This window comes from Martes martes, assembly GCF_963455335.1.
Source record: "Martes martes genome assembly, chromosome: 8".
NCBI classification, from domain to species: domain Eukaryota; kingdom Metazoa; phylum Chordata; class Mammalia; order Carnivora; family Mustelidae; genus Martes; species Martes martes.
Genome location: NC_137895.1, coordinates 89,111,876 through 89,233,534, shown reverse-complemented (window position 1 = coordinate 89,233,534; position 121,659 = coordinate 89,111,876). Strand labels below are relative to the sequence as shown.

Below are 121,659 nucleotides of genomic sequence, written 5' to 3'. Positions count from 1 at the left end.
CTCAGGTCATGATCCCAAGGTCTTGGGATCAAGTCCCACATCGGGCTCCTTGCTCAGCGGGGAGCCTGCTTCTCCCACTGCCTGCCTCTCTGTCTGCCTGTGCTCACTCTCTCTGACAAATGAATAAATAAAATCTTTTAAAAAAAATACTTTCTTAATGTTGCCTTAAAATTCAGATTCCCTTGATTCAGTCTGTGCTATGAGCTAATTTTTTAGGTGGCTATAGGATTTCCTTTAAAATATTTTCCTTTGGGTACTTGAATTTCCCTAAAAACGAGATCACCAAATCATATGCCTAAAGGCTTGATAGGTAATAAACTATTCTTTTCCATGCTCTTGAACAGAATCCAATCACTAATTTTAAATTCTTTCACTTTTATATTGTAATTCCGTATACCCCAAGAATAAGTCATTTGTGTTTAGTAAGAATAGGGGAAGGAGTGAATTTCAATTTTCATGGTGTATTTATTTTGAAATATTTCTACTCCATAGATGGAAATGCACAGTAACTGAATATCTCATCAAGTAAGTGTTTCAGTTTTATTTCACTATCTCTTCAGATAGTAGCAAGATTTAACTGGACATAAAGCAATTTGGGTCCAATTTTCTTTCAGATTATGGTATCAAATTAAAGCTTTGTGTGTGCCTGTGTTTTTTAAGTATATAGCTTCTGTTATGGCTCTACACGCTAATGAATAGGCATTTACTGGTTAAATTAGAATTCTGTTAACATGCGAAGTTGTTTTCCCTAATGTTAGTACACACTGCCTTTTTCCTTTTTCTTTTTCTTTTTTTTTTTAATCAAAGTTACATTCTAGATCTATCATGCCTTTTTAATGGACTGAGATTAATTAGACAGCTGTGCTTCACTGCTCTGCAATTCTTCCCCTGTGCAGCACAGTTTAACACTCAGCAAAAAATTCATACTCTTTTTAATGAGCAGTTAAAAGTTTGGGGTCTCTAAGAAGCTTGCACTGTTGATCTTATCTGAATATTTGATTTCGCAAGATCTTACAAAATCTGTATGAAGAGACTAAAATCTTTCACTTTCTAAAGATGAAACCTTTCCTTGAGGTAACCCTATGTGACTATGGAAGAGCCAAATTTGATTCTTCCAATGCTGTCTTGGCTGAGGTTGCTCAGCCATATTGCTCCTGCCAAAAGGAATATTGTTAGGGTAGGAAAGAGACTGTGTCCTCACTGTCTTGCAGATAGTAAGCCCTCTGTGAATATTTATTTAATGAGTGAGTAACTGGCCTCTTGCCTTCCAGTTCATTCACTTCCTCTGGACAGTGAAGCAGATGGATCTCCAGTGAGTTAGGGTGTATTTTATACCTAAACTGATGTTTCTCCTGGTGAGAAGCAGAAAAGAGATTCTAAAAGTAAATACACCTTAACTATGGACAATGATATTTATGGGTTGCTTCTAGATGCTAGCCATTTTTCTTGGTACATTTTGTCAAATTGTTCAATACATGTGGAAACCAGAAAATCGGATTTGGCCCCAGAAGGGGAAGAGACAGGACAGCACTGGGGTGTGTCAGGAAAGCACACAGCACCTGGATAAATGGTGAACTTTTTGAATCCTCCTCCAACACACTGCCCAAGATGCTTGGTTCTCATATAGTACGGATTACTACCTAATACAAATGGTCTGGGGGCATCTGGCTGGCTCACTCAGGAAAGCATGCAACTCTTAATCTTGGGGTCGTGAGTTTGAGCCCCATAGTGGGTGTAGAGATTACAAGAAAAAAATATTCTAGGGGCACCTGGATGGCTCAGTCAGTTAAGCAGCCAGCTCTTGATTTGGGCTCAGGTCATGATCTCATGTTTCTGGGATCAAGCCCCACATCGGGCTCTCTGCTCAGCAAGAAGGCAGCTTCCTTCTCCCTCTGCCCCTGCCCCCACTCACACATGTGCGCATGGTGTCTTTCTCTCTCTCACTCTCAAATCTTAAAAAAAAAAAAAAAATTAATGTGAAAGCCTAGGAGAAGCTTCTATCTCTAATACCTAAGACTAGACATCTTCTCTCCTTGGGAACTTTTCACTATTAAATGCTTTACATGCTAAAAATGTATTTTTCTGTATAATCTTTGAGGAATCAGGAGAGAAAAATGATCCTAGGTTAGGTAACAATCCTTAAACAGCCACAGACTTTTTTATCCTCTTAATAAAAATAAAGTATCATTTTTTGAATGCCAGTTGTTACAGAGTTCTCTAGCTTCTTTGGAAAGATACAAAAGAAATAGAAGATAGGATTTATCCCCTTAAGGAACTTAAGTGTTGGTGAAGATTTTCTTGAATGCACATACATGAAGAGGGTTTGTTCACCTTGCACTTGATATGCTTTATCTCATTGTTTTTATCAACAAATCTACTTTTTACTAGATAAATGTCTTAAAGCAGGTGATGTCATATTAATTTTTATTCCCCTAATGTATGTTGTAACAGCTCAAAAAATGTTACTAATTAATGAGTAGATAGAGCATATGAGAAGAGAAAAAGATCAATATACATTAGCTGAAATTAATCCACAATTGTCTGGAGAAGTCAATTGTATGGATAGTCCTGATTTTCTTCTCAGTCGTGAAACTGTTGACACAGGATTGTACAGTGATCTCTTTGTAGAACGTTTTTGATTCAATTAACAAGTTTCTGTGTGCTTAGTGGTACTGAAGTCAGAAGGTACTTGCTGTTCTGCCATTAGCAATGTCACATTCTTCAGCTAAGAGATGTTAATCAGGTTGTAGTTATATGGCATATTATCAGATGTGGTTATTGTTTTTATCACTGAAAGAAACTAAGAACTTTTTTTTTCCTCTCATTTCCTTGCAGATGCCAGACCCTAGAAGACTCTTGCTTCTTCCTGCTACCAATGGGTTCTTCGTGGTTTTTCCTCCTAATCTAATTATAGAAAGATAAACTGTCTGTGACTTTCAAACTGACAAGTACCTTTTTTTTTCTTCCCTGCTTTGAGTCTTCACTCATTTGATGCAAGAAAAGAACCCTCAAACTCAGAACTGTTTCAAATAAAGCATCAATATAGATAGCTTGATAGTTTGGTTAAGTACCTGCAACCCCAAGATCAGAAATCACATCTCATTTCACATTAATGAAGCATAATTATTTAAAGTTATCTTAAGGATCCAGCTAAAGCAGGCAAGAAACTTGGGTTGAAAAAAGTAACTATATATTTGTGTTACACATAGATTCTTTTAAAAATTTATAGGAATGGTCCTTTTTTGATCAGTACATCTCCTTATCCAGAGTCTTCAAGATGTTGATAGCATTTAGATAGGAAAACACCCCATTCTTGTTTAGAATCTTTAGAACACCTTGCTCCCTGCATATTTCCGACCTAGAGCAGGTTTCTTTTATTTCTTTCGTCTCTCCCACATTCCAGCTAGAAATTGTGCTGTCAGACCAGGTGTAGATTATGTAGGAGTGAAGATTGGAATGGAGGAGAGGAACAGTGTATTTGTGGAGAAGAGATAGGCTTTCCACCTATGTGTGAAATTTGATTAAGCTTCAAACCTTTACTGTGTGATGGCCCTGCTGACTCTCCTGGAATGTGTGTATAAGAAGTTAGATTTCTAAAAAAAAAAAAAAAGTTCGATTTCTGAAACACCCAAGGCTCTGCTAGCCCCGGGTTTAGTTGGCCCTTACAAGGAAACCTCATAATCTCCCCAGACCAAGTTTTTCGTTGTTGTTGTTGTTTGTTTGGATTATCTGTGCATTTTTGTGTTTTTGTTTTGGTTGGTTGGTTGGTTGTTTTTTTCAGGTTTGGTTTGGTTCTAAATCTGTCTTGCAGGGAGAGGGATTGGGTATCTGGTATAGATAAGGGCTGGGATGAAGGACACTGATAATTTCAAAAATGATCTATGTAGCATTTTGGGGAGTAACAGATAAGAGAGAGTGGACTCCTGTGGAATGCCTTCTTTCATGAAACTCACACAACACAGGGTTCTCTCCTAACAGAAGCAGAACTGTTTAGTTGCAGGCCCTAAAAATGGTTTCAGGATAGCCCGGGGACAATGGTATTTCTGCTTCTAGCTGTGTGATCTTAAGTAAATAGCTAGACCATTTCCTCTGAAGAGGGTGATAATGAGGGGCGCCTGGGTGGCTCAGTGGGTTAAAGCCTCTGCCTTTGGCTCAGGTCTTGATCTCAGGGTCCTGGGATCGAGCCGGCTCTCTGCTCAGCAGGGAGCCTGCTTCCCTTCCTCTCTCTCTGCCTGCCTCTCTGCCTACTTGTGATTTCTGTCAAATAAATAAAATCTTTAAAAAAAAAAAAAAGAGGGTGATAATGTATTGAGGGAGGGAAAAAAACACCCAATATGCCACTAATTCTGGTTATTTGTGTATCAGTCAATACCTCAAACCAACTTAAGGTTATTTAATTGTCTCACTACTGGAAAGAACAAAACCCTTTTGTTTGGGTGATGACGGAACAAAACTATTATACTACACTTGGAAACCAGAACTCCTACCTAGTTTAGGGAAAACAAGCAGGGTTGAGAGTCTCATTGCAAAGAATTAGCTGCTTGAATACAACTCAACAAAGGAATCAAATAGAAATCACAAAAGGTCTGACCTTTTTGAGTGGGAGTAGCACTCACTGTAGGCGAAGGCCTACCTGTGTTAATTTAGTTAGCTCACAAAATAAACAATCCTGTGGTTTCTTCAGTAAACTAATGATTAAAGCAGCCAGTTTGGTCCAGGAGCTGTCAGAGACCGCGTAGGATGTTTATTGGGCCTAGAATTCACTAGTCTGGATTTAATTTGCTCACAATTTTTGGATTCCCAAAAACTAGAAAAATTGGGGAGGAGAAACTTACTTACCTGTGAGACCCTCTTTTTCAGAGAATGCCCTCCCTTTGGAATGGGGACAGGTAAGCAGCTGAATATTGTTTTAATTTCAGTTAGTTAAAGTCAAGCGTTAATGTTTAAAAGGTTAAATGCAGAGGTGTTTTTCAAAAGCTCAGCCCAGAGAGCCTTTGAGGCCTGCATTTCTATCTTATCCAGGGCCTTCATACTCTTCCCCAAGGAGAGGATTTGCTTTTTTGGAAGATTGCCTTTCTCTGTAGGGGTTCTGGAACTGCCATTGTGGTTTGCAAATGTTCTCACCAGGAATAAACATGTATAGGTAAAGATGATGGTGAGCTCTCTGGGTAGCTGTATCTGGAGAGTATCTGGATTTAATTTCAAATAATGCACTATAGTACTCTTTCATTGTGGAGGCACACTGGTAGCTCCTTGTGTTAGTCCTGACCTCAGACAAAACATATATACATAATACTGGCATTCCTGGGGTCCTGTAGTTTGTACTGTGCCCAGCTCGTATTCAGCTCCAAAGTTGGCAGAAACTGAGGAGATAACATTATGTTTATTGTTGCCATTTTTTAGAGAGGCAGGTTATAAAAATCAAAGTGATTTGTTTCCTAAATTTTAAATGATTGAAGCAGGACTGGCCTTGGAAAGGAGACCTGTAAGAAAATATTTATTTTCTTGTGCCAATTCCATGGGTAGAAGAAAGAGAACTACCTAAATACCAGGAGAAAAATACTGTAGTGACCACTCGTTTTGATGACTGTCTTTCTGGTACCATCAAGGTTCGGAACATATTCACATCCTACTTTACAGTCATGGCCTCTTGAGAGGCCCCTGAAGACACATGAACTGTTACCCATACCTACAGTCTCAGGTGACTTTCTTTTCCATCTGTACCGTGATCAATGCAGGTATGTGTACGAATAGGGCATTTGCCCTTTCCACAGCAATTCCTCTGCCTGGTGCAACTCACTTAACTCATAAACTTGGTAACTGGGGAGACAAATATAAAAGTTCAGAATGCTTATAGCTAGGAAAAATAGCATCCTAGGCCAGACAGTAACCCTGGAGAACAACCATATGGTCAGGAGATTTGCATTTGTGTTTACCTTATTTAAAGACTGTTTTATATAAAAACTAAAATAGCATAACAATCTTTGAAGAAACATGAAGAAGACAAGTTTAGTTTTATTTTATACAGGCACACACACATTTTTATGGGGGAAATAAATCCAGGTTGTATGAAAAATGGCAGACAAACCCAGCCATGCCTCCTCATTTTTATTAAAATACTTGTCGTTGAAATAAATATGCTTTCTTAGTTCAACTGTTTCAGTTCTATTTCCTCAGTCTTGGATTTCAGGTTTTCATAGGCCGGGGTCAGGGGCTTAGATTATTTAGCTCCTTGTGTTGGTTTTCTCTAGAGTAGAACTTTCTAGCAGAGATGCAAATTGAAAGTGATGGAAAGTCTTGATCTTGAGATTAGAAACTCCATTGAGATACCCTTTTGTTGAATTGGAGATTTCAGCAGAAGAGTCCATTTTAGCCCTAGAAAACCCTTGAAAAATAAGCATTTATTATATGATTCCACTAGGTATGTAATTTTTGATGCCCACCCATCATATCTCATATACCCTTGGACCCGGAAGGGAGCTTAGAGAGTACCTAATCCAAAGCTTCATCTTACATATGAAGAAACGGGCCCTGTACAAATGTGGGACATAACATTTGAAGAAAAAAAAAAGGAAAATGATAAATGCAGAATTCAAGCCAGTGTTTATCTTTAGGGAAGAAGCCGGAGGGGATGGGATCAGGAAAATAACACAGTGTATTAATATTCTGTTCAATAAGTTGGGTGGTAGGTTTCCTGGTATTTTTTTTTTCAAGATTTTATTTATTTATTTGACAGAGTGCACAAGCAGGCAGAGAGGGAAACACAGGATTCGATCCCAGGACCCCAAGATCATGACCCAAGCCGAAGGCCGTCACTTAACCTTCTGTGCCTCCCAGGTGCCCTTCCTGGTATTTATCTTATTACACTTCCTTCATATGTGTGTATTAACCAGTATATAATTTTAAAACATTAGCAGCAATTAATTTATAGTTACAGAGTGCTTACTGTAGGCAAGCCACTGTTAGTTGGCATTTTCCATACTTTAACCCAGGGTAGAGGGGAAAAAAAGGGCCTCAAAAATGTTATCTTAGCCAAGGATCCATGGTTTGTTAGTACTAGCTGTGACCATATCCTGGGACTTCTAATTTCTAACTTACTGCTTTTGGCTTCTCGACCCATCCTGCTTCCCTAAATGGTAATTTGCACTCAAGCTCTCATTCTCCCAGGTTATGAGCTTCCTCCTGAGCTCATTTCCATGTCTGTCAGCTTGGACTTCATGGTCAGGCCCTTTCAGTGGCCTAAATCAGCACCATGATTTTTCTTGACCCCGTTGTTCTTTTACTATCTCTCTTCACCAATTCCCAAGTCAGGTGAAACCCACCATCTCTTGTATTCCGTTTCTTCTCGGTTATTGAGCATAGTGGTAGAAAATCACAGAAGTATGCCAGCTGCCTCCACTGCAGATATATGATTTAACTCAGATACTCATTCCTGTTTGGCTTTTTCAGATTGACCTGATGACCACTGCACCCTTTTTTTTTTTTTTAAAGAATTTATTTATTTGACAGAGAGTGAGAGGAGAGAGAGCGCAAGCAGGGGGAGCAGCAGAGGGAGAGGGGGAAGCAGGCTCTCCGCTGAGCAGGGAGCCCAATGCGGGCCTTGATCCCAGGACCCTGAGATCATGACCTGAGCCGAAAGCAGAGGCTCAACCCACTGAGCCACCCAGGCGCCCCACTGCACCCTTTTTATTACTCTCAACTTTACGGTTCCCACTTCCCATATTGAGCAGACAGCTTTGCCTCTTATTCTCTAGAGAAAATACTGGTCATCAAACTTAACTTCCTCTTTTTCCCACCCCTAGACTAAACTCTTAAAGCATCTACTTTCCCTTTATTTCAGGGGTATGCTTCCTCTCCAGGGCTACCCTCATCCACATTACCTATACTCTTTCCTGGTATATTTAAACTATCTGTTGATGCATAACAAATTTCCCCAAAGCACAGTGAATGAAAACAATAATAAACCTCTGTTACCCTCACAGTTTTTGTGGCTAGGGAATTCGGGAGTGACTTAGATGAGTAATCCGGGCTTGGGTTTTTCGTGTGATTGCAGTCAAGATGTCAACCTGTCAGCGGGCGCTGCAGTTTTCTGCAGGCTTGCCTGAGGCTGGAGGATTTGCTCCTAAGGTGGCTGGCTCACTTGCTTGGCATATCTGTGTTGGCTGTTGGCAGAAATTCCAGTGTCTTCACAACATGTCAACTGCCTTCCTCCAGAGTAAGTTAAGAGCAAGACGGAAATGGTAAATTCTTCTATGACCTAACTTCAGAAGTCATATGACATCATTTCCACAATATGCTTTTGGTTACACAGCTTAGCCCTCGTCAGCGTGGGAGGGGATTTAACAGGAGCATGAATACCGGGAGACAAGGATCACTGGGGGGCTCTCTTGGAGGCTGGCTGTCACACCACTTCTATCCTCCACTGTCTTCCCTAAGTTATTCCCTCTTTTCTCTTTACCTTAATTTTGTTTCTCTTTAACTCTTTTCTTTATATGTATTATACTTTTCATTAATAAATAGTCTAATCTTGAACTGTGTAAGCTACAAAAATAAGGTTACATTTGTTCTTTAAAACACACATGCGGGGTGCCTGGGTGGCTCAGTGGGTTAAGCCTTTGCCTTTGGATCAGGTCGTGATCCCAGGGTCCTGGGATCTAGTCCCACATCGGGCTCTCTGCTCAGCAGGGAGCCTGCTTCCTCCTCTCTTGGCCTGCCTCTCTGCCTACTTGTGATCTCTGTCTGTCAAATAAATAAATAAATAATCTTTTAAAAAATAATAATAAAATACACACGCACCCTTTCCCAGCCCCATGCACCAAATAAATTAATAAATGTAAAAATAGGGACACCTGTCTGGCTCAGTGAAGCATGAGATTCTTGATCTCAGGGTTGTGGGTTTGAGCCCACACTGGGTGTAGAGATTACCTAAAATCTTTAAAAAATATATCAATAAGGGGCACCTGGGTGGCTCAGTGGGTTAAAGCCTCTGCCTTCAACTCGGGTCATGGTCCCAGGGTCCTGGGATCAAGCCTCGCATCGGGCTCTCTGCTTGGCGGGGAGCCTGCTTCCCCCTCTCTCTCTGCCTGCCTCTCTGCCTACTTGGGATCTCTGTCTGTCATATATATATATGTGTGTGTGTGTGTGTGTGTGTGTGTGTATGTATATATATATACACACATATATATGTGTATATATATGATTGATATACATATATCAATCAATAAAAATAAATGCACACTCTGTCCCCCCATATTGATCCAGGTTTGGTTGTAGAAAATACCCACTGAGCTAGTCTAAGCAGGAAGGGACTTGTTCTGGTTCACACGGTCATTGGGAAGGCTAACAAACTCTAGACTAGACGTCCAGAAGCAGCACCCAAAGTCTTTGCTGCTTCTAGAGTTGTTAGGAAGCCACTGTTCAGCTGCTGCCAGTTCAACAAGTAACACTGATGTGGCTCCTACCCACCAGCATCGCAAGAAACCACCTGCTGTTCTTTGAATGCCCAAGGGAGTAGAACTAAAAGAATTACTGAAGCCACTTTCCTCAAACAAGCCTTAGACTTGGAGATGCTAAGAGCCATGAGCTTCAGCTACCAACTACACCTGTTCTTCCTCATACATGACTAATCTAGGTTAATGATCTTTTCAAGACTCCTCAAATTCAGTTAGTCCCCAAATCCCAGCATTTCTGTACCAGAGATGACTTCTGACACTGGCCAGTTCCTTGTCTCACCACCGCCACTGCTTCATTTCCTATCAACATCCCTGCCTGGACTTTTACAGCAGCCTCCCAAGTAGTCTTCAGCCACAGGGTTTTCCCCAGTTCAGTCTGTCTGCCACGTGCCTTAGCACAGCATTCAAGATGTTTAGTAATCCATTCCCAGTTTACCTACTAATCACAGTAGAGGCCTTTTGAGCACTTAATACATGCCAAGTGCTAGACAAAAAGTACACTATATGCACTGTCAAATTTAATTCCACATAACCCCATGAAGAAGATTTTATTAGGTCCCCTTTTGGTAGATAAAGAAACTGAGGATCATAGAATATAGGAGATCTGACCAGGGTTTCTTAATTGCTATATGGAGGAACCAGAATTGGAGTGAGGTCTGCTGGCCCTAAAGGCAGTATTCCTAATCTCACTGCATTTTACACTTGTTCCAGCCCTGCTGTCTCCTGACTCTGCTCAGAGTTGAGCCAGAGTGAACTCACCATCTCTCTTAACGCTGTGCTCTTCAGTGACCATACCTTGGCACATCTTGTTTTCTAAAACGCACTTGTTTCCTCCCTGTCCCAACACTTTTCTGCTTAGCATATTCCACCTTCAAATTCCAACTCAAATGTTACCTCCTCGAGTAACTATTCCAGGCTCTCTGATCTAAGCTCTCACTGTCCTCTGTTCATACTATCTTTAATCACATTTATTAAGTTGTGTTGTAATTCTCTTCTAAATGCCTGTTCAGTCAAGGTTTATTCTTTTTTTTTTTTTTTTTTGAAGATTTTATTTATTTGAGAGAGAGCATGAGAGAGGAGAAGGTCAGAGAGAGAAGCAGACTCCCCATGGAGCTGGGAGCCCAATGCAGGACTCGATCCAGGGACTCCAGGATCATGACCTGAGCTGAAGGCAGTCACTTCAGTAACTGAGCCACCCAGGTGCCCCCTCAGTCAAGGTTTAGAACAGGAGACAAACCACTCTCAATATCAATATTTTTAAGCAAAAAGGAAACATACCAAGCATTATTTTTTTTAAACCTTTTTTTTGGGGGGATGCCTGGGTGGCTCAGTGGGTTAAAGCCTCTGCCTTCAGCTCAGGTCATGATCCCAGGGTTCTGGGATGGAGCCCCGCATTGGGCACTCTGCTCAGAGGGGAGCCTGCTTCCCCCTCTCTCTGCCTGTCTCTCTGCCTACTTGTGATCTCTGTCTACCAAATAAATAAATAAAACTTTTTTTTTTAATTTTATTTATTTGATAGAGATCACAGGTAGGCAGAGAGGCAGGGGGTTGGGGAAGCAGACTCCCTGCTGAGCAGAGAGTCCCGATGCAGGGCTCCATCCCAGGACCCTGAGATCATGATCCGAGCCGAAGGCAGAGGCTTAACCCACTGAGCCACCCAGGCACCCCAAGTACTGAGCATTATTAAGTGCTTACAAAATCATCTGACTAGCTGGAGAAGCAGACTAAGATGGCACAATTCCCAGAACAGTACTGAACTGACTCACAAGGGAACTGCAGTCTCTGATGGCCCCTGGAGTACTGAGTTTGGGAACATAGCACTGTGGCTGCAATCCAGGGGTCAGGAAGCTGCCACGAACAATCCCATAACATATATAGTATTAGATTTTTACAGAGCTACTGACCAATGTAAACATCCAAATGCATAGTCAGTGGTGGAAGGAAAAAGGAAACTAGACAATCAGTACCTGAAGTTTTGAGAGTTTGGTCTAGGGTGTGTTGAGGTTTTGAATATTTGTTTTATAATAAGATTAATTTTTTTAAAGGAAATCAGTTACTTTCAAAGTTCCAGGAAAAAAATGCCATATGCCAACCTGCCCCCCCACCTTAAAAAAAAAAGAAGAAATGTGTTGCTACGTACGGTATTGAGTACTATGTGGGCAGGGGCAGGCAAAAACTACTTGAGAACAATGGCTATGAAGGCAGCTGGGAGAGGTAACGTTGGACTAAGAGTCAGTACAAACTTATCTTCCATCTAAAACCATCCCTGCAACCTTGGAAACATCAGTTAAACTTTCTGTGCCTCATTCCTGTCTCCCATAAAGTAAGATTGAACTAGATGACCTCCAAGGTTCAGTCCAACCCTACAGTTTTGTTTTCTTTGTTATCAATTGAAAAACATGTTTAAAGAGGAAGATTATACAAGCATTTCTAGGGCTTGCTTTACTTTTGATTATTCTCTAAAATGTTCCTGTCAACCTTAAAATATTCCCTGAGGCTATCTAGCTGAGGTGAGAGAAGCAGTGGGAAGAAAATAACCTAGAAAGTGAAGGCTTTTTGCCTTCACCATACTGAATCACATATAGTGTATTAAAACCTCACCAGAGCAACTGGGGAGTTCCCTAATTTCCCAATTTGGAGTTTTGGTTAATCTGCCCCCAGATGTCAAGGGGAAAAGAAATTATCTTTTTTAACCTTAAACATCCTCTACTTTTTATTTATTGAAATTCAATTAGCCAACATAGAGTAACTCATTAGTTGTTTTTTTTTTTTAGATTTTATTTATTTATTTGATAGAGATCACAAGTAGGCAGAGAGGCAGGCAGAAAGAGAAGGGGGGAAGCAGGCTCCCTGCTGAGCAGAGAGCCCAATGTGGGGCTCGATCCCTGGACCCTGAGATCATGACCCGAGCCAAAGGCAGAGGTTTAACCCACTGAGCCACCCAGGCGCCCACTCATTTGTTTTTGATGTAGTGTTCAATGACTCATCAGTTGTGTATAACACCCAGTGCTCATCACATCATGTGCCCTCCTTAATACCCATCACTCGGTCACCCCATCCCGCCATCCACCTCCCCTCCAGCAACCCTGTCTAAGTCAGAGAAAGACAATTCTCATATGATTTCACTCATATGTGGACCATAAGAAATAGCACAGAGAATCACAGGGGAAGGGAGCGAAAGCTGAATGGGAAGAAATCAGAGAGGGAGACAAATTATGAGAGACTCATGACTCTGGGAAAAGAAATTCTTTAAAGAACCATCATTCACTCTAGGAGCTAGAAAGAGTCCTTACAACCTCCAAAACCAGGCTTATCATAAAAAGAGCTGAAAACGCGGCCTGTAGGCTGCATCAGACCAGAGATGAAACAGATTCCCCCATGTCCCTGCAACCTCTCTGGGGCAATTTGTGGTGCTTACTGTCGTTTTTGGCCTAATTTCTTTTCCTTCAAGACTTGCCCTTCATTCTCTTGCTTCTCTGATGTAAACTTCTTTTCAAAACACAATTTCCAGGCAAACCTTCAGTGGTAGCCAAGGGTCGGTTTGCCAGTACTGTTTCTAGTTATTTCCTTCGAAATAGGAGACACCCAGCAGCGACTGGTGCTTTCTTCAGAGAATGCTGCTGTTTCCCGTGCAGCCCTTCATTTCTCCCCTGCTAACGTGCTTTCTTAGTTTGCTTCAAAGCTTGTTTACCAACTAGAGCGTAGTCCCTCGGCTCTCCTCCCTTCACCCCACCCCCTGCATTGTGCATTTCAAAATGTAGAGAAAAATGACAGCTTCTTCTCAGGCCTCTCCAGTGAAGACGACAGAATCACCAGGGCCAGTATGTCAAAGCATACAGCCTTCACCAAACCTCTGCACAGAGAGATTGCAGATAAGCAAAAGAAAAAGCCTCTTAATGTATAACACAGCCTCTTTTCCAAGGGCGTCTAACAGGGAGGCCGCAGGTCTGCCTCTTCTTGGAGCCGGAAATAAGAGGAGCATGAGCGAGCAGAGTGCAGTCTGTAGCCAAAGATGATACAAACTCCGATGTCCCATCTATTGCTACATGCAGCAAATTAAATGGGATGCACACAGGAAGATCTGTTATACTTACAGCCCTGTCCTCGGGCCATTTATAGTCAAAGGCACTGTTTCTCAAAGCATAATCCAAATACCACCTACATCATAATTACTTGGGTGCTTATTTTAAAATGCAGATTCCTGGGCTTCAGTCCAGACTTCTTGAATCAGAATATCTGGAAGCAGCCCCCAGGAACCCATTTTTCACAATACACCTCATATCATTCTTATGTATAGTCAACTTTCTCAAACCCCATATTACTTTGAGTAAAGGGTTTTTAGGAATTTATAAGGAAGATAATAACACTACTTGAGTGTTTTTAGGACCAAGGTCCTTCATGGATCCTTAAAAACTCCACACGCTAATCACAAACAGTATAGCATAATAAAGATTAAGAACATGAAGATAGTGAAGGACCAGTACCTGAGTCAAAATCATTTAAATGTATAAATGGGAAAAAAGGTACAAAAGTTTTTGGCAGCGTTAACAGTAAGCACTCAATACATTTTAGCTGCAGTGACTAAACTGTGGGTCCCTAATACACAGATGGTGGGAAGTACAGACAGCACAGCATTATCTCCATGCACTGTGTTTACTTACTCTTTGATTGCTTCCTTTTGAATGTTTTTTAAAGATTTTATTTATTGGGCACCTGGGTGGCTCGGTAGGTTAGGCGTCTGCCTTCGACTGAGGTCATGATCCCAGTGTCCTGAGATGGAGCCCTGAATTGGGCTCCCTGCTCAGCGGAGAGCCTGCTTCTCCCTCTCCCTCTGCCTGCCGCTCTGCCTACTTGCGATCGCTCTCTGTCAGATAAATAAATAAAATCCTAAAAAAAAAAAAAAAAAGATTTCATGTATTTGAGAGAGAGAGCACACAGGGCAGCAGGAGGGGGTACAGAAGGGGAAAGAGAGGGAGATGGAGAGAAACTCAGGCAGATTCTGTGCCGAGCGTAAAACCTGATAGGGGGACTCATCGCATGACCCTGAGACCAGGACCTGAGCCAAAACCAGGAGTCCCACACTTAACTGACTATACCACCCAGGTGTCCCGATTTCTAACTTTAAGTAAAAAAAATTTGAGGGGTGGGGCACGTGGGTGGTTCAGTTGATTAAGTGTCTGCCTTCAGCTCAGGTCATGTTTCCAGGGTCCTGGGATGGAGCCCCACATTAGGCTCCCTGCTGAGTGGGGAGCCTGCTTCTCCCTCTCCCTCTGCTGCGCTGCCTTTCTCTCTCCCTCTGTCAAATAAATAAATAAAACTTTTAAAAAAATTTAAGGGGTACCTGAGTGGCTCAGTTGGTTAAGCACTGGACTCTTGGTTTCAGCTCAGGTCATGATCTGAGGGTCATGCGATGAGACCCCTATCAGGATCCATGCTCAGTGCAGAGTCTATCTAAGATTCTCTCCCTCTGCCCCTCTCCCATCACCCCTCCACACCAGCCCATGCGCACCCACCCACACTCTTTCTCTAAAAAAAATAATTTGAAAGCCAAAGGGCACCCTTTCAGTCAAGGTCAGGCATCCAAAAAATAAAAATAAAAAAGAAATGACTGCTTTTTACTTAATCTGCGTAGAGCATGTTGTAGTCTGGGAAAGGAGAGTAGATTTCAGGATCTAATGTCATTTGTTTTCCTAGCCCTATACCCTCAATGGATTGATATTATTATTGTATGTCCTAATTTATTTTAAGGGTATTTATTGACATTGTCCCATTTCACCAATAAAAGATCCATCTGAGAGTTTTCACTACTTATAAATGAACTTCACTTCTGAAGATGTAGCCCAGGGCCTCCAGGGATTAGCCAGCCCATGGTTTCAACATGGACTGAAGGATTGATAATGGGTTTGAAACGAGTTTTCTTTGCTAGTATGCCTGGAAAGAGGAGAACAGCCATGAATGTGAAGAGAACAGTAGAGAGAACACACACACACATACCTTGTATCTCAATCAGGTAGAGGACATGGAGACAAATAAGGGCAATTCTTTATTTTTCTTTCTCCCTGCCCCTAAGGCCTAACATGGGCCATATGATCTTTGCCTAAGTATAACGCACCTATCTGCTGCTTTCTCTCTGTGGGCAGAGTTAACAGATGTGGAAAAGGGCATAGATTTCGACCACCCCACACCCAGGACAACTGATGCAAGGAGGGGAGGCTCTTTATCAGGCCTCTGAGAGAAATTTTTTGATAGGGAGAGGACAGCGAATGGGGGAAATTGTACCCAGCTCTCCCTAGAATCCAGTCTTCTGAAAAGGCAGTCTTCCAAGAGAGAAAAATGTGGCCTTAACAGATTCTGAGAAGGAAGAATTTAACCTTGGAATAAAGGTGGAGTGTTAGTGAAGTTTTAGTCTATGTTGTAAAGAAAAAGCTGAGACAGGGTTGTTGATCCCCTTGGCGTCCAGCAGGTGGAGATACAGTCTAAGGCTCTCTGGGACTGCCATGGAAAATACTACGCAATAGGTAGCTTCCAGAGTCTTCTGAACCCTGAGGGAGAGAATAAGCAAGGTACTGTTGCCTCTTCTCAGCCCCCACGTGCCCTAACCTACTTACACCCTATTTCTCTTCCTTCCCTTTTTTGGAGACTTTGACTTCAGACTAAGACCTGGGGGGGGGGGGGGTCTTTTTTTTTTTTTTTAAGTTTGTTCAGTTATTTACTTATTTATAAAGATTTTATTTATTTATTGGAGAGAGAGAGGGAGAGAGTGAAGGTGTGAGTGGAGGAAGGAGCAGAGGGGAAGGGAGAGAAGGAGAAGGGAGAGAGAGAATCCTGAGCACGGAGCCCAGCTCAGGGCTCCATCCCAGGACCCTGAGATCATGACCTGAGCTGGTATGAAACCAAGAGTACTGACTGAACCAGCCAGGCACCCCTTATTTACTTATTTTAAGTAGTCTCTATATCCAGCATGGGGCTCAAACTCCTAAGCCCAAGGTCAAGAATAGCACATTCATCTGACTGAGCCAGCCAGGCCCCCAAGAGTTGTCAGTTTGATATGAGGCTAGGAAGGCAGGTTACAAAAGACTCTACAGTGAGGGGAAGATAGGAAGAGGGGAATCAAAGAGATGTTTGGTTTTTGTTTGTTTTTTTTTTTAAGATTTTATTTATTTATTTGACAGACAAAGATCACAAGTAGGCAGAGAGGCAGGCAGAGAGAGAAAAAGGAAAGCAGGCTTCCCGCTGAGCAGAGAGCCCAATTCGGGGCTTGATCCCAGGGTCCTGGGACCATGACCTGAGCTGAAGGCAGAGGCTTTAACCCACTGATCCACCCAGGTGCCCCTCAAAGAGACATTTGAAGCAGTTTCCTGAAGTCCAGGTCTGTGCTGTTTAGCAGTTCTAGGTTGGCAGTGAGGTGTCCTTCCTGCTAATCTGGAGATGCCAGTATCTTAAATCCATGGAGAGACCAGCCTTATAAAATTCCCATACATCTACAAACCTAAAAGTGACACAAACCAGGACCAGCAGACTGGCCAAGAGGTAGCATAGGTGTCCAGCCAGCCATCTGGCATCTCTAGATGCCAGGCACCAAGTTAATGCATGGGTGGGCACTCTCCCTGCCAGTGGGCACTAAGCCATGACCATTAGTTGGTTACAGTCAGCCTGCCAAAGTAGAGGGCATCCCAGGGCATCGTGCCCATCAGCTTCCCCTGCCACAAACTGAATGAAGCCCAGAACTTCTGAGAGCCCTCGTGCATATGGAGAAATAGACTCTGTTCCTCACTTGAGAGCAACAGGAGAAAGGGAGGCAGGGAAAGGGGATAACATTCTATCTAAAAGCAGTAGCAGAGGTTCTTCATCTCAACCCCTCCACTGGAAAAGAAAAGCCTGGAAATGGAACTTTCTGAATGTGACCTAGAACTTGAAGTTGGGAGTTAGTAGGATAAATGGGAATTAGAGTGAAGGCAAATGTGACATGATGAAAAGACCTTAGTATAAAGATACCTGGATTCTATCCCACATTAGCTATATGACCTTGGGCAAGTCATTTTATTTCTCTGGGCCTCGGTTTCCTTATCTGTAAAATAAGGACATTGGCTAGATGGTATCTAGAATATCTTCCTCCTTCAGTATCTTGTATATAATTTTGAGAAGTGATCGACTCTCCCTTGTTGAGGGTGACCAATAAAGCACCCACAGAACCCTGGGTGACCCCAGGCATAAGCTCTGTCTAAACTAAGAGAACCATATACTGGAGGAGTGGGTGGAAGTGAAAGTTCTGAGTTCCCAGTGTCCCTGCCCCGGCTAACTCTATTCCCACACTGGGCATGCAACACCACAGAGATCTGAAGACGACAGGTCCAGACCTTCTAATCTGTGTACTCTGGAGGCTCTAGTCAACCTTGTAACTAAAAGAATGGAAAACTGCTGTGCAGAAATAAAGTGATGCTCACTTGGGCAATATCCATTGCACAGGAGCCCCAGCCCGCTTCTCTGCAGTTTCACTTTCTGCAGTTTGAGCTACTTGTGGTCAACCATGGTCCAGAAGCCCATGAGTCTCTCACAATATGTCAGAAGGTCAGTAGTAACCTATGTCACGTACCTCAGTTCATCTCATCACGAAGGCATTTTATTTTCTCACATCATCCTAAGAAGGGTGAGTGTGGTACAGTCAGATATTTTGAGAGAGAAGCCACATTTGTAACTTGTATTACAGTACGTTGTTATAATTGTCCTATTTTATGACTTCTTAATCTGTTACTGTACCTAATTTATAAGTTAAATTTTATCACTGATATGTATTTTATCACTGATATGTATATATAGGAAAACATAGTACAAATAGGGCTCAGTGCCATCTCGGTTTCGGGTATCCCGTGGGGGGTCTTGGAATGTGTTCCCCACAGATGAAGGGAGACTACTGTGTTAATCATGTTGAATTTGGGGCTGAAGCAGGTCTGTCTCCAATCAATTGCTGTATTGCCTACAGAGCTGCCCTTCCTCACTCAGGCCTGTTCCTGCCCATTCAGATTCACAGTGCGCTGAGTCTGTCCATTCTGGCTGTCTCTGTAGTGTTCCCCTGGTCCCTGAGAAAGGACCTGTGCCTGAATTTATCCAGTGAAGAGAGGCAACCCTTTCCTTTACCTCCAGGCATTGTCTTACTTCCTTTGTCCAGGTGAGTTTCCACAGGATACTGGAAACTCCCCATTTACCAAAGCTTCCCTATATACCCAGGCATAAGAACATATTCCACTTAAGAATTGAGAACAGAGAATTTGGGGAGATTCCAGAATGACAAATACCAATACTCACCCTGAGACCTGAGTTCTACCCCTTTGTCCTCAACTCCACCCTAGGAAATCCTAAATTCCCTCAGAAAATTAAAAATGGTCAAAATAGATTGACTGACAGCTTGTTTTTCCATTCAGATACATTATGCTGAATTTCAAGGGGAATGTCATTTTCAGCTCTCACATTTCACCAGATATTTTACTATATCCCAATCTCCCAGGCAAAGTGGGGAGGTAGTTGATGCAGTAAATTGAAGTAGAATAGGTTTAACTCATGAATCCTATTTTCCAGGAGTTTATAATCCACAGTGGATATCTATTATAACGAATTACATTTAACAAATTATATCTGTTATAACAAATTGCCCCCAAAATGTAGTGACTTAAAACAACAACAAACGTTTACTGTCTCACACAGTTTCTGTGGGTCAGGAACTCACTCATGAGCCGCTCAGCTGGATGGCTCTGGCTGGATGTGTCTCGTGAGGTTGCAGTCAAGATGTCAATTGGGACCTCAATTTTCTAAAAGCTTGACTAGGATTGGCCACCTACTGTGAGGTGACTCACATGAATGAACTCAAATTCTGGCAAGTCAAAGCTGGGTTTTGGGGAGGATCCAAGTTCCTCTCCATAGGACTGCTTGAGCATCCCCATGACCTGCAGCTGGCTTCCCTCGGAGCAAGTGATCCAAGCAATAGACCAAGTTGGAAACTGCAATGTCTTTTTATGACTTAGCCTTGCAAGTTGAACATGTCACTTTCACAGTACTGTGAAAGTGTGTTGGTCACACAAGCCAGCCATGATTCAGTGTAGGAAGGGAACACAGAAAGGGCCTGAACACCGTGAGATCACTAAACTATCTCGGAGGCTAGCTATACCATAATCCGTCTAGGACTTCGGAGTTATCATAAATAATATATTATGCTAAATAGAAGAGGTAGGATGTTTACACACCTGCAAGAAATTTGAATATGCTCATGATAGAGCAAATTCCATAGTTTTTCACAAAATGCCATTAAGTAAACTAGATGTCAGCAAATCCTATTTTCTTTGAAACCGGCTCAATTTTATTTTTGAACTCCTTGAAAACATTCTTCAAAGTAGGCTGAGATTTCATGATATCATGGTGGTCTTAATCCTTTTTCTTTTTTTTCTAAAGATTTAATTCATTTTTTTAAGAGAGAGTGTACAAGGGCGGGGGGAGGAGCAGAGGGAGAGGGAAAAGCAGACTCCCCGCTTGACATAGAGCTCAAACCCAGGACCCTAAGATCACGGCCTGAGCCAAAGGCAGCTGCTTAACTGACTGAGCCACCCAGGCAGCCTTAATCTTTTTTCAAAGAATGTAGGCCATGCTGCTATAGCAAAGAGACCCACAAGCAGAATAGTTCAAATAAAAGAACAGACCAGAGGACATGAGTAGACAGTCCTTGACTGCTGGAGAAGGCTTGAATGGCTTGGTCAAAGGAGGCTGTAGTGTGTCACCGTGTCTCAGCAAGCAGAAGGAAGAAGGAGGAAGTAGAGGGCAATCAGCTTTCCTTTTTAAGAACATGACCCAGAAGTTACACACATTGCTTCATTCACATGCCATTAACCAGAACTCAGTTCTGTGGCCACCCCTACTACTAGAGAGGCTGGACAGAGTAGTATCAGGCTGGCAGACTCCTACTGTGCTAAAATTCAGTGTGTGGGTGACAGGGGGGAGGGGTCTTATTACTAAAAGAAGAGGAAACGATGCTGGGTGACAGCGGTCTCAGCCACACCTACAAAATATAGTTCTGTGGGGGAGAGCTCAGGTCAACTAAGTTAACAAGCAGGTGGACCATGTCTCCAGATACAGCTCAAGAATTGCATGTACATCAAAAGCTCACTACTAAGAAATGTTATCTTGCTAGAATATTATCTTATTAAGAAATTATTAATCATACAGTTCAGAAATTAATTTTGTAATATCACAGTTATGTTTACATTTGCTTTTTTTTTTTTTTTAAGTAAACTCTATCCCCCTCCCCCTTGTGGGACTCAAACTCACACCTCTGAGATCAAAGTCACATGCTCTACCTAGCCAGGGACCCCGACCATTGCTTTTTTTAAAAAGGCTTAATTTAGGGGCGCCTGGGTGGCTCAGTCATTAACATCTGCCTTTGGCTCAGGTCATGATCTCAGGGTCCTGGGATCCAGCCCCGCATTGGGCTCCCCGCTCCGAGGGAAGCCTGGTTCTCCCTCTCCCACTCCCCCTGCTTGTGTTCCCTCTCTCACTGTGTCTCTCTCTGTCATAAATAAATAAATCTTTTAAAAAAATAAATAAAAGGCTTAATTTATTCAAATACTATTTACTGATCTAAACAATGTGCTAGGCAATGGAAAAACTGAAGTAAAGGAGACCCTGATCTCACGGAACTGAGTCTAGTGGGGGAGACAAACAAGAAAATAGGTGCAGCGACTAGAAACCTGAGGAACTGGGTGGGGGATTAAGGAAAGCTTCTTGGAAGAAGTGACATCTGTGCTGAGAACTGACCAATAAAATACATTCCATTTCATTCAAAGAGCTTATCAGACTTTGAAAAGATTGCAGATTCATCAGCTGGATTGAATGAGGTTTTACTATTTGCAGTCAAGTGCTGTGGCAGGTAATTGGGCAAACACTATATTCATTTAATTCTCCCAACAAATCAAGGAAGGTATGAGCTCTGCTTTACAGATGAAAGTACTGGGACCCAGGGACGTCAAGGAACTTGCCAAGGTCACATATCTGTTAAGTGAAAGAGGCAGCATCCAAACCCAGGTCATCTTTCCAGTATAACATATGCCTTTCTTGTGCAGATTAGAAGCACGCTAACAAAAAGCAAACATTAGCATTAAAAATTCTATGGAATATGCTTTCGTAAGATATTTACAGTGGCTTCTATCATATATACATCCAAATGTCTTCACTTGCTAAACTGCACAAGGGCTTTAGAAATACCCTGCATCATTAAGTGCTAGATTGTGTAGTCCGGACTGTGAGTGCAAGGATTCAGAAGAGTGGGGCGTTACTGAGAGTTAGAATAAGCTGGGGAAGCATGCGCTGGCCTTGACGAATGATACAGAGCCCAGTGCATCCCAGACCCTAAAATCACAGGAGATAACTAAAGATAAATTGGGCTGACAGTGAAACAATACTGAAGCATTGAGCCTCCAGTGACTGACAGAGGTTTTACTAGAAAGAGGCTTTTTCTGATCCTCATAGGTAGGGGAGGAAGGAGGCTTCAATGTCAATTTATCCCTCATTTAAGAGGCCCTGGGAGCTGTGGCCCCACCCCCTCCACTTTTCTAGAAAAAAATACATTCCAGGGGCACCTGGATGGCTCAGTCCATTGAGCATCTGCTGTCGGGTCAGGTCACCATCCCAGGGTCCTGGGATCAAGCCCCATGGCAGGCTCTCTGCTCAGCAAGGAGTCTGCTTCTCCCTCTCCCTCTGCCTGCTGCTCCCCCTGCTTGCTCGCTCTCTCTCTCTCTCTCTGACAAATACATGAATAAAAAGTCTTAAAAAAAGAAAAAAAAGTTGCATGCTCTGCTGACTGAGCCAGCTATGCACCCCATAATCATTCCCTCTAGCTGTATGTTATACCATAGAAGGGTAATGGCAAACTCCTCTACACAGAAGAGAACACCAGGCCTGGATGGGATGGTCCCAGGCTGGACAAGGTTATTTATGCCCCCAAATCCCTGATCTATCCACAACAGTCACCTGGAAAAGAGCTGACAGAAAGGAAAAGGCCCTTCCTCCCATGGAACTCTGCCTCTCCTATCCCCCCACAAATGACCACTGAGTGGGAAGCTGACCAAAGGAAGAGGTAGGAGGTGCTGTTAGGGTCAGACAAAACCCAGCAACCCGGCCCCCAGCCAGCGGAAAACGCCATTGTCTGAGCTGCTCTCTCAACTTCCTGCCCTCAAACATCTACCTCGCCCTAGAGGCCTACTCCATGTGGTGCCTCCTGCGCCACCTCCTGGTTAGCAGGCACGGCACACCAAGAGGACAGGAGACCCCTGGGTCCTCCGTGAGAGGGAAGAGCAGCCAGACCTGTCCCCTGTGGGGAAGGGCCAAAGAGACAAGAAGCACAGGCCTTTGGATCGCTAGAGGAGGATGTTTCCAGATCTTAATGAAGATCCAGGATACTCTTATCTCTCGCACCCCCTACTTCTTTCTCCTAGTGGGGGTCACGGGAAGATCTGGAGAGTTCTGACAAAAGTGAGCAACAGCGGATGGGAAAAGAGAGGGGGTGTGTCTACGTAGATGTCTGTGCCTTGAGGCAGGTCACTGCTGGTTTGGTAGTGGGAGAGGAGCAAACTTCAGAAGACTGGGTGTGTCTGTGGGTGTGTCCCCAATCGCAGGAGGGATCTACAACCCAGTTCTGTCAAAGTCCCCAGGCTCCCTGCCCTACCAGCCCTCACCCTACGCCCATTTCAAGGCTCTGATGAGACCAAATGCTCATTGCCAGCTGATTCCCATTCCCAACCACCAACTCCCAGCTCCTTGGTCCCTCCCCCATCCCCACACTCACTCCTCCGCTGGCAGGATCTCTGGGCTTTTGGCTGGGAACCCAGCTCAAAGCGGAAACAGGCAGCTGGGAGGTGTGATTTATGTCTCTGACTTCACCCCAGGCTGGAGCCCAACACACGGACCCTCCCCTCAAAGTGCCCTTTCGGCAAATTTCCTCCTCCTCCTCCTCTTCCTCAGAAATCTCGGGCTCTTCTAACTGGTCAGAGGTCATCTAGGGGAACCACTCCATCTCTGCTATCATCCCCCCTCCCCACCACTACTACCACTCATACCGCCACCTCCTGCTGACTGGAGATGGAAGAATCTATTAACTTTACAATCACCCACAGGAGGCAAGATTCCCCTATCGAGCCAAACAATAGGGAAGTCCCTCCGTATATCTAATGTCCTTCTGTCCTGCTCTTGAGCCAGTAGCTGGTGAAACAAAGGGCATCTACTTCACTCCGAATTCAGCCTCTGACGTCTCAAGCTCCTTTGGCAGATTTAAAGAACTTCTCCAACTCTCTGATTGTTTCTCTCTCTAAAGACTTCTCAGAAACAAATCCAAGGTATCAGGGTGCCATTTTCTCATTTCTAACCAGTAACATGTCAGGCAACATCGGTGCATAACTCTGTCTCCTGTCTGTCAAGGGCTGGAAAGCGCACTCCGCCTTTCTTCAGTTTAAGCCAATCCTGAAATCCAGAGTGGAAAAGATCTTCACAGGAGGTGAGAATTCCCATAACTCCTTCCAGGGTGTCCCACCTTTACCAATTAGTAAAGTCCTATTAGAAATTTCACCTTTTCCTGCTTTTTCAGAGTCCTCGTTAGTCAAATGGTTTTGTTAACTTTAGAGGGATATTGGGAAGATGAAATAGGGAAAGGGACTTGAAAGATATAAAGGGCTGCCTCTTCAGATTATTTTGAGGTCAAATGAGGTAACACAGACTTAAGGCTTAGATCTGTACCTGGTACTTGGTAACTTAGCTGATTTTCCCCAAGATAACTTCAAAAATTGGAGAGGGACCTGAAAGTTTGCCCTTCCTAGGCATTTAGAGCTCGTAGTCTCATTACAGCCTCCTTGGATGGGAAGCTCAGATTCCTAGGTTTTAATTTCTGAAAGTACATGATTGAATGAATGAGTGAGTCCCTCCTCCATTCACTCTTCTGGGATCTGGCCTTGCCTGGCCTGGCTTCCTTCCCATCACCCCCTGCAGAGCCTCTCCCTCAGAGCCCTGAGCTCATCCTAGTTACCAAGTGTTTGTTTAGTCCTGTCCCCCTCGCCCCCCCCCACACACACAAGGACTCCAGCCCCCATGCTGGTTTTCCCCAGTGAGTTCTTTTCTTTCCCCCACTGATTCTTACATAGAAATCTGAATGTGTTGGAGATGGAAACTCAGGGGCCATCTCATTCAATTCCTTCGGTTCAGAAAAGACAAAACTGACAGCCAGAGAAGGGCAGAGTCTACTCAAGGCAGAACTACCAAGTCAAATACCTGCATCCATCCCAGGGGGTCCCTGTCTGCTGTCAGGGCTAGGAGAATTCTCAGCCTCCTCTTCTTTTCTCCACCTCAGTAGGTAGAATAAGTCACTATTTTTAAACGCCTGGAACACAAGCAAAGGCTGGAAAAGGGCTCATGAAAGCCCCTCCACACAGACCCTGGGGTTTCTTCATTCCTCCATCTTACCCCCAGTTCTTATTTCCAGCCCCTTTTGGCATCCCCGCCCCACCCCCAACCCTCCAGTCACACTTACTTGGCTTCTGTGCTAACCTGCATATCATTTGCGTGTCCCTCAACAAATACATTTTCTGTTTTTTGTTTTTTTAAAAAACGGACCAGTGGCTCTCTGGGAGTGTTAGTCTGAATCCATGCAAATACCCAAGGCTCCACAACGGGTCACATTTGACTGGCAGCTCCTAAGGGCTGGAGCTCCCTGGCCATTTCTTCTGGCCCTGCCAGTGAGGCTCAAGTATACGCCAGACAAAGCCAGTGGGTTGGTTTCTCCTAAAGTGAAGCCAGATTGCTTGGATTTGAATCCCGGCTCTTCCACGGACACTGGAACGAGTGACTTAAACCCTCTGTGCCTCAGTTCCCTCATCTTAACAGAGAGATCTACGGTAGCTCTCTCATACGGCAGCACCAAGCAAATAAGTTCATACACCTAAAGCTCTCAGAGCACATAGTGTGTATTATAATACGTATAATCGTAGATACTGTATAGTATGTATAATAATACCATAGGCCATTATTCTAGGAAAAGACAGGGACTCCAGAAAGCTGTGTCTCTATCCCCACCCCTATATAACTGAGTCATGAGGCCTGGGATGCCATTACCCTTCTCCAAACCTGTTCCCCTGGCCCCTGAGCAGTCGTTACCCTTCCCTAGCCCCCTTCTCTCCCCTGGGGCCCAAACCTGGATGTGGGGGAGGGAAGGAGGAAAGGAGGGAAAAACGTGGCCATTTTAGGGCAGAGGAGCTGTTAGAGGGGAAAGGGAGTGGGGGCAGCAAGGGAGTAGACCCAGAGTTGGGAGGCTCCTTATTGGGAAAGGCCCCTGTCTGATTCTGGGAGACAGAGGCCAGGCCTGGGCACTCGGCCAAGTCCAAAGAGCAGGCCCCAGGCCCTGTCCTGGCCCCGAAGCCAACACCGGTGAAGAGAAGACTAGATGCTCAGTTCTTTGGGCCCTTCTCCACACGGTCACAGCACACAGTCCCCTACCCCAGTCCTACCCCTTTCTGCCTAAACCCTTGTGGCCATTAAAGTGACCAGAGCCAGGAGGAGGACCCCCTTGCACAAGTGTGTTGGGGAGGGGGCGGGGCTCCTGCTTTGGCTGTCTCTAGGACCCTGCCCACCACCCGCAATCCCCACTACCTCCGTTCCTTGTCCAACACTGTGAGCTCCTCCTACAGGAACTCAGCCAGTTCTGGGGAGACCACTGCCAGTGAGGGGGGGCCCAAGGGTGAGTAACGGTTCCCGCGGGGATCGGGGTGCCCATGACTAATCAATGAGAGAGTGAGAGAGGAAACTTACATTCCTTGACTTGTAGGGCAGTGGATGGAGGTGGGAGGTGGGGCAGGGCAGACTGAGGCAAGGACAGCCAAGTAGGGACACAGAGAAGGAAGCGAGGCTGCAGTGGGGGTGGGGTGTCTCTTCAGCCCTGCTCTCTCCACATCCCAGGCTGCAGGAGGGGCAGGCCCTAGGTAACCAAATACCTGGGTCCCTGCTCTGTTCAGAGGCTCCCCATCTTCTGGCCAATGAGGCCCTCCCACGGTTCATTCAAGTGTAGCTACTGATCTTGAACGTGTTGAGAGAAGGACAGACTGGCATCTCATTTGCATTCCTTAGCCCCTATTCCACTCATCTAGGGGTCCCCATTCCCCAGAGACTCAGCTTGGAAAACCTCTCCTGTGCCAGGCCGAGGGCATACGAGAGGAAACGAGCTGGGAGCCAAGGTGCCCTGGAGAGGAAGGAAGCCAGTCTGCCGCCACAAAGGAGTCAGGAAAAAGAGGGAACAAACAGCCAAGTGCTTCCTGCCCACTCTCCTTCCTACCTCCCCACCTAACACTCCCCACCAGCCTCCTCCAGAGGGTCCCCACATCTCAGGGTGTGGGGGAGAGGGAGGAAAGGGATTCGGAGACCCATGCTGGATACCACCTACAGCTTCCAGCTGAGAAGCCTTCCTGCCAGGGGGCCCAGGGCTACTCTCACAGCATCCCCTGCTTCCCCTGCTTAGTGATCACCTCCACCTCAGCCAGTCCCTGAAGACCCTCGCCCCAGTTTTTTCCACTTGGGGAAGAAAGTGACCCGTTCCTCTTTCTGTTTTATGGTTTGCTTTCTCTGACCCTCCAGAGAGGTTGAAAGAGAAAGCCATGAGCTAGAGAAGAGATGGGATGGTGGGGAAAGCAGGCAGCCCTCATCCCTCAGGCCACTAGCTCACTACCCCCCTCAACCCCGCACTGGCAAGAGATCACACCCCAGCTGTGGCCTGTTGACCACTCAGGACACAGATGCCTCCACCTGTGCATATGTGCACACCGACACAAGCCTGTTCAGGTTTTCAGACCACACACACACACACACACGCACACACACACGTCTTTACCTCACATCAACATTCACCGCACAGAAGATCTTCTCCCCGCCCAACCGGCACAAACAGTGAACATCCATGCAGGGATACAAAAACCTGGACCAACTTGGGCCCAAAATCTATCCCAGCTTTGACTCTTCCCCAGGCCTCTTTCTCCTCTTCTTCGCCCACAGGGCTTTCGCTACAGAGCACAGCGGGGGAGGGGTGAAGGCACCTGAGGGTGCTCCTTCCCCAAGCCTGCCGGTTGTGAAACTCAGTCAGCTCTGTCTGGGTTTCTGGAACCCAGCCCCCATCCCTGAGGTGATCACATGGAAAATGTCCAGCTGTGGTTGCTTGGAGAGATGAGCTCAGCCCGTCTGAGTGGGGCTGGGGGCCTGGACTCAGCGTCAGACTTTCCATCTCGGACCTTACCCCTCCTCCTACCCCCAAATACCACCCCAGGGATTCAGGAGCAGGAAGGGGGCCAAAGGGACTTCTGACACAAACATCTCAGGCCGAGCAGGTTTGGCAGAGGAGGGGGGACACTGAGTGGAGAGCAGACCAGAGCTGGAAGCACCTCCAGGTCTGCTTCACCCCTGCCCACCCACTTCAGGGAAAGAAACCCAGAGAAGAGGGACACAGGAGACACAATGTGATGAGTGTGGAGGAAGTTGACTTCAGAAATCAGTACCCAAGAGGTGGAGATGAGGAGGACAGGGAACCAGTGAAAGAATTGTCACTTCAAGGACCCCAAAAATGGCGAGGGACAGAGAAAGCTGGGTCCTAAATGGGAAGCAGGCAGGGAGCAGACCAGAACACCTACAGGCTCCTGCCCACTCCAAAGCACCTGTTGGTGACCAGCAGAGTTCCCGACCCAGCCGGAAGAAAGGATGGCCCCCCAGTTCTAGCATCTTCCACTCACCATGCCGCCATACACCTCCCTCCACATCTTCCCTCTTCCCCCTACTCCTTTTCTTCCCGGTCCTTTCCCTTTCCCTCCTTTCATCCATCTTTCCAGGACCCTCCCAGCATGGCCCACTGAACTTCATACATAGTTAGCATTCAAAATGTGTACTGACTTGGGTCAACCACCCTTCCTATGTGTCTTGCATGGTTCTCAGTATTTTCAAGTAGACAAAGCTCTACTGCTTAAAAGGCTGGAGCCGTGGAAGGTTTTGAGCTGCGAAGTAGGATCATCAGAGCCTTGGTTTAAGGAGATTAATTTGCCTGCAGTGAGTAGAGCAAATTGCCGGGGGGATGAGACCCTCTTTCCTCCTTTCCCCTCTCCCTCTCCAACTGTTTCCTTCTGACTCTTCCTCATCTTCACAGGCTTCCCCACATGACCACAATGTCTCCCTCTCTCCTTTCCATGAATCTTCCTTCCTTTCTTCAGTTTCCCTTCCCTGCACCCCCAACCACACAAGCTCCTTCCACCACCACCCCCCTTCGTGGCACATCTGTAAGCAATCGGCTTATGGAGGGGGGTAGGGTTGTGATCTCTTCCCAGCCAGCTGTGGGGGTGTGGCCAGCCATGGCAGGCTGGGTGTGAGGGTGTGAGGATGTGAGGGTGTGGTCTGAAGGAAGGGCTGATCTCCCCAAGGTGAAAGCTTAGAGCTCCATCCCACCTTTCCCTCCCCCAACCACTCAGTGATCTACCAAACCCCATTTCCCTTCTTCCCAGGTCAATCTCTATCACACATTGCTCTATCTTAGGGACCTGAGGGCCTTAGCCCTAGCCCCACCCCACAGTTCTGTCCTCTGGGATCCCCTAGGCAAGCCTAGATCAGAGATGGGGACGGGGAGGTCTCCAGTCCCCAGCCTCTGAGCGGCTGGATAAGCTATTGAAAGGGATCTGAGCCAACAGGTCGGGAGGAGGAACACCTCCCCTTGGCTTCCCCCCTGGGGCTTTGAAGTCCAATCAAGGGTTGAGGCCAGAGGTGAGAAGGGGCGGAGGCTCAAAGGGCAAAGCCCATTCAACCTTTGCTGCCCGTAAGGCAGGAAGCCCCCATATATATTTGCACTCATAAATTGTATACAACACTGCATTCTATTATATTATTATCTCAACTCAGGCAGCCACAACCTTGGATTCCAGAGGTTGTTTAAGAATCTTTCAAGGTTTGGTTCCCCATCCAGCTGTAGCTGCAGGAGAAAGGGAGAGGGCTGTACTCCCCAGGAGTGCTCCATATCACTGAACCCCTTAGTCTTGGCCCCACAGACTGTCCACTCTACCCTTAGGGGCTGGCTGCTGGCCACACCTGGACCCCTTTCTGGGGTCACTGTACACCCCATTTACCCCCAAATTCAGCACTCCAACGGTTAGATCTCCTGAGGGGAAGAGCAAGGCAACAGACCTATCTTAGCCCTGTACATGATCCCTGGAAAACAAATGTGCTCATTACAAGGTGATGATGGATAGGGAGGAATTTGCAGCCAAGGAAGGAGTGTGTGTTTGTTTGGGGGTGGAGAGGTGAGGAGTGCAAAAGGTCCAGAGACTCATGGGTAGGACTTCTGTCCTTTCCTGAGAAGCAAGCAGGAGGGACACGCAGTCCCCCATCCCCAATCTCTCGCCAGGGCAAATTTATTATTTTGTTAAGGACAAATGGCATACCTATGCTATACACTCAGACACACAGACATACACACACGTGCGCGCAGACACACACACACACACACACACACACACACACCCTGATTCCTTCCAGATCAAAGAGGTTGTCATCTCTGTATAGCCAGAAGGAGCTAAAGCTAATGAAACTGTCTGTCTGGGTTTGGGTGCAATTCCTGCTCCCAACCCCTTCGATGCCCTAACTTCCTGTCTGGGATTGGTAATCCTTCCCAGGAGAGGGCTAGAAATGGCAGGCAAACTTATGGGGGTGGGAGGGAATGCCTGGCTCATCTTCAGCCCCTCACAGCCCCAGTCGGATGTGTATTGGGAATCCTGGTGTTCCAGGTCCCTCCCTGATGGGCTCCAGATGTGCTTACATCTGGGAAGGCCATCCCAGGAAACTGATGCTCCCTCCCACAGCTCCCACCCCGGATGGATCTCTTCTCCAGCCCCCAGGTTTTGGAGCACAGAAGCTTCAGGCACTCCTTTCCTCTCCAGAGGTAGGTACAGGGCAGCAAGGGGGAGAAAAAGGATGGAAAGTAATGGGGGTGGGGTGGGTGAGCGAATAAAATGAGGTCAACATTTAGAACACCCCAGAGAATCGTATTTCCCTTTTAACTTCCTATCTGGGGTTGTTACATTTTGCTGTAGGATTCTGTTCCAGAAAAAAAGAACAGAAAAACTGAAGAGGGTTTGGAAGCAAAGACTCTAGCTGCAATGGAGGAAATTCCTTCTCATTGATTTGCTTGTTTTATACCCCTGGGTCTTTTTTTTTTTTTTTTTTTTTTTTTTTACCCCAGTGTCTCCTTAGCCCTGCCCCTCTCCCATCAGTGTCCTTCCCCTAATTCCTGTCCTTTTGTCACTCCCCAACCTAGCCCAGCTTGGGAAATTTCCCAGTTTGGTTCTTACAGAGATATCTGGTCATAGTCTCAATCCCTAGGTTCAGAGCCCCGGAACACCAAGAGAACATAGGCATCCTATCTCCCAGGACTGGTCTTGTCACCCCAGCAAATGTCATCCACCCCTCCTGTGCTCTGAGCAAAGTGGGGGTGGGAGGGAGAGTAGTCTGGGTTTACTTTAGGTCTAGGACATGGGGGAGGGGGTTCTCCCCACCAGACAGGGAGTGGGGGTGGGTGGTGGTGACTCACAGATGATGGAGCCGTCAGTTCCTCTAGGCTGAGACCTGAGTCAGGGCAGTGACAGAACCCAATGGTTCCCATGGCTTGCTCCTGGACTTTCCAATTACTCTCTCTTAAACACACACGCTGAGAGCAATGTCTCAGTGTTAGCCGGCTCTGGACCCAGACTCTGGGGATAACTGTGCTCCTATTCTACTTCCAGAGATCCCCCTGCAGCTCCATAAGTTTCCTAAGTATCACTTCTTGCTTCCCTCTCTGAAAATGACTCCCATTTGCCACCCCACCACAGGGTAGAAGAAGTCGGACCCCCTCCCCCCGGCCAAAGCCAGGAGCTACAGACCACCTAACCCCTCAGGCCCCTTTGTCCAGCAAACTCTTCCCAGTCTTACTTGTATTAAGGACACTGAGAACAGGGTATTCGCACAGTCCCCCAGTGTAAGCAAGAGCCGCCAGCCCAGGGTTTCTGGCTGTCCCAGGTCTCTCTAGGCTACAAGGGTTGAGGGAAACGCAATCTGTCTCAGCACACCTACAACCCACTTCTGTGTGCTACCACATGCCAGTGAGGAAGTTTTGTTTCATGAAGACCTCACTCAGCCCAAACCACCCTACCAGGTTTCTTACAGACCTGATAAGCCTTGAGTCTATTCCTTGAAATCAGGACATTCAGCCTCAGTGTTCTTAGAATTTCCAGGCATTTGAGAATTGGAAAGAAACAACTGGGTCTCACTCCAGAGAAATCACATGCATACACACAAAAACTTCCACCCAGTTTCAGAGCACTAATGGATTGGGCACGCAGTGTTTCCCCCCACTCCAGCCTGGGGACAGTGGACCTAAGTTAAAGATCCCTGCTCCAGAACCTCCCCCCTAAAGAAACCCAGCCCAGTTTAGAGGGCTAAACCGACAGTACAGTGGAAAAGTAATGGCTTTGGAATCAGTTGGGATTGAATCTGGATTCTACCTTGGCTCTTTTCTTTCTGTCAGTCTTGGCATAGTCACTTCACTCCGTGCGCCTCCATTTCTCGACAGTAAAATGACGATCCTGATACATTCAATGCTGGATAGCTGGGAAGATTAAATGGGATAAAGGTAGGTTAAAGGTCAAGTGCAGGACCAGACACACAGCACATGCGAAATAAACCACCAACACTCCGAATCCCACCCTAGTGAAACTAAGCATGGCCTCTGGCTTTAGAATGTGCACCTCTATCCTGACCATCTCTGGAAACTTCTTCCTCTTGTTTTAAGGCTCCAGCCTTCAGGATAGGCAGGCTGGTGACAGCAGGAGCCTGGTGAGTGTCCTGCCCTTGCCCTTCACTCCTTCTGCCCCTCCATCAAGCAGACTGTGATTAATAATAGCCAATCATCACAGCAAATCATTCCTACTGAGCCATGAAGGGACAGAGGGCACCAGAGAGGTCAGATCTGAGAGACAAATCAGGGACACTTGGAGACATACAGGCTGGACCAGAGACAAGCTGAGAGATACACAGAAGAGAGAAAGCCGAGAGGAGACAGAGCATTTAGAGGTCAGCTGGCTAAGAAGAAAGGGCATTGGGTTTAGAGAGTCAAAACACTTGAGTTCTAGAGTCACCACTGACTGGCTAGCCGCGTGTGACCTTGGATAAGTCACTTCAGCTGTCTACACCCATTTCCTCTTCTGAAAGAGAGGGTTGGGCTGATAACCTCTAGGTTAACCTCCTCCTGGCTGACCTTTTTAGGCCAGCTTCCAGACCTGGAGGGCTGTGCCAAAGCAGCTCCAACTAGGAGGGAACCCCAAGCCAGGCCTGACCCGGAAGCAGAGGAAAGCAGAGCTAGGCAAAGGCAGCCGTGGTGAGAGGAAAGGCAGGAGGTGTTGGGGCCACTGGGAGAGGACTTATAAGGGCAGAGAGAGCCAAGAGAGGAGGGATATTGGGGAGAGTAGAAAAGCCAGCCAGAGAATGACTAAGGGGCTCCCGGTATAAACAGGAGCCGGGAATGGACAGGGAGGGGGCCCGTTTGAGTTGGCCAAGGCTGGGGGTGTGGAGTGAGGAGGAGGACTGGGGCAGGACATTATGTCCCCTGTCCCCCACCAAGGCTCCTGGGAGGAGCTGAGTCACACACCTCCCTCCCTATGCCCCTCCCCACCCCCATCCCAAGCTCCCAAATCCTGGGAAAATCTCAAGTGTTTGTGCCTGGGCTGAAAAAAAGCGAGAGAGCTGGTTCGTACACTCGTGCTTTGCCGGGCTATACAGTGGTCAAACCATAGGCCCTCTGCCCCCAAAAGGGGTTCTCAGCCCTTGGCTTGAGCAGTATCCCCTAGAGGTTACCTTTGTGGCAGGGGCACACTTAGATTCTAACCCAGAGATTCCTCGGGTCCCTCACCTAAGAAAGCCTCAGGACCTACAGATGTGAGAGTGGGATGGGCGCCCACGTCACCCCACAGTCTGACCAGCTGACCTCTCCCTTGGGCCACAGCTGGCTCTGGAGAGGGGCTTTTAAAAAAACAGCTGGATGATTTGGGACAGGAAGTAGAGTAGCAGAATGAGGAGGAGACTGTGTGGAAAGAAAAAGCACTGATTTGGGGCATTTTCATTCTGAGACCCCCAGGCCAGAGTGGCGCAAGGGCCTGGGGAAGAGAAGGGGCAGGGTTTGATTTGGGGGATTATTATTCTGGAAGGGGAGAAGTCCTGGAGGAAAAAGGCAGGAAGGGGGCAGGGAAAGAAAGGTTAGGAGAGAATCTAGGCCCCTTGGTCCCCCTCCCCCAGACTAAGATAAAGACTAGAATCCTGAAAGGTGATCTCATCCCACAGAGCCAGGGCTGGGGGAAGGGGTGGGCTGGGGGTCACTGCCTTCCCCTGCTGAAGTGTCCTTTCCTCTACATCCACAGGGGATCAGGGGATAGTGGGGTCCTGGGCTCCAGCTCCCAGAACCTAAAGTTTGGGCCCCTCTGCAAGACACCACCACCACTGCCACCACCCTAGCCGACTTTACAATTCTTCAGGTTTGTAGGAATCAAGCCAGTTTGATCAAGAAGACACTGAGGGTCCCAAGTACCTCCCCCTCCCAAGCACTCCTAGGCTCTCAGAGGTCAACTGCCAGATTCTAGGGAGGGTCTCAACAGAGGTTTCCATACCCTTCCACCAAGGGGGGACCTGGAGCAAAATTCACCTGGTGATCACCCTGGGGCAGGTCCTCCATCAGATCAGGCTGCCTGGGAGTGCCCTGTACCTCAACTCCTGAGTCCCAAATCCAGCTGGCCAGATCCCAAGCACCCAGTGGCCCCGGAAAGCAAGGGGGAATCCCAGTTGGCTAGATGCCAGGGGTGTCACCTATCTCTTTAGACCCCAAAGTCTCCTTCCTGAAGGAATGAGGGAGACCCCCACACACATATACGGGCTCCGTCCTCCCTCCAGAGGTGATTCCTTTCCTCATTAGGAAATTCTCCGCTCCCTTTTTCCGACTGCTTTTCCGAGCGTTTACGTTGTACATCTGGAAAGGAGGGGGAGGAAGGAGGGGAAAGCAGAGAGAAGGAGGGGGAAGAGCCCAAACCCGCCCAGTCTGACCCAGTCCAGACAACCAGCCTCCAGCTGGGGCTAGGGAGAGGGGAGTGGAGAGGTGCGGCCCCCCCACGCCCCTACGGGGTGGGGGGCGCGGGCTCAGCGTTCCAAGGACCCAGGAATGCCCCCCCACCCGCCCCCCCGGCAGGCGGGGCGAGGGCTCAGCCGGGAGTTTGGCAAACTCCTCCCCGCGTTGAGTCATTCGCCTCTGGGAGGTTTAGGAAGCGGCTCCGGGTCGGTGGCCCCAGGACAGGGAAGAGCGGGCGCTATGGGGAGCCGGGCACCAGGGTTCCCTCTCCACGCCGGGCAGCTGCGCTGGGGCCCCCGGCGCCGACCCCCGCTGCTGCTGCTGTTGCTGCCGCCGCTGCTGCTGCTGCTGCAGCCGCCACCCAGGGTCGGGGGCTTCAATTTAGACGCGGAGGCCCCAGCAGTGCTCTCTGGGCCCCCGGGCTCCTTCTTCGGCTTCTCGGTGGAGTTTTACCGGCCGGGAACAGACGGGTGAGTGAGGAGGGCTGGCGGCGGGATGGGGGGTGGGGGGTGGAGGACTGGAGACTGGGGGCGCGGCTGGAGTATGGAGGGGACCAAGGCTGGAGTTTGAGAGGCGGAGTTTGGAAGGACTAGGGCTGGAGTTGGGGGCCCACGCTAGAGTTGGGGGCCCGCTCGGGAGTAGGGAGGGGACAGTGGCCGGCGCGGAGCTGGGCGCCTAGGGTTTGAGATCAGTGGGGAGACCTGTGTGGGGTGGGGAGAGGACACGAAGCTGGAAGCTGTTGAGGTCTGGGCACTGGTCTTGGGGCCAAGGGAAAGGAGGACGCGCGAACCCAGAGCAGCGGATCTCTGGCTGAGATCTGTGAGCTGCCGGGACCCAGGCGGATGCTGGCGGAGAGGGGGCGCGGAGGCCGGGAAGGGCTTTTTGGAGCCCTGGGGGACCTCGGGACCCCTGAGGGCCATTGTGCGGAGGGAAGACGGGCTAAAGCAGAATGAGCTGTGTGTAGCAAGAGGGGAGTCGGGAAGTGAGGGGGTCCGGAGGTTAAATGGGGACCAGCCTCATCCTCCCCTCCCCCGCTCCGCTCAGACTGGGAAAGACCCGGGAGGGGGATGGCGGCTCCCTCCCCTTTCTCCTCGGGCTCCTACTCCGCCTTCCACCTCCAATCTCCGTTCGGACGAGGGGACCCGGGAACTTGGGGAGAGTCCCGGGACCCTGGCTCTGGGGGCGCCGGCGCTGGGGCGGGCTTGGCCAAGGGCGGGTGCTCGGATGTGTCGGGAGGGGTGTGTGTGCGCGCGTGAAGGGGGGTGGGTGGTTTCCCTCTTCCTCTAGCTCTTGGGAGGAAGAGAAATGCCGATTTCCTGTAGCTTGTCGGCTGGAGCTGAACTAAGACCGGACTCCAGGGCTGGGGTCGGAAGCTGAGGAGACGTGGGCTCGCTGGGCCCAAGGGCGTCATAACATAGGACATCAAGGACTGGGGAAGTCTCAGAGGAGGGTCCTCATTCCCAGCTCAGCAGGGTGACAAGCAGACCGGACCCTGAGTGCCTGAATAATGGGGAGCCCACAGACTCGGGAAAGCTGGAGTTAGAGCTGAGGCAACATTGGAACAAGGGTGTTTGTTTAAATGTAGGGGGTTGGGAAGCAAGAGGAGAAGGTAGCTGCTCCTGGGCCAAGGCAGGGACTCCCAGCTGCCAGATTCCGGATCCTCCACAGTAACTGGGAAATCCTCCTTCTCCTCTGTCTCTGAGCTCTGAGCTTTCCACGGGTCCTGACCACCACCACCACCCCAACCCCTAGTGTCTCGAGGTTTGATAAGATCTCTGTCAGCGGTGAGCTAGTTTTGTACACGATACAGTTAACTTAGCTCTACTCATTTTCTTTAGTTTTTGGAGAAAAGGAGTCAATCTAGCTAATTCAATGGTGGGGGAGCAAATTTCTCCTTTGTCTGGAATGGGAAAAAAGAAAGATAGTTAGGCCCCAGCTGTTGGTTCTGCGCTATTCAAGGTCCCCACCCAACCCCCACCCCACCCCCCTGGCCTCCTGCCCAAACCCCATTGCATCACCCTGGCCTGGAGCCTCTGCCAGGCCTGGCCTCCCCTAGGCCCCCTCAAACTGCTTACCACAACCCTAATGGAGTAGAGAAGAGGGAGGCAGGGAGGGGATGGGCTCTTTCCCCCATCAGGGTAAATCCAGTGGTCTGGCTCCTAACCTTCCTCATTAGGCCTCCCCCACCCCACCCCCACCTAGCAAAGTGTCATCTCCGTTTTAAAAGACTCCTTTAAAACATCTGGGTTTTCACACCCTCCCGTTCCCTAGGTGTCTGACCCCTGGGCTAATCCTACAGTCCCTAAAGCTGTCCTCTAAACCAGGACCCAGCAGCCTTCTCATCCCTCCTCCTCCCCCTCTGCTCATCTCTCCTCCCAAGAGAACCCAGGTGTCCAGCTTGCACTCCTCCCCTCTCATTTTCTCTTACAATACACCCTTAGAGTAGGACTCTGAACATTCCACCTCCCCAGTGACCTCCCTCCCACTGCAGCTGGGCCTTCAACCCCCTCCTGCCCACAGGGGACAGACACGGTTCCCAGACGTGGGGCCATCGCTGAAGAGGGCAGGCCTCAGTGTTCTTGTTGTCACTGCAGAGGCTTTCACAGGGACAGCCTGTGAGGCTGTGAGACAGCCTCAGAGGGCAGGGTGAGCTCAAGAGATGTTACGTGGTAAGAAAGGGCCAAACTTTGAGTCAGACAGGCTGGGGGTGCATCCTGGCCCCAACACTTGCTCTTTGTGTGACCCGGGGTGAGTTAGTTTTGCTTTGTGTTTCATGAAAATCAGACACCTAATGGATGAGGCTGCTCTGAGGGCTGTGACAAGAGATAGAAAAAGCACGTGGTCCATAGAGGGGGATCAGCACATGGGAGGCATGATTTTTCTAGGGTAGCTGTTTTCTATTTCTGGTTTTCTCCTCTCTGGATAGCACCTGGCTCTTTGTCTAACTTTTCCCCCATTTCTTACTTGCTTCTAGTATTTGTTTATAGTAGTGATAGTAATAATGTTCCTTCACATTCCTTAGCACTGTCCTATCAATTTTTCCATAGGATTGTTAACAAGAATCCTTGCATTAGACATAGGAAACACTATTGTACTGTTTTATATACATATAAACTGAAGCTTCAGGAATCATAGAAATCGGCTTAGGGACCATTCAAGGGCAACCCATCATTTTAGGTGGGGAGAGAATCCAGAGCTTGGAGAGAAGTGACTTGGCCCAGGTCACAAGCTGGAAAGGCGCCCAGACTTCTTAGCCCAGCTCCTTCTTCTCTTCTGGTACCAGCACTGCCACAAGGGGAGGCAACTCTTCCTCACCGGCCAGCGCAGCATATCTCTTGGGAATTTGCTGAGGGATCTAGATGTCCTCCTCTGGCCTGGCCCTTTTGGTTGTGGGACCTGCCAGAGCTGGGCCCTGGTCCAGTCGCTACTCCCCACCCCCCGCCTTGTCAGGCCAACAGAGTCAAACAGTAACCATGTATTGAACAGGAACTTGGTTAATCAGAAGCCTGGCTGGGTAGATAGTAAAGGGGAGAGAAGGGGATTGATTTGTTGGCAACAGGGTAGACCAGAACGCTGGCCTAGGAAGTTGGATTCCTAGCTTCTGGTCCTTCTGTCAGGAAGGATTCTGATTGGCCTTGGACATCTTACTTAACCTCTCTGGGACTTAGTTTTCCCATCTGTAAAATGAGAACATGAGACTAGGTCAGCGATTTAATTAAAGCTTTTTCTTTATTTCCTTTATTTTTGTTAAAAGATTTTATTCATTTATTTGACAGACAGAGATCACAAGTAGGCAGAGAGGCAGGCAGACAGAGAGGAGGAAGCAGGCTCCCTGCCAAGCAGAAAGCCCAATGCGGGGCTCGATCCCAGGACCCGGAGATCACGACCCGAGCCGAAGGCAGAGGCCTTAACCCACTGAGCCACCCAGGTGCCCCCTTTATTTTTGTTTAGACGCAAACAGTATCTTACCAGGGGACTCTATATAAAACAGAGAAAAGAGGTTGCTCTCTAAAAGAAGGTGGGAGGACTGTCTGGACCAAACTAGCCTCCCCAGACTCCATGTGGCCGGCGTGAGGCACCTATGGGACAGTCTTAAAACCAGTGGCTGCTATCTGTGGCTCCTCGCAGCTGTGGTAGCCTGTGTCTCCACAAGCCAACTGTCGAATTTTGGGGAGCTGAGGCTTCAGAAGAAATCATGGCAATTATTTCTTCCTGTGAACTCTACATCTTAGAAGAGTTTATCTGCCACAGTGCATTTAGTAAGGCATAATTAATTCCTTTTCTCCTGTTTTTAATCAACTAGAAGTTAGAACAAGCAGACAGCTCTAGCTGCCAATCAGAGCTTCTGACCAATAGGTGATAACCAGCTTCCCCAAATGTTGATAGAATTTTGGCCAAAAGCACATACGCTTGCGGTTTTTATTAGCCCAGCCACCTTATCAGATGAATGCATGATTTCCACTAGGCTTTCTGAAATATTGAAAATAGCCCAAGGACGCTTCTTTGTTACCTTCATGGACCCCTAAGAAGGCGCAACTGCTGCAGGATTTAGGAAGCAAGAACTAGGAGTGGGGCATCCAGGATTAGCTATGTGACAGGGCTGCCCTGATACGGGGCACTTTGCTTGGCACGTGGGGGAGGGAGCTATTTATTAGGATGCAAGGGCCGCTGGCCCCACAGGTGTAAGTCACGGGTTGGGGTCTGCGTCTGTGTCCCTTGCCTGCATGTCAGATCTCCTGAACTCTCCAACAGCCACAACATAGACGCCCCCCGGCCCATGAGCCTGTGGGCTTCACAGGCTTTGGAAGGCCTCTCTCACCTTCCATCCCTGCCAGACTCCAGGCATCCTAGGAGCACTCGGGCTCAGTTCCTCCTCAAGAGCAGGGGGTCTTGGAAAACTGGGAGCCGGAGCAGGTCTCTTGGCTGCCACCCTGTGCTCTCCTGGAAAAGGAATATGAGAGCTCCAGGAGACTCAGGTAAACTGCTCAACCTCTTCACCGAGAGAGAGAGAGAGAGAGAGAGAGAGAGAAAGGGAAGTGCCCAAGTCCACACTGAGCTGGTGCTAGACCCGGAGCTCCTGACTCCTAGTCCAGTGCTCTTTTCACTGCCTCCTGTACCACAGCTATTCTTTGGGGCTGCACCTGCTAAGGGAAGCTTGTACCCCTCTCTCCTCACCCAGGCCCGGGCAGTGCAACCTCTGCGCACCACCCCCAGCCCCACCGCCAGTCTCACATACTGGGTCCCTGTGCCTTCCAAGAAGCCAGCTCCCACCCCCCAGCTGGATGTAATGCCTGAGTGAGACGGGTGGGGCCTGGCGGGTGGGAGACAAACGGAGAAGTGAGAGGTTGGAAACAGACAGGAAGCCACAGGCAGTAAACATTTCCTGTCCCCAGGGTAACCAGGGCTCGCACCCCACCCCCCTTCACTCCAGGAACTCTCCCTCCCTGGCCCCCCTTCTATTCTTCTGGACCCTGCCTTCTCCCTCCTCTGTTCTCATCCTCAGCCCCCCCGCTGCCTACTCCACACTCCCCACTTCAGTCCTGTGGCCCCACTGCCTTGGTATACCCACCCCTATTCCCCTTGAACCCCACCCCTGTCACCCTCGCCCCACCTTGTCCTCTTGGAAGACACCCCTACCTTTTGGGGCATCTACCATACTTACCCACTTGGGCTCTCCCAGGTAAGGAGGACTAGGGAACACAGCCAAACAGCAGGGAAGAGATGGTGCTGGGAAGTGAAAGAGGCCAAAAATCAAGAGAGATGGAGAAGATCCTAGAGAGATCCAAGAGTGAGAGATCTGAGAGAGAGAGAGGAATCAAAAAAAAACTAAACAAAGAAGGCAGTAGTCACAGGGGCAAACGGACAGAGACAGAGAAGCAGTGCCAGAGCAGATACGGAAGGAGCAGAGAGGCTAAGCTGACAGGGACACTGGCCCAGGGCCTGGGTCCAGTTGCCCAAGGCTGTCAGATGCAGTCATTGTGGGAGACCCTGGAGGAGAAAACCAAAGAGGCTGATGGCTACACAGAGGACTTGGAGTCAAGGGCCCTCAAAGACTGTGGTAGAGGCAGAGCCAAAGACAGGAAAGATTGCCCGGGACCTTAACCACATCATTACATAGGACCTCCCAGCAAGGGCAGCTTTCTCCTCATTGTCTCGAAGCACCATGTTCAGAAGCAAGACCCAGTAGAGCAAGATCTGAATTCAGACTCCTAGGGATGGTGTGTGGGAAGGGGGTTCAGGGGCTGAGCGGAAACCTAGCCAAGATGAGGAGATCTACCCCAGAGTCTAGGGGAAGACAAGCCCAGGCCCAAGGGAATCTGTCTTCACCATCCTCCAAGATCCTCTCTCCACTTCTACTGACGGATTTCCAAGACTCACATTTTCCTCCTACACGCTCCAAGGCTGGGCAGCCCCGATGCCTGGGTCTCGATGCCTGGGTCTCGGCCCAGAGAAGGGCTTTGGCCTGGGCCTTGGCTTGGGATGAGAGGGTAGAGGCTAGGTGAGAGGACCGTCCAAGGTCGTCTCCAGGGGCTCCAGGGACTGCGTGTCCCATCCTGACAGATCTACAGGGGAGATGGAGAAGCTGGGGTCCAGGCCCTCTGGCCACTGTTCCCTTCCCAGAACTGACTCTTGGTTCCTCCTCTCTCTAATAACAAGGGAAGGTGGTGGAGGGGGTGGTTGTGTTAGTGACAGCGGCACATGGGGACCACCTGACTCCAGCCTGTGCCTCTGGCATCTGTGGCATCTTCTGAGATATAAATACAACCCAGGGGGCATCTACCCCACCCCCAGCCAGCCCCTGGCCCAGAGGCCTGGGGAGACTGGAGGAGAGCGATGAGTCCCTCTGAACCGCCTCTCCTTTCCCCTCCGCAGGGTCAGCGTGCTGGTGGGAGCGCCCAAGGCTAACACCAGCCAGCCGGGAGTGCTGCAGGGCGGTGCCGTCTACCTCTGTCCCTGGGGTGCGGGCCCCGTACACTGCTCGCCCATTGAATTTGACAGTAAAGGTAACTCCCTTGGGTAGGCGGGGAAGCTCGTAAAGGGCCCGGGGGTGGGGCTGCGGCTGGGGGGCGGGTCGAGCGGCGCCGGGAGCAAGGGGGCGGAGCCTGTCCCGATCGGTGGCCACGTGCCGTCCCCGCGCGCTGGCGCTCCAGCTCCGGGGAGCGGCGGCTCCCCGGGCACTCATACCACGTTCCCAGTCTAGCCCAGCCCTAGGAGGGCGGGTGTGATTCAGACACATGTGGCTCTCATTTCCCCTGAATCACCCACAACTCTGGGAGGCCGGGGCAGCAACACAGACAAAGACAGGGAGAGCTACACAGACTTTTCAGTCCATCCGACTAAGCACTGACTAAGTGACAGTGCATGCCGGGCACTGTGCCGGGGCTGCGGGGACCGGAACGCGATGAGACTACCGCCCTCAAGGAGCTCGGGATCTGGAGTAGATGCAGAGGTGGGAGGGAGCGAGACCGAGGGAGACAGCGGAGAGAAGGGCAGGAATAACAGCTGACATTTCAGAGCACTTGCTCGCTGCTGCCTGCAAGCGGCATACCTCAACTTGCTTGATCCTTTCAACCCGGGTGTGAGGTATTATCCCCACTTCATAGATGAGGAAACGGAGGTTAGGTAACTTGTCCAAGGTCATGCAGCTAGTATAGGGTGGAACAGGGGCATGAACTTGAATAGTCTGGCGCCGCAAATAAAGACTGGGGTGAGGGACAAAAAAAGGAGAGATAAAAAGATGGAGACAATGGCGAGGGCAGGGAGAAGATGATGAAACAAACTTTTTTTTTTTTTTAACCTGAAAGACAGATGAGAATCAGAGGAAAGAAAAAAAAAAAAAAAAACTGTCCTCTAGAGCCCAGAGATAACACTTGGAGAGACAGACAGATGAAGGGAGCGAGAAAGAGACATAAGGGGGCAGAGACCCAAATAAGAAAGGGGATGGAGCAAGGTGTCATTAGAGACTCAGATCCGGCCACAGAGAAGTGGAGCCAGAGGACTACTCTCAAGGGAAATAGCCTTTCTTCCCCACCACCCTTCCTGCCTTCACCTTCCCGCAGGCATCCCTGTCCCAGCCCGGTGAGGAGGCACGGGGACAAGGGGGAGTCAACTCTAGAAAGCCTAGGTTCTGGGTGCGTGCATATGTGTGTGCACTTGTGTCTGGGGAAGGGGTGAGTGAGGCTGTACAAAGCAGACTCTAAAGACCCTTCCCAGTGCGCCTGGGTGGCTCAGTCATTAAGCGGCCGCCTTCGGCTCTCGTCATGATCCCAGGGTCTTGGTATCGAGCCCCAGTGGGCTCCCTGCTCTGCGGGAAGTCTGCTTCTATCTCTCCCACTCCCCCTGCTTGTGTTCCCTCTCTCACTGTGTCTCTCTGTGTCAAATAAATAAATAAAATCTTTTTAAAAAATTGAAAAAAAATAAAGACCCTTCCCCACTCCTCCCAGGGAGTCATGGGGCTTGGGGTTTGCAAGTGCCTGGGTGCTCCCAGACCGAGGGTGGAGGCCACTCGAGGTCTCAGCCATCCACAGTCCAGCCTGACTGCCTTTTCTCACTTCTCCAAGGCTCTCGGATCCTGGAGTCATTGGTGTCCAGCCCAGAGGAAGAGGAGCCTGTGGAGTACAAGTCCTTGCAGTGGTTTGGAGCGACAGTTCGAGCCCATGGCTCCTCCATCTTGGTGAGGGCCCACAGCCCCAGCAGTGCGGTGATAGGAGACGGGTGGCTGTTGACTATAGTGGAGCACAGGCCTGAGGGAGAGAGGAGAGCCCTTTCGGACTAACCTGCTCCCGGGCCCTGTCAGGCCTGTGCCCCTCTGTATAGCTGGCGCACAGAGAAGGAGCCTCTGAGTGATCCCGTGGGCACCTGCTACCTCTCCACAGACAATTTCACCCGCATTCTGGAGTATGCACCTTGCCGCTCAGGTAGGGCAAGAGAGGGCACGAACCCCATGTCTGCCTTCTCCCCGTGAGTCCCCACACCACCCCAGTTAGCCTTTCTGATCACAGTCAGGTCCAGGGAGGGCCTTTCTCTGGTGCCGCAACCTCCGTCCCTCCCCAAGCTCTCTCTTTCCTGTGAGACCCGTCTGTGCTGGGTTCCTTCCCACTGCCTTCTCCCCCTCGCAGATTTCAGCTGGGTCGCCGGACAGGGTTACTGCCAAGGAGGCTTCAGTGCCGAGTTCACCAAGGTGAGAGGGTGGCCTGGGAGGGAAGTGGCTGTGCATGGTGTCACCCAGGAGTCAGGACTAGATGTGGACTCCTCTTCCCCTACAGACCGGGCGTGTGGTCCTGGGTGGACCAGGGAGCTATTTCTGGCAAGGTAAGTCCTTCCTCTGCTGTCCCTTCATCCCCTGGCACATGGCCTCTCATCTCTCCTCCCGCCTGAGGTCACCATCCCTCCTAGCTCTTCTCTGCCCCTGTCCCGATTCTCTTCTTTCTTAAGACATGTATATCCTTTTCCACCACCCTCCACAAGCTTCCCTTCCCTGAACCAGACTTCTGCAATGCCATCCTGCCGTCTCCCATGCCCCCCCCACCCCCATCTCCTCCTCCTGTGCATCCAACCCCTTGTCTCCTTCCCCAGGCCAGATCCTGTCTGCCACCCAGGAACAGATTGCAAAATCCTATTACCCTGAGTACCTGATCAACCTGGTGCAGGGGCAGCTGCAGACCCGCCAGGCCAGTTCCATCTACGATGATAGCTACCTGGGTGAGTGAGCAGCTGGGGAAGGAACTAGAGGGGGAGAACCTCAGGTGCTTTTGCCCCAACTCCCACACTTCCTCTTCTCCCAATCAGGCATCAGCAGTCCTGCTGTCATACTTGTGGGCAGGCTGCATATGAAGGCCCAATAGGGGTGGGGGAAGAGCTGGAGGGTGGGCCACAGCAGAGGGGTCCCCACAGGAATACTAATACCCACTCTCCTTGTCCCCCAGGATACTCTGTGGCTGTGGGTGAATTCAGTGGGGACAACACAGAAGGTGAGTGTGTCCCCAGGTTGGGGGACAGATGGAGGAGACCCAGGGTGAGGGGCCACAAGAATGAGACCCCATTCTGGTCTGATTCCCCTTTCCCCACCCTTAGCGCACAACTTTCTCTTCTCTTTGCAGACTTTGTTGCTGGTGTGCCCAAAGGGAACCTCACCTATGGTTATGTAAGACACAGCTTGACCCTCCCTCCTTCCCTCCGTCCCTTCCTTCCCCTCCCCTGGCTAATCACAAAGAACCATGCACCGCAGTTTGTGAGGGTTCAAAAAGTAGATCAGAACCGGGGCTCTGGAGGCAGCCCTGGGTTCAAAGACTGATGCTTACTCTGGATGAATCATTCTGTTATTTATTCATACCCCACTTCATTCCATAAAATCCTTAAACCTACTTAGCCTCTCTGAGCCTCATTCTTCTCTGTATAATGGGATAATAATAGTTCTGACCTCACAAGGCTCTTGTAAGGACAAAATGAGATAATGCCAGTGAAAGGACTTAGTGAACTCTTAGGCAGTGTACAACTGGTAGCTGTTATTATTAGACTGTGACAAGTGCTTTAAAAAGGACATAGATAAGAATGCCACAGGAGTTCATCCAATTAACAACGTTTATTAAGGCAAGGTAAGAGATGAGAAGATGAATAAGACACTGTACCCCATCTCATAAGGTGCTTCTAGTTGAGGATGTGAGATAGGACCCGGGTCCAGGGACAGAAACTGTTCCCGAGCACCTCGGTGCCACAGGCTCTGCCCACTCCTGTTTCCAATTCCTCACAACAAGCTAATGGGACTAGATGATACCGGGCACATTTCCCACATGAGAAAGCTGAGGCTCTGAGACCAGGCAAGTGGTTTAAGATCACCCAGTTAGTAGGTGGTCGCAGAGAGATTTTTTTTTTTAAAGATTTTATTTATTTATTTGACAGACAGATCACAAGTAGCCAGAGAGGCAGGCAGAGAGAGAAGGGAGGAGGCAGGCTCCCTGCTGAGCAGAGAGCCCGATGCGGGGCTCAATCCCAGGACGCTGGGATCATGACCTGAGCTGAAGGCAGTGGCTTTAACCCACTGAGCCACCCAGGCGCCCAAGTCGCAGAGAGATTTAAAACCAGATCTGTCTTACTCCAAGTCAGACTTCTTTTTTTCTTTTTTTTTTTAAAGGTTACTTTTTAAATTTTTTAAAAAATATTTTATTTATTTATTTGAGAGCAAGAGAGAGAGAGCACAAGCAGGGTTATTAGAAGAGGGAGAGGGGGAAGCAGACTTTCCACTGAGCAGGGCGCCCCATGTGGGGCTCGATGCCAGGACCTGAGATCATGACCTGAGCCAAAGACAGACGCTTAACCAACTGAACCACCCAGGTGCCCCAAAGTCAGCCTTCTTTCTGCACTGTGATAAATTTCAGAAAAGTGGTTAAGAGGATATAGCAGTTTAGGGGAAGGAGTAACCTTTTTAGGGCAGGAGCAGATCAGAGAAGGTTCTATGAAGGATCCGTGGAGACGAGGCTAGAGGGCATCTGGGACAGGAGCATGAAAAGCATGGAAGAAAAGGAAAAGCAAGTCAGGCCATTGTAGCATTCGTGGGCTGATTGAGGATAAGGAGAATAAAGAAAGGTTGAGGGAAAACAGATAGTTTGGGGCCAGATTCCCCAGAGCCTCAGAGGACCAGCCAGGAAGCTGAAAATTGGGGTAATGGCTGCAGGGAATCACTGTGGATTTCCAAGCATACGTGTCCCTCCTGGATCCGCTCCAGGACTGTCAGTCCCTCTGCTGTTATGGAGGCAGGGTACCGAGAGGCAGGGACAGAGCCAGGGACCGTCCAGCAGTCCTGGAAGAGGACTCACCCCGGAGTAACAGCAGCAAGAGTGGGGAAGAGGGCGAGGAGTCAAGGGCCAATTGCTAAGGGGGGACAGAGGGGAGCCCGGAGTGTTGTGGTTTGGGAGGGCTGGGGGATGAAGAATGACTAGGTCTCAGCATGCATTCATCATTCAACTGATGACTATTGTCTGCTGCTCACCAAGCACTACTTCAGGCTCTGGGGAGAAAGCAAAGACCAAACCGGAACTCCCGCCCTTGCTGATCATACATTCTAGTGGGTATAGATGGACACGGACAAATATGAAATCCATCAGTAGTTAACCAGTGATATGGAGAAAACTAGTGAAGTTGCCATGTAATGGAGCTACCTGGCATAGAGATGGGAACGTGAAAGCAAAGCCTGGAGGGAGTTAGGAGACGAGTGGTCTGTGTCTCCCACAAATGCCTCTCCCCAGGGAATCATGTGCCCGTTTGTCCTCCACCCGGGGGATGGTCTGGGAGTCCAAGACCAATGGGTATATCTCATCCTCTCCAGGTCACCATCCTTAATGGCTCAGACATCCGATCCTTCTACAACTTCTCAGGGGAACAGGTGAGGACACCCCCCACTCACAACCCAGCTTGGCCCTCTTCCAGCGAAGTCCCAGCCCCAACCCAATAAGCTCTGCCCAACTTCTCAGGCTCCCTGGAGTCTCTGACCTACCCCTCCACAGTCCCTGTTGATCCTGTCGAGTGATCCCCTAGGTCTAATCCAAAGCTGCCCCTTTGTCAACCCCCACCGCAGATGGCCTCCTATTTCGGCTATGCAGTGGCAGCCACAGACATCAACGGGGACGGGTAAGTGGTGGGAAAGGGGCATAGTGCCATGCCCTCCCCAGATCCATGATTGAAGAGTGGGAGTGAGATAGAAAAACACAAGGAGGGTTTTTCTCTGGATCTCCCCCCGCCCCCAACCCAGTGCCTACCTTCCCCGTGCCTGGGAGCCAGGAGAGAGCAGAGGGCTAAAGACCTCAAGTCTTCTTGCTTGGGGAAAAGGGAGCCTGGGATCCAGGACACCTCGGTTTCCCCCCCGCCCTCAGGCTGGATGACTTGCTGGTGGGGGCGCCTCTGCTCATGGAGCGGACTGCTGACGGGCGGCCTCAGGAGGTGGGCAGGGTCTACGTCTACCTGCAGCACCCAGCTGGCATGGAGCCAACACCCACTCTCACCCTCACGGGCCATGATGAGTTTGGCCGGTTTGGCAGCTCCTTGACCCCCCTGGGGGACCTGGACCAGGATGGCTACAATGGTAAGTGCCATGGGCCCCAGGAGCTGAGGAGGAGTCTGGGGCCTGAGTCAGAAGGAATCTGGGGAGACTGTGGCTGTCAGCTAAGATACCCAGATCCCCCGGTGACTCCTCAGGGAGGTTGTGTAAACTTATGTCTGGGTTTTGGAACTTGAAGAGATTCAAGATCTGGGAAGGACGGATGGGAAAGAATGATCCTGGGTTCTGAGCTCCGGTGGTAGAGATTCAGACTCCTGGATTCCCAGCCTCCTGACTTGTGTGTGTTGTGTGTCTTGCAGATGTAGCCATTGGAGCTCCCTTTGGTGGAGAGACCCAGCAGGGAGTGGTGTTCATATTCCCTGGGGGGGCAGGAGGGTTGGGCTCTAAGCCATCCCAGGTTCTGCTCCCCTTGTGGCCAGGTGGCCACACGCCAGACTTCTTTGGCTCTGCGCTTCGAGGAGGCCGAGACCTAGATGGCAACGGATACCCTGGTGAGCAGTGACTGAGGCCCTGTTCACCTTAGAATTCTCCAGAATTCTCCCCCTTCTCTGCACGTTCCTGGGGTCCTGGGTACAGTTCTAGAATAATGCCACCAGGTGCCGCTGTCCCCTCCTTTGGGCCTCCTTTGAGCAATGACCTAGAAGAGGGTTAGGAAGGCAAAATGTTAATTTGGGGCCTGCTGTAAGGGGTCGTTTCTTGACTTCTTGCAGATCTGATTGTGGGGTCCTTCGGTGTGGACAAGGCTGTGGTGTACAGGTATGAATTCTAGGGGGGGCAGCGTGGGAAAAGTGGGAACTGGGGAATTTCTTGGTAGGGCTGAGGTTGGGAAAGTACGCAAAGGACACTGGCTTCCTGGGGCTTGTGCATCAGCTTCCTGCTCCTGGATTCCAGAGAAGTCTTAGTTCTATTGACCCCATATCCACTCTTGGCAGGGGCCGCCCCATTGTCTCTACTAGTGCCTCCCTCACCATCTTCCCTGCCATGTTCAACCCAGAGGAGCGCAGCTGCAGCTTGGAGGGGAACCCTGTGGCTTGGTGAGCTGGGGCCAGGAGATGACAGGGAATGGGTCTGAAATACCTCAGTCCGTGCCTGGGAGTGCACAGAGAAACCAGGTCTGGGGAAGGGGACAAATGCGGGTGTCTGTCCGGGTCTGGAAGGTAGGTGGAGAATAGGATGCCTGTTCCTTGGATACACCAGCTTTCCTCTTGGTCTTCTTCCAGCATCAACCTTAGCTTCTGCCTCAATGCTTCTGGGAAACACGTTCCTGACTCCATTGGTGAGGGATACTGCCTGAATCTCTTAGGCCTTGGGATGGGGGATGGAGGGACCGGGGACTTTGGCACCTCCCTTCTCTCTGAATAGGTTAAGGGAGAGAGACAGATTCTCCTGAACATATGTTCCTGGCTGCAGGCTTCACAGTGGAGCTCCAGCTGGACTGGCAGAAGCAGAAGGGGGGAGTACGGCGGGCACTCTTCCTGGCCTCCAGACAGGCGACCCTGAGCCAGACCCTGCTCATCCAGAATGGGGCTCGGGAAGACTGCAGAGAGATGAAGATCTACCTCAGGGTACAGCCCCAGGGGCAGAGAACAGACTGGCCTGGGTGTGTGTGTGTGTGTGTGTGTGTGTGTGTGTGCGCTCCATAGAACTGGAGTCCCTCTTGAAATAAAAGAGATTGGGAAATTCTAGTGAGAGGCTTGGGACTTTGGGGGCTGAGGAAGGGGCCCTTCTGTCTGAGGAACTAGGAACCAGGCTATTGGGGCCTCGGAAGGAAAGAGAATGGTCAGATTTGGACACCTGGATTCTTGAGGGCCCTGAGAGGACAAAGAGATGTGAGAGGCTGAGGAACAGGGCCATCAAGTCCCCAGTGTTCCCTGACACAGTGAATTCTCTCCCCCACCCCCCAGAATGAGTCAGAGTTCCGAGACAAGCTCTCCCCAATTCATATTGCTCTCAACTTCTCCCTGGACCCCCAAGCCCCTGTGGACAGCCATGGCCTCCGGCCAGTCTTACATTACCAGAGCAAGAGCCGCATAGAGGACAAGGTGAGGAGAGAGGGGGAGAGAGGAGACCTGGGACGAGATTGCCCTGGGCACCTGGGGCAGGGCCCTGGCGGGGGAGCCTTCAGCTCAGGAGGAAGTCTAAACTCCCCCTCTCAAGGCTGTCCTGGTCCTCAGGCTCAGATCTTGCTGGACTGTGGAGAAGACAACATCTGTGTGCCGGACCTACAGCTGGAAGTGTTTGGGTAAGTGAAGGCCAACATCAGGCTGGGGGATTCCAGATGCCAAGATCTCATAGTAGGACATGTTGGAGTTTGGAAGCACCTGGCACCTGAAAATACAGAATAGGGACATACTAGCAAGCTGTGCGATCTTAAGAATTTACTCTTCTGTGAGCTTCAGCTTCTTTGTCTGTGGAGTGGGAATGATAGCATCCATTTTTCTGCCTTTTTGGAAGGACTATATGAAATAATCTACATAAAACATCTGGCTAGGGGACACCTGGGTGGCTCAGTTGGTTAAGCGTCTGCCTTAGACTCAGGTTATGATCCCAGGGTCCTGGGATTGAGTCCTACCTCAGGTTCCCTGCTCGACAGGGAGTCTGCTTCCCCCTTTGCCTGCTGCTCCCCGTGTTTGTGTGCACACTCGCTCTCCTTCTCTGACAAGTAAACAAATAAAGTATTTAAAAATAAAAAATAAAAAAAAATCAAGCATCTGGTCTAGTGCTGGCCATAGAGTTGGAACTCAGGAAATGGCACCTATTATTATTATATTATTATTATGGTTCATTGTCCTGGTTTGGGGATTCATTTCCCAGTGTCCTTTACCCTGTGTTTCCCCTCCAGGGAGCAGAACCACGTGTACCTGGGTGACAAGAACTCCCTGAACCTGACTTTCCACGCCCAGAATGTGGGTGAAGGCGGTGCCTATGAGGCCGAGCTTCGGGTCATAGCCCCTCCAGAGGCTGAGTACTCCGGACTTGTCAGAAACCCAGGGGTGAGAGGGGCCTCTCAGGTTCGGCTTGGGAGGGGACCTGCCAGAGGGGCACCAAAACCTTACCCATACCCACCCACCTCCAGAACTTCTCTAGCCTGAGCTGTGACTACTCTGCTGTGAACCAGAGCCGCCTGCTGGTGTGTGACCTGGGCAACCCCATGAAGGCAGGAGCCAGCGTAAGTCTAGCAGAGATGGAAGGATCTGAGAGGGCAGTGACCAGGCTGTCCAGAGCACAGCTGTGGAATAGGGAAGGGGGCTGGAATTGGGGTGAGGCAAATGCCCACTCTAACAGGCTCCCTTGTCCTCCTTCCTTGCCCCACAGATCTGGGGGGGCCTTCGGTTCACAGTTCCTCACCTCCGGGACACAAAGAAAACCATCCAATTTGACTTCCAGATTCTCAGGTAGGGAGTAAGGGGTGAGGGGCTGGGTGGGGTAGAACCTGGTGCAGGGGGGCATCCCCCTGGCTGGGCTCCAGCACCGCCTCAGTCTCTCCTCCATCCCGCAGCAAGAATCTCAACAACTCACAGAGCGAAGTGGTTTCCTTCCGACTCTCAGTAGAGGCTCATGCCCAGGTCTCCCTTAATGGGTAAGTGCCCAGGCAAAATGTGGCCTTTCTGGAAGGGGAGATGCTTCTAGGAAAGGATGCATCTAGGATTCCTTCCGCGGTCTTCTAAACCACCCTCCTCCTTAGTGTCTCCAAACCTGAGGCAGTGCTGTTCCCAGTGAGTGACTGGCATCCCCGAGACCAGCCTCAGGAGGAAGGAGATGTGGGCCCTGCTGTCCACCACGTCTATGAGGTGAGGAATGGTAGGGGCCAGGGGCTGGGTTCAGGGCAGGCTGCTGGGAGTGGAGGGACTAGAGAGAATTTCATCTTTGCCTACTGACTGCCTCCTTCACTTCTAAGATAGGAGACATGCAGCAGGGGACAGTGGGCCATGATGACCCTGGGGTCTCAGGAGGGCAGAAGCCCTCACCTCCTTCTTAGGGTGGTTGTGTTCCCCTCTCCTCAGCTCATCAACCACGGCCCCAGCTCCATTAGCCGGGGCATGCTGGAGCTCAGCTGTCCCTGGACTCTGGAAGGTCAGCAGCTTCTCTACATGACCCGGGTGACAGGACTTGCCAACTGCACCACCAGTCACCCCCCCAACCCACAGAACCTGGAGGTGAGAGGCCTGGAGACTGGCATGGGAGGAGGGACCAGGGCTGGGGAGGTTGGGGAAGGTCACTGGAGGCCTGGAAAAGCCAAAAGATTGTCCCTAAAGCTAGGATGGTACAAGGGGCAAAATACCACAGACACCTCAAGGCTGTGGAAGGGGGAAAGACTCTTTTTTATACACTGCCTGAAATATCTTTCCCTTACTTCTTGCCCTGGCATACTTCTAGGGTCCATCTCTGTCCCACCTTCTCTGGGAAGCTGTCTTCAGACCTGTTCCCCTGGGTCCTTATGCCTGGTTTAAAGTTTATTTACTCATTGGCAACATTTAAGTAAATGAGTATCTATGCTAACACTGTTACAGGCTCAGGAAATATCTCACTGAACAAAACTAACAAGGTCCCTTCTCTCATGGAGCTTACATTTTAGTAGAGAATAAGAGACAATTAAAATTGAAAGGGGAGGGGCACCTGGGTGGCTCTTGGTTAAGCGTTTGCCTTCAGCTTAGGTCATGATCCCTGGCTCCTGGGATCGAGCCCCAGAGCCCCACATCAGGCTGCCTGCGTAGCAGGGAGGCTGCTTCTCCCTCCCCCTCTGAGTCACTCCCCCTGCTTGTGCTCTCTCTCTCTGTGTCAAATAAATTAATAAAATCTTTAGAAAAAAGAGAGAGAGAGAGAACAGGTTGAAGCTGCTCTGGAACCCAGTGCTGGCTGACTTGGATGCTGTGATGAGGTGGGAAAGGCAGCTAACGGTCTCTTCCTTTTTCCAGTTGGATCCAGAAGGTTCAGAGCATCACCGCTTACAAAGACGGGAAGCTTCAGGCCGGAGCCCAGCCTCCCCAGGACCTCAGATCCTGGTAAGTCATACTGGGACTTGGGTTCTCAGAGCCACCAGAAGGGCAGAATTCAAGGTTCAAGCTTCTCCTTTCTTCCCAGAAATGCCCCGAGGTGGAGTGTTTCAGGCTGCGTTGTGAGCTTGGGCCACTGCACCGGCAAGAGAGCCGAAGTCTGCAACTGCATTTCCGAGTCTGGGCCAAGACCTTCCTGCAAGTGAGGGAGCCTTACCTCCACCCTGACCCTTGACCTTCAGGCCAGCCTGATCATACCCTCCCTTTCCCTACTGCCCCAGCCACCTCCTTGGGTGAATGGGACCCAGACAGTCCAGCTTCCCTTCCTCACCCTCGTTTAGGCCTGGCTGCGTGTCCTTTGTGCCACCTAGTGGCCACTCTGGGAATGACAGCCTCCCTTTCCAGGCCCGTTGGGAGGAGGGACAACTGGAGGAAGACGAGCAACAGAGAGATGGAACATGAATTCACAGTGGAGAGGCGAGAAGATATAGGAATAGTAAAGAGCAATCATTTATTGAGCAAACGCTGCTGGCCAGGCAGTGTCCTGGGTGCTTGACCCACATTAATGACTCAAAAAATTGTATTAAACATGTAGCTATCTAATTATACATTATTTAGTTACACATTTGTTATCTCATATAAGGAACACAGATATTCAGGAGAGAGTAAGTCCAGAACAGGGAAAGATCACAGTCTGAGCCAGATTGCGGGGAGCCCTCTGTCCTCTAGATCTCAAGAGGGGCGGCCCTGAGCACCTCTTCCCCACCCACAGCGGGAACACCAGCCTTTTAGCCTGCAGTGTGATGCTGTGTATGAAGCCCTGAAGATGCCCTACCGAATCCTGCCTCAGCAGCTTCCCCGAAAGGAACTTCAGGTGAACCTGGGCCAGAGGTCTGAGCTGAGGAAGGCTCAGAGTATGGGACCTGGCACTAGGACTGGGACACGGGTGGGGGCTGGCCTTGTTATTTGTAAAAAATACGCATTGAGCATTCCTATGTGCCAGGGTCTGTGCTGGGTCCTGGGGATATAACAATAAGCAAGATGAACGGTCTCTTCACTCTCAGAGTTCACAGGCTAGCGGGCAATGAGAACACAGTGTGACAAGCACCAGGATATTTATGGGAACACATCAGAGGGACACTTTTTTCTTTAAGATTTTATTTACTTATTTGACAGAGACAGTGAGAGAGGGAGCACAAGCAGGGGGAGTGGGAGAGGGAGAAGGAGGCTTCCCAGTGAGCAGGGAGCCTGGCCTGGGGCTCAATCCCAGGACTCTGGGATCATGACTTGAGCTAAAGGCAGACAGACGCCTAATGCCTGAGCCATCCAGGCACCCCTTAAGGGACACTTAAACTCAGTCTTGCAGGGTCAGGAAGGGCTGCCTGGAAGAAATGATGTTTCAGCTGAGACCTGAAAAATAACTAGGAACTACCAGGCTGATTGGTTAGGAAATGTATATTCTCTGAGGAAAGGAAATTAGCAGGTGTGAAGACCCAAAAGTAAGACACAATAATGCACACCTTGGGAATTTAAATTTTGAAGTTCAGAATTCTGTTAGCCCAACCTGGGTAGCCCAACCTGGGAGGTGAGAGGTGAGCTGGATCTGATGGCAAGTGGGAGCCAAGTGTAGGGTGGGGAGAACTAATGGCTTTCCAGTGACTTCTCTTGACTTGCTCCCTAGGTGGCCACAGCCGTGCAGTGGACCAAGGCAGAAGGCAGCCACGGCGTCCCACTGTGGATCATTATCCTAGCCATTCTCGTTGGCCTCCTGCTCCTGGGGCTGCTCATCTATATCCTCTATAAGGTCAGCCATGTCCTACCTGTGACTTGGCCACTCCCTCATCAGGTTCTGCCCTGAACCCAACATAGTCCCAAGCATCTATCTCCAGACCAGTTCTCCAGCCACGTACCCCCACCACCACCACCCCCCACCACCCCATCCCACCCTAGCCACACTTGCACTACCCTGATCCTGCCTGTAGGATCCTTCCACAGCCCCCAGCTTAGAAGGAGTCTCTTGACTCGAGCTGTTAAGTTTGCCTAGACTTGCAAAATCAATGTCATGGCAAATATGTGGCATTTGTGCTATCCCTTCCCCCAAAAGCTAATGGCAGCCATCACTAATTGGCCAGACCCTGGAAGTGGCCTCAGAATCCTTCTCAAGAGGCAGCCACTACTAAGCATTCAGACGTAGAACTTGAATCAAACCTGTTTGCCATCCCTAGCCTAACTGGGGGCAGTTTTACAGCGCTGATGAAAGGACCCCTTATACCAAAAGCAATCCTGGCTTTAGCCCTCCTGGCCCATTGGACCTATTGTAGAGGTAGTCTTAGCAGCCAGGATTTAGGCCAGTTTTGCAAAATGGGGAGACTGGAAGTGCTAGAATCCTCTTCATTTCCTCTTGGGATTAGCTCCGGGGAGAAATGGAAGCTTGAATATCTAAACTCTCCCTCCTTACTCCCTCATTAGCTCGGATTCTTCAAACGCTCCCTCCCGTATGGCACCGCCATGGAAAAAGCTCAACTCAAGCCACCGGCCACCTCTGATGCCTGACTCCTCCCAATCCTCAAGGCCCAGTCCCCCCCACCCTCGGTCTACTGACTGGGAGGGGGCTGGGCACTTCCTGAAGGTGCTGAGGGCCAGGGAGAAGCTCCTCTCCCCAGCCTAGAGACATACTTGAAGGGCCAGAGCCGGGAGGTGAGGAGCTGGGGATCCCCTCCCCCCATGCACTGTGAAGGACCCTCGTTTACACATGCCCTCCTCATGGATAGGGGAACTCAGATCCAGGGATAGACGCCCCAGCCTCCCTGTAACCTTTGCATTTTGGAGAACGTTATCTGAAAACAACTTGGAACCAGCCCTGGGGAATCCGATCCCAGTTTTCTGGGCCAGATGTGCCACCAGGACTTCCTGTCCAGCTCGAGACTGCAAAGATCTATCCTCAGTCTTGCCAGAGATCACAGGAAGCCCCCAGCTAAGAACCTGGAATCTGGGGAGTGAGACTTGGAAGCTCTGGAAAGCCCCCACCCTGGTGGGCCAGCAAGAACACTAACTGTGGATGGTGCCCCAGGCCCAGCTCAGGACAGATCCCAAACAAGGATCATGCTGGCTCAGAACCAGCTCCAAGAGGACTCAGAGCTCTAATGGGGCCAGATCGAACCTGGGGCCTGGGGTTGATCTGGGACCCAGACTCAGACGTTGGTAACCTAACCAGGCAGATCCAGGATTACATTTGAGCCTGTTCCAGACCTGTGCCTGGAGGCCCAATCCACTTCTGACTTGGGAAAAGTCAGGAATTGCCCAGAACCCTGAAGGGGCCATGATGGTAACAGATCTGGAACCTCAGCCTGGCCAGGCACAGGCTCTCGCAGTCCCCCAGGAAAAGGGGAGCCCACTGTCCTGGGCCTGCAGGATTTGGGTTCTGCCCACTAGCTGCACTGACGCTGCCCCTTTCTCCCTGCCCAACCCACCCCTGTTCAGCTCCGGACATCCGGGACTTATTTAAACTATGTTGCAAGTGCAATAAACCCGGCCCGGTGCCCCCACTGACCAGAGCTGGAATTTGTGTCCTTTCCTACTCTTTCCAAACCCAACCTGGAACCAGATGGCTTGATGCGTAGGAAATGTATATTTTTCACAGTTTCTTTCCTTGGGAGGCAGAAGTATGACCCCCAGGAACTATGGAACTACTTTCTGGGTTCCCTTCTCTTAAGTGAAAGAGATGATGGAAGGGGTGAACGGAGGGCTTGACTCCTGCCCATCACCAGCCCCACCAGATTTGGTTCCCAGCACCTCCCAGAGAGAAAAAAAAGAATTCTTTCTCCTTGGGTTTAAGCACTAAGGGAAGAATGCAGAATGGGAGGTCCAAGTTGAAGATGGGGAAAGATGGTCCAGAAGACTCACTGGATTTCTCTAAATCAAAATAATGAAATGGCTGGAGAGAAAAAAGCCACAAAATGCAATCAGAAGAAAGCCAGTTAGGTTTTGTTTTGTTTTGTTTTGGTTGCTCAGTATATGCTGGTAGGTAGAGAGGGTGTTAAATTGTTAACATACTTTAGTTTCTCTAGCGATAATCCTGTCAAGTAGATACCATTAATCCCATTTACACCAGGGAAAATTGAGGTCCCCGGAGGTTATAACTTGCCCAAGGTCACCAAGTGAGTGCCAGAGCAGAGTCGAATTCAGCCTTGTCTGACTGAGAAAGCCCTCATTCTTAACCAACATCCCCTAAGGTTTAGGTCTTTGAAGAGAAATCAAAATGAGGGAGCCCCTCGGGGTCCTCTGTCTTTTCAAGGCCAGTGCTAATGTGCCGCAGGAGGAAGGAGAGGGGTGCTGAAATTCTAATGGATTGTTGGAGGCAAAGATGGCCATGTGATGCTGGAGCAGAATTCAACCACTAGAGGGCAGCATACCCACAAATTTATGGGAATTTTGGGCAGGGAGTGCCCGAAGTCCAATTCCTCTTTCCCCCATCGCCCTATTCTCATTAATTTAGGCTTCTGCCTAGCAGTGCCTACGTCACCTTAAATGTACCTGTCCTGGGAGATCAAGGCTGCTGCATATTCCCATCTGTGACTTCTTGATAACTGTACCTCAGAACTTCTTTCCAGAACCTATAAATGAAGAGGGACTGATAAGGAGGAAGAGACCTAGTAAGGCCAAGAGCCACCCAGTATTTCCCAGGATGGCAGCTGATGCATAACAAGGCACTGGGAATTCTCAAGGAAGTAAATCTTGTATTCCCCTGCTTGGGGGAGGCATGGGATTGGCTTCAGCCCAACTCCAGGGGCCAGATTTGAGATTTCTTACAGTATGGGCAGGAGGATATGAGGAAAGGAAGTGAGCTGTGTGGGGTATTGGGCTGGTGTCATGGGTGTGTCTGTGTAGTGCCTATACCTCTGATTCTCAGAGAGTGACAAGGTCTCTCCCAAGGGTACACAATATGAGAAAGGAATTTCGTGGGTTCAGAAAGGCCACAGTTGCATCTAGCACCTGCCATCCCGCCCCTGAACTATGCTTCTCAGGCTCTGGTCTGTTTCCCCTTCCACATCTCCCCGCCCCTCCAAAAGATGTCTGCCTCTCATCCTGAGACTTGAGCCATCCAGGGGACAGGAGGCTAGGAGGCCTCAGCCCTCTCCCTCTCTGTTTGTGCAGAGATGGGAAAGAGGCCCTGGGTAGGGAACAGAGCAGCTGGGGGTGCAGAGAGGGGGAGGGGGCTCAGGAGAGGCAGCTGGCAGGCGGGAAGCTGATCTGGGGGTCTCAAGTTTCTTGACATCAATTAGAGCAACCGGCCTGGGCTCATTAGTAGCCCCGGGTGCAGGGCTCATCAATAATGAATTAACCCTGCACACTGCCCGCCACACCCCACCTCACCCCCCCACCCCACCCCCACCCCCGGCTGCCTGCAAGGTCACCCCGTCCTCCAGCCAGCTGCCTTACCTTGGTAAGTTAAGCAACCCCTTTTCTGAGACCTCCCTAACTCAGAGTCCCTGGGGGCAGTGTGGGAGGGCTGACAAGACAGAGGGCTAAGGGGTCTCTATTACCAATCAACCACACCTACTTTTGACTCTTGTTTGTTCTGGTTCTACCAAGGAGGTGAGAAAATGGCAAGAGGCAAGAAATGGGGGCAGGGGAGCAGGAAGTAGAATGAATAACAGGGCCTGGGGAAAAGCAGGCTTTGTGATACTAGGGTTGAACAACATAGTGGCAGGTTGGAGCTGAAGTAAGAGGACCTCCTCTGATTGGCTAGGAGACCCTACATTCTCCCCCAAGGTCAGATTTGGGCAGCAAGACCTGAGTCCCCTGAGATCTCTGGGCCTCTGGATCAGAACAAGACCAAGGCATTGAAACCCCCAGCATTCTCTTGCCCTTGAGCTGGAACAACTTTTCTTGAAACCAGATCAGTGGGGGTTCAGGTAAGAGACTGCTGAAGTCCAGAACCAGGAACCTGAACTTCTCATCTACTCTCACTTCCATGCTGAACCCAGGAATGCCTGTCCCCAATCCCCCTTCCCCTTCCTCCATTGTTCCAAGACTCCAGTCCTGCCACCCTTCCACCAACCTCTTTCTCCCTGCCTCCACCCTTCTTAAATCCCAAGCGTTCTAATTCCCAGTCACACCTCCTTTCCCTCTGGCTGGGACTGGCCTGAAGCTGGCCGCATGGCATTCTGGGAACTCCTCCTGCCTTCCTCCTCTGGGGGCAGGTATAGACAGGTCCAGGCCGTACGTAGCAGCTGCATCTTCCACAGACACTTCACAGACTCCCAGATACAGACTCCCGCCTCATGCTGGGGTCCCACTTGCTCATCTCTAATCAAGTCCCCCTGTTAGTCCTTAAAATACATCCCCTGTCCTGCACAGCCCCCTGACACTCTCCCCCAGCCCATACATTCTGTCCTATTCCCCATCCTCCCCTCCACCTCACCAAACACCCCCACTAGTCCCCTTCAATTGGAGCTCACCTTAATGGGGAAGGCCCCGGGTTTGGGTCCGGATGCCTGATGGATGCTCCTATCCCCACCCCAATTCAGGTCATCTGTACAGGGCAGAACCTCAGTTCTGGACTTTGTATTGTCTTCTGGGAGCCCTAGTGATCACTGTTGCAAGCTTCTTTTTCCACCTCTTTTTGAGTCCATTGATTGCAATTTCTTTACTCAGACCTTCCCTAAGGACCTGGGCATTTGAACCCCAGCCAGAAATCAACCTGGGATCCATCTCCAGCTCCACATTTCACCTCTGAAACCCAGCACAAACATCCTGCTCAGAGAAACAAAGTCAAAGAAACAAAGGACCTTAGCATTCCCTGCCCTCCTCTACACGTACCCTGCCCAGCCTATCACTCTGAAGAGGACCCAGGTGTCCCACCCAACCCAGGCTCCATCCCTTCCCAGAGTACTCAGGCATTCCCTCACCCCATATCAGCTCATGACCAGACTTCCTGCCCTCAGACTCTGCCCTTCCCGGGAACCCAGGCATCTTAGTTCCCAGCTTCCTCCATCACCTCACACCGCCTTGTAGATGTCGTGTTCCCCCAGTTCTGGCTGCAGTGACACAGTAAATCCAGGAGACCGGGGGCAGCAAGTGGGAGAGAAAGCGGGAGGGGCAAGGAGCGGCCGAGACGCCCCCTCCTGGAGCCCAGGGTGCCCGGGTTCCCCCTCCTCCCGTCTTCACCTGCTGCGGGCTCCGCCCCCGCTCCGCCTGGGCCGGCCTCTGCTCCTCCCCCGACTCCTCCCCCCGCACCCCCAGCCCGGCCAGAACGGCCCCCGGGACAGAGCGACGCGGAACCCCGGGCGCCTGGGTCCCCAACATGATCCTCGGTGAGTGGGCTCTGCGGCTCTGGGCTCCGGGGCTCCTGGGTCCCTCTCAGTAGGTCATCCCCCCCAACCTCCCGGCACCGCGGTGACTGCGGCCGCCAGTCAGCAACCGGTTCCCCCTCCCCCTTCATCTGGCTCCACATCTGGGGGTCCCCTCTTCCCCTTTTCCCCAAGCTGCCGCTTCTCTGGGTGATTTAGGGAGTGGTGAAGGGGAAAGCCGAGCCGAGTGAGACCCCCGCCCCATAATGAGGACATTGCGTATTCATGAGGCTCATGAATATTATATGACGGTCTAGGAGAGGCTGGGGGAGAGGACTGGTCTTGGCCTGGTGGAGTTGAGGGAAAGGTTCTGACCCGTCCCCCCCCCCCCAACCACCCCCCCACACACGCCCTCCCCCACCCTTTGCTCAGACACTCCGACATCCTTCTGGGCCCAGGATAAGAGGGAAAGGAGGAAGTGGGGGGCGGGCGGGGAAAAGATGGTGGGTGTAGCTTCGAGGTGTGTGTGGTGGGAGGTGGGAACCAGAGGGTCGGAGATAAGGGGGCTGGGGAGAAGCAGGGGTGGGAAACTGTCCATCCCAGGGCCCCTGCGGCTCCAATCCTGCCTCCGCAGCCATCCTGCCCCAACACGCCGGGACCTGCCCCTCTCTCTCCTTGCTCTGGCTGCCTGGGCCCTTCCTTCCCGGCTTCCTTCTTCTTCCTTTTTCCCCCACCCCCACCCCTGCCTTGGGCCGGGGGCACCAGGGGACAAGGAGCAACGGAGAGAGTAAGGATGGGGGAAGGGAGCCCCTGCGGGGCTCTGACAACCCTTCAGCCACAGCCACCCCATCCTCATGACCTACATCGGAAGGGAGCCCCAGGGTGGGGGAGGAGAAGGACTAGCTGTGCGCCTGGACTCCTCAGCTCCCCGGGTCTCCAGGCCCCTGCCTCCACAATAGTCACTAGCCTGTTATGTCCTCTGACCTCTGACCTCTGCCCTGGTTAGGCCAGTTCCTGGGCCCTGTTTATGGTGGGAGACACCCCTCCCTCACAGCAGGCCCACACACTCCCTGCCTCCCACTGGGGACACCTGGCTCCATGCTGGCGCCCCAGGGCTTCCTGGCTCCTGCCTCAGCCCTCTGCTGGGTCCCTCTGCTGTTTGCCTCCCTGGCTCTTTTGCTTCCCTTCTTTCTTTCCACCTCTGTTGACTTCCCACTTGTGGGCTTTCTCCCCTTCTGCCTTTCTTCCTCCATCTCTTTCTATCCCCGTCCTGTGTCTCTTCCTTCTCTCACCATGTTATGCACTCCATCATACCTACTCAACGAACGAGGGAACTGAGGCATGAATGACTGGCTGCCTGCCTTTTTCCCGCAAATATCTCCAGCAAAGAAGAGATTCCTCACCCAACTCTGGAGACTGTCCCCACCCTAAAGTGACCCTCACCAACACATCTTGGACTCAGGTCCCCAGAACGCGGACTCCACATTCCTCCAACCTCTGCAATCCCTGCAGAGTGTGTGCCCCACCCTGGGCAGGGGCCCCAGAGGCAGCCTCGTGCTTATCCAGAACAGGCCAGTGACAGCAGCACTTCCCTTGGTCAGTGGGCTCAAAAGACGAACTCAGGAACCTGCTCAGACCTGACCAAGACTCCATACCTGGGTCCACCAGTTGGACCCCTGTCACATCTCCTAGAGGACGCTGTAGTTAATTCCCTCCTTCTGCCTGCCTACAGAAGGGTGGGAAGCCTGCCCACTGGGCTCAGGCCCCACCCCCAGGACCCGTAGTAAGGTTTTCTATTCCAAATGCTGAGGTCTACTGAGTCCATGTGCATGGTGGCCCTGACCAAATGGTGGGGCCCCGCCTACCTGCTCAAGATCTAGACCATGGGCCTAAGTTTAAGCAGATGGTGGTTCCAGGCTCAATTCCCCGTTCTGGGCCTTTCTTACTGTCCTCTCCAACTAGGCCTTTGGGGGGAGGGGGCATTAAAGGAGGCCCTTTCCTGTCAGATTGTGAAGATTTCCCAGGGATCATCTCTCTCTCCTCTTCCTGGCCACCTCCTCCCTTTAGCCCTGCCCTGCCTACAACCACCCTAGGGTTATTAAGGATGATATTTTAAGTAGTTGTTCATAATCATCCCCTTGTTTCTTTAATCTTCGACTTCAAAGCTTTTCCAGCCCTCAACCTGCCTCCTGTCCAGATGGGGGAAGTTGAGGCAGAAGGGAACAGATACATGGGATTTGGTCAAGATGTCAAGATGCAGGGATTCGAGGCTCTCCCCACAGTTCCCAATTTTAGGCATTGCTGGGGAGGCAGAAGAGGCCCAAAGGCCTGAAGAAAAAGAAGGGTTAGAAATGAGAGCCCAGTCCAGACCCCAATCCAGTTCCTCCCTTGGCCCCAGAGTTCAATTCCCATCTTAACCCAGTGCTGACCCCATGCTTCTCACCACCTTAGGTTGGGGCCCTAATACTACTTGCAACCCTAATCCCAATACCTCTCTCTCATCCCACTCTCACCTGGCGCAACCTTCAAGACCAGCACTAACTCACACCCTACCCTTACACCTTTCCTGACTCCTGCTCCTTCCAGACAGGACCACTCCCTGAGCCAGCTCATGGCAGACACTCCCATTCTTTACCACAAGGGCTTGATGCCCCAGGCCTGACCTAAGACAGCCAAGGGTCTGGGACTCTGACCTGGCCATAATTTCTGGGGAAGGGAGGAAGGAAAAGATCAGACATCAGTGGGATGGAAGGAGTTAGATGTGGCTTGGCTGTGGCTCGGTGCTAGAGGGGAAACCCGAGCAGGATCAAAGTGCCTAGGGCTAGGTAGGACAAAGAAAGGGACAGATGGACATCCAGCCAAGGGTCTGAGAGTTCACCCCCTCTAAAGTGCATTGGGAACTGTCTTTAATAAAGCATTTGGCAATTCCCCACAGAGCTGGGTGGGGCTCTATCTGTTGGAGGTAATTACTCTAATGAGCTTCCCTCTGGAGAGGCTTGCCCCAGCCAGGCCCCAGCCAGGTCCCAGCTCCTCCCTGCCCTGCCTGACTGCATTTCGATCTCCTACCCCTCCAAACCCACCTGAAAGCCTCACCTAGCCCGATGTCAGAAGCCCTCCAAACCCACCTAAAGCCCTCACCTAGCCAGATGTCAGAAGCCCTACCTCATTTCCTGCTTCTCCAGCCCTCACTATGTTTCTGCCCTTCCCCACCCCTATACCCCATCCCTAGTCTACCTACAAAAGTGTAGTGCTTGAAAACCCTGTCTCTGGAGCCAGATAGACAGGTTCTAGTCCCGCACTAGCTGTGTGACCTTGGTCAAGTAACACCCCTTCTCAGAGCTGATTGTTGTCATCGATAAGATGAGGACTCATTTATGTAGCAAACATTTATTGAGCTCCCTTTGTAACATGCCAGCAATTTCCATGGACTCGTTCAATCCTCTCAACAACTCCTTGTGGCAGTGCTGTTCTCTTTTGCCAAATGAACTCCTCACCCAGCTGTGAGCCTTGGGGCCATCCTCAGGGAGACCGTGTATGTCCAGTGCCTGGCATATAGGAAGCCCTTAAAAAGGGGCAACTGTTATTCTCAGGGAAGGGGAGAGCCCACCTGAAACGGGAGCCCTGCTTCTGCCCACTCTGCCCATAAGCTGCCATCAGCCCCTCTTCCCGTCTCATAGCACAGTAGACCCAAAAATCAGGAGGGAGACAGGCGAATCTCTGCTTGCCCACCTTGCTTCCTTGCCTCACTCCATCCTCATTTCAGCCCCTGCCCCCACTTCCCACCCCTCCCTCCTTCCCTCCAGGGCTCCTGTCAGTGGAAAAGATGAGGTGCTGGCCATAGGGAACTGAATCGCTGCTACTTATTTTCCTCCAACCCCAGGAAGTGCAGGGACTTGCTCTCCCCTTTCTCTCCTTGAACAAGATGGAATCCTGTGCTTGGATCTCATCTCCATGCCTTCCAAGTGAGATTAGAGTCCTTCGGGGGTTATGTAGCCTCGAAAGAATTTGCTACAGAGCGTGACAATCTTGATTTAAATCCCAGTCCTGATACTTATAGGCTATGTAACATCAGCCAAGGTTTTTAAGTTCCCTGAGCCTCAGTTTCCTCATATGTCTGATGGGGAAAATAGTATCAGCTACCTCCATAGAATCATAGCTGCCTCAGAGATTAAATGTGATAATACTCAGAACTCATTGCCTGGCACATAGTGGCTCCACAATACTTTTTTTTCTACTGACTTTTCTAGAACTCATCTCTGTCTTCTTTTTTCTTTCTTTCTTTCTTTTTTTCTTAAAGATTTTATTTATCTATTTGAGAGAGAAAGAGAACACAAGCTGGGTGAGAGGGAGAGGGAGAAGCAGACTCCTTGCTGAGCAGGGAGCCCCATGCAGGGCTCAATCCCAGGACCCTAAGATCATGACCCAAGCTAAAGGCAGACGTTCCACCGACTGAGCCATCCAGGCGCCCTCATCTCATCTTCTGAGATGGGTGTGTGAGTGTTGGGGCTTCAGAGAGTCTGGAGTTGGGGAAAGGGGTCAAGGAGCTGAGCTGCTCTGGGGCGGGGCAAGTGCCAGCCCCAAACCAGCTGCTAGGGGTGGGTGCTGTGTGCCTGGGACTCTGGGAGTGCTCAGGTTTCTCTCACCATTCCTGATGCTGCCCAGGGCTCGTTAAGGCTGCCCTGGTCTGGTGTGCCAGGCTTGGGGTGGGGTGGGGGGGTGGTGCACGCAGAGGGGAGAAGCCCTGATGGGACAGACCAGGAAGGAGAGGTGGTCAGACTGCCCCTCGGACTGTCAGTCCCTTGCTTCTCTCTCCCTTTCTTGCTCTCTTTCTGTCGTTCTTCCCTCGTCTCTAGCTCTGTGTCCAGCTTTTCAGCAGAGTCTCTTTTTTTCTCTCTCATTTCACTCTCTTCATCTCTCTGTTGTTCACTATCCTTTTCTTTCTCAGTATCTATTTCTTTTTTCTCAATCACTTACTCCTGCTTCTGTCATTCTTTCCTATTCTCTCTCATTCGCTTTTGTCTGTCTGTCTGTCTGTCTCTCCTCTCCCCCTATCCCATCCCAACTCTGAGGTGGCAGAGGAGGGAACCCACACAGGGTTTACAGACCCCCAGCTGCCCAAGGGCTAAAGCCAAGCATCCTGCCATTTCCTTCGACCCTCAGCCATCTAAACCCAAGCTCCCAGCAGCCTTGACCTCAGGTACCCTGGCCACCCACCCTGGCAGAAGAGACAGACCCCTCCAGACCTTTCTGGACCAGCTCCCTGCCCCCAGCTGTGCCTGAGCCCTCCCCACCCCCTCCCTCTCGCCTCTGATTCCCTAATCCCTGCTCCCCCGCCCTCCCCTCTGCCCCACTTTTCCAGGACTCTGATTGGCTGATTCTACTGACTAGACTGGGGGGAGGGGGCTGGCAAGAGAGGGGGCAGGGGGCAGAACCAAGGGAAGGGGACGCTCTCAGGCCCAGGCCCCTGGGGGGCCAGGGCCAGGCCACTGCCTGGGGGCAGCAGTCACCAGAAACTGAAGGTATGCAAAGGGGTAGTCTCTATGGAGGGAGCAAGAAAGGATCCCGGGGTACCCTCTGCCCCAGTAAGGTCAAGGGAGGACGGGGCCAAGCTTGCAGCCTCCTAGCGTTGCCTTTGTTCCTGGGAACCCCTGTTGTTGGCAGGGGGTTGCTAGAGCAGTAAAGGGCAGCCAGAATTCCCTGGCTGGTGGACTGCGAGGTCGCAAAAAGGGAGCTGGGCTAGTGGAAACCCAGAGGGGTCCTGAGGGCCTTTGGAGCCTGGCAAGTTTCCTCCCATGGCTCTGGGGGGAGGAGAAAAAGGTTTCCAGGGTGGGTGGGTAGTGGAGTGGCTAGCCTGGACTTTCATTTCCCCTTGGGGTCAGACCCAGGCATTCCCCTCCCAGAGGCCAGGCTGGCGGTTCCTCCTGCCAAAAGCTGGAGCTGAACACTCACAGTAAGACAAAGGGGCCTGGGGGAAGACAGGAAGGTTGGGGGAGTGGTGCTCTGAGAATGGCCCAGGCAGTCCACCTTGCAGAGCAAATGCCACCCACCTATTACCGACCCCCAGAGATGTCCACGATTAACCAGGATTTCTGACCGGCACCAATCACAGCTCTTTGGGCAGCCTGACTCAGTAGCCCTCCTCCAAATCTATGCCTCAGTATTCCCCTCTGGGCAGTGGGATGAATCACCCACCTGACTCTGTCCTCCCTGGGGTGAGACTTAGCCTTTGGGATTCCTTGGGGGAAAACTAAACCAGAAGAAGGGAGTGACCGGAGCCATGGGGCTCCCGAGTCCTGCTGATCTAGCAGAGAAGGTCCACAGAGAAGGTCTGTGCTCTTCCTGGGTCTGTAAGATGCCTAAAGGTCTTGGGGGAGGGAGGGAGGCTGGAGAAGGGGGAAGTGAAAACCACCCAGAAGGGAAGGACTGGTCTGCACCCTCCCCTGGGCCCACAGGGCACTGTGCTCCATTGCTCCGGAGACAGCAAGCAGGGGAAGTGTGTATACACCACGGGGGTCACACTTCTGATTGTGGGGGCCCCAGCTGGGGAGTGGGACTGACGGGTTTGGGCGGGGCTCCCAAGCTTCAATCTTCCTGCCCCACGTAATGCTTTCTCTGCCCTTCAGGCAGCCTGAGCCGGGCAGGGCCCCTCCCTCTGCTTCGGCAGCCCCCCATCATGCAGCCCCCACTGGACCTCAAGCAGATCCTGCCCTTCCCACTGGAGCCGGCCCCCACCCTGGGCCTCTTCAGCAACTACAACACTGTGAGTAGCAGCCTGCCTGCCTGCCTACCCTACCCTCCCCCTGGCTCCTTCTTTCCCTCCGACTCACCCCTGCCCTCTTCTCTTGTATCTAATTCCTTATCTCCTCTTAGGACCCTGTCTCCCTGACTTTTACAAGCATTGTTGGCTATTTGGTATACTACTAACAACAATAACAACGATAGCTAATATTTGCTGAGGCCTCGCTCTGAGCCAGATCCTGTGCTACGTGTTTTATATGAATCCTCTCATTGAGTCCAACATCTAGAGGAGAAATGAGACCTAGAGAGGAAACTGTGACTCCAGAGAGGTGGAAGAGGGGACAGATGCTAAACCCAGAAGGATGGAACAAGCCTGCCTGTTTGTAAATTCTAGCTCTCTCGCATCCACAGCTGGATGGGGAGGGTCAATGGGCTAGGGTTTAGAGGGCTAGCAAAGTTGTCTAGATTGAATACAGTATGAAATAGGGAGCCATCATCCATTCCTGAGGAGGAAAGTGACTTGATAAGAGCAGCATTTGGGCAAGGTGGTGGGACAGCTGGTTGAAAGGGAGCAGAGATAGAGGAGCAAAGCCAGGCCTATGGGGAAGCCTGGAAGTCCAGACTGGGCCAGTGGTAGGGACATGTGAGTGTATAGGAAGGGCAGCGGCAAGGTGTTTCCAAGGAAATATTCCTAGGCCGTGGTGACCAACTGGTATTTGGGGGTTCGGGGAAAAGGGAGAGGATGAGTAAAGACTGACTCCAGGACTCAAACCTCTGTGACTGGAAGTCATCTTGACAGGGGCAGGGGTTTGGAGGAGGAAGCTGGTCCAGGGTGGGCTATTGAGCTCACTTTAGGACATGGTGAGCTGGTGTACAAGTGGGATGCTGAGCCGGAAATGTCCAGCAGACAGTTGGAATTTGGGTCCTGGCGAGTGGGCTCGAGCTAAAGGTTTGGGGGAAGTCAGTTTTATTCAGCTCAGATAACCCATCATCAAACCATATTCAGCTACAAACGTTGACTGAGTTTCGACGACACACCAGGCACTGTAGTAGGTGTTTCTATACCTGATCGCACTTCATCTTCACCACAACTCAACAAAGTAGACATTAGGATTCCTGTTTCACATACAACAAGGCAGAAACTAAAGCTCAGAAGGGTTTAGTAATTTACCACAGTTGACATGGTATGTGCCAAAGGTATGATTCAACTCCATAGGGAAGCTGTTGTTTTATCGCTGTTTCACAGATGAGGAAATTGAGTTCTGACTATAAGCAAGGCACTGTTCTAGATACAATGGAGACATGAGGGGAAAAATGACAAGGTCCAATCTTGAAAGACCTTATATTCAGGGGAGAAATATCGACATCTATGCAGTGATCTGTAACACAAAATAGAGCAAGAGTTCCAAATATTGTGACAGAGACACTGACAATGGTTCAAGTGAACAAAAAAAATTTTGAGCACCTACTAGGTGCTGGGCACCATACCTGGTGTCATGGGTACAGGACTGTCTGTGCCCTTGGGGAGTTCATGCTCAGTAGGAATGATAACAAGTGAACAGCTACCCTGTAGTATGAAAAGAGCTGTGTCAGAGGCATTTAGCTTGTATGGGAGCCCAAGCGGGGTGTCAGGAAAGACTTGCTGAATGAGGCAGTGCCTAAGGGACCAACCAGAGCTGAACAGGAGAAAGAGAACAGAGGAAAAGAGATTGAACCCGGAGGTGACATATGATTTGGGCTTTGAAGAATTATTAGCAGGATTTTAAAAGGGACCTTAGAGAACATTCCAGACTGAAGCAAACAGCATGAACAAGGGCTAGAAAAGAGCACTTGAAGAAGGGCAATCGATTCAGTTTGGCTGGACCAGAAGAGGTTGAGAATATTTCCTTCCACCCCATACCCTCCCACTCCCACCCCCGTCCCTCACCCCCAAACCCCCACCCCCTGGTCTACAGACCTTATTTACATTTACCCTTAGGTCTCCAATGTCATTTCCCCCATTTTATTAGATGAGGAAACACAGACCAGAGAGGTTAAGTGACTTGCCCAAGGTCACAAAGCTAGTCAATTCGCATGGATAGTTCAGGCTTTCTGACTCCCACAGGGCTCAGGCCCCACTGCCTCTAGCAGGGACTAGCTATTTAAAGCCATGAGTGCTGATAAGCTCGGAGAGTGCAGCAGAGCGTTGAGCAGCACCAACTTTGGCATCTGGCCGGCAGGATTTGAATTGACATTCCAAAAGTACTGGCTGTGTGACCTTAGGCAAATTGCTTCACCACTCTGAACCTGGATTTTACCAGCTGTAAAAACTAGATAGTAATAGTATCAACACACAAGGCTGTTGGGAGAATTGTATCACATAATCGTAATGCCCGGCCCAAAGTAAGTGTTCCATATTAGCCATTAGGATTAGTAGGTTATTGCTATTATTTTCATTTAAGAGAGGATAAGAGAGAGAAAGGTAGTATGGCCAAGGCCTCAGCCTTTTGGAACAAGTAGAATTAGGCAGCAGGAACAGGAGGAGGCTCCAGCAAAGGAAATAGAAGAGCCACTGGAGGGGGTGGGGATGCAACCTGGTTCCTGTAGAGTTGGAGAAGCCAAGGGAGAGAGTGTGGCGGGCTGCATCAATAGTGTCAAATTCTGCAGGGAAATGAGGACTGCAGAAAAGCTGCAGACAGCCCGTTGGCAATACTGTGCAGCAGTTAAGTACATGGCTTTGGAGTCAGGCAGCCCAGCTTTAAATTCAAATCCCAGTTCAGCCACTTACTAGCTTATGACCTTGGGCAAATTATTTAACCTCTCTAAACCTCAGTTCCCTCATCTTTAAAATGAAGATAATGATAGTACTTATTCTGAATACTGGTTGTGAAGATTAAATTAGATAATCCATGCAAAGAACTCAGTACAGAGGCTGGTACATTGCAAGGGCTCAATCAACATTAGCTGGTGATGGTGGTGGGGTGGCCATGGTTTTATTATTCATTGCAGAGTCTCCCCCTCCCTGGACTAAGACCTACAGATCTCTCTCCTACTAGGGCAGTTCCTACCTCTTAGACCCCTTGCCACATTACGCTTTCCTCTGCCCTTGGATGTCCCTCATTGTCCCCCATTGTCTACCTCCAGCCCCTCCGCTTCACTCTTCTCTCTGTCCTAGGTGGAATGGGAGAGGGTGAGATCCAGAGATGAGAGAGGGGGAAACCTAGGACCTGTCCAGAGAGGATGAGCAGGTGTCTGGGGGAGTGAGTTGCTCTGCCCTCCTGTCCCTCAGCCACCAGTGCTGCCCCTACTCGACCACCAGAGGGCAGCAAGTGCACGAAACATAAGCTCTTTGGGAACCTGGTTGTCCAGCAGGTGGCGGGCGACGGGACGAGGTGGGAAGAGGTTAGGGACGATGTCCCCAGTCTGAGGTCGTTTCTGCTCTGGACGCCCCCGAGCTCCACCGTTCAGAGGAGTCGCTGAGAGCGCAGTGCCTGACACCTAGGTACCTGGACTCAATTTCCCCTCCTTAGTAGAAGTGACGTGTAAAAAGGACAAAGGGGTAGTGCTTAGAGGGAAGAGGAGAAGGGTCGTTTGGGGACCTGGAAGAGAGGTTGTTAGCAAAGGAGCGAGGGTCAGGGCGGAGGGGATGGAAGAAAGGAGAAACGTCCGAGCTAGAGAAACAGAGTCGTCCATAGGATTGGTGGGTCCAGTGGGGACACTGGACCCAGGAAGAGTCCTCAGTGGAGGAAGCTGAGGTCACCTGGTCAATACACGATCGCAGGGCCGAGCGGCCCCTCGCCAGGGCAAGGTCTACCCTGGAACGTGTATCTGGATACGGACACCCCCTTCTCTCCTCTTTTCACCCCAGCCCCGCTTCATCCCTCGCTGGCTCACTAGCCCCTCCCCCGTCCGTGGCCCGCCCTCGGCCCCGCCTCCGGGGCGGGCTCCGGTCCCGGCCGGCACCGCCTCCCCTTCTCCGGCCCGGCCGGCCGCACAGCCCCGAGCCACCCGGGCAACGAGCGCTGCGTCCCCGGCCTGCCAGGCCCGGCCAGGCTCGGGTGCCCCGCCCGGGTCCGCTGCCCCGGGCCATGGAGTCGCGGCCCCCAGGGTCCCGCAGGGTAAGCCACCCGGCCCCTCCTCTCTCCCTGACTCCCGACGCTGCCGCAGCGCCCCCCCCCCCAACCCCATCCCCGCCCGCCCCTGGCGGGCGGGCTACCTCTCCTTTCGCTTGGTCCTCGGGTTATCTGGCCCATCCCCCATAGCTGGCGCGGTCCCAACCAATCTCTGGATCCCAGCTGGCACCCCCAGACTGTTGCCACCATACTGGATACCCCCACCTCTGCTTCTCAGATCCTTGGAGTCCCCCAGATCTTCAGACTTCCCATCAGGTCTTACATGTACCCTCAAATTACCACGCCGCTTAGAGCCCTCTTATCCCATCCCGGCATCTCTCCCCTTCCCACCATCCCTCCCCCACCAGCTTCCACCTGCTCTTTAGACACCCCCTAGCTCTCTCTCTTTCCTATTTCAATTCTTCCAATCCCTCAATTCTTCCCATCCCTGAGATTCCACCCTCATTCCCTTTTCACCTTTATGGGGGGGAGGGGAGAGGATGGGGAAGTGGGGTGGTCAAACAAGGGGCAGCGGTTTCCATCAGATAAAGGGCAATGGAAGGAAATATAATCGTGCCCCCCTCCTCGTGTTCCTGATCTGGTTTCCTCCCTTCCCTCCCCCTTGCCCTTCCTGATTCATTTTGCCCCAGCTTCAGGGAGCCATTCCCCTTCATGTGTGCTGTTGGAGGGCAGGTGGGAAAGGAATGTTTTTGTGGACCTTTCCAGGCAGTGTCTAGGCCAAAATCCCAAGGAAGGGGCTCTGGAGGGGAATGGGCTGTGGGAGATGCTGGCCCCTACCCCTCCCCAGAGAGCCGTCATCTAGGTCACCAGGGCCTCTTGACCTTGGTCTGGAGCGGCACTTCAGTGGCTCACATTCCACCTGCGCAGGGATTGGGCCCAGGAGCCCTCACCTTCAGCCTGGTGTTTCCTCAGTGCCTGGAGGAGAGGGTAGGAAGGAGCCACCGCCCTGGGTTGGTGCCCTCTTCCCCACCCACCCCCATCCCTAGCTGTTGTTTATGGACTTAAACCTGAGGAAGGGTGTGTGCAAAAGAAAAGGCTCTCAGCCTGGGAGGAAGGACCCAAGGGGGGCAGAGACCATTCTTCCAGGATGGTTGTTGGGACAGTCAGCCCACAGGTCAGCTTCAGGGCACTCTGGGGAGCAGGCTGGGGCAGAGACAGAACTGGGGCCTCTACTGTCCCCTCTCCATCCCACTTCTCTCCCTACTGCTGTCATCGACTTAGGTTTCCTGGCCCAGATTGGGTTTCTGTTTGGGCTGAATTCCATTCCCCACCCAGCTTGTGAGGAAGCCCAGGGGCTGAGGAGAACCCTGGGGCAGGGGGCTGGTGGGGGGCAGGGGGTGTCTCTGGGTAGGGAGGACTGACGCCTGGGGACTGGGAGCTGAGAGCAGTCGTCTCTCTCCCCTTTCTGATTAAAGCCTGTCTCCAACTTGGTCTGTCTTTCTTTCTGCCAAACACATCATACATTCACACAGATAAACACACAGCTGAAGATTACACAACCTGACCATTCATGGCGTCGGCAAAGCCCCCGACACAGAAATGTTGATACATAAATGATGTACACACAGCACATGACACTCCTTCACACTCCACCCATGCACAGATTGATCACAGCCTGCCTAGACACACACAGTCACACCCATTCTTCCCTTGTTTGGCTTTTCTTTGAATAGGACCTGGGTTTCCAGGAGGTGAAAAGTGAGCTACTGCAAGGGGCTGCTTCCAGCCAAGGACAGACCAAGTGATGGGACACTTATCAGTCAGACCATTCATCTGAACTTGGTCATGGCTCCTGCCTCTACTACTACTAAATCAGGCAGCCCATATCACAGGGATCTAAAGCCCCCTTCCTGACATTACCCCCAACCAGCCAGTGAGGCTACTGGGGAGAGCCAGGATGTAGGGACTTTTCAGATTCCAACCACCTTCTTCCCCCTGCCTCATGTTTCTGTCTCTCACCAGTGTCTTATGGGAACCATGAAGACCTGGGAACAGGGAAGGGGCTCAGCTGAGGAGCTAAGGAACCCCAAGTCCCAGCCACTATTTTTCACTTGATTCTGCCACCTAGAAGACAAAACTTCAACTCTAATTTCATTCCATCCTTAGGAGAGGTCCCAGCCATCACTCAATCCTCAGTCTCGGCTACATTCCAGTCTCGCCTCTCCCTGGCTGCCTAGGGGCCAAAAGGGAGGAGGACTGTGCAGGGAGGCAGTTTTCATGCCTCTAGGCCCCTGGCTTCATCCCCTGATAGCTGAAGGCCTCAGAGAGAAACTCCCATCCTCTCCCCTCCTCCTGTGAACTCTTGGCAGGAGACTGCAAAGACATCTGCTGACCCAGGGTGGGGGCAGAGACGGTTCCCAATCACGCCCAGTCCCACAGCCCTGCCCCAGAGAAGGAGTTCAGAAGATCTCTCCGCTGCCTCAGGCCAGCCCAGCTTCTTAGTCCCCCCCCCGACTAATTCCCCTTATTTGCTACAGCCACGTGTTCTCACCGGAGTTCTTTTACTCCCTTTAGACCTGCTGCCTTAAAGAGGTCTAGGAAGTGTTTTAGGGCAACCCAGGACCTGATGGGAAGCTGGGAATATCTGTCTCCTGGGACTAAAAGCTTGCCTTGGTAGACATCTCGCACCAGAGTGGGGCCAAAGGAGTTCAAAGGCCTCAGCTGAAAGCCCTAGGATCTGGGGTGCTTTGGGACTTCCCATCAGTTGAGCTTCTGGTGGATTCGCCTAGCTAGAGGCCAAAAAGAGAGCTGGATCATCGTGGTGTGATGAACTGAGACAGCAGTCCATGTTCGAGTACCAGCTCTGCTGTTAACTCGTCATATGACCTTGGGCAAACCACTTCTATTTTCTGTCAGATGGGAGCAAGGGGCCAGTTGATCCCTCAGGTCCCTTCCGGTGTGGTGAAGATTGGGCTGGGAGGGAATCAGGGGACTGAGGCTCAGAGCCCTCAGGCCAACTGAGAGCTAGAGAGGAGGTTCTGGGGATTTTGGTTCAACCCAGCTGCTACCAATGTGGGGGATAATGGACATAAGCTTGTGCTGGGGTTCCTGGCTCACCCCAGCCTGCCTCCACAGATGGACCCTGTGCAGAAGGCTGTACTCTCCCACACTTTTGGGGGACCCTTACTCAAGACCAAGCGGCCCATCATTTCCTGTAACGTCTGTCAGATCCGCTTCAATTCTCAGGTAAGAAGCGTAACTGCTCAAGGGGGTGGGGCAGCAATAGCCAGGGGATGTCAGGGGAGGAACAAAGAATGGGGATACTGCAGGAGGGACAAGGGTGGATGGAAGGCACTTGAGAGGGACAAGAGTTGGCTGTATATTTCAACATGAAGTAGGCCAGTCCTCTATGGTTGACCTCTCCCTCCCTTGGCAACTGAGGCTTCCCTGGTTCAGAACTTCTTAGAACACAGGTAGCCATCCTGTCTGCATGGGAGAGTGGCCTCTGGCGCGCTAGTCCTTGGGCACTGGGCTGAGTTAGGACACTGAGTCCCCTGCAGAACCTGTGCCTCCATGGCCTCTGCTAAACTCCTCCCCTCACCCGCCCACTTCACTCTAACCTCCCAGCTTCCTCCTCTCTCTACCTTTTCCCATGTCAGACTTTCCCATGGAGAGAAGCCACCCAAAATGCAGAACCTAGGTGTCAGGCCTTCCAGCGGTCCTCCCTCTGAGGCTCCCCTGGGACTTCTGTGTGGGTCTAGAGGGGACTTTGTGGGGTACAAGTTCTGAGAGCTTTTGGAGAAAAACAGCAGAGCCTCATTCTGCTGAGTAGGGGGAAATAAAGCACGTTCTGTTTCTCTACCCAGTCCACACACACACACACACACACACACCCCATGATGCCAGGCTCCACACATCACTGCCCCACCCCTGGGCTGCCAATTTTCTTGATTCATCCACACTTTTTATTTCTACTCTGTCCCTGTCTGGGTGACCTTGGGGCTCCAGGACTGTATGTTCTTAGCAGGAAGTGCACATAGGAGTCAGGGTAGAGCCAGGACCAACTCCACTTTAGGTCTTTCCTTTACCTTAGTCCCAGGCATCCCCTCTCCCAACCCTGGCTCCACTCACTGGTGGAGGGCAGAGAACTAGAGGGGCAGGGGGCCAATAGTAGGCAGCCTTCCCCTCTTTTGCCCTCCCTTTCCCTCCCCCACCAAGTGGCTCTGTTTTGACAGCTGTCTCTACTGCTGTCTCTATCTCTAGAGCTGGGCTTGGGGCCAGGGTCCTCCAGGGTGTCCACAGAGGCTTCAGGAAAAATGAGAACCAGGGGGAAGTAGTCAGGAGAGAGCACAGAGCTCAGGGCTCTTTGGGACTCCCAGCCTGAGTATAGAAGCAGTGAAGGCTGCCTCCCGGGACCAGGAGACACAGGCAAAGAGGGCCAGGGGGCCAAGAGATTGCTGACCAGCTGGCTGGATTGCTAGGACCGTCCCATTTAGGATTCTATTATAGGTTGGGGTAACCCCTCCTCACCCAGAACTAGGTGAGAAGCTGGAGTCAGCCGCCAGGCCCTGGGTGTGGTGGTAGGGTGGAGCCTGGGCTAGGTAAGGATCCAGGTTTCCACCTACTCAAGCTTGAGAAGCTAGTCTGAGCCCCAGGAATAACCAGCCCTCCTTGGCATGGGGCTTTACATCTCACTGGTACAGTGAGAGAGTCACTGCAGCCTGCTGAGACCACCCCAGGACCTGAAGGAGCTCTGTGGGGAGAATGGTCAGATGAAAGGTGACCTCAGATTCCATTTTCTTCCTTCATCCCTAAAGAGCCAGGCGGAGGCACACTATAAAGGTAATCGCCACGCCCGAAGAGTCAAAGGCATCGAGGCTGCCAAGACCCGAGGCAGGGAGCCTGGCGTCCGGGAACCTGGAGACCCAGCTCCCCCTGGCAGCACCCCCCCAAACGGGGATGGTGTAGCCCCCCGTCCAGGTGTGTCTGAATCCTGCTCACCCTACCCTCCCCCCGCATTGTTCAACCAACCTTGTCTCTGTTCTTTCCCCACTTCCTAGAATTCTCTGCTTTCATCTCCCTCTTCCTCAGCCCCTACCCCACCCTGACCCAAGGTGAGTCCTAGAGCCAAGCACAGTGATACAGAATTTCCATCCTGTCACCCTCACTCCTGCCCTAGCTCCTCTTGACAAGAGTCCCCACTGTCTGTCCTCCCCACCACCCAGTGACTCAGAGGGGCTAGGGTGAGGCCACCTGGCAAACTTCCTCAAGAAAAAAGGAACCATCAAATCCAGGGAGAGGCTCCTTCATCTTGGGGAGAGGGGCAGGGAGGAATCAGGACACCTCAGGGCCTGCCTGGGGGTACTGAGAGCTCAGGAAACTCAGGCCACTCCCTAGATGATCTTGGTTGATCTTTTGACTTCACTGGGCCAGTCTTCTTTCCTGGGAGTGAGACTTTAAGATGTTTGAGGTCTTTTCCAGGTTTACAAAAAGCAGCTCTGAGATTCTTTCTCCCTCATGGCTGGTGGCCATCTTCAATCATACTCCCAGCCAAGAAATTGGAAGGAAGGAATATCAAGACAGGAAGATATGAGCCACCCGCATCCTGGGATTACCACATCAGATATCAGTCATGACCAACTCCAGAGAGACTGAAGAGCCCCATTTCCTCTTATCCTTGCCTGTCCTTTCTGCCCCACCCTAAGCAGAATGAAAACCAGGCATCTGCTTCACCAGCTTGGGAACCAGGACCCCACTCTCAACACACACACATGCACACACAGACACACACACACACACACATCCTGCAGAGAGGCACAGACAGGGCAGGCAGGTGAGCTGAGTTTTAACTGTGCTCTGGCTGCTTAGTCTGATCATTTTTTAACTTGGCAGCATCTGCAAAATGGGAATGATGATGATCATGGTAGTGGTAGCTGACATTTCCTGAACATCATTGTTCTAGGTGCTTTATGTATACTACCTCACTGAATTAGTTCTGATGGTATATCTCGAAGGAGATCATGATACCTGTCCTACTTTTGTAAACCATGAAGCCCTGTCCAGATTGAGATGTGGGTGTGCTATCTGGATTGATGTGGGGTAACAGATGACAGAAATGAGCAAGAGAAATAAAGGGAAAGCTCGCAGGATGGACAAGCAAATGCACACCTACGGGGGTCAGAAGGCCCCTTCCCACAGGTGCCCCACTCCCACTGCCAGCCTCCCCACGACCCGGAAACTGGATCAGCCGCTGGAGCAAGAATGGGAGTGCTAGAGTTTCCCCTGTACAGAGGCCAGAACCCAGCGCTGAGGGCTGGGGCCTGTGCATCTTTAATCAAGCCATGAATTATAGAGCAGCCTGCATCCCTGTTCCCTCTCCGGTTCTGCTGTTTCTATTTCCTTTTGCCATGTCTGTAACTGTTTCTCCCGACCTCTCCTCATGCTGCCTCTGCCCCTTCCTAGAGCTCTTTGGCATGCCTCCCTGGGGACTGGGCAGGACTCTGGGAAGGGGCTGGTCAGGCAGGAAGCCCAGGCCAACTGGTAGGCCATTGAGGCCTGAATCCTTGTTCCATGCCTCTCCCCATGGCTAGGCCAGGTGCCAGCTTCACCCTGAAGAGGGGGCCAGTGGGGCCAGACCCCTCAACCATTCACAGCTTCTGGAGAATGAGCCAGGCTTCCGAGCCTCACACCCAGCCTGCAGCAGCTAAACCACATTTGGCTCTGGCCCAGGGCATGAGAGCATGCATGTTGTCACAGGGTGGGGACTCCTGGGCACTTGCCCTCCAGGAAATGGGGGTGGGTTTCCTCCACATAAAGAATCTTCTCCAAAAACCATCTGGGGTGACCCCTATGTTTCTCCCCTAACAACAGTTTCCATGGAGAATGGACTGGGTCCAGCTCCAGGATCCCCCGAGAAACAGCCTGGCTCCCCATCCCCTCCCAGCATTCCGGAGACTGGTCAGGGTACAACCAAGGGTGAAGGGGGGACTCCAGCCCCAGCTTCCCTGCCTGGGGGCAGCAAGGAAGAAGAGGAAAAGGCCAAGCGGCTGCTCTACTGTGCTCTGTGCAAGGTGGCAGTGAACTCCCTGTCCCAGCTTGAGGCTCATAACAAAGGTATGGACTCTCCTTCCACCCCTAGTCCCCTGTCCTCAGCCCCCTCCTGCTCCCTACCTCCTAATTCCCCTGGTTTCCAACATCCTGGACCCTCTAAGACTTACCAGTCTATCTCCCTCCCAAATAATCTCCCTACCTCCTTAGTCACTGACTTTCTTGGTTCCCCCTCCACCTGACTTCTTTACCTGTGACTCTACCCTGATCCACCTTGTGTTGGGGGGGGGAAAGGGGCTGGGGAAAACCCCACAGTTGATGCTCCCCTATCTTTTAATTGGGAATGTGTTTGTCATCTAGTAGGCTTGGAAACTTTTTCCTCCACCCCTTACCTTCTGCCCTCTGTGGGCTCCAGGTACTAAGCACAAGACAATTCTGGAGGCCCGAAGTGGCCTGGGCCCCATCAAAGCTTACCCTCGTCTGGGGCCTCCCACTCCTGGGGAACCAGAGGCCCCTGCCCAGGACCGAACCTTCCACTGTGAGATCTGCAATGTCAAGGTCAACTCGGAGGTCCAACTGAAACAGGTGGGTCCAAGGCCTTTCCCAGGAACTCTAGGGAGCTCTACTCACTAAGTGGGGAAGAGAACAGGGAGCTTGGGTGAGGGCGCTTCTCTCACGGTCTGTCCTTGGTGCCACAGAAAGGGCGGAGCCAGGTGTTTGGGGTGTGCCAACCAGCTGGTCGGTTGCTCCTTGCCCGGTGGCTCACAGCCCCCTATCCTCTCAAACCCACAGCACATTTCCAGCCGGCGGCACCGAGATGGCGTGGCCGGGAAGCCCAACCCGCTGCTGAGCCGTCACAAGAAGCCTAGGGGCGCCGGGGAGCTGGCGGTGAGGCCTGGGCGCCGGAGAATTCGGCCGTTATGGGGGGGACCGGAACTAGGGGGAGAAGGCGACGCGGGCGGGCCCGGGGAGAGGTGGTGTTTGCGAGCCGCAGCATGAATTCTCTCTTTCCCCGCCCCTCTCCCCCCTGCAGGGCACGCTGACTTTCTCCAAGGAGCTGCCCAAGTCCCTGGCCGGTGGCCTGCTCCCCAGCCCCCTGGCGGTGGCTGCGGTGATGGCAGCGGCAGCAGGCTCCCCGCTGTCCCTGCGCCCGGCCCCAGCCGCACCTCTTCTCCAGGGACCGCCCATCACCCACCCCTTGCTCCACCCGGCCCCCGGGCCCATCCGAACTGCGCACGGACCCATCCTTTTCTCCCCCTACTGACCTGAACCCCAAACCCCCTCCCATTCAAACCCCCCCCACCTCCAGCCGGGACCCAGGCTTCCAGGCTCCAAGCCTGCCCCTACTCCCGGCACTCCCTGAATGATCTCTCTCCTTCCCCCCCACCCCGAGGTACGGGGTTCCAGGAAAGGGGAGGGGTAGCGGGGGAGGGGGGCTTCAGAAGGGGGGGAACACCCCAGATCTCAGGGAACCCCGCCCCCTGCCCTTCCCTCTCCCCTAGAAAAGGGGGGGCCGTCTCACCCCCGAGCCCCCTTGGAGACACCCCCCCTCCCAAAAGCCATGTCCATTCAGCCCTTCCCCCCCAAACCTAGCACAAAACGGGGTTCACAAGCCATGGTCGGAGTCCGGGGGGGCAGAAATGGATTTTCCTGGCAATAAGCGGACTCTGGGACTCCGGCCCCCTGCCCCCAAACTGAAGCGCTTCCGTGAACACCCCCATCCTCCGCAGGGGGAGGGGAGCGGGCGGGATCCTGGGTCCCTCAAAAGCACTTTGGTTTTACCGCCTGCAACCTCACTGTGCCCGCCCCGCACCATGCCCCAGCCCCAGGTCTACCTGGGCCCATCGTAGGGGGCAGCACTTGGGGGCATCTCTGGCACTTGGGTGGGACCAAGTAGATGCCCCTACAGACCCTTCCCTCACCTTCTTCCTCCCCAGTCTGGATTCCATTCTTTTCACCAGCACCCATCGCCCAAGGGGTACCGAGGGGGGCAAGGGGTGTCCAGTCCAAGCCCACCCCCGCCTCGCCTTCCGCAAAACTGTGAGCAAAAAGCAATAGACGCCTCGCCCCCGCCCCTCCCCTTTCCGCAGGATTCGCTGAGTCTGTAGCCTCCCCCGTCCCCGCTCCTAGACCTCATGGCTGTCCCTACCACCAAACACCTCCAACTGCACAACTCGGGCGGGGGCGTGACCTCCCTCCCCTCTCTGTGGTTTCCGTGTCGTCAGCCCTTACAGCAGCCGACCGGGAGGGGACGGGCCCCCACTGGCCTTCCCGTCCCCATCAACTCTTTATGCTTGACGATGTAGCAACCCCGGCCCCCCACCCACGTCTTCCCTTTTCCCTCTCCCCGACAATAAAGTCTGGATTCGTTGCCCTGCGTCCCCCAGACTCAGACTCTCAATCTTGGCTCCCTGGTATGGGAGCTATTCCGACGGGAGATGGATCTGTAGGGTGAAAAGGGGGCCAGGAGGATGGGGACGGAGAGACGGCGGTGGGAGAAGGCAAGATCCGAGGCTTGTGGAAAGTTAGCAGAGGATCCCAGTCCCACTTACCCCCGCTCCCGCCCAGCCCAAATGTAAACTTGGCCCTGGGGAATCATTCCGACTCCAAGTCTCGGGTTGTAGCCGCGGCTGTTGAGAATTCTCCACAATTCCACCAGGCGGCGCCAACGACGTGGAAAAAGAGTCCCCCTCTAAGACGCTCCCTTGGTGTGTCTCGCGATTCTGGGAAACAGGTCTAGATCCAGTCTCAGACAAAGGAAAGAATCCAGGCTTTTGTGCCTCTCTCTGCTGGGAAACCCACGCCAGCAACACGCAAGGAATGGAAAAAAGTCGGGGCAGGGACTAGGAATCTGAACTCTAGGCACTGCTGGGCCTCATAAATAGTGACCTTGAGTTAGTCCTTCCCCTCTTTGGATCTCAGTTTCCCCACATGCAAAATGAGCAGATTTAGGTCTCTTAAAAGTTCATTGAGACTTCATGTTCCAAGACTAAAGAACTGGGACTGTGCCATTTACAGATATGCAGATATATTAGAATACCTCTTTTGGTCCCCTAAATGGTCTGTGGGACAGAGAAGCACACTCTGTTCAGCTGCCTCCCACATGATGTGGGGGAGGGGGCTCCTCATTATCTCCAGAATTCAGTTCAACCATACACTCCCAAGAGTCCCAAGGGGACTCTGTGACCCCTTCTCTCTAGCCCTGCTGGGTGGCAAGTCAAACAAAAAAGGCCAGACCAGAACCCAGCATCTCCCCAGGGGTCCCCCTGAATTACATCCCCTTTGCTCACTTCCCCCTCTCCACCCACTTCCCAGTTTTTCAGAGGAAAGAGGGGAGGGAAGGTGAGATGATGATTGTTAAAGAGGAAGAGGAGGGAAATAGAGGCCTCCTGGGTTTGTCAATTATGAAGTTGGGGGTAGGAGTTCACTGTAGGCTTAGAAATGGAACCCAACAAGGAGTTTGAAAGTGTTTGGATTTTGTTTTCTGTTTTTTCAGATTTAGCTCAAAAAAAAAAAAAATGCAGAGACTACAGATCCAGAATTCTGAGGGGCAAGAGTGGCCCTCTGGGGGAGAAGGTAGTGAAAAGCGGGGGCAGGGTCACATGTGGGGATAGAGACAGCAGCTGGAAGAAACTGAAGTGAGAGGGGCTGGGCTACATACCTCCAACCTTAAAACTGAATTCGTGATTTACCCCATTCTCTAAGCCTGCTGCTCTGACCATTCCCTCCCTGTCTTACTGATGGAGAATACCACCATCTACCAGGAAAACTGGGAGTCACCCTCGTCTTCCCTCTCCCTAACTCTTCATCCAATGCATCGGTAGATAAATCCTATTTGACCTCTTAATGACCCATGCATCCTGATCGTTGCTCTCTATTCCCACAACCACTGCCCTAACCAGGACTGGCTACATAGTTTGGGGGCCCAGTGCAAATGAAAAAGCAGGGTCACTTGTTCAAAATGGATCTTAAGACAATGTGGAGTATTAAACCAATCCCAGCCCCATGTAAGTGCAGGGCCCTGTGTGATTACACATATGCCACGAAGCCACTCCTGGCCCCGGCTCAGGCCTGGAATCACTCTCATCTGGACTGGTGCCTCTTTACTGGTCTCTCTCACTACTACTACTACTACTACTACTACTACTGGTTCTTCTTTTAAGATTTTATTTATTTGTCAGGGAGAGAGAGAGAGCACGAGCAGGGGGAGTGGCAGGCAGAGGAAGAAGCAGGTTTCCCGCTGAGCAAGAAGCCAGATGCAGGACCAACCCTGGGACCCTGGGATCATTACCCAAGAGGAAAGCATATACGCTTAACCAACTGAGCCACCGGAGTGTCCCAGGTCTCTCTCACTTCGAGCCTGCATACTTTCACTTCTTACTTGAGTGCACTTGCTACTTGAGTGCAAATCCTCCCGTGGCCTTCAGGATAAAACCGCAGCTCCTTAGCATGATGCACAAGGACTCTCTCCATCACTGCCCTCCTCATTTCTCCAGAATCTTCTCTGTTGCTCCCTATTTCCCAGTCTTTGTTCACCTCTATCTACCTCTGTGACTCCATGCATTCTGTTTCCTTTGCCTAGAATGTCCTTCTTCTTACTTCCTCCCAAAAGAATCCTGTTCATCACTCAAAACCCAGCTCAGGTATCTCCCTGTAAACTCTTTCCTGACCTCTTCCTTAGCAGTCTCATTCCTTTTCTCCAAGCCCCTGATACACTGTACAGTAAGGGTCGGCAAACTTTTTCTTAAATGGCCAGATGGTAACTATTTGAGATTGTGTTGGCCAAGAGGCAAAACTAAGGGATGGCACTATGTAGGTATTTATATAACCATTTAAAAATGGAAAAAAACCTTCTTGGCTCATGGCCCATACAAAAACAGATGGGCAAGGGGTGGGGGTGCCTGGCAACTCTTGATCTGAGGGGTTGTTAGCTGAAGCCCCATGTTGGGTGTAGAGCTTATTTTAAAAAACAAAACAAAACAAAACTGGTGGCAGCCCGAAATTTGGTCCATAAGCCAAAGTTTGATAACCCTTACTTTAGAGAATCAATTAAACATTTACATATTTACATACCTTATATTTACATATCTGTGTCCCCTGCTAGACTATATGCATATCTTCTTGTATCCCCAGTGTCTAGCTCAGAGTCCAGTGCATAGTAGGAACGAAACATGTGTTAGTTGAGTGAAGAATGAATGAATGAATGAATGAACGAACGAATGAACGAACAGTGGGCTGTGCCCCTGTGTGGAGTGAAGCCAGAATCCTGGATGCTTCTTTTCCCACTTTTCTTCATCTGGCTCCTTTTATCAGATGTGCTAGGGTACCACATGGGACCCTGCCCACCATCCTCCTCCCCAGTATGAACCACCTCTGAGTCCCAGAGAGCAGAAAGGCAGTGCTCCTTCCTAACAAACTCAAGGCTGCTAGGGTGTCCAGAGCTGTTCATGAAACTTGGTTTTCGCCTAGAGAAGTGGCCCGGATATTCTGATGGTCTATCTCCATGTCTGGACAATTCTTGGCAATGAACTTAGAGGTCCTGCTATGCAAAGAGGGGAAGGAAACAGAACTTATGTCTTTAGGAAGGAGTGAAACAGCTTTGGTGTAAGTAGCAGGGGATTTTCAACAGAGAGGCCCAGATTGCGCTAGCCAAAGCCAAGGGAGGTAAGGAAGGAAGTGGCTGAAGTTGGGTAACTGGGGAATTTCTTATTCATTCAGTCTAGTATAAAACCATGTCTTGAAGCCTGACTGCCCACCAGAAAAGACTGCCCTTCGAGTGAGTTGGACTTCTTTCCACTGGAGTGAGAATTGAAGGCAGGGAGACTCAGGCGAGTACTTTCTGTGGTGGGTGTCCGTTTACTTTCTCTGTCTCCTCATCTCCCAGGTGAGAAAAATAGAAAAACAAAACAAAATAAAAAACCTGACGCCTGTGTGTGTGTAGCAGACAAGGGCAGGGGAAACTGTAGTAGTACCTTGAATATAGAGAGGGACTCCTGGGTGGTCTTAGGGGAAAGGAAAAAGATTAGAAAGTCAGAGGGTGTTAGGGTTACTGAGAATATCTGGATGGATATTGAAGAGACCTGGAGTTTGGTGTGGACAGATGCAGAGAGATATTTAGATAAGAATTTGGGGAAATTAGAGAGAATCTTTGAGAATGGGAAAGGACTAAGAGAGCCTAAGGAGAAGGTTGGGAATCTCAGGAGGGTTGAGGATACAGAGGCCTGGCAATGGCTCAAGAGGCTGGTGAGTGTCCAAAACAGTTCAGGTGTCCAGCGGCCCATAGCTATTCAAGAGCTCTAAGTCCAAAGCGAGGTGCTGACTCCTTCTTCCCCTTACTCCTTCCGCCTCTTTAGCCTCCATCATGCAGAACAGTTCCGCCACCAAGTTCTCCTGCTACCATGCATCTGTACTGGGCTATCGTTATGTTGCAGTTAGCTGGGGGGTGGTGGTAGCTGTGACAGGCACCGTGGGCAACGTGCTCACCCTGCTGGCCTTGGCCATCCAGCCCAAGCTCCGGACCCGCTTCAACCTGCTCATCGCCAACCTCACGGTGGCCGATTTGTTGTACTGCACCCTTCTCCAGCCCTTCTCTGTGGACACCTACCTCCACCTGCAGTGGCGCACTGGCGACACCTTCTGCAGGGTCTTTGGGTTTCTCCTCTTTGCATCCAATGCTGTCTCCATCCTCACCCTCTGCCTTATCGCCCTGGCACGCTACCTCCTTATTGCCCACCCTATGCTCTTTCCCCAAGTTTTCAGTGCCAAGGGGATGCTGCTAGCGCTGGTGAGCACCTGGGTAGTGGGCGTGGCCAGCTTTGCCCCTCTCTGGTCCATCTATACCTTGGTGCCTGTAGTCTGCACCTGCAGTTTTGACCGCATAAAAGGCCGGCCCTACACCACCATCCTCATGGGCATCTATTTTGTGCTGGGGCTCAGCAGTGTTGGCATCTTCTACTGCCTCATCCACCGCCAGGTGAAGCGAGCAGCACAGGCGCTGGACCAGTACAAGCAGTCGAGTGTCCACTCCAGCCATGTGGCTGGGACGGAGGCTATACCCAGTCATTTCCAGGAGCTGGACAGCAGGCTGGCATCAGAAAAGCCCAGTGAGGGGATTTCATCTGAGCCAGTCAGTTCCACCACCACTCAGACCATGGAATGGGACTCATCAGAAGTGGGGAACCAGCACGGGAGGGAGGTAGCTAAGCAGATGGCAGAGAAAAGCCATCCAGAAGCACCAGCCAAGACCAGGCCAACTAAAAGAGCCCAAAGAACTCAGGACTCTCCATCAGAATTTGGGAAGGTTACTCGGATGTGTTTTGCTGTGTTCCTCTGCTTTGCCCTGAGCTACATCCCCTTCTTGCTGCTCAACATCCTGGATGCCAAAGCCCACGCTCCTCCAGTTGTCCACATGCTCGCTGCCAATCTCACCTGGCTCAATGGTTGCATCAACCCCGTGCTCTATGCAGCCATGAACCGTCAGTTCCGACAAGCCTATGGCTCCCTCCTAAAACGAGGGCCCCAGAGCTTCCATAGGCTCTGCTCCATTAGAAACTTGTCCCCAGTCACCAGAATCCAAGACTGACTCCTCCAGAACTAAAGTGGCCAGCTGGTAGGGAGTGGATGAAAGTAAGACCTGTGGGCATTTTCACAGACAATTTTCCTCGCACCCCCAAACTAGGCTTCTCCATCCCTTGATGAATGCTTCATCTCTAGGCTGCGCAAGGTGCATTATAATTAATAAATGAATTCTATTCTTTTAATGCTCAGTTGTGGTCTTTGAGGGGAATAGGCCAGGATTGGTTGCAGCTGGAACCTAATCGTTGAGAGTTTGGGGGGACCTAGGTCCCAGTAGAGTTAGGAAGCAGTAGGCCTAGGACACAGCCTTCAACAGAGGGATTTCCAGGTATAAAACTTGAGTTGGTTTAAGAGGGCACACCCCTGTGTTTTTGTTTAACTTGCCAGAAATGGCCCCTGCCCCTAACTACTGCTGCCAGGACCCACCTCCCCCCCCATCCCTGCAAACAGGTTTATTCAGCTCAGAATAGTCTTGTAATCCAGCTTTGATAGCCACTCCAGTGAGTTGAGCCCCCTGGCCCTTGCCCTATCCAAAGAGAATGGTTGTAGAAGAGGACTCCTTGCTCTGTGGAAATGAACTGAGCTAAGCTGAAGCAATGGGCAGATAGGAAGGGGTCCCAGCTACCCTAATAATCACACTGGTCAGAGCTAAATCAGCTGATGTCCTGAGCCCTCACTTCCCCAGACTTGCTCTTGCCATCCTGGGTTATGAGAACAGAACAGAGACTCTAGTTAAGAGAGTTCGGGGGTCCATCTGAGGGGAGACCATACCATGCCCTTCCTCTAGCATGACCAAAATCCTGTCACCCCTGCCAGGCACACGTGTGAACTTAAAAGAGAGTACCTGTGGCCACTAGGTGACGCTGGTTCTCTGCGTTTCCTTTTTGGCGTCCCTGTTGAGGACGGAAGGTGTCAGAGGGACTGTGAGCCCACAAACCACCTCCCACCCAGCCAGCAACAGTGATGACCCCGAGATCTGCACCTTCTCTCTTTTCCCCAAAGCTTAGGGCGGGAAGTAACGAATTAGACATTTCTTATTCATGAGATATTTATTGTATTTAGTTGCGGTTAGGGGGAGCAGGGTGGGCACTGTGCAGGCATTGGAATGTGACAGTGATGTTGACAGTGATGCTGCTCTGGCCACATGCTGTCCCCTCCCTCCTCCTGAGTCCATGGTGTGAGGGAAACAAAGTGAAGACCAGAGAGATTCAGACAAGGACTAAAACAACCAGAGTCAGGGTGGACAGATCAATGTCCTCACCTTCAACACACTTCCAAGCCCCAGGAATCCTGTGTCCTAATCCAAAACATGTATTTCTGAGAGCTCTTCTTCCACAAAAATCACAGCAGCCTAAACTGAGTCAAGCTCAGACTGCTGAGGCAGGGGTGCAGACAGGAGGGGTGAACAGCAGGACCAATAAAGAACAATAGCCACAGTGTAGAGACAAGGGTTCCAGTCAAGGCTTTCCAATGATTAGCTCTGTGAATCTGAGCAGCATCCTGGACCATCTGGGCCTCAGGTTTTATCTTGTGTATAAAGTTCGGGGTGGGGAATCATCTTACCCTGTGCCCGGTACTGTCCGAAACTCTGCAAATATATCATTTCATGTAATTCTTATAAAATTTACCATGAAGCATTTATTATAATCTCATTCTTACCAATGAAAAAAATTGAAGCACAAAGAGGTTAAGCAATTTGTCCAAAGTGGAAGAACTATAAAGTGGTATGACCATGATTTGTGGGTAGTAGAGTCGCACTTCAACCCACATGTCTAACCACTACAGGACAGCTGTCTTTCTAAAACTAGAATCAAGTTAACAGATAATCCCTTAAAAGTCCTTCCTGCTCAGCCCTTCTTACATTCTGAAACTTGACAATTCTCTGAAGGGCTGTAAAAGGGTTCACTTTTCATGTTCCTTGAAGGCAATTCAAAAGTTTTGGCAAGTAGAAAGCAGCAGCAATAAAGACTGAAGTTAGACCTAAGGAGGGACTTCCCAAGTTTCGGTCGCTGGAAAAAATGACTCACGGGACACAGGAGGAAACTCTGGAGCCTGAGACCAGAGGGGCCAGTTCTTAGCAAGAAAACAACCCTCTCCCCCCTTCACCCTCCACGGCCCACGCACACACACCCGCCTCTAATTTTGATTTAAAAAAAAAAAAAAAAAACTAGGAAAAAGGGGCGGAAGAAAAGCAAGGTTCTCTCTCAGGCTTTCTCTCTCCTGTGGGAGTGCATGGCGCGTCTGTGTCCACGCACGAGGTCCCTTCACGGTGCGGCGCTCACGCGTGTCTCGGGGAAGTGTCTGTATTTGGGGGCCCTCGTGAGTGTGAGTGTCTGTCTCTTTGTCTCTTTATCTCTGTCAGTCTCCCGCGCGAGCCCGAGCTCTATCGCTGACTTTCTGACGCTATCTCTCACAGCTTCTCTTTGTCTCTCTCCATCTGTCCGTCTCTCCTGTAGGCTGTCTTCATCTCTTGTACCTCTGTTATCGCCTTTTTTCTCCTAAACTCCACTCTCCCTCCTCCCCACCCCGCTCTCCCCGCGCCCCCTCCCCAGTCCCCCGCCCCGGCAGTTCTTGCTCGCTCGCACGCTCTCTCTCTTTCGCTGTCTCTCACAGGCAGATTTATGGTCAGCCCAGGGCTTCTCATTGGCCAAACGCTGACAGGCCTTGATTTAACGCCTCCTCTCATTGGCTGAGCTTGACAGGCCGATTTACGAGTCACTCTACCATTGGCCAAACAGCCTTGGCCCTGATTTATGGCTCAGCGGCTGCGGGGAAGGGGGGGCGCAGCTGAGGAAGGAGGATGCCCCTCCCCTCACCACCGCTTCCATCTCAGTCTCCCCTGCTTTCTCCTCTTTCTCGCCCTCCCCTCAAGGAACCGCACTCACTGTACCTGTTCCTCCAGTCCCCTCCTCCCTTCTCTTTCAAGCCTCGGGAGAATTGGGGTACGGGTGGGGGGAAATCCGAAGTCGAGGATGGGAACTGGAGGGGTAAACATGGGCAGGGGAGATATGAGGGGGTAGGGGTAGGGTGACAGTGGAATAGGGAGAGAAGATTGAAGAGGGAGAGAGAATGAACCTAAGAGCAAAGGGGAAACTGAGGGGATCAAAGGGGTGATAGGAAAAAAGGAAGTCTGAAGAAAAAAGGGAGACTGAGGGACAGGAAGAAGGGAATCTGAGAAGAAAGGAGAGACTGAAAAGACAGGACACATTTGAAGGGGCAAATGGGCTGAAGGTTGGGAGGCGGCGGGAATCCGGGAACTGGGAGACTTCTTTTCAAACCTCACTATCCAGACTGAGTAAGGGACTGAAATTTCCCTTCAGATAATGGCTCTGAAGAGGAGGAGGCTTAGAGGAGCAAAGGCGCAATAGAGAGGTGAGAGAGAGGGGCAGGGAAGGAGAACTGGAAAGTAATGGCGAAGGAAAGGGGGAGAAGGATGGAGAACTAGTGGAGAAGACAGAACTAAAGCGGGGTGGTGGCAGTGGGGGGCTGTAGTGAGAAAAGACTAATCTCTAGAGGAACTACTGAGTGAAATAATGCCCACTCCTCCTCTCTAAGAAGACCCATAGGCGCCTGCATGGGGACAAGTCTGGCGCCCCCCCACGCCCACCCCCACCCCTGGGATGCTGGGATGTTCTACTTCAAGGCTGTGGTGGGCTCCCTTGTCCCTACACCTCACTCCTCCCCCTTGCCCACCTCCCCCATTAAATTTATGAGTTCAGGGCTGGCCTTCAGGAATTAGGAATATTTATGCTTCTTTGAGAGTGAGGTTTGGAAGGTGATAAATAAGGGGCCATGGTGGGGGGGGGTGCAGCTGGAGCTCCTATTTTTAGTGTGGCCACTTTCCCAAGACCCCCACCCACCAGTTCCCTCTCATCCTGAGCCAGAGTAGGGAGCACTGAGGGAGGTGGGGAATGGGTTTCAGATATCAGGAAGGGGATTTGACTACCCTGGAGAGCCCCTCAGAGGACTGCAGATCTTTGCAGCAGAAAGTATTGAAGGCAGATGGGGGAGGAACTTTCCGAGTATCCTGGCATTCTTATAGCCCCTGGAGTGCAGTTACAGCATTTCTGCAGAAGATGGAGAGAAGTGGGGAGAAGCCAGTTTTCCCTCTGCCCCCCTAAGGTCAGTTGCTGAGAAATAGGGGAGAGGAGCCAGGAAATTCAGAGGCAGGTTTGTCTGGCATGTCACCTCCTTCATAGGGAGAGGAAGATTTGAAATCCCCCACCCCCCACAGACCACAACCTGGGTCCCTGGGAAAGGAGGCTAGGAATGTGGGGCTTAGGGCACCTCCTAGGAGTCTCAGCCTCCACCCCCACTGCTGGCTGCGAATTAAAAACAGCCAGTAGTTCTTGATACTCCCTGCCCTGGGCCTCCAGGAAATGAGGGAGGGAGAGAATCTATCCTGTGATCCACATGCCTTCTCCAGCCCTAAGCTCCCAGAACCATGTGTTTGTGACCCCCACCCCAGTCAGAGGGTTTGTTCTGGGCTTGGCTAGGTAGTGAACAAAGATAGGAGTCAGTGGGATGGTGGGGGTGGGGGGTGTCTAAAGAGAACAGAGAGAGCTGGAGAAGAGCTGCCCCCCTCCCCACACACTGTGCCCTCCATTCACTATGGCTTTAGCAAGGATGGCCACGGTACATGCATGCAAGTACACACGCTGGACTCTGCTGCCTGGAGTGGGAGAAGGGAGGGAGAGAAGGGTCTAGACTGGCCCTTTAAGAGCCACTTAGGGTCAGAAAGCCTGGGCTACAGAGAGGGGAAGGAGCTGATGTCAGAAGACGGATGGGCAGTAAGATGGGGATTGATGCTAATGGGGGAGTTAAAGCTAAGTACCCAGACACTCAGAGGGCAGAACTGCAGATCTGTCTTCCTTATGCTCACCCCCCCACACACCAAACCAAGGCTGTAAATCTGCCTTCTCAATTGGGGGAAGGGGGAGTGAGGAAAAACGAGATGCTCTCTTTTCCCTTTTCCTGTTTTTTCCTTAACCTGTGCCATCCCCACCCCAATTCCTTTGTCCTCTCCCAACCCTCTCCCATAACCCTTTTCCCCTAAGATTTCCAATTTTCGACTTTTCCATCAGGAATTGAGGTAGTAATTTCAGCTTGTAGAAGGAAACCACAAGAAGGTCTCCTTTACCAAATACTGGATGGGAATGGGTTGGTGGGATTGTGGTGTGAAGCCAATAGGCTAGAAGCTCCCATTTGCCTCAGTTTCTCTTCCTTCCACCCTCTTTTCACTTAGAGGTAACTCCAGCAGCTTCCTCCCAGGGCAGTAAAGGTAGGAAGTAGGATGCTGGGTGCCAGGAGCTGGAATGAGTGTGAGAGCTTCAAAGTTGGGTTTGTGGAGCCCTCTGACACACTGAGATGCTAGAGGGGCTAGTGGGCCTTCAAGGGCAGCTAGGGAAGCTGCAGGAGCTGTCCACGGAAAGATATATGGTTTGGTTTCTCGGAAACTCCTGGATCATACTGTTCCCTCTCCTTGACCACATACCCCGCCTGCTGAGTAGAGACAATTTCGGGCCAATAGTCTATTTATTGTAAAGGCAGGGTCCAGCTGCTCCTCATACCTCTCAGGAGGCAGTTGGGGATCTCAGGGACGAAGGCCTTCTCAGTAGCGTTGGAACTAGCAACCCTTGGGGAATTCTGTGTCTTCCTTAGGTCCAAGCACGTCTTTCAGGACCCATAACGACATTTCTCTCTCTCTCCTGGCAGTCAGGGCCTATTCTGGACAAGTCCTTCTATATTAAAGGAAGTCCCTCTCTGTCTCATCTGTTGCCATGCTAAACCTGAACTCCTTGCTAGTCCTGGAAACAACTACTGCGTGATTGCTCCCTGGTTTCTCAATCCTCCTCAGTATCCATAAGAGAAAGACCCTCTCTTCCCTCTTCCCAGGTTTTTGTTCAGAGGCCTAAAATCACCTCAAGGCCATCATCTCTCTGTTTCCTAAGTCTTCAGGGACCAGAGAGAGAACAAGGCCAGAGTAAGAAAAGTTGGAGGTTGTAAGCCAGAGCCATTAGAACCCAGCCTCCCAGCCTCCCAGCATCTGGCCAAGCACTCCCTCCCATCCCAAGGAGGTCAGCCATTGCCCTCAGCCCTGGTCTCTGGCTGCTTCTCTGTCCTGATGATAAATCCTGTCTTTGTCTCCCCCTCCAACCCTGGGCCCCAGGCGCTGGGGGTCAGAGGCTGGGGGAGGGGTCAGCGTGGAGCGGGGAGAGACACAAGGAAAGTGGGAGGAGAAGATGGACAGGAGCAGCTGGTGAGCAGGCACTGGGGGTGGGCAGCGAGGGGATGGGGCCTCTTCTCTTGATTCTACAGATCCTGACTGCACATTCCAGCAGGCCAGCATTCCGAGTAAGCAAGTCAGGATTCTTACAATGTAGAAGTACCTTGGGAATGACCCCCCGGGAAATCAGAAATAATGGGGGGTGGGGGTTGGTGTGGGGTGCTTCAAGGAAGGAATGAGAATATTGTGAGAATCAAACTTATCCCCACCAGACCCATACACAATGTGCTGTGCACGCACACACTGAGACAGACAGACAGACAGACACACATGCATGCGTACATCCAAGATTTATGGCCCATCAGCATGACGGAGCCCAGGAGAGCCAGCCTGTCCCTGGGCTGGCCGTCCCCAGCTGCCTCCTCTTGCTGTGACTTTCCCATCTCCATCTTTCCATTATTTTCTGTTCCCAGGCTTACTGCTCTTTCTTGTGTCAGCTTCTCTCACTCTCCCAGTTCATTAGGCTGGCTTTTCTGCTAACTCCCAACCTCTGCTTCTTTGTCTCTCAGTCACTTTTTCTCTCTCACTCTGCTTCTATCTTACTCCCCACTCTCCCATTTCCTTGAACTCTCCACCTGTCCTGCCTCTGCTGCTCTTCAGACCAACAATTTCCCGGTACCTCAACTGCCACCCCAGAGCCTCAGAGGGATGGGAAGGAGAAAAGAGGCTCTGAACGAGGACCTACTTCGGTGGCAGGTCTTGGACCATACTGTGTTACGTTATGGGATGGAAGGGGGGACAGGGAAGCCAGATGACCAGGAGAGAAGCTCAACTAAGGGAGAAAAGATGAAAGAACGGAAGAGAGAAAAGATACGGAAGAGCAAACACTAAGGAGAGGAGGGTAAGAACTAAGGGTTCCCTTTAAGTGTATTTTGGGTCAGTTTGAATGGGAGGAGCTGAGGGGCATGTCCTGAGTCATAGCGAGACACAGAACCAGCAACAGGATCTGCAGACCCAGCCAGAGAAAGATGTGATGTTCACCAGGCAGCCACGGTTCTGGGTTCTCTTGCCTATGTGAGGTCTCACAGACCTCTTTCTCCTCTGCAGACAGTCTTAGAGTGCTGGTTCCCTCCCTACTTGTGTCCTCCTCCCGTAACACCTCCCCTAGCCACCAATGCAAATGACATCAGCTCTGGCTTGCCACTGTCCTCAGCCCTGCTGATGTACTCTCCCATGGGTGAAAGTGAGGCCAGTCACCTCTGTTCCACCCATTCATTCTCCAGCCCAGGAGCTGGGGCTTATACATGCCAGCACCCCAGGGTGGAGTAGGAGGGGGCTGTACCAGGAAGCCATCTGCAGAACACAGTGGAAAAAAAGGGGGGGGCCCTGGGCACCAGGGGGAGGGAGAGGAGCTGGAGGGGGGCACTTGAGGAAGAGGGGCTGCAGCACTAAATCACTTTGTGGGGGGCTCTCTCTGCCTGAGCTCAGTGGGGTGGGTAAAGGATAGACATTTGGGGAGGGGGAAAGAAGAATGGGGAATCGCCACATCTGGCAGGCAGGTGTCTGGCACTGTTCAGGCTCCAGTCACTTTCCCAGCCAAAGGGGAAGAAGGGGTGGGGAGGAGGGGGCTTCCCAGGGTCCCCTGGGGAGAAGGGAAAAGCTTACAAACAGAGACCCAGAGGCCCAGAATCAGACGGAGACCAATGGAGGGAGATAATCAGACCCTGCTCCCCAGTCTCTGCTTTAGGGTTTGCTCATAGCTGTGAAAGAAAATTGCTGGCCAAAGGTCTGGATAGGATAGGCCACCAGAGTTCCATTCCTCGTGGGAAACAGAGAAGGCAGGGAAAGTTCAAACCAGGCAGGCTGGGGAAACAAGCTCAGAGAATTTCAAGTTTGAGAACTGGGTAGAACTCTATTCTCCACCTGGTCACTGATCAGCCACCACCACCCTCCTCTACCCCAGCTCTCACACTGACATGCCCTCCCCAGTCAGGGTCTGTACTGGGTATTAAGTAGACGGTAAGGCTGGACACTGCCTCTTCCCCATCTCGACAGGCAAAAACAAAGATCCCTAGCCCTCATCCAGCCCCCTGTACCCCAACTTTCAAGGCAGGACTACAGGGCTGATAACCCAAGCATTTTCTTTGTTTTCTACCTGCTGAGGGGGGATTCTGGGCCAAGGTGCCCCACAGCTGATGAGCTGTAATTGCCAGGTTCTCATACAGCAGGCAAGACCAGACAACTCGGTTTCATGTCTCCATGCTGGAGAGGCTCTTCCCACTCCTTTTACCTTCCTTCCCTCATCCTTTCCTGAGGTCCTAATGTGGTCTCCTGCTTACTCCTGGAATTGCAGGCCCATCTTAGGAGCTGTGGAGGTGACTGAGGAGACCCTTCAAAACTGCAGTGCAGAGGAGGGCTCCCCACGCTCCCCCCTCCTGAAAATCCTGCAGAGGAAGGGGGAAAGAAAACCAAAGCATTCTCCTGTCGCCGCGGCAACCATAAAACCCCCAGCTAAATCCATCTTGTGAGCTCACCGCCCCATTAAGATGCAGGGCCAGGCTCCGCGCCAGCCCAGCCACATTCATTTGTGCGAATAAAGGTGGAGGAGGGGGAGGGGAGCAGGCTCTGGAGGGACGGGGAAATGGCGAGAAGAGGTTATTTACACCACCGTCCTGACCTTCTGGAGCAGCGCTGGCTCCGATAAATAACCCGCTCAGCGCCATTTCAGAGCAGGAGTGGGAGGTGCGGGAAGGGAGCAGGGGCTGAGGAGAGCCCCCACGCAGGTGCGCGTCTCCGGGTTACTAATGGCTGAGGCGGGAGCAGGCAGCTGGCTTTGGGGTGGTGGGGGGGAGCACTCAGTTCCCTGGGACTCCCACTGAGAAAATACCACCCCTACCCCACCCCTGGCGCCAATTTCCAGGCGAGGGGACGGAGGGATGCCAAGGAGGCAAACAGCCCCGTAAATTAGGGATGGGGGGATGGAATGCCGGGTAGTCTCTGAGGTAGGAGGGAAGAAATATTATAAGATGGGGAGCGATGGGGGGTGGTGTTGGAGGAATAGAAGCAGCTGCCAAAAAGAGAGGAAGAGGAACAGAAACATCACACAAAGGCAGTTTGGAAAAAGAAATCTGTTTTATTCCTCTTTGCACAGAACAGTATATGAAGGTGGCTATCTCCTGACTCCATACATCTTGGACACAAAAATGCTCCCTCAAATATGCCCAGTTATTCACCCCACTTCAGTCTTGGAGAACTGGCAGTTAGTGGGTGGGACAGAAGGCTTAAGTCTCGGGAAGGTTTTTCTGAGACATTTTTGTGGAAAGTTTCCGGTCAAGGGGAAAGATTAGACCCACGAGTGGGTGTTCCAACCTCCATCTTCCTGGGGAAATCCAAATCCCAAAGGTTTTCTGAGGGAAGGGACCACTCTCAGCGACCTAGGGAGGGAAGGAGCACAGACCTACTGCCTGGATTTAAGGCTGAGGCAGAGAGAAGATAGGGTTAAGCGGCAGAGGTTGCAGACCCAGGGCAGAGGAGGGAAATGCATGTGGAGGAGTGAAGGGGACACAGCCCAGAGGCCCAAGTCATAAATCCCACCCCTCCCCAGTTCTGAGCAAAAACTCTTCTTCCCAAGACTAAAATGGAGTTTTAGTTCAGGGACTGGCTCTGCTCCAGGGCACAGCAAGGACAAGCCAGGCCAAGATCCCATGGGTAGGGAAGGTGGAGAGTCAAGGTAGTGGACCAGGAGACGGACGCGCCTAAAATGAACACTCACAAACCACAGTGGTTTTGAAGCTATAAGCCAGGATCAGGCTAAAGAATGCAGCTGTGACTGAAAAACAGAATTTTATACGCCCTATCCAATAAAACTTAAATCCCTGCTTCTTCCATTCTGTCCCCAGCCCATGAGCTGTTCCCAATCATTTTTCCAAGGCCGCGGAGGACAGGGCACTAAGAAGGGATGGGAGGAAATGCTGAGGCCAATTAAGTGGGGCTGTAGCTTGAGACTGGATATGCCACCCCCACTCACCCTATGGAAAAGAATTCTCTCTCTCCCTCCCCTTGCTAACATATGGGCTGTTGAGATGAAGGCCCAGTAAAGGCAAAGGGAGGAAAACGCTCAGCACATTCTTTCTCCTGCTTTGATCTCAAGTGTAACTGCAGCAAAGGGCACAAAAGTTGAGAAGAAAATATGTGGGGTAGGAGAGTATGAGAGCATAATCCAGTGTAAAAAGGAAAAGGGTGCTTCCCCTACTCTGCGTTTAGAATCTGCTGGAAGTTTTACTCCCAGACTACAAAAAAGTGAGAAAGGATAGGAAGCATACATTGGAGTTTGGGGAAGCAACCAGACAGAATGGAGATTTAAGGGTCCCTTGTAATCCCCGAGATGACCCTGAGAGCATCAGTTGGGGGACTGGATGAGAAGTCACAGCAGCCGTGTGGATTTTTTGAGGGGGTGAGGAGCCAGGAACAGTGAGGTCTTCACCGAAGGAGTGACCACTTGATCTGTTCTTTGGCTGACTGCAGCACCTGCAGGGACAAGGGCGGCAGTTGAGGGGCTTGCTGGGGGGCAGGGCAAGGACAGAGATTGGGGCTCTCCTTCCCCTCACTTGCCTTCCCTGTCCTTAGAAGAATGGCAAATACAAAATCCCCAAGGGTAGAGGGATGGGAAGAAGCTCTCTAAGGCCCTAGAGGATAGTCAGTTTGGGAAATTCCAAAAAAATTCAAATCCACTGGGGGGATGAAGAGAGAAGAGGTATACCTGGGAGGAGAGAAAAAAACTGGGGGTTACTGGCCATATGTTAGAAAGGAGGAGTTACCACATCCAGATGGACTTCTTGGTGAGAATTCCAAGTAGATAGAAAACAGAATCCCTCCCTTGCCTCCCACATCAGGTAGACAAGCTATCCACAAAGTAGCAGGATAGAGCTGTAAAACCTGCTTTACTCTAGAATATGCATTTCCAGCCTAGCCCTCATTTGAATAATAAGAGAGAGAGAGAGAGAGAGAGAGTGTGTGTGTGTGTGTGTGTGTGTACGCGCGCGCACGTGCACACACACAGACCATCTGCTTAAGGCAAGCCTCTGCTGGGGAGTAAATCACTGAATGAGGCATCAGACAGGGAGGGTTTGAAGGGTACATAGCAAGGCTGACAGCCACTGTTCACAGGAACATGGGATAGGAGTTGGGTAGGTAGGGAGTATTTGGCTGTATGAGTCCCCAGTTCTCTGGGGACTAGAGCCAAGAAAAATGTGCCTTCAGTCTCTGGACTCATTCAAACTTGGGCTGGGGTGGAATGCTCGTCTAGCCTCTTTACTGGTCCAGTCCATGTGGAGAGAAAGACATACCTGAGACACGGTCTGCTCCGTAAGGGGGACATCTTCGCCCTATGACACAGAGAGACAAACATTTAGCATGAGAGGAAGGTGGGGTAAGACCTGACTGAAGTCAGTAGTGCAGAAGGAAAAAGTGGTCTTTTAAACTGAAGCAAAAGGCAGATGCCTGACTTCTCAGTCCCTTCTAGGTAGTACAGTCACAATTTTCTTGGCCAGAGAGACTGTGAGCAGAAAAGGGTCATTTCATCCATCCTCTGTTTTAAGGCAGTAGGACTTCTTAAAAGATTTATTCCATTCCAAGTAATCAGCAGGTTATCTGATCCTCAACTTGGGGGTGGGGGACCTGATTCCCTAGTCAGAGAAGACCTTCCCTGAATATCAATATCACTGGGGAAAGGATGAGGGGGAGCCAGGGGTAATTTAATGGATCCCGCAAGGCCTGATGGGTAATGACAGCATGTTAATTTGAAGAAATAAACTGCTGCAACAGCAGCCTGAGAAGGGGAAGGCGGGAGTGGGTGGTGGGGGGGAACCCTCTCTCTTGCCACATAGAGACATATGTTAGAGGAGAAGATTAAACTATGCAAATGGAGCCCAAGGCAGTTAAGGGAGAAGATTTCCCATTACCCGACACTGTCAGCCTTCACTCTGTGGAGGTCAGAGCTGGGACATTCTATGAATGGGGAGATTTGCTTTGCTTAAACATCTCTGCACCCCACAATTTGCCAATGGGTTCTCTCTATACCCACCATTATCTCCCTAGCAGACTTGGAGGCATCTATGATTAACTCAGAGGCCCCTTTCTGATATTACTACCATCAAAAGAGGACTGAGGTTCTCGCAAATAAATGCTTCCTGAGAGAGAGGTGGTGTCCTCAGACTTTAAGACAAGGAAGACACATCCCTGACTCACCAGATTGGGATCCATCCCCAAAGGAAGTATTAACCAACCTCAAGTTACTTTATAGTTTCAGAACCATTAATATTAAAGTTTCTTTTATTCATCTTTGATTCAATTAAGTATGTATTAAATGTCCCCTCTGTGAAAAGACTATATGAGATGCTAGGTACCAGGTAAGGGGCAAAAATATGCTCCTTCTGCTGCCCCTCTTTGAGACAGCGAGAATTTGAAAGGAAAGGGGAAGGCTCTGTGTATTCTATAAGCCCTGACCTTTAGATGCATTTAGCAGGTATTGCCCTGGAGGGTGAGTATATGGGGGATGTAGGGGAGCACACTCCTGCTTACCCTTAATGCCACCCGGTGTACCACTTGCTGGGGATCACTCTCTAGGATCACCCTAAGACAAAGAAGAAACCATCATTCACTCTGTCCTGAAAGACAAACTCCTTCATTATGGGGATACTCTGGGCACTCAGGCCACTCGCCTTAGGACAGAGGCAATTATCCCACTCCCTTACCCGAAATCCAAGGAGGTCCAGGCAGGTCAGAAAACTCACCCTCCATCTACGATTTCATCCACAGCCAAGAAGAGCCCTTCCATGTTCTCCAGCAGAGCTCGCTTTTCTACATTTTTCCTGAGTCCCCAAGAGAAGAGAAAAAAACAGCCCGTGTATAAAAGGAATCCTAGGACATTGTCTGAGTTGGAGATCCAAAACTAGACCAATAAAATATCTGCACCAACCACACACACTAAAAAGTAAATAAGTACTTTCTGGCTTATCCACTCTAAACTTCTTCTTATTCTTGGTTACTGAATAAGTATCAGGAATGTCAGGAAAGAGATTTAAAAAATACAGGCAATTTCTGACTATTCAAGAGTTGATTATCCAGAGCTAGTTTCTTCCCTAGCTACTGTAATGTGGATACTGACACTGCTCATGAACACGGACATCAGTGAGTGGAAAAAAGAAAACAGCTAAACTCAATCTGGAGGTGGCAGGACATGGAGAGGAGTTGAGTGCAAATTCTCTTTGCACTTAAGCTCTGACAAACCTTCTAAGCCTCTTTCCGCTGCCCCCTTCTCCCCCTCCCTCACCAGCTCTTCTCAGGCCTTGAAAAGAAGCCCAACTAGGGGGCTGGGAACAGTCAGGGCCCTCATCCACCAGCCTTAGATCCGGTGGTTGTGCACGTGGCCAGTCACATCCGTCAGTTTGACTCTTTCACTAGATCACCGAAATGAAGTCTATTCATTCACCTGGCTAAGAAATAAATCATCCCCTTCCTGAGGAAATCTGAGCCATTCGGCCTGCTGATTTTGTGGGGCTGAGAGCGCCTGCTGTTCTGCTCCGGATGGCGGATGGCTGTCTGTACTGGGTTCACTTGGGAGCTGCTGGGGGAATGAAGTTCAGACTCCTGGATGTTTTCAGGAAAAGTATCTTATATCTCTTCTGTTGCCCATCTGTGTGGGAAACAGAGGGCTGCTAGGGAGGTGGAAAGGGAAGAGAGGGAAAATGGCATATTCTTCCTGTTCTAAAGAAGGGAAAACCTATGGGCTAAAGTTAAAAACTGAGAATGTTACCTCCATTCCCAAGGCACTAATGTTACATCTGGGACATTTTCCTATGCTTGCCCTTTCCTACCTTCTAATGAAGTCTAGGAAAGCACCTTACCAGTGCTCAGAACTCTGAAAGAGCCACTGGATAATAAGAGAGTAGAGAGACATTGTTCTCTCCCAGTCCCCTTTCTTAGGAGAATTATCCCACAGGAGGGAAGTACTTTCCATCCAGTCTCCCCTATCAGTGCGAATTACTCTGAAATAATAAGCCTGACTTCTCAAGGTAAATCAATTCCCTGGAGCCTCTGCTAGTTCCCCCCACAAACCCCTGGGCCTGATGAATAGTGACTTTATCTCCCAAACAGATGTCAAGAATGGCCTGCTCACCTCAGCATCTGGCTCAATGAGTCAAAGAGGCAATTCAGAACAGCCATGAGCATCAGCTGTTGGGAAACAGAAGCAGCAGAAGGATAAGGTTCAAGGCCCTGAAAACTGTTACCTGAACACAAAACCCACTAATTCATTAAGCATCAAAATACACAGGCTTCCACAAAAAACAAAAAGCATAAGGGGGAAGTAAGAGCAAAAAAGGAAGAGGACCTGTGGTTTCTCACAGAAATAAATTCGGCTACACAATCCCACAATTCGAGGTCTCTCTTTGACCAGACTGTTCAAACTTTCCCATCACAGTCCTCTACATGTCTTTGCCAACTGTATATGTGTTACTTGGTATCTTAGGTAAAGAAATCATTAACCAAACAATAGCTAAGGCCAGAGGGTTAGTGGAAGGAGCATGGCCTTTGGCATCAGACAGATTTGGGCTAAATCCCAGCTGAGCCATTTCTAGATGTGTGACCCTGGAAAAGTTATTAGGCTGAACCATAAGAAACTGCCACTTCTGTAGTTCAACAGTGGTCATATGCAAGTAATTTCATATCGTTCCTCATGGTTTGGTTTCCTCAACTACAAAACAAGGGCACTAATGCCCACAACTCACAGAAGTGCTGTAAGATTTTTTTTTTTTTAAAGATTTTATTTATTTATTTATTTGTCAGAGAGAGAGAGAGAGAGAAAGCGCGAGCACAGGCAGATGCAGAGGGAGAAGCAGGCTCCCTGCCGAGCAAGGAGCTCAATGTGGGACTCGATCCCAGGACGCTGGAATCATGACCCGAGCCGAAGGCAGCAGCTTAACCAACTGAGCCACCCAGGCATCCCAAGATTTTTTTTTTTTTTTTAAGATTTTATTTATTTGACAGAGATCACAAGTAGGTAGAGAGGCAGGCAGAGAGAGAGGAGGAAGCAGGCTCCCTGCTGAGCAGAGAGCCCAATGCGGGGCTCGATCCCAGGACCCTGAGATCATGACCTGAGCCGAAGGCAGAGGCTTTAACCCACTGAGCCACCCAGGCGCCCCGAAGTGCTGTAAGATTTAGGTAACAATGCACCTTACAAAAGATTTAAAGTAATAAGAGCTTCAAAAGAACTGGTTCTCTCAAACGTTTACTTTTGCTTCAAGTTATGTGGGGGCTTATTTTTACTTATCTTTTCTCCTAGACGTTGCTACTTGAGGTAAGTAGCTTTTCCTGTGCATAGGAAACAGGTTAAGACTATACCCACAGGCTTCTCAGGCTGATCCATTCAGAATGTGTTGCTTCACCATGACCCCAAATGTTGGCTAACTGACCCAAACTCAGTCAGGTATGGACTCTGCATAGCAGGAGGAAGCATCCCCCCAAACCTGACCAAATCTCAGGAATCCATCTATAAGGGATGCCTAGGTGGCTCAGTGTTCGACTCAGTTTTGGTTCAGGTCATGATCTCAGGGTCGTGAGATCAAGCCCTGTGTCAGGCTCCACACTCAGCACAGGGTCTACTGGAGATTCTCTCTCCCTTTCCCTCTGCCCCTACCCGACCCCACCACTCCCCATCGTGTGTGCACGCATGCATATTCTTTTTTTTTTTTTTTAAAGATTTTATTTACTTATTTGACAGACAGAGATCACAAGTGGGCAGAAAGGCAGGCAGAGAGAGAGGAGGAAGCAGATTCCCTGCTGAGCAGAGAGCCCGATGTGGGGCTCGATCCCAGTACCCTGGAATGATGACCTGAGCCGAAGGCAGAGGCTTTAACCCACTGAGACACCCAGGAGCCCCTCTCCCAATAAAATCTTAAAAAAGAAAGAAAGAAAGAAAGAACAAAGAAATCCATCTTTAAAAACACTATACAGCAAAGGCCACTGATACATGTTAGTATGTATTAAAATATATATGGTGTCTCCTACATGGAGATAAAAGAGCAAGAGCAATTTCAGGGGGCACCTGACTAGCTCAGTCCGAGGACCATGCAACTCCTGATCTTAGGGTTGTGAGTTCGAGCCCCATGTTGTGTATAGAGATCACTCAAATAAATAAAACTTAAAAAAAGACAAAACAGGGGCGCCTGGGTGGCTCAGTGGGTTAAAGTCTCTGCCTTCAGCTCGGGTCATGATCCCAGGGTCCTGGGATTGAGCCCCATATCGGGCTCTCTGCTCGGCAGGGAGCCTGCTTCCTCCTCTCTCTCTCTCTCTCTCTCTCTGCCTGCCTCTCTGTCTACTTGTGATCTCTATCTGTCAAATAAATAAATAAAATCTTTAAAAAAAAAAAAACAAAAGAAAAGAAAAAAGCAATTGGTGAAAATTTCCACTCTAGGTTGATTTCTTTGCTATGCCATGTTTGTGAGGTCAGCAGAGATCTCTGACAACTTCATTAGCCCAGTCAGAAGCCAGAGCACTTCTAGGGTCCCGATGCCGTACTATGCCCTGCTTATGGTTTAGGAAGTGGGATCAGAGATAGCAAAGAGGGGTGGAATTCTCACCTCATTTTCATAGGAGCTGCCAATCACATAGAAATAGAGATCGATACTGCTTTTGTATACCACTGTCAGGCCTTCCAGGAGGGCGATTTCACCTGGGGGTGGGAGAAGGAAAGGTGGAAACAGTGGATAGCCTGAGATAAGAAATTAGGATAGAAGGAGTTACCGTGGGCATCCAGCTGTTTGGGCTGAAGTAAGGTAGGTCATAATAACGCCCAAAGACCAAAGTTGACCTGCTTTTTTCTTCCCCATGGTAGCAGAAGAAGGGAAGTACAAACTTGGGGAAATTGAAGTGTATCTTCTCCTCTAACCACCTCCCCACCAACTACCCTTATTTCCCTCCTTGTATATGAGACAGGATACTAGTCGATCCTTCGGAGGTGAAAATGCAGAGCGGTCACCTTTACAGACTTCCATTTACCTGCCCTAATGGATGCGGTACAATAAGCAGAGCTGCAGTTAAATTTGTCAAGTGAGGCTCATAAATCCAGGGACTAGACAGGTAGCTAACAGCCAACCTTCCAGCACGGTATTCCCGCGTGAGGTACACTCACCTCCCCATTACATTCCGAAGAGTTTATTATATGAGGGGAGGAGGAAGACAGAGAAAAAGGAGGCAGTCATTTTATCCTTTCTCTGCAGCCCTGCTGCCACCCCCTGCCCGCCATGGTTCCCCCAACACGGGGAGCAGTGAAAGGAAAATGACCTACTGTCAGTCCGATGGGTCTTGTTGAAAATGTTCTTCTCAAAGGCCTTTTGCTCCTTGACACTGGGGTACGTGTCGTCATAGTACTGGTCAGAGAGAAAGGAGATGGGTTGGGTCATTAGAGCTGGGAGCCCAGAATGATTAGTGTCTGTGTTTTGCCCTGGATCTTGGATTTCTCTCCTTCAAGGCATGGGGTGAGGGAAAAATACTGACATGAAGAAGGAAGAACTATGGAGGTAGGGAATGGCTGGTGAGTAAGCAAATATAAAAAAAAAAAAAGAAGAAGAAGAAGAAGAAACAAAAAAAACAAAACCCTTTTAAAGACCTTGCTGTAAGCATGCCCACCTCACATTTCTAAGACTATAGGGGCAGAGGCCTGCAAGCTCTATGATGAAGCCCTGCCCCCGTCTGCATTCCAGGATAGCAATCCCTAGATGAAGTTCATCAAGTGCTCCCTAAAAGCTACCCAAGTTAGGGAGCAGTGCTAGGGAACATAAAAAGCACTAGAAGCGCAGAAGGCTTCTTTCAGACCCTCACTCACAGTATGAAGCCGAGGAATGGGGAAAGGCTGCAGAAACCAAGGCAAAGCCTACCCAATCCCTCCATCTTAGCTCTCTTTTCTGCAAACTGCAAGAAGCAGGAGACAATCTAGCACATTGCTGAGCCCACTCCCAAGCCCTCCCTGGCACGGGGTGGAGATACAGGCTGCTAAATCGCTCTGCTCTTTAGGGGCTAATCCGTCGCAGTCAGCTGAAGACCTATGACAGGTCTGGCATTTAGTAACTGGATAACTGTTTCAAAAGGTGTCCTGCATAGTTACATCCAATTACAGGGAGGAACAGCTGGTGAATTCTAAACTAATCTCTACCTGCTGATTGATTTATGCTGTGCTCGCCCGGAGTTAATACACCAGGGACAGAAAAAATTTCCACAGGAGGGGGAGGATATGGAGGGAGAGGAGAGGGGTGTCCTTTCCCCTCTCTTTCAATAGACCCAAAGTTAGAAACACCACACAGGGATGTCAGGAGGTAATAAGCTTGGTGGTGACTGTAGACCTAGGGCTGGAACCCTGGAACTACAAGAGAATTCCCTGGAAAAGCCCAGGCAGGGCAAAAAGGCAGAAGGAAAAGGGACAGGAGTGATGGGCACAGGCAGTCTGCTTCTCACACCCAGGCACTGTACTGTTCAGAAACCAAGGTCCCCAAGCTTTTCTCTGATCTGATGCTGACAACAAAGGAGGTCAAAATCTGTGAGACGCAAGTATGGAAGCAGGGCAACTAAGACACAGAAGCAGTTTGGGTTTTACCTGGAGTAGGCACAGGAAAATGGAAGGATTCTCAAAATTATAATATCAAGGAATATGAGATAATAGGAGCAGTCCCTAGATCCAAATTTCAGCGTAAGTCTTTGTTTTGCTCCTAAATGAATTTCAAAGGGAATCTCACCTTGGCAAAAAGTCGATCTCCATCATTGTCCAGAATCAGGATGGCTTTGACAGTATACAGGGAAGGTTCCTGAAGAGATATGAACATAACCTTCAGTCCTGAAGGCTCCTGCCACCACTGACAAACCAGATACCTTCCCCTCGTCCCGCTGAGGCTGCAAGGGGATACAAAGGTGCCTCTGTATGTCCCCTATCCCAACCTGGTTAGATTTAGGCAATTCCCACCGAGAATGATCAAGTGGTGCATGAACTGAATTGAGGGAGGGGCATTTCAACAAAGGACTCCAAAGCAGCATCAGAGAAGCAGTTTCTCTGAGCCAGACATACAGAGGATTTAATCAAGGTAGGTCATGCTGTTATTTCCAAATATTATGCTACCATTATTTTCCAAATTACTCTCCCTCCATGGTCTCCCATGCACAGGTAGGTATGGAATGTGACCATATTAATTAATAGGCACTGCACGAGGCTATCTGAAAATAGGGTTGAATGCCCTAGTGTACTTTGAAGTTTCTGCAGTCCCAATGCAGTAGCAATGCAGAGGCATAAAGCAAGCCTTCCCTAAACCACCCACACACTGAGCAGAGGGAAATGAGCACACATACATGTGCACACACTCATGCACACAGACACACCAGTTCTGAATGCAGCCCAGTGAGACATCCATCTTCCAAGACTTCCCCTATGATCCCAATCCTTCTACTACACCCCCAACCACTACCACTTAACTTACAAGACATAAACCAATCTGATTTTGGGGGGAGTTAAGAAGTAGTAAGAAGAGGATCTAAGAAGCCTCGAGCCTAGATATAATGAGCAGGAGAGGAGTGTTCTTTTACTACCCAAAATCAAATTTTGAGGATAATGGCTCTCATAAAGGAACCACAGCCTCAGCCTTAACGGTTACACTCAAACAACCGCAAAACATATCACTTTGCAGAAGCTCCTCTACTCCTGCAACTCCTAGGGAACCAGCTAACCAGGAGACGAAGAGGAAGGAAAGGGAAGCAGTGTTATGTGTATGGAAGGTGTCTGCAGGCTCAGATTTCTTGAATTTCTTTCTTTCTTTTTTTTTTTTTAATATTTTTTTAGTAGGCTCCACGCCCAAGGTACTTACAACCCCAAGATTAAGAGTCGCATGTTCTACCAACTGAGCCAGTTGGTGTCCCTCACATTCCCTGAATTTCTAATCAACACTACCTACCATTGATATCCTTCCCTTGTGCTATGAGAAAGGGCTGTTGCTTTGCTGCCTCCGTTTCCTGGCCTTACTTAGGAAACCCACAGTCCTCACAGGGGCTAAATATAATCTCCAAGCATAAGTCTAATAAAGACCCAAGAGTGAGGATAAAAGAATTATTGCCAAGGATCCAGAAATTGCAACATCTACAAAGGTAAACTGTCCCATGAGGCTCCAGGAGGTTTATGGTTCCATGCAAAGAACCAACCCCACCCTCAGGGAGTTAAAAATGAGAGTATTGGGAACCCAGTCTTTTGACAACAGGGTGATGAAGAATGTAAGCTTCCCCCCACTTGAATTCTTGAGAACAGCAAATTTTGTGTTTTGTTCACTGATTTATGCCAAGTGTTCTAAAGATTGTGTGATATACACTAAACTTTCGGTATTTGTTAAATGATTATGAGAATTAATGAAGTTTGAGGATAAAGTAAAATTTCTTGAAGCAGTAAGCATCTAAGGGACCCTCTTATAATGAGACTTCCAAATACAAGGAGACGTTCTGGTGTGGCCATTCTGAGTGATCTTACTACCAACTTCTCTCTCCTCTGATAAACACTCCTTAGAGATGCTCACCCTATACACATTACTCCCTGAAATAAATACTCTGTCTCAAACTAAGGAACTGTGTCTAGCAGAGGGAAGTCCCCTAGAATATCATCTAAAAGGTCACAAACAGAGAAGCTTTCCTAACTCCTATACCCCACAGAAAGATCTTCCCATAAAGCAGGCACAATTCTATAGCCACTGGATCCTCAACGCACCAAAAGGGATGCACCCATGGGAATGAGTTTCCTTAATGAGGAAAAGAAGCCCACAGGGAAGGAAATTTAGAAGAGATCATTTTTCCTCAACCTTTTCCCTGGAAATCTTTGGCTCTGTTCCTCTCTCCACATTCACAGGAACCTTGGAGAGATTCCTAATGGTTTAAACTGGGCATTGATCTGGCCATAGGTAACTGGTTCTTGCAGCCATTGAGTCTGGCATCCCTAGAAAGAATGGGATGGATCCCAAAGAAAAGAAAAACCCTATAGCCACGGCCAACTAGGAGAGAAACAATGCCCTTTGTGGCCAACAGGGTAGAAGTGCCTAAAAACTGCTGGCAAAGAAACAGATCCCTAGGTTCCACTCCTAGCTTTTCTCAATGGCTTCCTAGGAGATGCTATCAAGGAAAGCCCCCAAATAGGAAGCAGAGCTTACTGGGAAGGATAAAAGACAGGCAAAGGCAGGCAGGCAGAAGAATGATCTGATTTACTACAGTTCTGAAAGAGGTAAGAAGGCACTAGAGGAAAAAGGCTGGTCATTTCAAACTTCCAAAGGGATAACCACCCTAAACAAAGCCAAGAATTTAGGCATGAGTCTAAATGCTGCTTTAATTCTCCACTCTGCTACAGCTGGAGCCGGCAGCTTCTCCTTTACTTCTCCTGCCACCTCCTGACTACTGCCGGTTCCACTTCAGCTGGGGGCCTTTACCTCACCAGAGTGGGGAGGCCAAGAATTCCTCTTTTAGCATAAAACCAGCCAGTTTAAAGGCCCCAGAAGCCATTACTGATAATGTAATTTCATGTTAAGTTTTTGCAAAGGGTAAGTTTATAAATAACTCCCAGCTATTGAGAAATGGGCCTCCTGGACAATGGACTAGGCTTGACCTTGTAATACATTAAATGCTGATTACTGAAAAAGACCCTACAAGCTTAGGGCCATGTTCAAAGGATTTAAAAGGTCTATTCTTCCCTCCCGCTCCCGAATGTGTAGCTGCTAGAAAGCTTTCGAGACAAAGTTCTGTGATGCACTGACTTTCAGAGAGCCACAGCCTGAGTGTATAACAGAACTTCACCTCAAATGCTAATAGTGCCTGGAAATGATATGTAGGCAGACTGGTTTGTGGGAGGTTGGGTGGCTCAAACAGATTTTCTTGTATGTTTTTATTATCAAGAAAACGAGACTGGGCTCCTCAGGAGAGTTGAAACAACACGTAACAAGCAACTAGCCTGCTGCAAAGGAGTCTTTGATCTCAATCAGAGGCTTTCTGAAGCCTGGTGAAAAACATTATCTCCCAGTACCCCGCCCCCAGCACAGAGGGGACTAGAGGGGGAAGTCATTCCTAGTGCTGCCCCCTGTGGGCCTTTGAATGACTTGCAGGGCTTCCTCAGGATTATAGCGGGCAAAAATATTAAAAAGGCAGCTCTGGATAAAAGCTCTTTATTTGTGTGTCTTCTAAGTCAAACTAGGAGAGATGGGCTCTGAAAAAGCACTGAATGAAGTCAGTTCACAATGTATACAGTAAGAGGGCACTCTGGGTAAGATCATGGAATGCCACCAGAAGAGGATGGGGGGGGGTGGTAAGTCTTTGCAGCAGGCAGACAGGGTATTTGAGGGCTAAGACTGGTTACTTTATTTAATTCATGGGGGTGGGGGCGGGGAACACAGCCAAGAAGGCTTTGTGGAGTTGGAGGATGCCACTCACAGAGCTGAAAGGGCACAACTAAGAATACGGTTGAGATTCCTAGAAAGTTCCTCATTTTCCACTTATAAAGAAATCTTTATGGCCATGCCAAAAGTAGTACCCTGCTTGGCAATAGGTTTTGAACAAGAAGAAACAAGATGTCCTTCCCTCAACCCTATTTATAAAGTAAAAGCAAAACAGTATAAACTAGAAGGAAAAATTCCTAGATACGACTCCCAGGTCCACGTAGCTAAGCAGGTATTTTGCTCCCTGATTCTGTGCCAACTTCTTTAAAATGAAAAGCTCCTCTGGGGTTGAGGGCTCCAATTTGCCACCTCAAATGAAAAGAATTAACTCAAGGATTTGACAAGGAAGCATAGTTCTTATACATACCCAAGGTTTGCTTAGATTCAAGCACAATTCAGGAAAGACTAGAAGCCACAGGTACCACGGAACATAACCCAGATGTAATGAGACCAAATTCTGGCTATAAAGAGGAAACTGAACACAAGTCTTAGGAAGAAAGAAGTGATGTGAGGAGGAGACCAGTACGAAGAATCTTCCTATCTGGCATAGATAAAAATGTGAAAGCACAGTCACTACAAAGAACTCATACGCTACAGGAGAAAATATCTCTAAACTCCAAAACCCCTTTATTATAATCTGGATCAGCCATTAATACAAATCCTACCTTTCTGTGGGACTCTGCTTCTTCACCAGAGAAATGGGAGAGGCCTGACCTAGATCAGTTAAAGTTAATACCTTAAGTTACAGAAGACCTCTTTGATAAGCTGATGAAATCTAGGGACCCCGTTCCCAGAAAAATACACATTCACAAATTTTTATGGTTTCAAGGAGCTCAGAATTAAATATACTTTGTGAGGATAATAAGATGGTGTGGAGAAGGGAGGGAAGAAAGGGGGAAATGAATGATACTTTTGTAAATCACCCCCTCTCCTCTGCCTGGTACCAAATAGTGATTTCAATAAATATGTTTGGTCTTCATAAATTAATGAATATGATTGAGAAAACTAACGCAGCCAGCAGGGGGAGCAAAGGTCAGCACCTTTCAATGACTAAATTTGGTGGCTGTGAGGAAGGACAAAGGTAACCAAGCCCAAGCCCTTCAGGAATGCAAAATCTCAGGTCCTCTCTTAACATTCAGAAAGCCGGATGCCTGGCTGGCTCAGTCGATTGAGCATGCAACTCTTGGTTTCAGGGTTAGGAGTCTGAGCCCCACAATGGGCCCAGAACTTTTTTTTTTTTTTTAAGATTTTATTTATTTATTTGACAGACAGATCACAAGTAGGCAGAGAAGCAGGCAGAGAGAGAAGGGAGGAAGCAGGCTCCCTGCTGAGCAGAGAGCCCGATGCGGGGCTCGATCCCAGGACCCTGAGATCATGACCTGAGCCGAAGGCAGAGGCTTTAACCCACTGAGCCACCCAGGCGCCCCGCCCAGAACTTATTTTTTTTAAAAAATTCTTTTTTCAGAAAGGCTATCTGTAGAATTTTACCCCAGGGGCCACATAGTCAATTCTCCAACTGTTATGAAAGTGAAAGAATTACAGAAATGCAGGACAAAGCAAGCAGCACTGGAAAGAGGAGTTGAACAAGCAGAAATCAGAGTACTCCACACCCTAGGCCTGAGAGCAACATTAGAACTTCCTGCCTTCCCAGTTCGGTAATCCAAGAGCTCTCATTTAAATACCACTCGGTAAAGGGAAATATCAAATAGAACTAGATCCCTTTCTGCTGAGTTCTTGGTTATGATGTTTCATGCTATCTGTGCCCACCCCCAACCCCTGCCCAACATCTGCTAGTCTAAGAGAATGAGTTGACAGCCTCTGTGTTCATCTTTCAGTCTATCAACCCAAAATTCAGAATCACACCCCAAGGAATAACTGCGATCCTCTGCCCCAGTTTGTCTCCCTCTACTAAGTCCACAAATAATAGAAAAGGAGTTGAAGAAAATTGGTAGAGATATCCAAACGCATGGCTGTAGGTGGAGATATCTGCCTTGACAGTGGGAGAATTAAAGAGCCACATGGGAGACATGCGCTTCACCTGCTGCCTGAGACTTAGGAGACACAGCAGGAAAAACTTCTGAAGAGATGGACGTGGTCACCACCAGAAGACAAATGCTAGGAAATCTAAGGATAAGAGAACTCCTCTAATAATCCGATCTGAGAGAAAGGCAAGACAGAATGGGAGAGGGCCTCTGCCAATACCAGAATCTTATAAAGTGCATGGACTTGACCTCCCAATCCATCTTCGTCAGCTGCTTGAGGGCACTCTGCCCTCCGTCTTTCTAATTACTCTACCATAAGTGGATAGGTAGGCACTGATTCTTTACTCCTGTTCTATCCTTTATTTGCTTCTCAAGTTTCCCGTTCCATAACTAGTCGTCTTGTCAGTATCCTAACTCTAACCAAGTCATGTCAATGGAGTAAAAAACAGTAGCAAATATCTAGATGAAAAAGACCCTAAATCTGCCACTAGGCTCCTTCAAATATCTGGATAATTGCATTCATCCTCTGCCTCACAGGGAAGACCTGGCTCAAAGATCTGGCCTTCTTCATATGGAGAACCCCTCCTCCTCTTCTGACCGTGTGACAGCTCCCCTAGACCTTTGATATAATTTATACCTTGCCAGGGACCAACTCTTTCCCACCACTGTGAAGGAGAGGGAAAAAATATATATAAATACGTCGGAAATCTATAACGAGGTCTTCTTGGAGGGCAAGACATGGAGAGAGTTAGAAGCAGCGTCAATTGCTCTTTGGGGGTTTTAGTTCAAGCCGAGGTCTGCTTCCAGCAATCAACCATTAAAACAAGCCGGCCAGAGTAACAGAACAGTTTATTCTGATCATTTAATTTGAAGTGTCAATAAATTAAACTTCAATCAATTAAACTAGGTGTGCAATAACCCAGATGGACACCCCGACACCAACATAATCACAATAAAAATTTTTATGGCTGCCAGGGACCTCACCGGGGGCAGTGCTGGCACTGCTCGCGCCCTAGCTGAGAAATATATCTCCACAGTGCAGGAACAAGATTGCTTCTCCTAACGAAATGGAGGGGCCAGGCACCAGCAAGGACGCAGCTGGGAGAGGGGCACAGGGGACTGCCAGGAACGAGATGGGAGTGCTTTGGGGGCTTAATGTAATTGATACCTTTGCCCAGAGCAGGGGGAGGGGGCATTTAGGCCAAGTACCTCTACTGTTAGTGCCAAAGGAATTTAACAAAAGCCCCATTAAGATGATTCAGGAAGCGAAGGCCACAGAGCAATATCAACCTTTAAGTCATTGATGTATTCTGCATAGTTTCCTCCTCCAAGTGCACACTCTTGTGCACTCTGGATGCCCTGATTTTTGAATGAGGCTTAGAATTCGGGATTTGGCCATTGTTTTAGAATAAAAAACGTTACTAAGGGGAGAGAAAGGATAGAATTTAGTTGGAAGAACACTGGAAAAACACTCAGAAAGTGAATCTATGGAGGATTAGGAAAAATGAAACCTATGAGGAAAGATTTAAGGATCTAGACTGCTAGAGTAATTCAGCTATGAGAAAAAAAGGTAAAGGGGGAAGGGAGGAAAAGGATAAGTCATTATCTTTAAGATTTCATTGGTTATTAATGGAGAATGGTGACCTGCAGAGATCTCTCTACATTCACAGCTAAGAAAGGGAGAACCAGCAGAAAACAGCAGGAGAGAGGAAGCTGAGTCCAAAAATGCAGGCTGGAAGCACTATAAAGCACTGGGAAGAGAAGGTGATGAAAGGGTCTCTTTCCTTAGAGACTACAAGAGGACCTGACAAAAATAAGACAAATCTGCTCCAAACCTAGAGCCAGATTACTTAATTCAAGAAAGAAATGACACCCACTGTAAAGTACCTAAATGAAGGGAAACTACTGGTATTTAGAAATTCCCATAATCAGATCAAATTTCGGTAGATGTTTCTTCATGACCCCCTCTAGATTACCCTTCCCTTCTCAATATCCTATGGCTCTGTGCCTTGTAGAGGTGAGGATGGAAAGATAATGTACTTTGATCAGTTTTCTCCCGAGGTCCAGCCAAACCAGGAAACAGAAATGTGAAAGGAGGGGCGCCTGGGTGGCTCAGTGGGTTAAGCCTCTGCCTTCGGCTCAGGTCATGATCTCAGGGTCCTGGGATCGAGCCCCGCATCGGGCTCTGCACAGCGGGAAGCCTGCTTCCCCCTCCCTCTCTCTGCCTCCTTCTGCCTACTTGTGATCTCTGTCTGTCAAATAAATAAAATCTTAAAAAAAAATTAAAAAAAAAAAAAAAAAAGAAATGTGAAAGGAGAAAGCCAACAAGAACTTTACAAGGTGTCTACCCTCTTTAAGGAGGAGTCTGTTCAGTATTATCACAGTACAGTAAGCTCTAGTTCAGTAGAAAGCTAAGGAAAAATCCAGGTATTCCTCATACTTTTCACAACAAAGATGGCAATTTAAGTAATCAGATGCTGCTGAGTAAACAAGAAGAGGGGATGAGGTTAAAAAGGACCAATGCTGAAAGGTGATTCTGAATCCGTTGGGGCTAAATTTTGTGGGCCAGTTTGTGAGGGTAGAGAGAGATAAAAATTTAGCAAGTATCACCTAGATTCTCAACTACAGTTCCTCATCTGAAGCACTGAATACTGAAAACTACTTAAATGACTGCTTTTTTTTTTTTAACTTCTCCCAAGGATGGTACAAACTAGTACCATTGTGGATACAGAGAAGTTGATTCATTATATTAATGAATGCCTTAGGGCTTAATTCTCTCCTAGAACTCTGGTTGAGAAAAGGTTGGAATGGTGAGAAATATCAAATTCCTGGGGTGCCTGGGTGGCTCAATGGGTTAAGCCTCTGCCTTCAGTTCAGGTCATGATCTCAGGGTCCTGGGATCGAGCCCCGCATCAGGCTCTCTGCTCAGCGGGGAGCCTGCTTCCCCCTCTCTCTCTGCCTGCTTCTCTGGCTATTTGTGATCTCTCTCTCTCTGTGTCAAATAAATAAATAAAATCTTTAAAAAAAAAAAAAAGAAATATCAAATTCTTAACTGAGACCCAAATATAATGAAACTGTAAAAAGAAAAAAAGGGGGGGGGTGCCTGGGTGGCTCAGTGGGTTAAAGCCTCTGCCTTCAGCTCAGGTCATGATCCCAGGGTCCTGGAATCGAGCCCCGCATCGGGCTCTCTGCTCAGCAGGGAGCCTGCTTCCTCCTCTCTCTCTGCCTGCTTCTCTGCCTACTTGTGATCTCTGTCTGTCAAATAAATAAATAAAATCTTAAAAAAAAAAAAAAAAGGAAAGGGAAAAAGAAAAAAAATGTTGGAAAGAGCTGACATAGAGGAAGGGAAATACTAGTTTAATATTATAAAAACTCTGGAGACCAGCACACATACTGATACCTATTAGTACTTTGTCCCCAACAAAAACTTTATATAACTGATGTTTAAAAGTACAATTCTGCATACTGAAGAGGTACAAAGTCCATGATGAGAAAACCTGTAGTAACATGAAAGAGACTTAGTCTGGGAGGATGAGGAATCAAAATTTAATCCTCATTTTGACATGTGCTTCCCTGAGCAATCCCTTTTCCCTGTAATTTGGTTCCCCCTAACCCCATTACATAGATTTCTCATGACAAAGAATCAGTATGGTTTTAAAAGCAAAGTTCAGGGGTATCTGACCAGTTTAGCAAGAATCTGTGAAAGTGGCATCTTAGGTACAGATCAAAATGGATATAAGATGCAGATTGAAACAGACTTCACTGAGGAAGCAGAGACTGAAAAATGAGGTAAGAGAAAATGTGAGACTTTCACATAATACCTCCTTCAACTCACCGCTACACACAGATTCCTTAAGAGGGCTCCCCAAGTATCATGTTCCTCAGCCCTATACCTCTAAGCAGGCTACCCCGTAAACAGATGTAGGGAGCATTTAAAAATTTTTTTCTAAAAACTTCCGAAGAAACCAACTCCCTGGAATTTATCTGTCTCTTTTAACTGGTTAAGAATACTGGCTAACTGCCTGATACAGAAAATATCTTATTAAAAACTACTCAGGGCATGGGACGCCTGGGTGGCTCAGTCAGTTAGCCATTTGCCTTTGGCTCAGGTCATGATCCCAGGGTCCTGGAATTGAGTACCACACTGGGCTCCTTGCTCAGCCAGGAGCCTGCTTCTCCCTCTACCTGCCACTCTCCCTGTTTGTGCTTTCTCTCTCCCTGACAAATAAATAAATAAAATCTTAAAAAAAAAAAAAAAAAAAAAAACCTACTTAGGGGGTGCCTGGCTGGCTCAGCTGGTTGAGCCTGTGACTTTTAATCTCTGAGTCACAAGTCTGAGCCCCACACTGGGTGTAAAGATTACTTAAAAAAAATAAAAATTTAAAAATTAAAAGAAAATCTCAGATTTTTAAGCTTGCTGCCTGAACTTGACCAATCCATACAATGAGAAGGAATTATCCCTATCTTTGCCATTTTGAAAGAAATCAAACTTGTTATTATTCTCTTTTACCTGATGAAAATCTGAATGTGCACATATATTAGACTGAAGGAAAAAATACAAGAAAACTTGTCTTTGGAAAGAGCCTGGAATTCAACTCAATCAAGGAGATTGGGAGCTAATACTAATATCCCAAACTGCAAAACAGAGCACTTTAGAGAGAAATCCTCTAGTCCAGTTCTAAAGGAGTAATAGTATTTTATTTGTTTCAACAAGCAAAAGGGATCCTATGGGCAAGGAATCTATAACACCCTTTGGCCATCAAAATTCTCATATAACCAAGGAGAGTTAGCATCCCAGATCCTGCACTAAGAATTCCTAAAGTCTTAGTGGGAGGAAAAAAAGAACAAAATAAGGAGTCTGGAAAAATATTCTATAATCCACGCTAACTCTATCACGTATTCCAGAATTTTGACAGAATACGTTTACCATGACAAAACTACACAAGGGGGATTAACAGGAGACTAAAGTAAAAGGAAAACCGTTTTTGGAAGAAATGTAACGTTATTATCAAAGGAGAGTCAAGCTGTGACAACCATGAGGAGAACCCTGTGATGACAAACACCTGCAGTCTATTCTTAGAATTTGGGGCTAGTTTGAAGGTTTGGAGAAAGTCAAACCAGGCTATCATCCGTAACGCTCAGAATGAGGGGGAACCTAAAGGACCTCGCTCCAGTACGCCTATGATCCTACACAACCTAAGGACTCCATGTGCTCCCTCCAACTTTCCACGGATTCTGCCCTCTCCCCGGAAGAGCTTCCTACTCTAAACCGAGGCTTTCGTTCCTACAGTTTCTATACTAGGCCACACACTTATTCCAGGGACTGGCAAAAGCTTCGGTCCGCGAGGACTACCCGGAATTCCCCTTTCAACCCCCGCCCAGTCAGGTTGAACCCCAACTCCCGGCCCCTCTGGACACCGCAGCATCTCGGCTGCCCCTCCGGCTCCTACCAAAATCAGCGCCTCCATCTTGCCCCGCAGCTGGTGCCGACGTGGAGCCGCAAAAGCAACACCGCCGCTGATTGGCCCCGCGTCCTCATTAGACCCCGCCCAGAAGTAGGATTATTGGGCTATATCGTAAGAGCTATCTCTCTATTGGCCAATCAGTGTGCTAACTTGCCTGGCGGAAGCAAGGTGTCCAGCCAGAAAGCGCAGGCACTTGATTGTCAGTTTAAGCACTCAATAAAACGCCAAAACCTCACGGTTGAATGGGGCGGGAGGGTCAGTGGGGCGGGGTTGTTTCCATGGGGAACAGAGGAAGCGATTATTAATTTTCAATTGGCAGAGAGGAGAACACGTGATATCGCCGGCCTGATTTAGCAACTTTAATCCGCACTCCCTTTAGGGGGCGCTGTGTCTCCTTAGCCCTCAGCACTGGCGGCTCTTGACGGAATCCTACCCTAATCCTCATTCCAAGAGCCCACCTTAGGTACTGGGTATCCGAGGTTGCTTTGGCAAACACTGCTAGCTCTTCCCTCCGACTCGCTGAGATTCCTTCAGTATCCTCACAAAGTCTGCACAACCATAGTGTAAAGCCAAGAGAGGGGTGCCTGGGTGGCTCAGTGGGTTAAAGCCTCTGCCTTCGGCTCAGGTCATGATCTCAGGGTTCTGGGATGGAGCCCCGTATCAGGCTCTCTGCTCAGCAGGGAGCCTGCTTCCCTTCCTCTCTCTCTGCCTGCCTCTATGCCTACTTGTGATCTCTGTCTGTCAAATAAATAAATAAAATCTTTAAAAAAAAAAAAAAAGCAAGAGATGCACAGAGTATTAACTAGATAAAACAAGGCCTCCAGGGGCGCCTGGGTGGCTCAGTGGGTTAAAGCCTCTGCCTTTAGCTCAGGTCATGATCCCAGCATCCTGGGATCAGGCCCCTCATCGGGCTTTCTGCTTGGTGGGGAGCCTGCTTCCCTCTCTCTGACTGCCTCTCTGTCTACTTGTGATCTCTGAATCTCTGACTGTCAAATAAATAAGTAAAATCTTAAAACAACAACAACAAAACAAGACCTCCAGAGTTAATTGCTACAGTAACACCATCTCCCCAAGATGGACTCCCAGGCTTTGCTGGGCCCAGGGGAGGACAAGAAGCCAGTGAATTTCTAAAGCAGATTTTCTTTGACCAGACATGAAACGGGATGTTAGAGCTTTGGAGACTAGAGAATAGAGAGTAGGAGGGACGAAGGGGCAGAGGTTCCAGGATAAGGAAGGGTATATGGTACAGGGTCTGCGGTTTTCCAGTAGGGACAAGCTGTTGCAAAACGAGAAAAGAGAAGTTTACAGAATGCAGGGATTTCACAATATGGAAGGTTTTTGATGAAGTTTAGCTTTCCCCTACCCTAGGTTCGTTAGTCCTGACTCCTCTTAAGTCGGGGACACCTATTGCCTTATGTTATCTCTAAAGAGAGGGTGTTTTGTTTTGTTTTGTTTTCCCATTTCTGACAATTGCATCTTCAGGAGCTCTCCAACGAGAGCATCCCAACCTACCTAAGAGTTTTTCTAATAATTTCAGAGTAGAGCCAGAGGGCCTAAAAGAAAAGTATAGAACAATACAAACCTAGAGTTAACATATGGTATGAAGGAAGGTATATGTTTTTTTGGTAAAGAAAACATACCTGGAGGAAGTAAGGGCTTAGCTTTTATCTGTTCTGAATGGGGAGTTATTCAAACATTTAGCATTGTGCCTGGCATCACAAGGTTGTCCTTGGCTTGACAGCTTAATAATAAAACTAACATTTAATGACCATCTACTATATGCCAGGCACATGCTAAATCTTTGAATAGATTATTTAACATTTTTATTTATTTTTAAAACACTAAAAAAAATTAACAGTTTATTCTAATTTATTTTATTTAACGATCTAGGAAGTTTGCAGTCATCAGGTATAACTGGGAATTCAGGAATCTCTGTGGAGCTGTTAGTGTACCAAACGTGGTAGGTAAAAATGCATGCATGCTTTTGATAGCACATATGAATGGATCTCTCAAATTGACTTCATTTTTTTTTCTTTCTTCCTTCCTCCTTCTCTCTCCCCCTTCCCACCCTCCCTTCCTCCTATCCTTCTTTCCTTCCTTCTTTCCTTTTTAAAATGGGCTCTAGGCCCAGAGTGGAGACCAATGCAGGGCTTGAACTCACAACCCTGAGATCAAGACTTGAGCTGAGAGATCAAGAGTCAGAGGCTTAACCAACTGAGCCAACCAGATACCCCTCATTAGTTTTATTCTCTGCAAACTGACATGGGCCACTCAACATAGCTTTTATTGTTCCTGATATTAGTTCATGTTCCCTTTATACAATCAATTCATGAACATCAAAAGATAATCAAATTAGTATACATGGTATCAGGGCCTTCACAGCCACCACAGGTTTTCTCTTCTCCATCCATTATGTTCTTATTAAATTCTACTTTTCTTCCATAGGAATTGTAGTAGTTTCTTGCCAACCCTGCAGCCACTGTGCTGGGTCCCCACGCACCACAGCCCCTACCTCAAAACCACTCCTTCACCCCCAGCTGCCTGCTGCCCTGAGGCCCATTATTTAATATTTTTAGAAAATCTTTATGAGGTAGGTGGTTATTACACCCATTTTATAGATAAGGAAAGTAGAGCTTAGGCAACTACATGATTTACTTGAAACCTTACAAAGATTAATTGTCAGCCATACATTCAGGCATAGGAGGTCTGGTTCTATACCATGTTTTGTTTTGTTTTTTAAAGATTTTATTTATTTATTTGACAGACAGAGATCACAAGTAGGCAGAGAGGCAGGCAGAGAGAGAGGAGGAAGCAGGCTCTCTGCTGAGCAGAGAGCCCGATGCAGGGCTCGATCCCAGGACCCTGAGATCATGACCTGAGCCGAAGGCAGAGGCCTTAACCCACTGAGCCACCCAGGTGCCCCTCTAAACCATGTTTTACCCACAATCCACTCTTCTAACTTGTGGTACAGCCTCTTGTGTATTCCAGTCCTACGTGAAGTACCCTATGTTCTATAAGGACCATGAGGAGTAGAAGTGTGTGAAGGGAAGGGGTCCTCTTTCTCTGATACAGTGACAAATTTTAACAGTCAGATATTGTTGCAGAAGATGGCTCATTTTTAGCTCTCCAGCCTATTAGGTCACTGTGCTGTAGGGGGAAGACAACTGGCTGGACGGGAGACATTCTTTTTGTGACTTGGACTTAATAAGCAGGAACCTTCTGGAGCACCTGGCTGGCTCAGTCATAGAGCGTTCAGCTCTTGACCTTGGGGTTGTGAGTTTGAGCCCCATGTTCAGGACAGAGATTACTTAAAAATTAAAAACAAAACAAAACAAAACAAAAAACAAACAAACAAACCCCCCCCCCAGACTAGAGCTATCTAAAGCCCTATCTAGAGTTAAAGTTTTATCTTCCATCGCCCCTTCACTTGGAAAACTTTTAAGAATCAATCAAATAGGGATGCCTAGGTGGTTCAGTCAGTTGAGGGTCTGACTCTTAATTTCGGCTCAGGTCATGATCTCAGAATGAGAGTCCTGAGACTGAGCCCTGTTTGGGCTTCTTGCTCAGTGGGGAGTCTGCTTGAAATTCTTTCCCTCTGCCCCTCGTCTTGAGCACAAGCATGCACGCACATGCTCTCTCTCTCTCTCTCATAAATAATAAAATCTTAAAAGAAAAGAAAAAGACTCGGGGGCACCTGGGTGGCTCAGCTCATTAAGCATCTGCCTTCAGCTTGGGTCATGATCTCAGGGTCTTGGAATCGAGCCCCATATCAGGCTCCCTGTTCAGCGGGGCATCTGCTTCTTCCTCTTCCCCCTGCTCCTGCTCTCTCTCTCTCACTCTTTCTCTCAAATAAAATAACATCATTAAAAATAAAATAAAATAAAATAGAAGAATCAATCAAATGGGAAATGCATATATGCCTGACCCCCTCATATATACGCATACAATATAAAACCATGTGTATACGGTTACAAACAATTAATAAAAAATGCATGGGAGGGGTGCCTGGCTGGCTCGGGTGGAACCTATGACTCTTTATCTTGGGATTGTAAATTCGTGTTGAGTGTAGAGATTCTTTTTTTTTTTTTAATTTGATTTATTTAAGGGCTCCTGGGTGGCTCAGTCATTAAGCGTCTGCCTTGGGCTCAGGTCGTGATCCCGGGGTCCTGGGATCTAGCCCTGCGTTGGGCTGCCTGCTTGGCAGGGGGCCTGGTTTTCCCTCACCCACTCCCCCCTTGTGTTACCTCTCTCACTGTGTCTCTCTCTGTCAAATAAATAAATCAAATCTTTAAAAAAAAAGATTTTTTTAAATCTTTTTTTTTAAAGATTTGATTTATTTGAGAGCGAGAGAGAACAAGCAGGGGAGAGGAGCAGAGGGAGAGGGAGAAGCAGACTCCACGCTGAGCAGAGAGCCCAATGTGGGACTCAGCCCCAGGACCCTGAGATCATGACCTAAGCCAAAGTCAGATGCTTAACTGACTGAGTCACGCAGGTCCCCCATACTTCAAAATAAAATCTTAAAAGATATATATATGGAGGGAAAACAGAGAAAAGGCCTGGAAAGAAATATACCAAAATGTAACCAGTGTTTCATTTTGCTTTGTTTTTTAAGTGCTATGACTTTTTTCAATGTTTCCATATTTTCTGGGTGTTCTTAAATGTGTGAGTGCTATTTAAAAGGAGAAAAATGGGGCACCTGGGTGGCTCAGTGGGTTAAACCTCTGCCTTCGGCTCAGGTCATGATCTCAGGGTCCTGGGATTAAGCCCTGCATCAGGCTCTCTGCTCAGCAGGGAGCCTGCTTCCCCCTCTGTGTCTGCCTGCCTCTCTGTCTACTTGTAATCTCTCTCTGTCAAATAAATAAATAAAATCTTTTAAAAAATAATAAAAAAATTAAAGGAGAAAAAGAAGCTATTTTTTATAGGACAAAATCAACTTCTTTCCATGAAGCCTTCTCTGATGTCCCCAGGTGAAGTCAAACACTTCCCCTTCGTTGCCATCGTCGACTCTACTTTTAGCCGTGTTGTAACACCATAGATCTAACTCACTAGACTTGCCATCTATGACCTATTCATTTTATTTCCTCAGCACCTCGCCCTCAAATGGTAACACTTAGTGTTTACTGAATGGAATGAACATTTGTGAAAATGCAAGATACAAAGTGGAATGAACGGTGGGTGTCAAAGAGAAGCTTAGGATTAAAAGACTAGTAAGGAGCACAGATACTGAAAGGGAGTGATCCCTCAGGATGGGGGCAGGGGTTGTCTAGGAGACGCTGAGGTGTTGAGTTAGACCTTGATTCATTCATGCATTGCTGAAATGCCAGGTAGAGTTTAGAGTTTGGTATGAATAAAGATATGGAGGTTGGAATGTGTAAGAAAGCTTTTTTTTTTTTACTTTTTAATTGTAAAATATTTTAATTTATTTTATACATAACACACATCTTACCATTTTAACCATTTTTAGGTGTACAGTTTATGACATTAAGTACATTCACACTGAAGTGCAATGATCACCACTATGCATCTCCAGAACTTTTTCATCATCTAAAACTGAAACTCTACCCATTAAATAATAACTCCGCATTCTCCCTTGCCCCCCGGCAGTCTTTGGTAACCACTGTTCTACTTTCTGTCTGTATGAATTTGACTATTCCAGTACCTTCTATAAGTAGAATCATATAATATTTGTCCCTTTGTGTTTGATTTATTTCATTCAACATAATGACTTCATGGTTGTGTAAGAAATGTTTGAGGGATTGACCTGATGGCACAGAGGATTCAAATAAAGAAATACAGATGATGATGAAGATAAAACTGGAAAGGTACTTTATGGCTGATTGGGAAATACCTTGAATGCAAACCTAGGTGTCTGCTGTAATGGGACCAGTTGATTGTGGGAGCTGGAACTGTTACAGTCTCTTGGAAAGTATCATGGCGATATTCTCTGAAGTTAAACATAAGTACATCCTCACCTACAGAAATAAAAATATACTCCAGTACATAATGATAATGCAAGAATGCTTGTTGCAACATTGTTTACAAAGACAACAAATAGTATTATTGTGCATAAATAAGGGAATATATATACATTATTACTGTACATCCAGACCGT

General features: G+C 49.7%; 5 protein-coding genes across 8 annotated transcripts in view; 4 read left to right on the top strand and 1 right to left on the bottom strand.

The window, feature by feature from the left end:
* Positions 1–4,279, top strand: part of GTSF1 (gametocyte specific factor 1) — a 17,872-nt gene extending 13,593 nt beyond the window's left edge. For 2 of the 3 annotated variants that reach the window (XM_080812441.1, XM_080812442.1), the window contains 2 exons: positions 493–525; positions 2,836–4,279. In XM_080812441.1, coding sequence (XP_080668567.1) covers positions 493–509 — 17 coding nt within the window. In that variant the 3' untranslated portion in view covers positions 510–525; positions 2,836–4,279. The remainder of the gene's footprint in view (positions 1–492; positions 526–2,835) is intronic. The other variant, XM_080812443.1, reaches the window with a different exon arrangement.
* Positions 4,280–34,651: 30,372 nt separating this feature from the next.
* ITGA5 (integrin subunit alpha 5) lies at positions 34,652–56,231 on the top strand. 2 transcript variants are annotated; one of them, XM_080810359.1, is made up of 30 exons: positions 34,652–35,102; positions 41,506–41,636; positions 43,194–43,306; positions 43,430–43,550; positions 43,752–43,813; positions 43,899–43,944; positions 44,209–44,334; positions 44,559–44,603; positions 44,733–44,776; positions 46,955–47,011; positions 47,204–47,256; positions 47,499–47,707; positions 47,983–48,174; positions 48,394–48,439; positions 48,616–48,717; positions 48,904–48,959; positions 49,094–49,248; positions 49,588–49,725; positions 49,858–49,925; positions 50,526–50,676; positions 50,760–50,852; positions 50,999–51,078; positions 51,183–51,263; positions 51,369–51,474; positions 51,688–51,840; positions 52,600–52,686; positions 52,766–52,879; positions 53,450–53,551; positions 54,359–54,481; positions 55,147–56,231. In XM_080810359.1, exons 1-30 carry the CDS (start codon positions 34,726–34,728, stop codon positions 55,228–55,230), a joined length of 3,315 nt encoding a protein of 1,104 aa, XP_080666485.1. In that variant the 5' UTR covers positions 34,652–34,725; the 3' UTR covers positions 55,231–56,231. The 2 variants fall into 2 exon arrangements, with proteins under 2 accessions (XP_080666485.1, XP_080666486.1); XM_080810360.1 differs by lacking the exon at positions 41,506–41,636 and having other exon boundaries at positions 35,024–35,102.
* A 9,186-nt stretch (positions 56,232–65,417) lies between these two features.
* Positions 65,418–80,191, top strand: ZNF385A (zinc finger protein 385A). The gene is made up of 8 exons (XM_080811606.1): positions 65,418–65,488; positions 66,593–66,729; positions 73,895–74,005; positions 75,577–75,739; positions 77,630–77,872; positions 78,222–78,391; positions 78,599–78,694; positions 78,840–80,191. Exons 2-8 carry the CDS (start codon positions 66,643–66,645, stop codon positions 79,068–79,070), a joined length of 1,101 nt encoding a protein of 366 aa, XP_080667732.1. The 5' UTR covers positions 65,418–65,488; positions 66,593–66,642; the 3' UTR covers positions 79,071–80,191.
* A 3,976-nt stretch (positions 80,192–84,167) lies between these two features.
* On the top strand, positions 84,168–85,388 carry GPR84 (G protein-coupled receptor 84; the record flags this gene model as incomplete). The annotated part of the gene is made up of 1 exon (XM_080810265.1): positions 84,168–85,388. One exon carries the CDS (start codon positions 84,168–84,170, stop codon positions 85,386–85,388), a length of 1,221 nt encoding a protein of 406 aa, XP_080666391.1.
* A 9,332-nt stretch (positions 85,389–94,720) lies between these two features.
* On the bottom strand, positions 94,721–115,614 carry COPZ1 (COPI coat complex subunit zeta 1). The gene is made up of 9 exons (XM_080811344.1): positions 115,533–115,614; positions 104,393–104,461; positions 102,952–103,033; positions 102,245–102,336; positions 99,784–99,839; positions 98,399–98,476; positions 98,187–98,238; positions 96,953–96,991; positions 94,721–96,134 (listed from the first exon to the last, which is right to left on the bottom strand). The coding sequence occupies exons 1-9, from the start codon at positions 115,548–115,550 to the stop codon at positions 96,087–96,089; spliced, it is 534 nt and encodes a 177-aa protein (XP_080667470.1). The 5' UTR covers positions 115,551–115,614; the 3' UTR covers positions 94,721–96,086.
* Between the last annotated feature and the right edge of the window lie 6,045 nt (positions 115,615–121,659).

Bases quoted from the DNA above. Each gene is read 5' to 3' on its own strand.
- ITGA5 (XM_080810359.1), top strand. From the start codon at position 34,726: ATGCCCCCCCACCCGCCCCCCCGGCAGGCGGGGCGAGGGCTCAGCCGG. The intron at 51,264-51,368 runs GTAAGTGCCCAG...CCTCCTCCTTAG, and splicing joins GCCCAGGTCTCCCTTAATGG to TGTCTCCAAACCTGAGGCAG. The intron at 52,880-53,449 runs GTGAGGGAGCCT...CCCCACCCACAG, and splicing joins GGGCCAAGACCTTCCTGCAA to CGGGAACACCAGCCTTTTAG.
- ZNF385A (XM_080811606.1), top strand. From the start codon at position 66,643: ATGCAGCCCCCACTGGACCTCAAGCAGATCCTGCCCTTCCCACTGGAG. The intron at 77,873-78,221 runs GTATGGACTCTC...TGTGGGCTCCAG, and splicing joins GCTTGAGGCTCATAACAAAG to GTACTAAGCACAAGACAATT. The intron at 78,392-78,598 runs GTGGGTCCAAGG...TCAAACCCACAG, and splicing joins CGGAGGTCCAACTGAAACAG to CACATTTCCAGCCGGCGGCA.
- COPZ1 (XM_080811344.1), bottom strand. The intron at 103,034-104,392 runs GTGAGATTCCCT...CTCTCTGACCAG, and splicing joins GAGATCGACTTTTTGCCAAG to TACTATGACGACACGTACCC. The intron at 99,840-102,244 runs GTGAGAATTCCA...GTTTCCCAACAG, and splicing joins GCAGCTCCTATGAAAATGAG to CTGATGCTCATGGCTGTTCT.